General features: G+C 37.4%; 1 protein-coding gene and 1 long non-coding RNA gene across 3 annotated transcripts; both read right to left on the reverse strand.

Annotated features, from left to right (window-relative positions):
• Positions 1-15,105: 15,105 nt before the first annotated feature.
• SLC25A12 (solute carrier family 25 member 12) lies at positions 15,106-111,499 on the reverse strand. 2 transcript variants are annotated; one of them, XM_045779859.2, is made up of 18 exons: positions 111,349-111,499; positions 110,340-110,393; positions 92,574-92,716; positions 82,482-82,597; positions 74,315-74,454; positions 60,734-60,880; positions 58,443-58,581; positions 57,701-57,794; positions 56,016-56,100; positions 48,941-49,022; positions 47,521-47,679; positions 44,127-44,179; positions 43,798-43,878; positions 27,279-27,419; positions 25,315-25,453; positions 22,607-22,765; positions 22,401-22,491; positions 15,106-21,100 (listed from the first exon to the last, which is right to left on the reverse strand). In XM_045779859.2, exons 1-18 carry the CDS (start codon positions 111,358-111,360, stop codon positions 20,899-20,901), a joined length of 2,037 nt encoding a protein of 678 aa, XP_045635815.1. In that variant the 5' UTR covers positions 111,361-111,499; the 3' UTR covers positions 15,106-20,898. The 2 variants fall into 2 exon arrangements, with proteins under 2 accessions (XP_045635815.1, XP_045635834.1); XM_045779878.2 differs by lacking the exons at positions 92,574-92,716; positions 110,340-110,393; positions 111,349-111,499 and adding an exon at positions 77,814-77,917.
• On the reverse strand, positions 92,729-110,333 carry LOC148110754 (uncharacterized). Its single transcript, XR_015724129.1, has 3 exons — positions 105,162-110,333; positions 102,105-102,235; positions 92,729-101,716 (listed from the first exon to the last, which is right to left on the reverse strand). It is a non-coding gene; the product is annotated as an uncharacterized LOC148110754 (long non-coding RNA).
• Positions 111,500-131,587: the final 20,088 nt, after the last annotated feature.

The raw sequence follows: 131,587 nt of genomic DNA on the forward strand, positions 1-131,587 counted from the left end.
ACATGGTGGTTCTGAGATTTGTATTTCTAGTAGAGATAGAGTCTTGGACTTAGAGTCAGCTTGTGTTGAAACTCAGCTAACCATAACTTTGAGCAAATGGTTTCACCTCTCTAAGTTTATTTCCTCATCTACTGCTTCACAGGGCTGTTACGGAATTAAACCAGAATCTGTGTGAAAACAAAGAATTAGACAAATTATGAGGCATTGCTATTATGGGAGGTGATAAGTAATAACTCTTAACAGGTTCAATAACTGCTCTTCAGTAGCTCTTACAAGTTTATGGGCTTTATCTCTTGGCTGTTAGAGGCTAAAAACAAGCACTTACAAATTCCGAGATCTCTGCTTTACCACACATGGCTTTCTGGCTTGACCAGTTAGCATTCCCTTCTTTCTTTCCCCTCCTGCTTCCTCTTGTGAGAGAGAGCACAAAACCAGTAGGAAGTAAATTTCAAAGAAATGGAATTGGGAAGGTGACTTTCAAAGATCTGTCGTCAGCACTTATCCTTAATGGAAATATGTATCTCTTGTTTCCAAAGTTTCCTCTGCCTTATAAAGAACTAGCCTTTGTACATTCTGACCATGTAGTATTAATAACTGGTAGCACTTATTGAGTACTTGCTAAATGACTATATATGACACACACATTTTTATTTATCTTAGCTTCCCTATAATGTGGGAACTGTTATAAAGGATTACTAACTACAACTATTATAAAGGATTATTAATTTACAAAAGCACAATCTAATTTGATCCAATTTCTGTGGGCCTAATTTGTAGCCAGTTTCCATGGTATAAATGCTCCCACCAGGGCCAATAGCAAACTACCAACATAATGTCACTGAACATGGAATTGGGAAGATACACATATAATGGGCTTTCATTCAGTTGGTGCAAGCTGGGTCCAGCATATCACTGGGCCCCAGGCCATTAAGTGACTCACAATCTACGAACTAAAACAACGCAGTCTGATTTTAGAGCTGTGTTCTTAACCACTATACTACGCTGCCTTTATGATCTTAGCCAATCAACAAGTCAGTTTTTTATTCAGCTAAGCCTACGGTGCTCCGTGCTTAAAAGACCATAAAAGAACTCTGTAAGAGCTTCTGGCACCTACACAGTAAGTTCCCACTGGCTGAAGACGATGGCAATAGCTGTGCCTTAACTACAACTGAGCAGGCTCCCTTGTGGCATCTCTGTCAGCAAGGGCTGTACCTGAAACCCGTTTAGCAATCATTACTTTTCTCCTTCCTAGGCCCTCCCCTAACATTTGCAGGCCCTGAAGCAGTAGGTCAAAAGATTTCACTGTTAAAAAACAAGCTATTAAATTATTTTCATAGCATGCACATATAGCTTGGATTTGAGAATTTTCAGGATTCCATGTCAAAATGTAGCAGCCAGAGGAGAACCACCCCACAGCCCATTCCTCTCCTCCTTTTCCACCTATTCTGTGAATGACAGGCCTCAAAGGAAATTTTGTGGATTCTTCAGCCTACACGCCTAAATTTCGAACCACTGGAAAATAGCCATCTCTTGGCCACCCTTTAGATTTAGGGGTGCATTTTAGGGAAGATGGACCTGGGTGAAGAGGCTCATGCAGGCCCTGGAAGCAGAGCTGTTCAGGTAGGATATTTGTCTCAGGTACCTTGAACATGGTCTTTAAAGGAATGAGATGGGCTCCAGGTGGGGATATCCTGTTGGCCCTGTAGTCTGTGCCCCTTGGGGGTTACAGGAGGGCCTAGGCATAGATTTTTTTTTAAGAGGCCACTAAGGGCAGCTAACGGCAGTGCTTGGCCTTTTCTCCTAAAGTCCACTGAGTAGTTTGTTGGGGTTTTTTAAAGACATAATTAAAATATAAGGTTGTGTAAGTTTAAGGTGTCCAAGGTGTTTGAAATACTTATATATTACAATATATAAACAGGTATAGCGTGTGTGTGTGTGTGTGTGTGTGTATGTGTATAAATACTTAGCTAATACCTCTATCAGTTACATAATTATAATTATTTGTGGTGGGAACCATTAAGATCTAACCTCTTAGCAACTTTGAAACTTATAATATGATATTGTCTGTAATCACTGTGTTGTGCATTAGATCTCCAAGTCTGTGTCCTTAAGTAATATGTCCCCAATTACCCCACCCCCCAGCCTCTGATAACCACCAATCTATTCTCTGCCTTGTTTGTTTGTTTTTAAGATTTATTTCTTTTAAAGGGCAAGCACGGGGTAGGGGGAGAGGGAGAGAGAGTCCCAGCTGAATCCGTGCTAAGCATGGAGCCCCACACAGGGCTTGATCTCACAAACCTGAGATCCTGAGATCATGACCTGAGCCGAAACCAAGAGTCAGTTGCTTAACTGACTGAGCCACCCAGGCGACCCTCTGCTTTTATGAATTTGCCTTTTTAGATTTGACATATAAGTAATATACAGTATTTGTGTCTGACTTATCTCACTTAGTATTAATGCCTTCAAGTGTCCATCCATGTTGTCACAAATGGCAGGATTTCCTTCTTATGGCTGAATAATACTGCTGTGTGTGTGTCCCATAATTTCTGTATCCATTCATCTGTTTAGATGGACACTTAGGTTGTTTCCATATCTTGGCTATTGTGAACAATGCTGTGGTAAACATAGAAGTGGAATATCTCTTTGAAATCCTTTGTTCATTTCCTTTGGATATATATCCAGAAGAGGAATTGTTGGATCATATGGTAGTTCTATTTTTAATTTTTTGAGGAACCTCCATAATTTTTTTCTGTAGTGGCTGCACCCATTTACATTCCTACCAACAGTGTACAAGGGTTTCTTAATCCTCACATCCTCACCAACATTTGTTATCTTTATCTCTTGTCTTCTTGGTGATAGCCATTCTGATAGGTATGAAGTGGTATCACGTGGTTTTGATTTGTATTTCTCCAGTGATTAGTGATGTTGAGCACCTTTTTATGTACCTGTTGGTCATTTATATGTCTTTGGAAAAACATTTAGTTCCTATGCCCATTTTTAATTGGATTTTTTGGGGGGTTTGTTATTGATTTGTTATTGTATGAGTTCTTTATATATATTTTGAATATTAACCTCTTACTGAATAAATGATTTGCAGATATCTCCCATTCCATAGGTTGCCTTTTCATTTTTTTAAATTATTGTTTGTTTGCTGTACAGAAGCTTTTTAGTTTGATGTAGTCCTACTTGTTGCCTCTGTTGCCTGTCCTTTTGGGGTCATATCCAAAATATCATTGCACAGACCAATTGAAAGAGCTTCTTCCCTATGTTTTCTTCTATGAGTTTTACAGTATCAGATCTTCTGTTTAAGACTAATCCATTTTGAGTTAATTTTTGTGAGTGGTGTAAGATAAGGGGTCCGATTTCATTATTCTTCATGTGGTTAACCAGTTTTCCCAATGCTATTTGTTGAACTTCTTTTCCCACTGAGTGTTCTTGGCTCCCTTGTCAAATACTAGTTGACTGTGTATGCAAGGGTTTATGCCTGGGCTCTCTGTTCTTGCACTGGTTTATGTGTCTGTTTTTATGTCAGTACAATACTATTTTAACTATAGCTTTGTACTATAGTTTGAAATCAGGAAGTGAGATGCCTCTGGTTTCTTTCTTTTTTTGGATTGCTTTGGCTAGTGTGGTCTTGAATTTTAGGATTATTCTATTTCTTGAAAAATGTCATTGGAATTTTGATAGGGTTTGTATCCAATTCTGTAGATGGCTTTGGGTAGTATGGACATTTTAACTATTAATTCTTCTGATCCATGAGCATAGGATATCTCTCCATTTGTTTGTGACTTCAGTGTCTTTCATCAAAATCTTGTAGTTTTCATGGTACAGATCTTTCATGTCCTTGGTTAAATGTATTCCTAACTATTTTATTGTACATTGGGATAGCTTTATTTTTTTAGATGTTTCAGTATTAGTGTATAGACATGCAAACTGATTCTGTATGCTAATTTTTATCCTGTAACTTTGAGCTTTTTTGTCCTTCAGCTGAAGTGAGTCTCTAGTAGGCAGCATATAGTTGGGTTTTTTTTAATCCGTCCAACTACTCTGCCTGCTTAGTGAATTCAACCCATTTATATTTAGAACTATTGGTAGGTAAGGACTTACTAATGCTATCTTATTAATTGGTTTTCAGTTGTTTCGTATTTGTTTTTTCTTCTTTTTCCGTTTCTGTGTACCTTTGTAAATTGGTGATCTTTCTGGATCTTTTGTGAATCTATTCTAGGTTTTTGCTTTGTAGTTACCATGAGGCTTACATAAAATGTCTCATAGGTAAAAGAGTCCATTTTAAGCCAATAGCAACTGAACTTGAATTGCCTAAAAAGCTTCATCCTTTTGCTTTTGCTTTTTATATTTTGAAGTAGTCACTTCCTCTTTATATTGTTTATTCATTAACAAATTATAGTAGCTGTCATTTTTTTTTAAGATTTTGTTTATTTATTTGACAGAGAGAGAGACAGCCAGCGAGAGAGGGAACACAAGCAGGGGGAGTGGGAGAGGAAGAAGCAGGCTCCCAGCGGAGGAGCCCGATGTGGGGCTCGATCCCAGAGCCCCGGGATCACGCCCTGAGCCGAAGGCAGACATATAACGACTGAGCCACCCAGGCGCCCCAGTAGCTGTCATTTTTAATACTCTTCCCCTTTAAGCTTTATGCCATAGTTAAGTGTTTAACAAACATTCTGTTACAGAATTAGAGTTTTCGGATTGTATATACATATACTGCATGTACAACACCTGTACCAGTGTTTTTTCCTGTCTTCATGTGCTGATTAGTGTCTTTTCAGCTTGAAGAACTTTCAGCATTTACTGCAAGACTGGACTAGTGGTGAGGAACTGCCTCAGTTTGTGTGTGAAAATATTTCTCCTTCATATCTGAGATATAACTTTGCCAGATAGAGTATTCTTGGTCGGCAATTTTTTTTCTTTCAACACTTTGATTCCATTCTCTCCTGACGTATAGTTCTGCTGAGAAATCTGCTCATAGCCTAACAGGAGTTTCTCTGTAGGTTACAGGTTTTTTCCCCTGGCTGCTTTTAAGATTCTCTTTGATTTTTAACAGTTTTATTATAATGTGTCTTAGAGAAGGTTTTTTTGCTTTGAGATCCTCGGGTGACCTGTTAGCTTCATGAACTTGGATGTCCAAATCTCTCCTCAGGTTTGGGAAGTTCTTGACCATTATTTAATTTTCTGCCCCCTTCTTCCTCTCTTCTCCTTCTGGAACCCCAGTTATTCTAATTTTTTTTCTTTTGATGGAATCCTATTGATCACACAGGCTTTCTTCATTCTCTTTTATTCATTTTTCTTTTGTCTACTCTGTGTTATTTCAAAATTCCTGTCCTCTAAATCACTTATTCTGTCTTCTGTTTGCTTTTATTCTGCTGCAGATGCTCTCTGTTGCATTTTTTTTTTCATTTCATTCATGGAATTTTCAGCTTCAGAATTTCTTTTAGGTTCTTTATGATTTCTGTCCCTTGGGTAAATAACTCATTTTGCTCGTGTATTTTTTTCCCCTGATTACATTGAATTGTCTGAGTTTTCTTGTAATTCATTGTGTTTGTTCAAAACAGCTATTTTGAATTATCAGATCACAAAATTCCATACTTTTGAGAGCATGGTTATTGGAAAATTATTTTCTTTTGGTGATGATGTGTTTCCTTGATTTTTCATGTTTCTGTAGTTGGGCTTGCTCCTTTCACATTCGAAGTAGCTGACATCTTAAATCTTTACCAGTTGCTTTCGGATGGGGTATACTATTCATTGGTATGGTTATATTTGGGGTTTTCTCTGCTTTTGTATAGATATACCTGGCTACACTCTTCTTGTCCCTTTTATGGCAGAATTCTTAAGGTTTTGTGGTTTTCTTGGTTCTTATCACTTACCAGGGCCCACTGGAATCCTCTCATTTTCCAGAAGGTGGTGCTATAGCTCAAGTTTGTGGTTTCTCCCTAGCCCACCTCTCCTGGTCTTTCTGATGGGTGTTTACTCAACTTACTGTTGCATTTGCGCTCCAGGATGCATAAGGAGCTGGCTGCAGGTTCGGTGGAGGTGTTGGTTTAGCCCTTGGGGTATTGGGGTTGCCTGTGGACCTGACCCTGTGGGATGAAATTTGGGTGAATCACTCCCAGAGGCTTGTGGACAGACTTCCTGAGCACTGTCAGCAGGAACTACATTCCTTTAATGCCCTTTGATATTCTTATCTGGCTCTTTCCCAGACCACCCGTAAAGGTCCCTCACCACTGGGGTAGCCAGGCACTTACTGCTTTCCTTTCCCCCGTGGGAGGAGTTCCCATTGCTGGATAGTTCAGCCCTGTGCAGCGCTGCTTTGCGAAAGTTCCTCTTATAGTCCGTACTGAACCAAACTTGTGTTTTTTGCCTCCATGGTGTGCTGGAATCTCCTCTTGGGAAGTCTGGATTTTTGTGAATTCTTTGTCATCCATGCATATCCACCTAGGACGGCACTCCCCAGGTTTGTCCCTTATTGCAGCAAGACAGTTTGAGGCAGTGTTGCTGGTTCTGTAGCCTGTAACAAGGTCTGTCTGCCTATTGCTGGATGCGCAGGTAGGCAAGACCTCTCAGGTCCCTTGGCAGATGGTGCTCATTCCCACAACTCCCACAACACTGCTTGTGTTTGTCGTTGGATGTCTAACTCATTGTCTTAAAAGGACGACAAAAAGAACATTTTACACCACTATGATTCTGACCGAGTAGTTTTTAAGATAGTTCTATTATCCCTAATCTTTCAATGCAAATAAAATGAGTTCACTAAAACTATTTCATGATCCCTAAGAGTATTCACTGCTAGGAACTGCTTTTTAGTATTGATAGATGCATCACAAAATTGTGCATGTTAGAAAGCAAAGAGCTGATATTTCAGTAGTTCCTTATAAACAATACTTTCTGTGAATGATAATAGTACAAAGTATTTTATAACTAGAGGACCATCCCAGAAGCCACTGTAACACTAGTTCCTTTCAAGGAAATTAACTGTAATAAAAGAAAGGCTACAAAAGAGTTTTTGTTTTCTTAAAGTGGTAGTAAGACTGGATCAAGATGGCAGACAGGACAGAACCAACCACCTATAAGCCCTCTCAATGCTAAATCGTATATAAAGTGCTAAAGTAGAAGAAAAATAAGAAAATCTGCTACAGCACTGAAAAATAGGTGCTAGCAAAAGAGTAGAAATTTTGGAAAATGCCAGAAACATCAAAAGCAGATGGAATCAAAGCTACAGGCAAATAAAGCGAAGCTACAACACAAAACCAATAAAGACAACTACAAACAGAGGAATGGGTTAGAACCTAGAATCAACAGATGCATAGAGCAGGAGGGTACTAATGGGTGCTGGGCAGGGTGATTCATTAGGGAGTTGATGCAGAATAGCAAAGTAAGCCCCATTCCCCAACAATGGGCCAAGTGGTAGGCGGAAGGGATGTCTATACCCAGCCTATAACATGACAGTAAGTGAAGCCATTGGAACTGGAGAAGCAGGGCAGTGCCCCCCAGGTACTTGCTCACCCTCAAGAGCAGAAGAGCACCCTATACCCAGAATCATAATACTGGTGTATATTCACCTGGCAGCACAGCCCACCACGCCCATCATGGGCTCTGATAACATCCACAGGTGGGTGGCTTAGTCAGTTAAACATCCGACTCTTGGTTCTGGCTCAGGTCATGATCTCAGGGTCCTCATATCAAGCCCTGCGTTGGGCTGCACGCTCAGTGTGGAGTCTGTTGGCCCTTTCTCTCCGCTCCTCGCCCCCCCCCCACCATGCACTCTCTCTCTTCAATAAATAAAATCTTAGAAAAGAACACACCCACAAAAAGAAACTCTTCCAACACAAAAATGAGCAACTAAATAAATTGCAACCATGAATCACTGAAATATTTCAAGAAAGCCAATAATATGAAAGGCCCAAACAACAAAATTTTTTTGAAAGTCCACAGACTAAAGAACTCTATTTAATATCCCAAAGGCATAGAAGAGGATATCAGAGCCATCAAATTTAAAAAACAATAACAAAAACCAGGCCAAATAGTCGAGGGATACAGCTGAAAAGCAAAGCTGTCAGCAGGATGATCACAAGGTGTCTCCCATTACTCAACCTAGAAGTATCATTGGAGAAAGTATGAAGGAAGGCTAAAAGATACAGGTCCAAAAATTACATCTACCTAAACAGAAAGGAGATAAATGAGAAAATGTAGAGAGACAAATCGAGTGGCAGAGATTCCTTTGGTCTAAAAAGTCTTAGGATTAAAAGGGTTCATCTCCAGTCACTATAGAACCAGATGAAGTTTTAAAAGGAAAATTTCAAAATACCAACTACAGAACAAATCCTAAAAGCTGCCGGAGGCTAAAGAAAACAAGTTTTATACAAGTTAACACTACTGGCATCAGGCCTCTCTTTGACAAGAATGTATGAAGACAAAAAAAAATTACTTTGAACTAAGAATTTTAGACTTCCAGTTTCCAGTCCTGCATGTAAGAAATTTAGAAGTTGCTACTCTGTCGTAATAGCAAGTAAAAAGCTGAACAGCTATTCCTAGATCCATAAGGGAAGTAAGGTCAAAGTGCAAGCCACTGTCCCCCAAATTGGAGAAACAGGCAAATACAGAAAACCATAATATACTGGAGCAGTTATCTCCATGGGAACCAGTGCCAGGGTAGGAAAACCTGAACAGCAGTTGACAAATTGCTACCTACTTTATAGGCGAAAAATGATTTAAGAATAACATCCAACTTCTCAGAAACCACAAAAGGAAGGAGAGAGAGGAGTAAAATAGTATTGAGAGGGGGAAAACCACCAACCTAGAATTCTGTAGCATAGCTAAGTAAGCAGAAATGGTATGATTTCTATTCTTTAAAAATTTTAAGGGTGTTTTAGGACCCAGAATGTGGTCTTCAAAAGTGAAGACAAAGATTTTCTCAAAACAACAACAAAAAATGAAAAAAAAATTACTCAAAACAAAAATTGAAGGAATTTTTTGCCAGGAGGGCTGTCTTGCAAAAAATACTTGAAGTTCTTTAGAGAGAAAAAAATTAATAAAGGTTTGAAACACTCTGATCCAGAGAGAAAGGAACAGCATCAGAGAGGGAATAGTGAAGGTAAAATTAAAAACTTAAATTTTCTTATTCTGATCTAACATAATTTTGTTCAAAAATAGTAGCAACACTCTATTCAACTATGTAATAGTTTGTGTGTGTATGCTTATGTACAAGTGAAATGAATGACAGCAATGAAGGGACAAGAGAGGAATTAGGATTACTTTATTATAAAGTATTCTCACTACCCATAAAGTGGCATAATATTACTTGAAAGTGAACTTGGATTAGTTGTAAGTTTATATTGAAAACTAGGGGAGGGCACCTGGGTGGCTCAGTCGTCTGAGCCTATGCCTTCGGCTCAGGTCATGATCCCAGGGTCCTGGGATAGTCCTGTGTCAGGCTCCCTGCTCAGCAGGGAGTCTGCTTCTCCCTCTGTCCTTCCCCCCTGCTCGTGATCTCTTTCTCTCTCAAATAAATAAAATCTTAAAAAAAAAAAAGAAAGAAAGAAAGAAAGAAAAGAAAACTCTAGGGGAACCACTAAAAAAGGTAAAAAAAAAAAATAGGACTGATATAAAAAGGAGAAAAGGCAATCATATGGGGCGCCTGGGTGGCTCAGTCATTAGGCATCTGCCTTCAGCTCAGGGCATGATCCTGGCGTTATGGGATCGATCCCTGCATCAGGCTCCTCCACTGGGAGCCTGCTTCTTCCTCTCCCACTCCCCCTGCTTGTGTTCCCTCTCTCACTGGCTGTCTGTCAAATAAATAAATAAAATCTTTAAAAAAAAAAAAAGGCAATCATAAAATGCCCAATTAAAGCCAAAAAAGGCAGAAAAATGAAAGGTAAAAATAAGAAAAAGGGCAAAGAATTGAAAATAGTAACAAATATGGTAGCTATTAATGTATCAATAATCACTTTGAGCATCAGTGTCCAAATGCACCAATTAAGACAGATTGTGGGGCGCCTGGGTGATTTAGTCAGTTGAGCATCTGACTCTTGATTTTGGCTCAGGTCATGATCTCATGGGTCATGGGATCGAGCTTCACAGCGGGTACCGCGCTCAGCAGGAAGTCTGGTTGAGACCCCTCCCCCAACTCACACTCTCTTTCTCTCAAATTTTTTTAAAAATAAAAAAGATTGTCACAGCTAATCAAAAAAGAAGACCCAAATATGTGTTGTCTACAGTAAACACACTTTAAATATAAAGACACATATAAATTAAAATTAAATGGGTAGAGAAAAAAATACCATGCCAACACTAGTGAAAAGAAAGTGGGAGTAGCTATATTAATATCAGACGGAGCAGACTTCAAAGCAAGACAAGTTACTGGGGATTAAAAAGGGTTTTGTATAATGATAAAAGGGTCAATTCTCCAAAAAAGAAATAATAATCCTTGATGTGTATGCACTTAACACAGCATCAAACTACTTGAGGTAGAGACTAATAAAACTGCAAAGAGAAATACATAAAACCACTATCATAGTTGGAGACTTCAACATCCCTTTCTCAGAAAGGGACAGATCCAGCAGGACAAAAAAATCAGTAAAGACGTTGAATTCAAAGCACCATCAATGAACTGAACATAATCAATAATCTGTAGACTACTTTATCCAGAAACAACAGAATACACATTCTTCTCAAGCTCATAAGGAACATTCACCAAGATAGACCACATTCTGGGTCCTAAAACACACTGAAAATTTTTAAAGAACAGAAATCATATATCTACCCTCAGACCGCAATGTAATTAAATTAGAAATCGATAAGATAAAGACAACTGGAAATCCCCAAATACGTGGAGATTAAACAACATACTTCAAATAATACGTGGGTCCAAAAAAAAATCTCAAAAGAAATTTTAAAATATTCTGAATTAAATGAAAACATCAAATTCACAGGACGTAACAAAAGCAATGCTTAGAAGGAAATTTAGCATTGAGAATATATTAGAAAAGAAGAAAGATCTAAAATTTGTCATCTAAGTTTCCACCTTAGGAAACTAGAAAATGAACAAATTAAATCCAAAGTAAGCATTAGAAAAGAAATAAAAATTAAAGCAGAAATCAATGAATTGAAAACAGGTAATCAATAGAGAAAAATCAATGAAACCAAAAAGCTGGTTCTTTAAAAAGATCAATAATATTGATAAACCTCTAGCCAGGCTAAAAAAAGAATTATTACTAATAACAAATGAAAGTGGGAACATCACTTCAAATCCCAAGGGCATTAAAAGGATAATAAAGGAATACCATGAACAACTTTATGCCCACATATTTGATAACCCAGATGAAATGGACTAATTCCTTGAAAGACACAATTTGCTAAAACTCACAAAAGAAATAATCTGAATAGGTTCATATCACAGAAATTGAATCAATAATTAATAACTGTCTGAAACAGAAGAACCAGACCCAGAAGGGTTCACTGATGAATCCTACCAAACATGTAAGGAAGAAATTCTACTAGTTTTCTACAATCTCAGAAGACAGTAGAAGAAGGAGTATTTCCCTCCTCATATATAAGGCAGCATTACCCTAAAACCAAAGCCAAAGACATTACAAGAAAACAGAAGTATAGACTACCATCTCTTATAAATATATATGCAAAATCCTCAATAAAATATTAGGAAATTGAATCCAACAATGTATAAAAAGAATTACATACCACAACCAATTCGGATTTTTTCCCAGGCATGCAAGACTGGTCAACATTTGAAAATCGTTGTAATCCATCAAAACAGGCTAAAGAAAAATCACATGATCATATCAACAGAGGCAGAAAAAGTATTTAAAATCCTGAACACACATTCTTGATTTTCAAAAAACTTTGTAAACTGGGAAGAGAAAAGAAATTCCTCAACCTGATTAAAAAAAAAAAAAAAAAGATCCACAAAAAACCTACAGCTAACGTTATACCTAATGGTGAGAAACACAAAGCTTTCCCACTAAGATGGAAGAGGAAGAGCTTTCCCATTAAGAGAAAGATGGCAAAGATGCCCCCTCTCACTACTCCTTTTCAACACTGTACTGGAAGTACCAGCTAATGCACTACAGACAAGGAAAGGAAATAAAAGATATACAAATTGGGAAGGAAGGAATAAAACTGTTGGTTTGAAAATGAACATGATTGCTTATATAATCTGAAGGAAGTGACAAAAAAATAACCTCCCCGGACCTAATAAGTGAATATAGCAAAGTTAAAGGATATAGGGTTAATGTACGAAAGTCAATTTGAAGTTAAAAATACAATACCATTATCATTAGCACCCCTAAAATCAAATATTTATATATAACAAAATATGTAAAAAGATCTACTTGAGGAAAACTATAAAACTGATGAGCAAAATGAAAGAACGAAATAAAAAGATATTCCATGTTCATGGATGGGAAGACTCAACATTGTCAAAATGTCGGTTTTCCCACCTTGACTAATTCAATGAAATCCCAACTGAAATCCCAGTAAGTTATTTTGTAGATAACATCAAATGGATCTGAAGTTTATATGGAGAGGCAAAAGACAAATAGCCAACACAATATTAAAGAACAAAGAAGACTGACACCACCCTACTTCAAGACTTAGTATATAGCCACAGGAGTCAAGATAGTAGTACTGTTAAACAAAAACAAAAAAACCAGATTAATGGAACAGGATAGAGAAGTCAGAATGGTCTAAATACATAAATACAGTCAACCAATCTTTGACAAAGGAGGAAAGGCAATACAATGGAGCAAAGACACAGACCTTCCATCCTTCACAAAATTTAACTCAAAATAGATCAGAGAACTAAATGTAAAACATGCAACTATAAAACTCCTAGAAAGTAACACAGGAGAAAACCTAAGTGACCTTGAACATGGTGGTGACCTTTTAGATACAACACCAAAGGCACAATCCATGAAAAAAATAATTGATAAGCTGGAGTTCATTAAAATTAAATACTTCTGCTCTGTGAAAGACAATGTCAAGAGAATGAGAAGACAAGCCACAGACTGGAAAAAAAATATTTGCAAAAGCCACATCTGACAAAGGGCTGTTATCCAAAATATACAAAGAACTCTTAAAAATAGGTGAACAATCCAATTAAAAAGTGGGCCAAAGACCTTAACACCTTACCAAAGAAAATATACAGATGGCAAATAAACTTATGAAAAGATGTTCCACATCATATATCATCAGGGAAATGCAAATTAAAACAAAAATGAGATACCACTACTATTAGAATTACCAAATCTGGAACACTAACATCAGATGAGGTGTTGAGGAGGATGTGGGGCAATAAGAACTCTCATTCAATTGCTGGTGGGAATGCAAAATGGTACAGTCACTTGGGAAGGTAGTTTAGTGGTTTCCTACACAATTAAACAACTCTCACCATATGATCCAGCAGTCATGCTCCCTGGTATTTACTCAAAGGAGCTGAAAACTTATGTCCTGCACCTGGATGTTTATAGTGGCAGCTTTATTATAATTGCCAAGACTGGAAGCAACCAAGATATCCTTCAGTAGGCAAATGGATAAACCCCTGGTATATCCAGACAATGAAATAAAAGAAATGAGTACTCAAGACATGAAAAGACAAAAGTATTTTTTAAAAATAGTTAAAACAAAGGAATTAAAATAGTACACTACAGCTATAAATTTAAATATCTAGTAGATCTAGTAAATGTATCTATTCTACACATGAAAGCAGTAAAGGAGGAAGATAGGAACAAAAAGAAAGATATGAGACACAGAAGACAGAACCCAATTATCAAAACTAATAAGCGAATTCAGCAAGGTCACAGGATACAAGATCAATATAGAAAAATCAGTTGTATTTCTATATAGTAATAGTGAGCAATCTGAAAATATAATTAAGAAAACAATTCCATTCATAAAAATATCATAGGGGCGCCTGAGTGGCTCAGTCATTAAGCGTCTGCCTTCGGCTCAGGGCGTGATCCCGGAGTTCTGGGATCGAGTCCCACGTCGGGCTCTTCTGCTGGCAGCCTGCTTCTTCCTCTCCCACTCCCCCTGCTCGTGTTCCCTCTCTCGCTGTCTCTCACTGTCAAATAAATAAACAAAATCTTAAAAAAAAAAACTTTCTTTAAAAAAAATAAAATTAAAAAATATATATCATAAACAATAAAATACTTAAGAATAAATTAAAAGAAGCACCAGACTTGTGCATTGAAAACAAAACAACATAGCTGAAAATTTTAAATATTTAAATAAGTAGAGAGAGATTCCAACTTCATGGATTGGAAGAGTAAAGATTTAAGATGGCAATTCACCCCAAATTGATTTACAGATCCAACAAAATCTTTATCAAAATACCAACTGACTTTTTTGAAGAAATTCTCAAGCTAACCTAAAATTTATATGGAAGTGCAAAAGATCCAGCCAAAACAATTTTGAAAAAGAACAGAGCTGGAGAAGTTATACTTTCCTATTTCAAAACTTAATATGAAGCTTTAGCAATCAAGAAAATATGGTACTGGTGCAAGTACAGTGATACAGATGAATGTAACAGAATGAAGAGTCCTCAAATAAACATGTAAGGGCAATTCATTTGTGATGGAAGTACCAGAACAATTCATTAGGGAAAAGATATGAGACAATTGGATAGCTGCATGCACAGAGATGAATATAGACCCTTCATACTGTACACAAAAATTAACTCCAAATAGTTCACAGATCTAAATATAAGAGCCAAAATAGAAAATTTATCAAAGAAAACACAGTAGAAAATCTTGGTTTAGGCAGAGGTCTAAGATGACACCGAAGCATGATCCATAGAATTCAAAAACTGATAAACTGGACTTTAAAACTCTTGCATTTGGGGGCACCTGCCTGGCTCAGTTGGTTAAGCATCCAACTCTTGATTTCAGCTCAGGTCATGATCTCAGGGCTGTGAGAATGAGCCCCATGTCTGGCTCATGTGCTGGGCATGGAGCCTGCTTGAGATTCTCTCTCTCCCTCTCCCTCTGCCCCCACCCAAACAAAAACAAACAAAAAATACCCTCTTGTATTTCAAAGACATGATTAAGAAAATAAACTGGGAGAAAATAATTGCAAATCTGATATAGGACTCATTTCCAGAATGTATTAAGAACTCTTACAACTCAATAATAAAAGGACAAACCCCCCAATTTAAAAATACGTAAAAGGGCTTAAACACAAATATCTATCAGCACATGAAAAGATGCCCAACATCATTAGTCAATGTAGAAATGGATGTTAAAATCACAATGTGTATCACTTCATACCCACTGAGTAACTATAATAAAAGACAAGGTGTTGGTGAGAATATGGAAAAACTGTATTCATATATTACTGGTGGGAATATAAAATGATATATTTTACATTTGGGGAGATGAAGGAAATGTACTAAAATTGGATCATGGTGATGGTTGCATAGCTCTATAAAGCATACCTCAGCAGTAAAGCTGTTAAAAAGAAAAATTAGCCACCATACCGCTAGACTTCCAGTTTATAGTTTTGGGACAAGTTAGACAATACCACAAGGAAACAATCAGATAAAAAAATGCAAGATACTCTATAAGACAAATGACTTAAAATGCTAAGGACCGACAAACAAATGAAAGAGCACGGGACTATTCCAGAATTAAGAACTAAAGATGCATAACCAAGCATAATGCATCAATACTGATTGATCAATACAACAGAAAACAGACATTTCTGGAGTAGTTGGGAAGGTTTGAATTTAAACAATATCAGATAATATGAAGTTATTGTGGATTTTTTTTTGAATGTGTGATAATAGTGTTTGGTTGCAGAATGTCCTCATTGTTAGATGTTTGCTAAAATATTTAGGAATGAAGTACCATGTTGCCTGCAACATACTTTCAAATGGTTCAGCAAAAATAACTATTTGCAAAGATAAGCAAGCATGGAAAAATGTAGATAAGTGAATCTAGTTGAAACATATTCAAAGAGTTTCATATTACCTCTTCAAATTTTTCAGGTTTGTGATTTTTGAAAATAAAAAGTGGGGAGGAAACTCAATTATATTCCTTTGTACCAGGAATGACTTTTTTTTTTTTAAGATTTTATTTATTTATTTGACAGAGATAGAGACAGCCAGCGACAGAGGGAACACAAGCAGGGGGAGTGGGAGAGGAAGAAGCAGGCTCACAGCAGAGGAGCCTGATGTGGGGCTCGATCCCAGAACGCTGGGATCACGCCCTGAGCCGAAGGCAGACGTTTAACCGCTGTGCCACCCAGGCGCCCCAGGAATGACTTTTTAAAAAAGATATAGTATCTAAATATATGACATACCCTAGAAATGAATATATATACACACGATGTACAAGACCTCTTTGATAATAAAATTTTATTAAGACATTAAAAAGACTTAAATAAGAGATTATATCATGTTCGTGGATTAGAAGTTTCAATATAGTGATGTAAATTCTCCCAATATGGCCTGTAGAGTCTTTGCAACTCCAATTAAAATCTCAGTGTGTTTGGTTTGCTTAGTCTTTGGGAGGAAATTCACAAGTTATTTCTAAAATGGATATGAAAGAGCAAAGAACCAAGAAAAGCCACAAGCTCTTGAAGAATAACAAGGTGAAAAGACTTGCAGTACTATATATCAAAACTTTTTTCAAGATAGAGTAATGAAGAGAGTGTATATTGGCATAAGGAAAGACCAATAAAACTAAATAGTCTAGAAAGAGATGTCTGCACGTATCAACGTTCAATATATAACAGAGAAGGCATTTCAAAGCAGTAGGGAAAGGAAAGTCTTTTCAATAAACAGTGCTGGAACAACAGACTAACCATAAAAAGACGCCAAAAAAAAAAATTACTTCATACCACATGCAGAAGACATTTCCAAGTAGGATGAAACCTCAATGTGAGACGCCAAACTATAAAGCATTTATGAAGAAAATATCAACCGTATTCATGACCTAGAGCGAGAATAATTTTTAAGTGAAATCTAAAACATGCTGACCATAAGGTAAAAATATATGTGAACATATTAAAATGTTAATACATCAAAAACACTGTGAAAAGACAAGCCACAAATTGGGGAAAGATTTTTGCAAACAACTCATAAAGGAGTAGTATCCAGGATATATATCAGAATCCCCTGCAAATTACTGGGGGGAAAAATGGACACCAAACTTCAACATGTACTGCACTCACCAAAGATGAAATCTCAATATCCAGTAAGCATGTTGGCATTCTCATATGCTCTCAGCAGGAAAGTAAATAAGTCTTTCTGAAGAACAGTGTGGCAATATACATGAACATATGAAAGGCGTTCAGCCTCATTTGACGTAAGGAAAATGCTAAGTAAAACCACAATGAGATAACATTATACACCCGACAGATCGGCAAAAATTAAGAAGCCAATATACCCTTGGAGGAATGTAAATCAGTACAAGAATCTCGGGGTAAACAGTGTGGCACGACCTGGCAAGAATCTTGGGGCGCCTGGGTGGCACAGCGGTTAAGCGTCTGCCTTCGGCTCAGGGCGTGATCCCGGCATTATGGGATCGAGCCCCACATCAGGCTCCTCTGCTGGGAGCCTGCCTTGTTCCTCTCCCACTCCCCCTGCTTGTGTTCCCTCTCTCGCTGGCTGTCTCTATCTCTGTCGAATAAATAAATAAAATCTTTAAAAAAAAAAAAAAGAATCTAACAAACCTGTGCCTCTGTGTTCTACTCTTAGGTATACGTCCTTTTAAAAGTGCATACTCTAGCGGTGCCTGGGGGGAGCATACGACTCGATCTCGGGGTCATGAGTTCGAGCCCCATGCTGGGTGTAGAGATTAAATAAATAAACTTAAAAAAAAATGCATACTCTAGAATACACATACAAAATATCCAGAGGAGCACTGTCTGTAATATCTTCAAATTAGAAAACACTCAGATGTCCAGAGTAAAATGGAAAAATTATAATATAGTCATATAATGGAATAAGTAAAGTATATATAATACATGATTATATGGATGAATCTTATAAACATGTTTAGCAAAAGAAACAAGTCTCAAAAGTCTACAATATAATTTGATTCATAAAAATTTCAAAAATAGGAACTAAATATTGTATTTAGGGATATATATGGATATAAAACTATAAAGAAATGAAGAGTAGGGATGGTGTTAAAGAGGAGAGAAGGAGTTGATGGGGAGGATATGTGGGAATTTCTGAGGTGTCAGAACTATTCTGTATTTTGGCATGGGTAGTTACATGGGTGTTCACTTTATGACTTTAAAATATGTGTGTATATACATACATACATACATGTACATCTCATGTACTTTCTGTATATTCCACAATAAGAAAACATACAAATGGTCTGTAAATATAAAAAGACATTCAACCTTATAAGTAATTAGGAAAATGAAAATTAAAACAACAGTGATCACTTCATGATTTACCTAAAATGTCAGATTGATAATACCCATTTTTGCCGAGGTTACAAAGAAACCAGGCATTCTCATATGCTGTCAGTAGGAAAGTAAATTAGTAAAGCCTTTTTGAGGAACAATGTGGCAATATATACAAAAATGTAAAACCCATATATCTTGTGAATCATCAGTTCCAATTTTAAATATCCTAATGAAAGACTAGCGCACATACTCAAAATAAATGTACAAAAAGATGTATACCATTCACTACAGCAGTGCTTGCAATAGTGAAAAAAATGAACATCAGTAAGGGAGTATTTATGAAAAGTGTCATAACTCATACAATGAAATCCTATGTGGCTATTGAAAATTAAGATAAATCCTTATGAATGTGCATGGAAAGGTCTCAAAGATATTAAGTGAACAAAAGTCACAGAACAATATATACATAGCATAACCCTGTTTTAAAAATATAAATATATACATATATTTTTATATATAGATGCATGAAAAACAGACTACAAATTTAGACTTTAACCTGTTAGTGATTATCTCTCAGGCAGGGAGTGGTGAAGGGAGAAGCAGGGTAAAGAGGGCACTTTCACATCTTACTCTATACAGTTGACCCTCGAACAACTTGGGTTCAAATCCACTTATATGCGGATTTTTTTTTTAATGCAGTACTGTAAATGTATTTTCCTTACAGATTTTCTAAACGCTTACTTTATTATTAGAATACAATATATAATACGTATAACATACAAAATACATGTTAAGTGACTGGTTATGTTATTGGTAAGGATTCTGGTCAATAGTAGGCTATTAGTAGTTAAGTTTTCGGGGAGTCAATATATGCCAGTTTTCCACTGGCACTGGGGGTTGGTGCCCCTGCCCCCAAGTTGTTCAAAGGTCAATGATATACACAGATATTCTACGAATCTTTTGTAAGAACATATCTATGGACTACGTGCATATTTTTAACAGGTGGTAATAGTGAAACAACTGTATTGCTATTTATTCCATTCCAATGAGAACTGAATACATTTGGAAATAACTTGCTCTCAAAGCTAAGTCTTTTGTTCCTTGAGGGCCTGAGAGCCTATGGCTGTGTTACAGGGCTGTCAGCCATCAAGTGATAAGTGCCGTGTAGGATTCTAAATGACTGGGTCTATCTCCAAGTTTGCCCCTTGAAAATATTTGCATACATTCTCATATCCTGGCTCATTGGCAATTGCAATAATGTTTTCCCAAAGCACTTTGCTAAAGTAAATTCTGAAGTACAATAGCAAAGTGTAGATGTGGCTGTCAAGATGCATGTTTACATCTAAATTAGTAATCACACCCTTGGTGAGTGACTTTTGGAATAAGTAGTTTGGATTTGGATTCATGAGGAAGAACCTAGACCCCACTAAAGATCACAAGGTACACCTTCTCTTTTTCTTCTTCCCTCCCCTCACTCCCATAGCCCTTTCCAAATCAAATAATTTCCTATGGAAGTGGGAGAGAGGGAGACCTGATCATGAGTTATCTGGAACTGGTAGTGAATCAAAATAAAAAGCACTATCAGTGTATTTATGAAGGAAAATCCAACTACATGTATACATTTTGGTGTGCATTTTATTTTTTTTTGGAATCATATTCATATGAAGAAAAACTGTCAAAGTATCCTTTAATCTTGAAAGCTAGGCCCTTGCCTTGTGTCAGAGAAAAGCAAAACTAAGTCAGTAATGCTGGAGACATGCTTGTTTCCATATGCACACTGACAGGAGAGGAGCTATCGAGGAAATGCCTTTCGACTGATGAACAGAGGAGAATCTACACACATGTTAAATACAAATGGAGACACAACAGCACACACAAGTCATTAGCTGGTCCTCTGGCATCCACTAGCATGCATCTTTTCCAAGGGTCTCTTACTCAGTGGTGTAAGCGCTTGGTCTCATTATGCCTCCTATCAGCAAATACCTTTTTATTCCAGAATGGAAAACGAGCTGGGAATTAAATACATCCAATATTGATGCTTTATTTCCATAAGTCACCAATAAGAGAATGAATTTAATTTTAATACATTTATTTTTGTGTGACTCTTAATAAAACACTTTCAAAACATTCTGTACATTTCAAGCCACTTAGAACTGCATTACATTCTATAAACGTGATTTGTTGGGATGAGGTGCCAAGATGTCTCTGTACAAAGATGTACAATATGTACAGTCACTATAAGTGCAAGCTGTGCAAAGCAGTCTAGAACACTAATTCATGCCAAGGCTTAGAAAACATTTTAACACTTAACACTAAAGCTCGAAACTGCATTGTTGCTTTTTCCTGGGCAAATGATTACTTTATAAACAAATATATGTATATGTCATATAGAAAGAATAGTTTGACTCCTCAGCCCAGTCAGCACCATGCAGCTGACTGGGTACATTACAGGGCTGCTCTTCTAGGCTTCTCTCTCCAGGCGCCATTTTGCCACACTCAACGGTTGTCTCATCACTGAGCTGCCGCCGCTACTGCCTTTGACTGAACTACAGCAACACTAGGAGATTTAAATTTGGGGAGATAAAGGCCAAACTTGTTTTCAATGCCAGCGAAAGTGGCTGTGGCAAGTCTGTATCCACCGATGTGATCGGGATTGGCAGGAGGAAGGTCTGAGATGCGTGACTTAGGTGTTGGTTCTGAGCCAGAGGGTTTGCTGTTGACAGGAAAAAGCCAATGGTTAGAGTGCTCGAGACTGATGCGGGTGGCACATGGCGACAGCAGAACATTTCAGTCTCACCCATGTGCCACAAAGAGGAGTGTTTGTCCAGCTACTTCCTTGTTATCTATGTTAATTTCTCATGATTTTTGGCTGCTTTGAAAGCAACACATTCACATTTTTTATTTGGAAGAGGAATGGCCTCAATTTATAAATAGATCCGCAGAAAAAAGATCGGAAGAAAATGTACTTAAATATTAACACTCTCTGGGAAGTAGGATTGTAAGTGATTTTCTCTTTTATACTTTTACGTTTTCCAAATTTTCTGCACTAAGCATAAATCAGTCATAAAAACTTTACACTTTTCTTTTATTTTGACATTGTTAAAAAGCTAACTTTTTAAGTGGTAGACTCATGAAGGTTATTACTAAATTTAAAGAGACATAGGTATTATTCTTACTTTTACAGAATGTGAAAGCACAGAAAAGCCTGACATTGTAAGATTGCTATTCTTATGTCCTACTTTGCAGAAGTCCCTCTACTCCTTGGTTCAACAGCTAATTCCCTATTTGACCTCTGAGCAAGGAAGAGGGTCAAAGGTTTATGAGCTGAAGACCCAGATGTGGGATTTGATCATCTGCTGAAAAGCTGATAATTGCTTGTGGTAGGTACAGCCTTGCGCACCCAGCCGATTCAACAAGTATTTCTTTTCTTCCCAGCACAGGCTTCAAGTGGCCCAATTTCTGACCTCGATCTCACCAGTAATTATGTCCATAGGTATAACCTCTCTCTGAATGTTTTTTTCTGTTTGTTAGCTCTAAGAACATCTACACCTATCTAATAATAAATAAAAATAAATAATGAAGTCTCGGAAGTGTGAAAAGGCTTGACTGAGTCTTGGAAAGAAAGTTCATAAAAGTGTTACTAATATAACTTTACATTATATCTGGTGGAAAGGCCATATAATAAAATTCAAATAATAAGGACCTAAATTCATGAAGCTCTGTATTTGCTTACACTAAAAAAGACAAATTATTCACATAACATTTTAATTTGCTGCTTGCCTTCACTTTCCCCAAGTCGCTGCTTAACACTGTGTATGATGTCCCCCTACCAAGGTCTTACTCCCCTAATACTGAAGCTTCTCAAGCCCACTGTTTGTTTTAAATGCATTGGTCCTGTAGGATTCTCTGTCCTACCCAGTTCTAAGAGTTCCAAAAATGCCTCCATAGGCCGAACAAAGACCTATTTTCATTTTGGTGCTTTCTTTTACAAGGAACTGAACAGCTGCACTTACAGGCCTCCAAAATCAATGTAAAACCACCGCTGGAGAAGTTCATAGGTGACCAAGGTAACACCAAACTGGGGAGAAGATCGAAACACTCGAGCTGAAAAAGAGATGGGAATGGGGATACTGAACATGACTCTGGCAAAGCCAATGGGTGAGTAATGGCAGCAGGTCCCTAACACCAGCCAGCCATTCTGTATGGCCGTAGCCCCTACCTGCTGTCCCCTTCCAAAATGCTGAGGGCCCCTCTTCCCGGAGTATCTTCCTGAAACAGTCAATGACACCACTGTATGTTGTCTGGCCCGCGCGGGCAGCCACTTGCAGTCTTGTCTTGATGACATCAGCGGGGGTCACAAGAGAAGCAGCAGGCACACCTTTCAGGAGAAAGGCACATTTAAGTCATCTGAAATACCTTATAAAGAACACAAATACTGCTAACATCTAACAATACAATTAGCAACTTTAACTGCTCTAACTCAAAGTTTCTTAAATAGATGCCTGGGCACTCATGGAAAAAAGGATACATAAGCCTATTAGCTGCGTCAGTGTGGAACAAAATTCTTTTTTCTTTCTGAATTAGGAAAATCACTCTACATTGCGTGATCCCAAAGAACTATGAGAGGAAAAAACGCAGCAATATTACCAGGACAGTTCCCAAGTATTCCCTCTTAGGTTTCGATTATTTTACCACCTTTTTTTTTTGCTACAAGTGTTTTTGTACATAATAAGAAATGAAGACACTGCCCGTTTAAGGGATGCTAAATGTAGTGGTTTTTTGCTGATTTCTGTCACCTTACTGTGCAAGGTGAATGTCAATATTCATATCCACTCACCTGTTTGAGGGGCTAACTCGAGAGTTGACTGGGGCTCTTTTCAGGCTTACACGACAGAAGTCATTACAACGAGAGCTGAGGAGGCCAGGCAAGCAGTTAAGGGACAATAGGGGAACTGATCATCAAAAGGCCTTATCGTCTCTCGCCTGTGCCTGAGCTCCCCGGGGTCATGCTGAGATTGATCAGCAGTGGGACACCCAAGAGAGATTTCACAACCACATCTTTCACTTAGAAAACAAAGCTGGGAACAAAGGAGCAAGATAACCCTCCTCAGAGGGACGATATGCAATTTGGCCTGAGTATCACCGAATCATCACTGGGCAGATGGCGCTGGTGACTTGTGGGAGCCGCTCTTACAGGATGAAGCAAATACCTCCCCTCCACGCGGCCCTGCACCATATTCAGAGGAAACTAGGTAAATTGCCTGTCTTCGGAATGTTCTGAATTCTAAATGTTCTTAGGGCCTGCCAGCAAGGCTTTACTGGTAGAAATTAGAAAAAATCATCTCTTATTCCGAAAACTGACATCAAATATCTGTGGGCAAGAAGTTGGTGCTGACAGTTCATGGAATGTTTACTTGGTTCCATCAACCACTGGCAAAATGCCTGTCCACGACTAGACTGTTCTTTGGCTGCTGTTTTTTGGTGTTTTGTTTTTGGTTTTGGGTTTTTTTTTGCTGCTGACTGGAAAACAGGGGCAAAAGCTTAGAGCGAAAATCTGCTGGCCCCATTTAAAAATGGGAGACTTTGGTGAGTACCAAAAAGGGGCTGGATGAGCACTCCTTGCCAACATGGAGCAGTAGCTTTTCCGGCTTTCAGTTGACTGAAGTAACAAATGCCAGAGAACATGGGATTTGCTGGACCCCAAACAAGGGCTCGGAGCTCCCTGGGAGAGTTTCTTAACCATCACAAATCATTCCCTGTAATCATGGGTGAGAACAAGAACATGGTCCATCTCAACATGCTCAGAACCCCACCATACACACTACGCTCAGGCTGTCCGGCTGTCTAGCCAGGGCACCAGGGGAGAACGAACCCAGTGAGAGCTACATGGTACCGTGAGCCCAGGTAGTCAGACCTACACCAAGCACATGGACACTACGTGTGAGTCTGTGTTCACCCTTCACGTTTCTATCCTAGACCAGCAGTAATGGGGAGCAAACATGCGCCCTTTCCTTTCTCTGTCATTTCTGAGAGCTGGTGCAGCCAAGGACACCTGGTCCTCCCCTTCTATCCCAAGTTTCAAGAGGAAGACTAGACCTATAAGATCAGAAGGAAACATCTTAGTACCTTCCTGCATTCGTTAGGCTTCTCTTTCAGATGGAATCTCTTTTGTGTCTAATATGGGAACTCAGACCAAATGAAGATTTTCATTTGTTCCACTGACATTTGAGCTCCTATTATTACTATGCTGGCCACGAAGGGAAAGCAAAAATGAAGAAAATGAAACTCTTGCCCTCAAAAAGCTCCCAGCCTAGTACAGAAAATAAAACTTATGCAAACAACTATTACTAAAGAAAGTGTTAAGGGACAGAGAAGAGATGCCAGTTGAGTATAGGGTAGTTTGCCGGGGAAGTTTGCTTACTTGTGTGTAATGAGAACGATGGTAGAAGGAACATCAACAGTATCATGAAGAAAGCTCAATTTTGAGCCAATCATGTAGACTCCATCATGCAGAAAGAGCAAGTGAGGCCTGCTAGACCTGGGCATCACATGAGGTACAATGAAGCAACTGATTTGACGAAAAACTCTTCCACCTTAATGCTTAGCTTGGCTGTACCCAAGGTTTCAGGGGCACAGGAGACTAAGAAGCATGGTAATGATGAAAGCCCAATTTAGATAGGCAGATCTAATTTGGCTCTGAGTTGCTAAGCTGCATTACGCTGTTTATCCACATTATGCAAATGTAATTAACTCTCATCAGAATTACAGCACATCCCACAAAGGAGAAAAAGCGATCATGTTTAAACTAAGTCAGATACAAACAATAACCCTTCCAGAAATAAAGGCAGACAGTGCACTGAGATTCTGTACTTCTTAAAGAGAATGGGGGAGGGTTCGTTGGTTTAAAAAAAAAAAAATTGTAGTTACCTGCCATGGCTCCAGCTGCAAGGAGATTTATACCTCCCACGTGTCCATTTTCATCAGCCAGAAGTAGTTTGCAATGAGCATAAACAGGAAAATAGATTGCAGAGAAGGGAATGTCTCGGAGGAAACACGCTTTGGCACCCTGTCACAAGTGAGGAAATAGCGCAAAACAGTTGTGTAAACAGGGCCGTGAATGCCCACAAGGGATCCAGGGTGACAAGTCTTAGGTGTTCCCTCAAACAGCCTGGGGACTGAGTGGAATGGAAATGGGGGTGGCAATGAGAGGGACATAGAAATATACCCGGCTCAAAGTCTGAGAAAGGCTGGAGGACCCTGGAGATGTAGAGTTAGTTAACTGAGTAATGATGTTATCCTGACAACTAAGAATTTTCTGGAATTTCCGATATAGATTCAGATTTTAAGGTTAATAAAAATTCAGTTCTCAAACCTCCAGGTTGTTTGTTCTGTGTGGCTTTGGTGGTTGTGAGGGAGAGGGGCATGAGTGGGAACAGCCTTGGAAACCTAATGTTAATAGCTTGATTCCAAAGCAACCAGCAAAGGCAGCCCACAAAACTAACAATTCGTCCATTCAATCTACACAGTATAGAGCCCATGAAGTACCAGTTAAGCTACAGGCAGTGACACTAGAAAAGAAAGGTGACTATTCTAGGGAACGGGAAAAAGAAACCACCAATCTCCCCTCCTCAGTCCCCACGTCCTAGATAGAGGATTGGGGGGAAATGGGACAAATTATTTAGCAGAAGTTTCCACAGGAATAGAAAGCTACCCAGGGATAGCTTGTCTCAGGGACTGAGGAACAATGAACACCTTCCTCAACTTGGTCAGCAGCCCAGGCTATTCTGCCCAGGGCTTGAGCTAGCTAGCCGAATACTCCATCTTCGGCCCTTGTTTCCCTAATGGTTCTGTTTTCAAAAGACAAAGTCAAACATTAAAAAAAAAATTCCAAGGACTCTCTGAAGGGTGAAATAGGCAGAAGCAGTATTAATAAATTTAGCTCTCAAAGGGAATTCTAAAAAGGATGGAAACTGGGGGTGCAGGGGAGGAAATGTGTACAGTAAACCAAGATAGGAATCATTGGTTTACTGGTCTCCTAAGAGCTCTGTACCTGTGTGATTCTAATCTAGAGAATTTCTAATTTCCAATTTGTAGCTACAGAAGCCAATTTACACATTTCTACAGTGATAGATCTATAAATAAATCAGATGCTGTAGAAACGCTGTTGTCTAATAGCAGCCGAATTTACGCATTCCCCCCTTATAACAGGCAAAAGAATGGAAAGAAATACTCTTCCTTGTTTAAGAAAAATAATAGCTTCTGCTCCATTACATCTGATCTGTAATGATGGGAGTAAGTATACCTGCAGGGAAGGAATCTGTTGACTGGCATTTTGCTAAAGTACAGTACACTCTCTGTTGTTGTGTTTTTTTTTAATGGAATTCATTATTGACAAATCCCACCACTTAACTTCTTAAAGACCTGAATTCTCTCAAACTCTACTACTGTTTCACTGTGGTCAAATTATTAAGACAAACAGAAGCTCCTACTGGGAAGATAACAATAGAGATAACTCAGACTCAAAATAAACACAGGACTATTCTGAAGTCCTAAAACAGACCAAAGAGAACACCAAAGAAACTTTTCCCAAACCTGCCATCAAATCAAAGGCTGTGAGGCTAAAGCCAGCAGGTCTGCAGTGCTGGCCTCCCTGCCAGCAGCTTCATAAAAGCTGAAGGCGACAACAGGAGAGTGTGTTTGTATACCCCACTGCCTCTAATAAAAGTGTCCTGATTTTTCCTTTTTGTCTGATTTTGTACTCGAGGGACTACCCTGCTGGACAAAATTGCTTTTCCACTTTGGGGGGAGAAACCTGGTTTCCACATTCTTTCACGGTTCTATTGAGTACATGACAAGCTCTCTGCTGAGATAACCCAAGGGAGTCTACCCACCTTATACAGACCAAAAAGTCCCAGGTCCCGGAGTACGTTCAGGGCACTGACCCTGGGTCCTGTGGTGATCTCTCCAGCTACCTGCAGGCGAATCTTTACTATCTCCAGTGGATTAGTAAAGATGACTTGAGAGCCGCCAGCCTGCAGGCAAGGGAGGAGAGACAGAAGCAGATTTCTAAATCAGAGACCAACTGGAGCGTTACCAAGAAAAATCCAGGAAAGCCTCTCTACAGCACCACTTTACTCCTCCCTCTTCATAGGGGAATGAGAGGCCCGCGCTTTGGCTGATGCTAGAGGGGATCACAGGGATGGGCCCAAACCCAGTTTCAAGCCAATCTATGTCTGGGTTTGTTTTGATTTGAAATGTCAAGAGTATTTCTCAAACCAGTCTTTCCAGGGTCAACCCAGCCATATCCAAAATGGCAAAACTAATAAACGTATTTGGAAAACAAAAGTGAAGCCAGATGAGGCAACGGGGAGCTCCCCAACGAAAGGGAAAGAGATGGTAGAAGACTGGTTGGTATCTTCTGGAAGCTGGAGGTAAAATCTGGATCTACGAGGGTCCCTTTCCCTCTCTAAGCGAGCATTCGGGTTAGCTCAGCCACCTGCTTCCCCTTCCTCGAATGGTAGAGCGATTAACACATCTTTGCCCCACAGAAGTGCCTCAAGTCAGAGAGGAAGAGTCTCCCCCAGTTCAAATGCTAAAATGTATTATCCTGAGCAAAACTCTTGAGACAGATACATAGCTAAAAGGAGAGAATTTAGAAAGACACTTTCGGCATCAAGACAAAACCAGAAAAACTCTGCTGGGAAATGGACCGTCTAGTTACCATGAGTACAAAACTGGCAAATCAAAGCTACACCCGACAATGGTGCTGAGTGACGGGATTTGAATTTGGATAATGAGGGTGTATTTGCATCTGAAATCTGTTAACTAGTAGAGGTGGAAAAAAAAAAAAGAATGTTTAACAAAACTGCTACCAATTCTTTTTCTTTTTGTAAGGAAAAAAATGTGTTTGTATGGGTATGTGCATATATGATATATAAAAATAAGTTTTTAAAGCAAAAATATAGGGGCAGCTGGATGGCTCAGTCAGTTAAGCATCTGCCTTCAGCTCAGGTCATGATCTCAGGGTCCTGGGATCCAGCCCTCCACCGACCCCCCCCCCCAAGCCAGGCTCCCTGTTCAGCGGGGAGTCTGCTTCTCCCTCTCCCTCTGCTTCCTCCCCCCTGCTCCTGGCTCTGTCTCTCTCTCTTAAATAAATAAATAAATTTCATTTGCACATCTTCATCTGAACTGCAGCTGTTTATATTACACAATCATAACCATATATCATGGTTATATAATATAATCATAACTTCACTGTGATAGCATGTCACCTGTGAAACAGGAACTAGGAAAGGCCTCGCTGGGGCACTATAATTCCACAGGTATAGAAATACTACAAACAATACCCTTCAAACTCATGTGTAGCATTCAATGACACTTCAACACTCTACCTTCATCCACATTCCTGTTCATGTTTCTAAAACCCACAGTCCTTCCAGTCCTACTTCCAAGGAGTAGCAAGTCTCAGTCCATTCTCCTAACTGGCTGGGCGTTACAAGCCCTCAACTACGCCTGCTCCAATCCTGACCCCTTACTCCTATGGACCACACGTCCGCAGGTGCCAACACTGACACAAGATTCCTTTCTGCATTGTGGGAAGCTTACTGTCCTCCATTCCCCAGGGCTCTGATCCCCTTTTTGTCCACCAAGCATGGGGGTGCAGCAATTTGCTGTCTCTCTCCGGGTTTCCTGCGACTCCCAACTCCATAATCCATACCACTGGCACACAAGCCCCTGAATGACAACTGACCCGATTTTACATGTTGATTTGCCTGTGTTTCCCTCTCTTAATCTGCGCTGCAGGGAGAAGGAAGCATTTCAATGTTTCAATCTAAGCAAACAATACTTTCAAAAGGATTGCTGGGTGAAAAATTATGTTAAAATGATAATCCAAGTAAGTGCTCCCATAGCTAGTATTAAAGACCAAACCAATTGAAAAAGTTTACTACTTCCCTGAAATCCCTTGTTTAAATAATGGTTGCAAAGACTATCTTTGGGAAAATGCATCTTATGTTCTAAACTAAAGCGTATTTAAAAAAACAGGATAGAAACACAAATTTTGATTATAATCCCCAAACTTTGCCACAGCCAGATGATGTCAAATCTTGGATGCCATTCATTAATTATGGACATCATGTTTAAACAAATACAAAGTTCTTCCATGTTTCTAATCATTAGTAAAGTATAACATCCCACAGAGCAAGAGTACTCTAGCCAGCAGTCCCCCACCCCACAACTCCTCCTCCCCTCCTCGCCAGGCCCATTGGGAAATAATTGCCAGTTGACTGAGAATTGTACTCCTTCAACAGCTCTTCACATTTCTTTCTCAGTGTACATGTAACATCTAACACATTAACAGCTGTATGCTTTGAAGATCTGTTACCCAGAATGCATCCTAAGTCCTGAGAATGCAATGGACATAAGGACAAAACTAAACTGATTTGCATTTATATATACATCTGACAAGTAAGCATGTAAACAAGGAGGCAATGACACCATAGCAAGGCACACATCTATGAGTGTGTTTCACACTCATGTACTCTACTGTATTTGAAGGAAGAAAACGTCTAGCAATTGCATAGTCTATATATGCCTTAAAAATTTATATTTTTAAAAATCTTTACGATAGGCCTAGGAATATGTAGGCCAATACTATCCAGAAACATTGAATAATTTTAGAAAAAATAAGATTGTTATTTAAATTGTCTACAACTTTGGATATTTCCTAACACTTAAAGGGAAATTTCCATGGCAAATATGTGCTGTCCTTTTCTAAACGCTGAGATTGACCACTATCTCACACATGTTAAACTGGGAACAGTGGGATGGGGGAAGAAAATCTGCAATTAATTCAATCGCTCTAGTAAGAATTCTAATGACATGGATTACATTTTATCACATTCTTAACTGCTTCCTCTCCGAAAAACAAATACAGGAAAATTGCATTTCTCTTCTATCTTAAGGCTCTACTAATTATAAGTGATATTACATTAAAAACAGCTTTTCACAGGGAAAAAAAAACACAGTAAACATAATCAATGAATATAATGAATTTCAGAAGTATTGAATTGTGAAATAAAAATATGGTAACTTTTCAATGGAAAAAAAGTACCTGTATTTTTACAAATATGCTAATATGTTTGCTGTTCTACAAATATGCAAATGTTTACTACTTTAAAAAGCAACAAAATTAAACCAAAAAATGTAAATGCCCAGTAAGGAAATAGTTAAGTAAAAACAATTATAAGCTCTTAAGCAATAAGATCTGGTAATAAAATTACGCCAGGTAACATAAACCAAACATAAAATATAGGTATGCAATGATCAAAATTAGTTTATCAAAATTAGAATGGCTTAGACATGAAAATATTAATTACCTTCTGGAAAGAGAAATGAGTACCTGAAAGAATTTTTAAAGCATATCCTATTGTTCCTTTTAAATTCTGAATCATGAACGGTTAACTACTCAAAAACAAAAAACCAACAAAAAACCAACCATAACCAACCAAAAAACAAGAAACAGAGCTGGTCTTAGAAACAATGGCTTCCTTTACAGACTAGGTCCTCTCTCACGTTCTTCCCCATGATAAATTTGCTAATTTATATACACTAAATGCATTTTAAAAACTAATTAGCGCTAGATCCAAAACTTTAAACAGTCTTATCCATCTATGTAGACAAAACATAAAAAAAAAATCTAAGCAAATACAGCTAGTTATCTGAAATAATGAAGGTATATAAAATTTCAAATTAAATCATGATGATATACAGTTCTGTACTCTTAAATGGACTTGGTCTAATTTGACATCCTGATGCTTACATTAGGTAACACCATTCCATACAACATGTTGGTGAATTTTTTCACTGACCAAATCATCAAAATTAGCTTCTAAACTTCTAATGGTGAAATTTCCCTCTTCAAATGTGCTGCTTATTCTTATAAACAGAGACAAGCATTAATATTAAAACTTTTAGAGGCTTTCAGTTTTCATTACTAAATTGTTTCTTTGTTCTAGAAATGAATTACAAATGACACAACAAAAGAGAACACATCTCATTTTGAATGGTTATCTATATATAACAGAAATGGAAAGAATGTAAACACTTCCATTTAATCTTGTGTCACATAATTATTTTTTTAATGAGAAAAGAAACCAACTAAAGTAGACAATAAAAATTAGGAGAAAAAGGATGTAATACTGAGATGTCACCAGGCCTCTGATATGCCTGAGGCCAAGGGGTTGCACACAGGATTAGGCCTGTTCAACCTCCTGCCCTCAAAATCCTACCCCAGGGGCAGAGTCCACAAAGAGGCAGGGGACCTGGCCCTGCTTGTGCCCAGTCTCCTGTTTACTTTCTTCTTTGATCTGTTTTCTCCTGTAGTTTGGAATTATTTCCCTCCAACCACAATCTGAACAATTCATTATAAAGTCTTCCCTTACAGAGATTGATGAAAATCTAACGTTAATTTAAGGCCACACTAGGAATTTGAACAGATGTACAAAACATGTGCATTTAAAATAACCAAGCTAATAAAAGTCACAGAATTAGCTGTCACCAGGACTGACTCAAGAAGAATAGGAACAGTGACTCTGTCTCACACGCCATCAACCAAACACTCTTAGATATTTTATAAAGCAATGGGAAATGCTATCGTTCTTTCTAAAATAGCCTAGGACCATGATAACCTAAAAGGAAAAAATTGCAATTTGCTTACTGCTGAGTCACTGACATATGCCAGGGTGTTAGGATATGAATAGACAAAACTACACATACCCCTAACTAGGGTAAAGGAAGAGTCAAATCCTCTGTGTACCTATCATGAGCCACTCCAACATAAATATACATGGACTCTGAATTTGTTCACATACGTACGTGTGTTCACATAAGTATGCAAGCATCAAGCTGGGAGCACACTGATTCCTGGGATGGCAGTTGGAGGTACTATTTCCAACAACTCTTCAGAGATATGCAAACTCAGTTTGCTGAGGAAGACACAGCATAAGGGCTGGTCAGCTACAAATCTTGGCCCCAGGGTTAGTAAATGCTCCAACTAACAAGTGGACCTCTTGCTGCACCTATGGGTGTGGACACCCATAGGCTGAAGGGAGGAAGCATGGAAGAGTACAAAGATTCTAGGTTTGTTGACCTATACTGTCATTAACTTTGTAACCTTGGACGGGTCATAACCTTCCCAGTCCTTGGTTTCCTGATATGACAATAGGGATCCCAATGGATGTCCCTATATACCTCACAGAGCTCTTGTGCACTGATGTGAGAGCACCGTGCAGACTGAACGCAAGATATCAAGGGAAGGGATGTGCTCTTCAGGAGCTATGTTCACACAGGGCTAAGAACGTCTGCAACATGATAAGATTACACTAGCTTTTTGCTGAGCTATAAAGATGTTCTGATTAAGACTTCTACCCATTCAGAAGTATACACTCTCTGAAAGAGGTAATGGGATCAGGCATGTATGTGCTCTGGCTAGAGTTTAAACATAAAAATAGGTATTTACCAATGGGACGTTTTAAAAATACATATAGATCAGTCTATTTAGACTAATAAACTTTCTACTTTTGTGACTTGGAAAGACATTAAATTTTTTTCCCATTTAAGTTTATAGATATGTCTACAAAACTTTACATAATCTCTTGTTTGAAAAAAAACCACCACAGAGGGGGCAGGTCAACATGATGGTATAGGAAAACCCAGAACACAGCAAATCTACAGCTACATACAGAACAATTCTCTCCGAAAAAGACGTGAAAACCAGCTCAACAGCTTCTCCACAACAATGGATAAAAAGACCACACTGAGACAGGATAAACAGGCAGAAATGCAGTATGGCCAAAAACCCCACCCGTGCTGGGATGACCCACAGCAAGAGCGGTCTCACAAATACAGAGAATATCCTTGAGGAGCAACAGGTTTGAGCTCCACATCAGGCACTCCAACTCTTGGGACCTGTACCAGATAAACAAGTCCCCAAAATGTCTGCCTTTAAAAACCAAGAGATCCAAAGGGGTAAAGGAAACAAAGACTCCCCTTTCGAAGGGTTCATGTCACACTCACTCACCCGATGACCCAGCACAAAAGCAGCAGGTTAAAGGGCACCTAGACCACATGTGATAGAGATTCATTGGCTAGGCATAAGGCATCTGCTGGAAGAAGAGGGGTCTGTTGGAACCCTCTCTGAGGATGAGGGTGCTGAGAGGTGCAACCACGTATAAAGCTAATGTGAAGGTTAAAAAATAAAAGCAGTAAAAATAACTATAACTATGAAAGGAGTTCAAGATGGTGGAGGAGTAGGAGAACTTTTGGTCCCAGGAATTCAGCTAGATGGCTATCAAATCATTCTGAACACCTGTGAACTCAACCGGAGACCTAAGAAAAGAATTGCTGCAGCTCTACAAATAGAAAAGCAACCACATTCTGCAAGAATGACAAGATGGAAAAACTTCCCTCAAAAAAGAGAACAAGAGGCAGTACTGACTGCCAGGGACCTAATCAGTATGGATATAAGATGTTGGAACTAGAGTTTAGAATAACAATTATAAAGATACTAGCTGGGCTTGAAAAAATCATAGAAGACACTAGAGAATCCCTTTCTGGAGAAATAAAAGAATTAAAACCGAATCAAATCAAAAGAAAAAAGGCTATCAATGAGATGCAATAAAAAATGGAGGCTCTAACTGCTAGGATAAATGAGGCAGAAGAGAAAATTAGTGGTATAGAAGACCAAATGATGGGGGGCACCTGGGTAGCACAGCGGTTGGGCGTCTGCCTTCGGCTCAGGGCGTGATCCCGGCGTTATGGGATCGAGCCCCACATCAGGCTCCTCTGCTATGAGCCTGCTTCTTCCTCTCCCACTCCCCCTGCTTGTGTTCCCTCTCTCGCTGGCTGTCTCTATCTCTGTCGAATAAATCAATAAAAAAAAAAAAATCTTTAAAAAAAAAAAAAAAAAAAAAGAAGACCAAATGACGGAGAATAAAGAAGCTGAGAAAAGAGAGATAAACGACTACCGGCAAGACTGTCATTCAAAATAGAAGGAGAGATAAAAAGCTTCCAGGACAAAAAAAAAAAACTAAAAGAATTTGTGATCACTAAACCAGCCCTGCAAGAAATAATAAAGGGGAGCCTGTAAGCAAAGACAGAGCCCAAAAGTAATATAGACCAGAAAGAAGAGAGACAATATTCAGAAACAGGGACTTTACAAGTAATACAATGGCATTAAATTCCTCTTTCAATAGTTACTCTGAATGTAAATGGGCTAAATGCCTCAATCAAAAGACACACAGTACCAGATTGGATAAAAAAGCAAAACCCATTGATATGCTGTTTGCAAGAGACTCATTTTATTTTTTTAAAAGATATTATTTATTTATTTATTTATTTATCAGAGAGAGAGAGAGAGAGAGCGCGCACAAGTGGGGGAGTAGCAGGCAGAGGCAGAAGCAGGCTCCCTGCTAAGCAAGGAGCCCAATGTGGGACTTGATCCCAGGGAGCCGAAGGCAGACACTTAACCAACTGAGCCACCAAGGCATCGCAGCAAGAGACACATTTTAGACCCAAAGACACCACCAAATTGAAAATGAGGGGGTGGAAAACTATTTATCATGATAATGGACATCAAAAGAAAGCTGGGGTGGCAATCCTTGTATTAGACAAATTAGATTTTAAACCAAACACTGTAATTAGAGATGAGGAAGGACATTATATCATAATAAAGGGTCTATCCAACATGAAGATCTAACAACTGTAAATATTTATGCCCCTAACATGGGAGCAGCCAATTATATAAACCAATTAATAACAAAATTAAAGAAACACATTGATGATAATATAATAACAGTAGGGGACTTTAACACCCCTCTCACTGCAATGGACAGATCACCTAAGCAGAAGATCAACAAGGAAACAAGGGCTTTGAATGACACACTGGACCAGATGGTCTTCACAGATATATTCATAATATTCCACCCTAAAGCAACAGAATACACATTCTTCTTGAGTGCACATGGAAGGGGACTAGATCACATCCTGGGTCACAAATCAGATCTAAACCAGTACCAAAAGATTGGGATCACTCTCTGCATATTTTCAGACCACAATGCTTTGAAACTGGAACTTAATGACAAGAGGAAATTTGGAAAGAACTGAAATACATGGAGGCTAAAGAGCATCCTACTAAAGAATGAATGGGTCAACCAGGAAATTAAAGAAGAATTTTAAAAATTCATGGAAACAAGTGAGAATGAAAACACAGCTGTTCAAAATCTTTGGCGGTCCTAGGAGGGAAGTATATAGCAATACAAGCCTTTCTCAGGAAACAAGAAAGGTCTCAAATACACAAACTAACCCTACACCTAAAGGAGCTGGAGAAAGAAGAGCAGATAAAGCCTAAACCCAGCAAGAGAAGAGAAGTGATAAAGATTAGAACAGAAATCAAGGAAATAGAAACCAAAAGAACAGAACAGATCAACGTAATTAGGAGCTGGTTCTTTGAAAGAATTAATAAGGTTGATAAACCTCTGGCCAGACTTATCAAAAAGAAAACAAAAACGACCCAAATAAAATCATGAATGAAAGAGGAGATCACAACCAACACTGAAGAAATACAATTGTAAGAACATGTATGAGCAACTATATGACAACAAATTAGGCAATCTAGAAGAAATGGATGCAGTCCTAGAGACTATAAACTACCAAAACTGAAACAGGAAGAAATAGAAAACCTGAACAGACCCATAACCAGCAAGGAAATTGAAGCAGTAATCAAAAATCTCCCAATAAAACAAGAGCCCAGGGCCGATGGCTTCCCAGGGGAATTCTACCAAACATTTAGGGCAGAATTAATACCTATACTCCTGAAACTGCTTCAAAAAAATAGAAATGGGAAGAAAACTTCCAAGCTCCTTCTATGAGGCCAGCATTACCTTTATCCCAAAACAAGACAGAGACCCTACCAAAAAGGAGATTTATACACAAGTATCCCTGATGAACATGAATGCAAAAATTCCCACCAAGATACTAACCAATAGGATCCAACAGTACATTAAAAGGATTATTCACCACGACCAAGTAGGATTTATTCCTGGGCTGCAAGGGTAGTTCAACATCTGCAAATCAATCAATGTGATACACTACAGTAATAAAAGAAAGGACAAGAACCATATGATCCTCTCAATAGATGCAGAAAAAGCATTTGACAAAGTACAGCACTCTTTCTTGATTAAAACGCTTCACAGTGTAGGGATAGAGCGAACATACCTCAATATCATAAAGCCATCTATGAAAAGCCCACAGCAAATATCATTCTCAATGGGAAAAAATGAGAGTTTTTCTGCTAAGGTAAGAAATACAGCAGGGATGTCCACTATCACCACTGCTGTTCAACATAGTAGTAGAAGTCCTAGCCTCAGCAATCAGACAACAAAAAGAAATAAAAAGCATCTGAATTGGCAAAGAAGTAGTCAAACTCACTCTTTGCAGAGGACATGATACTCTATGTGGAAAACCCAAAAGACTCAACCCCAAAATTACTAGAACTCATACAGCAATCAGCAAAGTGGCAGGACATAAAATCAATGTACAGAAATCATTTGCATTTCTATACACTAACAATGAGACAGAAGAAAGAGAAATTAAGGAGTCAATCCCATTTACAATTGCATCGAAAACCCTAAGACACCTAGGAATAAACCTAGCCAAAGAGGCAAAGGATCTGTACTCAGAAAACTAGAGAACACTCATGAAAGAAACTGAGGACAAAGAAATGGAAAAACATTCCATGCTCATAGATTGGAAGAACAAATATTGTTAAAATGTCTGTGTGTAGAATGTGTAGAGCAATCTACACATTCACTGCAATCCCTATCAAAATACCATCAACTTTTTTCACAGAGGGGGAACAAATAATCCTAAAATTTGTATGGAACCAGAAAAGACCCTGAATAGCCAAAGGAATGTTGAAAAAGAATACCAAAACTGGTGGCATCACAATTCTGTACTTCAAGCTCTATTACAAAGCTGTAATCATCAAGACAGTATGGTACTGGCACAAAAACAGACACATCGATCAATGGATCAGAATAGAGAACCCAGAAATGGACCCTCAACTCTATGGTCAACTAATCTTCGACAAAGCAGGAAAGAATATCCAATGGAAAAAAGACAGTCTCTTCAACAAATGGTGTTGGGAAAATTGGACACCACACACAGAAGAATGAAAATAGACCATTTCCTAACACCATAACACAAAAATAGACGCAAAATGGATGAAAGACCTAAATGTGAGAGAAGAATCCATCAAAATCCTTGAGGAGAACACAGGCAGCAATCTCTTTGACTTGGCCACAGCAACTTCTTGCTAGACATGTCTCCAAAGGCAAGGAAAACAAAGGCAAAAATGAACTATTGGGACTTCAGCAAGATAAAAAGCTTCTGCACAGCAAAGGAAACAGTTGACAAAAACCAAAAGACAGCCAACAGAATGGGAGAAGATACTTGGAAATGACATATCAGATAAAGGGCTAGTATGCAAAATCTACAAAGAACATATCAAACTCAACAACCAAAGAACAACCCAACCAAGAAATGGGCAGAAGACATGAACAGACATTTCTGCAAAGAAGACATGCAAATGTCCAACAGACACAAGAAAAATTGCTCAATACAAATCAACACCACAATGAGATACCACCTCACACCGGTCAGAATGAATAAAATTAACAAATCAGGAAATGAAAGATGTTGGCGAGGATGCAGAGAAAGGAGAACCCTCTTACACTGTTGGTGAGAATACAAGCTGGTACAGCCACTGTGGAAAACAGTATGGAGGTTCCTCAAAAAGTTGAAAATAGAGCTACCCTATGGTCCAGCAATTGCACTACTGGGTATCTACCCCAAAGATACAAATGTAGTGATCTGAAGGGACACCTGCACCCCAACATTTATAGCAGCAATGTCCACAATAGCTAAACTATGGGAAGAGCCCAGATGTCCATCGACAGATGAATGGATAAAGAAGATGTGGTATATATATACAATGGAATATTACTCAACCATCAAAAAAATAAAATCTTGCCATTTGCAGAGATGTGGATAGAACTAGAGGGTATTATCCTAAGCAAAATAAATCAATCAAAGAAAAACAATTATCATATGATCTTACTGATATGTGGAATTTAAGAGACAAAACAGAGGACTTTAGGGGAAGAGAGGAAAAAATAAAACAAGATGTAACCTGAGAGGGAGACAAACCATAAAAGACTCTTAATCATAGGAAACAAACTGAGGGTTGCTGGAGGGGGAGGGGGAGGGCTGGGCTAACTGGGTGATGGACATTGAGGAGGGCAAGTGATATAATGGTCACTGAGTATTATATAAGACTAATGAATCAAAGACCTGTAACTCTGAAACCATAATACATTATATGTTAATTAATTGAATTTACATTTAAAAAAATAATAAATAAAAATTGCTTTACCTGTTTTAAAAAAAAATAGGCATTACATAATAATGAAAGAGTCATTCTAGCAAGATCATATAACATTGTAAATACTTATGCACTCAACATAGGAGCACCTAAACATATAAAGGAAATCTTACAGACCTACAGGGAAAAATTGACAGTGATACAGTAATAGTAGGGGACTTTAATACCCCACTTACATCAATGGATAGATCATCTAGATAGAAAATCAATATGGAAAAATCAGCCTTAAAAGATACATTAGACCAGGGGCGCCTGGATGGCACAGCGGTTAAGCGTCTGCCTTCGGCTCTGGGCGTGATCCTGGCGTTATGGGATCGAGCCCCACATCAGGCTCCTCTGCTATGAGCCTGCTTCTTCCTCTCCCACTCCCCCTGCTTGTGTTCCCTTTCTCGCTGGCTGTCTCTATCTCTGTCAAATAAATAAATAAAATCTTAAAAAAAAAAAAAAGATACATTAGACCAGATGGACTTAATAAACACATACAGAACATTCCACCAAAAAGCACCAGGATAGACCACGTTAGGCCACAAAACAAGTCTCAATAAACTTAAGACTGAAATCTTAGGGAGAGGGAGAGAAAATTCTTCAAAGGACACAAAGTGAAAAATACTGGAAATCGCATGTCTGATAAAGGACTCTAAATATATAGAACTCTTATACTTGATAATAAAAGACAACCCAACTTAAAAACAGGCAAAAATTCTGAATAGACATTTCTCCAAAGGAGATATACAAATGCCAATACATTCTTGAAAAGATGCTCAACATGTCAGTTATTAGATTACAACAAGATAACACTTCATATCCACTAGGATAGCTATAATCAATAACAAGAATGTGGAGAAATCTGAACCCTTATACACTGCTGGTAGGAATGTAAAATGGTGTAGCCACTCTGGAAAACAACCTGGCAGTTCCTCAAAATACAAATTAGAGTTACTCTATGACCCACCAATTCCACTCCTAGGTATACACCCAAGAGAAGTGAAAACATATGTCCACACAAAACTTTTAACATTAATGTTCACAGCAGCACTATTCATAATAGCCAAAAAGTGGAAACAACCCAAAGTTCAACAACTAATGCATAAACCAAATGTGATACATCTAGATGATGGAATATTATGCACCAATGAAAAGGCATGAAGTACTGATACATAGTGCAACATGGATAAACCCTGAAAACATAATGCTGAGTGAAAAGGGCCAGACAGAAAAGGCCACACATTTTTTATTCCATTTATGTGGAATGTCCAGAATTGGTGAATCTATAGAGATGGAAAGTTTATTAGTGGGTGCCTAAGGCTTGGTAGGGGGAGAGAGGAAAGACTGATGGGCAACAGCTGAAGGGTACCAGGTTTCTTTTTCAGGTGATAACTATGCTCTAAAATTGACTGTGGTGACAGCTGCACAACTCCGTGGATACACCAAAAACTGCTGAGCTGCGCACTTTAAATGCGAGAACTGTAGCGTATGTGAATTATAGCTCAGTAACGCTGCTGTTTTTTAAAATATTCCTGAAACATAGCAGGCATTCAATGAGTGAGAGAATAAATAAATGAGAGAATAAATGAATAGAAACATATACCAAATATTGAAGAATATGGAGACAGAAGTGGCTTGAATCTCAATTTTTCCATTTACTAAGTGCTGGATTTCATTGAGCTTTTAATTTCTTCAACTCTGGCTGGGAATAACGAGATGATGCCTGTCCAGTGCAGTCCAGGGCAGGACGCTCAAGAACGGTAGCTATCACGATGACTTCTAATCAGAAGCATGTATTTTCTTTGGTGATATGGAGAAATGCAGCAAATCACAATACGGAATTCTGCTTTGAAATTACCACAGTAGAATATGATTAGACTTAAGATTAAGTTTTATCTGGTGAGAATGATCAGGAACTACCCTTTTTCTATGAGATGTAAACATAACCTAAGTCTGGTTCCCTTCACAGGAATAAAGAGAATAAATCCTTCCCAGCCTTGACAGCTTGTTGAATGAGAATTAATAAATGGAAGAATGAATGAATGGAAATATACCAAATATGAATAAATATGGATTTAAAACAAAAGTAGTTTAAATCTTAACTTTACCACCTACTAAGTCTGGATCTCATTTAGATTTATTTTCTTCAACTCTAGTTGGGAATAATAATGAGATAGATAATGCCTATAAAACGTTGGGGGGGAGGTTGCCTGCGTGGTGTAGTTAGTTGGGTATCTGACTCTTAGTTTTGGCTCAGGTTATGATCTCATGGTCGTGGGATCAAGTCCCGAACTGGGCTCCGTGCACAGTGCAGAGTCTGCTTGGGATTCTCTCTCCCTCTGCCCCTCCCACTCGTGCTCTCTCTCTTCCTCTCTCTCTCTCTAAAATGAATAAGAAAATAAAATGTTTGGCTAGGCAAAGTCCCTACTGCTCATTAACAATCTTAGCAGATTAGAGCTACATTAGAAGCAAAAACCAGTGTCAATGACAGTAACGTTTTAATTGAGTGATAAGTTTACAGATGCTCATTATAGTGTGTACTAGATTTATAGTGTGTACTTTTCTGCATGTATCAAATATCACATACTCTTAAAAATACATCGTAAAACAAAACAACCAAAAAAAATAAGGTCTGAGGACTGGATATTTTTATTTCTTGGTCAATTCATTATCTAGATCAATGAACACCATTTTTCCTACAGGACAGCAGTCAATTTTATAGCAGAATTTCTCTCCCATATATAGGGAACTCAGAGCCCGGGTCTTAGATGATCCCTCTGCTGGGGAAAAACCTATAAAGCCAATACTGTCTATTCAGTTTGAACCATTTCTCTTGAATTAATCTGCATTAGGTTAACACATTTTGCAACAGGTTAACACAAGGTACATCTTTAAAACTGAGTGATTTTTGAGAAAACAGCAGCACTGTTCTCAGCTGGTGATACAGACAGCACTTAGTCAAACACCCACAGGGACGCTGCACATCATATCACCACCACTATCCAGGATGGTGGGGGCTTTCATGATCAGGCTCACAGGCAGCCACTCTTCCCTGTGTCTATCTGGTGGCTGCTTACCAGGTTTCATTCAGTAAAGAGAGCATCCTATATTCCGCAATGCCTAATATTCTTTAAACAAGAGACTCACTCATTTTAAGGCTTTATTCTCTGCTGAAATACACAGACATGGGGAGAAGTGGCAGATTATGCTTTAACAATCATTTACTCTGTAGTGTGATTGAATTCATCAGTACAAACTCAATAATTACACATTTTCTTTCCTCCCTGAATGAAGAGATTTAGAAAAAAAGAGGGAAGCAGAAAATGTTTGAGGTGAAGAACTGCAGACAACCTCATCATTCTGCCTAGAGCCTAACCTGTCTATTTTTCATGCTGTCAATTTCCAACTAGACAATCCATCAAAGTTCTCAGAAATGATTCATGATTAAAGAAGAGATTTAGAGTGTCAGCACAACCCTCAAGGCACCCTAGACTTCAACAGAAATTCCCAAAGTTCAAACCTAGAAACAGGGTCCACAGTAGGAAAAACAAAGGAACCAAAGATCTGATTACAGTTTAACCACTTAGGTCACATGTTAGACATGGGAACAGGTCAGTTTCATGGGCAAAAACCTCTGGGTATTACAAAGGGAAACAGAAATAATTAGCTACACGGAACAGAAAGAGCATGACTTAGGAGATTTCTGGTAAATATATGCCTGAGCAGTGGGAAAACTGAGTCCGGAAACTTCTTAACCAAACTAAACCTAAAACCATTGAGAAAAAGAATATTTACAATTTGCAAACATTCTCTCATTTGAAGAGAAATAATTACAGCATCTAATTGGGGTAAAGAAAAGAGAAACTACTTTTTTTGTGATTTGCTTAAACAAAGGTCTTATTCTATATTCATTATTTGTCCTTCATGAAAAAAGAAAGTCAGTGAAAGAGGTGAGTTTGCTTCCTAAGATTGCACTTAGATGGGCATGTGTGTAAGCATACACACAAATGCACACACACACACACACACACAGCCCCAAACACCTTTTCAATAGGAACTTTGGTTACACAAAGGTGAGGAACCAGGTACGTACCAGGCTGACAAATCTCATCAAAAAGAATCCAGAGCAGCCGCTCTCTCTGACCCTTGGGGCATCTTCACAGAATTAAAAGCTGCAAAGGTCATTGACCTCATCACCTCAAGTTCCACAAGCAACTGAGGAGGGTTTAGCCAAGACTGTCAGCCAATTCAACTGGAAGTTATTAAGGGTTTCAGGGACAAAATAGACTAAATAAGCTTTAAACAAATCGTGTATTAACAAATTTGAAATGAACAGCACAAATAAAATTAGTTGAGCTACAAACTTAAATTTGAGAATTGGTCTAAATCCAATGTCATGCTCACACTTTAAAGACAGAAACCTTTGTGCTGTAAGTGAATATAACCTGAATCTCTGCATTCAGAATTGTAATAGCTTTAACATAATTATGGTTGTTTGCTATAACCTCTGTTCCCTAAGAAGGAAAATTATAATTATTCCACAATGGTTTACTCAGTCCTACACCTAAAATATAAGAGCCCAATTAATCAGTCATCTCACTTATTTTAAAGTTCCAGGCAATATAAATGTATGGGAACTCCACCCACTACTCTATTTTCTGTGATATTTAAGAATCTGGATCAGAACTTTAAAAAGTGTGGAAGGTAATGTCAGGAGCTTTTAAGAGTCAGAGCTGATAAAAATACTAACTCTTTTTTTCACTCAAAAACAGATCATGCAATGAAATTAGAAAGCATTCCTTATGATCACTGAGAAAATCTTAGAATCCCTTGAGTTCAGAAGGAATGTCACTCAGATATATCTAATGTGCAAAAAGGTTAAAGGAACACACTTGCCATGAGAAATGCCCAGTATTAATACTTACACAACCTCCAGCAAGGATTTCTGCTAAAAGTGGAATGGAGCCATCTCTTCTGGTAAATTTGTCCCGGACAAAGTCATTAACCTAATCAGAAAGACGACATCAGTTAACCGGAATTCTTAACCGTTTCCTTTACTGGTATGTTACTGGTTTTCCAAGTCATCAAAATACCTGTCTCATGATAAAATTAAGAATTATCAAATGTCTACAAATAAGCTGAAAGTTTTACAAATGTCTTGATAGTGTGCCAGTCTCAGCAGCATCAGCATTAATTTTTAGCTTAATGATAATCTAAACAAATGACATATAAATTCAATGAGAAAGAAACTTACAGTCAGTTTAATGGCCTTTTCTGGAGCAACCCCTATGAGTTGTGGTATCAGACCTAGGTAAACAGAGAGAAGCATTAGCAATATGAATGTACTAGACATGAATATACAAACCCAACAAGTAGTGGTTTCTCCCATATTATTTACTTATCAAACATTTAAGGGTTTTCACTAAAATATGGAAAAATGAATTATCCTAAAAACTCTGTACATGTATGTGATAATTATTGATGTCAAATATAATGCTATGCTTTCTTGAGGCTATAGACCCTTTTCTTAAGCATGCTTCCTTTAAAGCCTAGTTATCTAACATCTCCCAAAAAAAGTACCTGAGGAAGGAATGGAGCCCATGATCTCTACTCCCGAACACTGCCAATAAAAATGTAACCAAATCCCCACCCTTTACAACCAACAACATATAAACATACACAAACACTTTAGAGAAGCCAATGTTGTGTGTTCGGAAAACCTCTGCAAAGCATGTTATTGAGTGGACCCAGATTTTGCCACAAATGATGCTATTACCTATGTAATAGCATACGGTGGTTTGGTTATTACAGAACACCAACTCCCATAATTTTCTCTTCAGAGAAAACCAGAATTCAGTACTCATTTAAAGGAAGCCAAAACTGCAAAGAAAAATGCAGTTTTAAGTATCATTTAATGGGTGTCTTCTACAAGCAAAAACATATGCCTCCTGCATTCTTATTTACTAATATATGTCAAACTTAAGATATTTCAAAAGACCCTTCTTAAAACAAAGGAAATCATTATTCTTAGAAAGTTAAATTTCCCAGGCTGGCTGCAAACTGGAAAAGAAAAAATATATAAACAATTCAACATCTGTAGATATTCATAAGGCTCAGCTTCCTAAAGCACACAGATTATCCAAATTGCTGGCGTACATTTTTTGCATACATTTTTTAAAGATGCTAACAATAAACATTCTATACCCTTTAAATCACCCAGCCATGGGGGAGTTATGTATGTGTTTGCACACTCACTGCTGATCTTAAGCCTACTTTGAGGATACTGCTGAGTGATTTTCTATGAATTGAGAGCCAGCAAGTAATCATACATACAGGCTACTGTCAGTCAAACTGAATTATCAATGACAAACACAAATCTGCACACACCTTTAATGGGTAGCAGACTGATTTAAAAGAATAAATCAGCAGATGGCAGTCTTAACTTTCTAACCTTCATGATTATGAGGTCCTATTACTTTTAATCTAACTTCCATACAACCATGTCAGCGTGTGTATTTGTTTTACAACTTGCCTCAATAAGGCTCATGGAATTTTAATAAAGTACTGATTTATGTCATTTTATCACTATTGCCTGCAAAGAAATTTAAGCTAATCTGTCAACAATTTTGTCAATCACCTGACAGAATAATGGACCAGTTCTAAGCAATATATGACAATCTCAATAATCATAGTGTTCACATACAGGACTCCTACAATCTTCTCCCTAATACAAGAGTCTTTCATTTAAAGAACTGATTTTATCAGCTCACATCCTGAATAAAGCTAACAATCCCTCCACCTCTCCCCACCCCCAGACTTGCCATATTGGACCCATTTAATTAACATGCCATCTCTCGGAAATGAAACTTTCTGTAAGCATCCATCCACTGAGACGGCTAAACTGTGCAGTATATATCCAGGTTACTTCTAATAGGAACATTCTCTTTAAAAGTATACCAAGGAGGAAGAAAGGTTATTATTCAACAAAGAAAGACTGGAGATGACAAAGGAAAAAAAAATAAAAACCTTACCACCACTCAACCCTTCTTAAATTCCTCGTTAAATCTAGATATGCAGGGTTTAATACAGCTTAAAATAAGCATTCCCATGCACAGATCTGTATTCTGGACAATACACACCTTTTCCCATGGAGTAAGTACATGTTATACAGCTAGAATTTAGAGAGGCTAGAGCTCTGAATATTTGAGTAAAATTAACAACATGCGTTCTTAGGAGCAGGGTATTTGAGCCTAGTTTGATTTGACCACTCTCTTTTCTTTTCTTTTTTTTTTTTTTTAAGATTTTATTTATTTATTTGACAGAGATAGAGCCAGCCAGCGAGAGAGGGAACACAAGCAGGGGGAGTGGGAGAGGAAGAAGCAGGCTCATAGCGGAGGAGCCTGATGTGGGGCTCGATCCCATAACGCCGGGATCATGCCCTGAGCCGAAGGCAGACGCTTAACCGTTGTGTCACCCAGGCGCCCCCAAGACCACTCTCTTTTCTTATTCTATATATAATGCCAAAAATGAACATCCTAATGACCCTCTCCTTTAAATGTAAATGTATCAGAGATACATTTTTCACTCGAATATCTGCAAATAATGCTAATCAGAGGTGTTTTTTCCTGTCCGTGAGCAGAAGCTTTGTGCTGGTCCAATCTTTCTTTCCAAGGAAGAGGTTCTAAGCCAAACAGTTCAACAGAGCTCAGAGTGAGCTAGGGATTAATGAGACCGTGTGTGCAAGCAAATAAGTACAGTAAATTACATCAACACTCTGGACTTGAGCATGTAGAGAATATTTTCAAAGAATTCCAAGTGGCGCCCAAAGGGATTAAAAAATTGATCTCCCTCCCAAAGGAAACCCTAAATTCTTCTGTGAAAACATGCACATGAAAGTCATTCCCTCTCCAAAGAGAACAAGTTCCTACAAAGCCCACGGGGGTGGGAAGAATCCTACAGGGGGTTGTTGCCTCGATGCTGACAGCACTGTGCTCAGCCTTGACTTGGTGGTAACATTCCCTGCAAAAGAAAATCTCTCTGCTTTTACTCAGTGCCTCTGAGCTAAGGGGAGGAAAGGACAGAGAATGAGACCTGGAGCCAAAGGTTTTCTTTGACTCATTTTTTTTAAACTTCAGATGACTCACTGGAAAAAAACACTTATGAATGGTCTCCTCGGAAGAGACAAACACATCTGGTATCTCTTTCAATGTAAACAAGGGCACAGGGGGTAAACTCACCTTCAGGTAACAGCCTGGCTTCAATTTCAGAAAAAAGAGGCATCTCTCTCCTCTCTTTGAGAAAAGCAGCTCTCTACTTCTTAGCTGTCATCCTTTATTCAACCTGCAGACATGTGCCTGAGTTTCTAAGAGCACAGTGACCACAGACCCACGTCGGGACAAAATGCAGGATTTGGATTCCATGAAACATAAATAGCAGGAAGAAGAAAGGAAGGCCTTGTCTGCAGACTAATAATGCTAGTTACCGGGAAGAGTGTAAAAAGGGAAACAAGCAACAAGAAAATAAAGAGAGAGAAACAGCTCTAGTCTGACTGGACAGGCTACACACTGATTTTCATAATGACTGAGCTAAAAATCTGCTGCTGGGGAGATCAAGTCACTAACTTCAGCAGCTGAGATAGGCTTACTCACCCCGGTAGAGTCCAAAGAAGCCCTCATAACGCAAGACTTTCTTAAAACAGTCAAAGCTGTTTTTGTACATGAGCTCGCCCACCACAGAGCCAGTGCCACGTTGGTTTTGCATGCGGGTCTTCACCAGATCTATAGGGTACACTGCGGTGGCTCCCACGGCTGCAAATAAAACCGTTTTTAGGCTTAGAAGAGAGCACAATTAAATGGAGGATCTTTAACGACAACAAATCTCATCTCAAAGGACTAGAAAACAAAACGCAGTCTCTACTCTCACAAAAAGAGACTGTGTGTTTTTTCCTTCTCCCATACACTGCACGCCGCTGAAGGATGGCAGGCTAGCAGTTGGGGTCCATAAATACATCTGCTTCCGAGAACAAATGCAGTGGATTTTCAAGTCATCACCAACATTAAATCATCAAGGCTTGATTTTTTGTAACAACATGAAACTATTATATATAACATATTTCTTTATACTTTCCATTCAGTGCCTAAATATAATACCACTTACCCCTAAATAACCATGTATGTTCACACAGGTATCTGTAATTTTAAAACCTGGTTTACTAAAGCATTTTGGTAAATTAATCTTAGTTACGAGCATAATATCAGAACCAATCTCACAACATGACCTTATCCCTTTGTACAGAATTTGGCCTTTAAAAAAAAAAAAAATGCCAGGCTTTAGAATTTTTCAGAGATTGAAAAATGTATAAAATGAATTAGAGTGCTATATCTTTCAACTGTTGAAAACCAAAACATGTTCTGCAACTTCTAAAACTGAAACGAAAAAAATAATAATAGTTTCATCAGTTCAGGCTTGTTAGGAAAAATCATAAACATTTTAATCACACCTCCGAGGTTCTTCACAAAGCAACTTCAGATTCCTACACATTTTCTGTAGAGAGATTCAAGCCAAAAAAGTCTCTCAAATTTTGCCCAGGAGCCAGGACGGGAGGTTCCTTTTAGCAAATAGTAACTACAAGTCCAGGTATTCTTCAAGCAGTAAAAAGGGAGAGGAAAAAAATACAAGTAGAAAAGCCAAAGTAAATCACTTTAGGAGGTTGTTTTATTTCATAAGGTCCTGGGATTTCGACCCCAAATCTTGATTTCCTGCCTGCCTGCATCCCCAACACCATTAACACAGTATCATTTCCATTTCTTCATCCTGGTTCTCCGCAGGATAATTAAGCTGAGTGCAGCACACGTCCAGACTTTCACTTTTTTACAGAGCTTTTGTCCCGAAGACCAGCTATGCTGCAGCAAGTCCTCTGATCGCAGGTGGAAATCAGGAATACTTCAGAAAGCCCTGCCGTCATGTCCCACAGGAACAACAAACTGCACCTCTGCTGATCTGTCTCGGTCTAGGGAGATAATATTGCAGGCACACAAGCTGGGAACAGTACATAGCCATGTCACTCACCTCCAGCAACTGAGCCCAGAGTGAATCTATAAGCAGACTCAGCAATCTGGAGCCAGACAGGCCTGCCCAAACCGTGAGATTGCTGTGGGGAGGAAAACATGTAAAAAAAATTTTGGAAAAGTATAAGGCAAATTAAAAAAAAAAAAGCTACAATTCAGCTATTTTAAGATTTTAAAATGGATACCTCAATTAGCATTTATAAATAACATCCAGCCAAAGAGACACTGTTGTTTTTTTCCTCCCCCATTTTTTTTTTTACAAGCCTATTAATACCTGATTTGTCTGCTACTATTGGGGAATACACTATCATTCCAGAGAAGTGACTCTTTCAGGTAAATAAACATTTCCGGTATAAAATCCCCTCCCCCTTCTTTACTTTAACCAACCTAAAATTTTAATATATTTCCTTTTTTTTTTTTTTAAGATTTTATTTATTTATTTGACAGAGCGAGAGAAGGAACACAAGCAGGGGGAGTGTGACAGGGAGAAGCAGGCTTCCCGCCGAGCAGAGAGACTGATGCGGGACTCAATCCCAGGACCCTGGGATCATGACCTGAGCCGAAGGCAGACGCTTAACGGCTGAGCCACCCAGGCGCCCCTAAAATGTTAATATATTTCTGAAATGTACAAGAACTACCTTGAGGGACGCAGGGGTGGCTCAGTCAGTTAAGCATCGCAGTCTTAATTTCAGCCCAGGTCATGATCTCAGGGTCATAAGATCGAGCCCCCTGTAGGGCTCCACACTCAGCCGGGAGTCTGCTTAAGATTCTCTCTCTTCCTGTACCTCTGGCCCTCCCCACCTTGCTTGCTCACACGCACTCTCTCTCTCTAAAATAAATAAATTCTTTTTAAAAAAAACCCAACGCTACCTTGATTCCTAAATCAGAGAATATTGATTATCTACCTTCTCTAATGACTGAAAGTCGTCGTATTCCTAGTCCATCAGTTACTGCATCAAGATCTAAGGTAGCTGATTGTTCTATCTTCCAATGCCTCCCACACATTACTTCTTTTACCAACAGCCTTCTAGTTCGGTTTTGCCGCCTCTCATTTATTAGGGCTGGAGAAACCACATAACTAGGATTGTTGGAATTATATTTGTAAAGCAAAGTCAAGTGCTTCTCTTTGGGGCTAAAGTGAAAATCTTTAATAACTACTATTTCAAGTATTCAGAGCCTTGGCCCCTTATTTTTGGCTTTGCAGCTCACCACTGAGGTTATCACTACTTAACTACAATATTTCCGACCTATGTTACTGAGGATTTCTTCTCCTACACCTATGTATTCTCCAGCTATACCTATGCAAAGAAAACAGCTGGGGGTCTTTAAAAAAATAAATTCCTGAGGCCTGGAGCAAATCTATTTTTTAAAGGCTTCAAATCATTCTGCTATGCAGTTAGGTTGAAAACCACTATCCTAGCCACATTTATAGTTCCACCGTAGAATCTATGATGATCCTATTGTGACTCGGAATGTTACTTCATAGGTATCCCACAGCATAAAGGATCTAAAATAACTGGTCTATACTTGTCTGCCAGTCTTGTTATTTAATATTTTCTTCATGAAGACAGCAGTTATGCTCTATAAACAGTTTGAGATGAAAGAATAAAATATTTGGTTTATCATAAAGGAAATTTGAAACATATTAACCTGGAATAAGCTTTTCAAAACCAGCATAATAAAAAGCTTAGATACACTCATTAGAATAATTTAATGGAGAGGGAATCCACGCCTAAAATCTAAAAGAAAGAAAAAAAGCTCGTCTACTCTGACTTGCTTTCATCTGTACAATCTCTTCAAAGCTCAATTAGCCAAGCTAAATATGGCAAACCCAGATATTTACAAATAATTTGAGAAGCGGCCTATAAAAAGGTTTTATCTGCTTCTTGTTTTGTAAATTCTGTACCACAATAAGTGTGTTTTCAGTTTTTAACCAAAGCATCTGATACCTAAATATTTAATGTCTGATTGTGATCTCCGTTGGCAGAGATCTTTTAAAAGCTCATTATGCTTCCCAGTACTGTAGTTCAATAAATTCTATAATAAAAAGGAAAATAAATTAATAATGGTTGATGAAAAGTCAAAATGAGACCCTTGGAAAACACTTGGCAAAAAAAAAAAATTGGCACACCAATATTTCAAATAATATCAGTACATATTTTATAAATCTCAACTATCACAATATGCTAAATTTATTATAATCCAATTAGGTGCATCTATTACGTACAAAACTGAATTTAGTATGTGCAAGAAACCATCATTAAAAAGGTGGAAAACTACAGAGTAGTTATCATGATCTTATAGGAAATACATTTTTTTCTATCAAGTTAGCTCAAGTAACTACACAGCCATCCATTATGTTTCATTTACACCTTGTAAAAAAAAGTGAGCAATTAATAATTGGAAACTGATATTTTTATTTGAAATCTAACAAGGGAAAGAGTAGGATATTTTAACAAAACCTTGAGTATAAGCCTAATTTTGATTCATTCATAGAATAGCAAAAAACGGCCCACCCAAAAAGATATTACTTTTTGTTCTTTTTATCACTATAATAACAACACTAATTTTAGACTGTAGAGATTTACTATCTCCCAAAGGGTGAAAGTACTTTACCAAGTACTCAAGACCTGTGCCCTAATGCAGCCCTTGGACGCCCAGTGTTTTTCAATCCTCTGTAAATAAACACCCTGGTGAGACCATCAGGAGGATGCTTTCAACAATTCCTATCCACAGTGAGACCACACTGCACTAATTTGTCAGTCAATCCCCTGTGCATACAAAGGTAAGATGGCCATACTATGGACAAGACAGAAGACTTGCTACAGGTCTCATCGTGAGATGGGCAATAAGCAGAGTAATGGCCCAGCTTCCTGCCCACCCAAGAATATGACTCTCCATCATTCTTTAAGTCAACAGCTCCAACAACTCTTTGGGATTGAACACTCCTGCCAGGAAGATTTTAAGCATCTAACCCCAATATATGATTTCATTTATAAATCATATACATAGCTCCATTGTACTAATAATATCTATATAAATCTAAGTAATATGCTTTATTAAATTACATATAGTATGCAATTTAAACGTAGACAAAAGTAGAAATTATTAAAGAATGAGATGGAATAAAATGGTTCTTTAAAATTTTTGTTTTCATTTATTAATCCAAAAATCTTTTTGGTACCACTTCAATGTATTATATTGACTACATATATGCTTCAGTTTGTTTTTTAAACATTGATTGAATAAAGTGAAGCTAACCAGTTAATTCTGATAATCTGTTTCAAAGGTAACATAGTTGAAAACACAATGGATATCTTCTCGGCAAAGATGACGTTTTTGTTTTTGTTTTGTTTTAAAGATTTTATTTATTTATTTGACAGAGAGAGAGACAGCCAGCGAGAGAGGGAACACAAGCAGGGGGAGTGGAAGAGGAAGAAGCAGGCTCCCAGCAGAGGAGCCTGATGTGGGGCTCGATCCCAGAACGCTGGGATCACGCCCTGAGCCAAAGGCAGACGTTTAACGACTGAGCCACCCAGGCGCCCCGGCAAAGATGATGTTTTTAACATCACATATTTTGAAGAAATTCAAGTAATGGCATTTTAGCTTAGATTTAAAAATCTTTTAAAATCAATGTGGCTATTATGCTACCTTTTGAACACACAGCAAATATGGGTTGTTGTTTTTTTTGTTTTTATTTAAATTCCAGTTAGTGAACATACAGTGTAATATTAGTTTCAGGTGTACAATATAGTGATTCAACACTTCCATTCAACACCCAGCGCTCATCACAAGTGCACTTCCCTTAATCCCTGTCACCTATTTCACCCATCCCCCCACTCACCTCCTCTCTGGTAACCATCAGTGTGTTCCCTACAGTTCAGAGTCTGTTTCTTGGATAGCAAATATATTTTTAACTTTTAAAAACATGCACATAAAGCTTTTTTCCAAAATGGAGTTTCTCAATCACAAAACTGAGTGAAAATAAGCCTCACTCTCATAGATTATTATTTCTAACCATGTCTCCTTTCAAAAGAATATGTTGAACTAAAACTCATAGACTAAAAGGGCTGTGATCCCAAATAATAATCAAGTAACCACTAATTCTTATTCATATGAAAAGTCTCTCCTGTGTTCAACCACATATATTTTCTTTACCCTCTCTTCCTTTAAAAATGTTTATAAGCCCTACAAAAGCCTATGAAAACTGAAGGATTATAGTGTGCTTTAATTCTTAGCTAAAAACATCTCTATAAATACCCAAATGCCTAAATGCCTTTTAGCCTCCGCCCTTATTAAATAGCACTTTTTTTTAAGTACAATATATGGTCAGTAAGAAGGTTTTTTTAAGCTTAACTAGCACTGTAACTTATGGTTCACTTGTATTCAGGTATGTAAATTAATTTAATTAATGCTATGGATTTCACTTCATGAATATTCATAAGTAGAAATGCTACTGTAGCTGTCATTCCTGTTAATGACTGTGTACTGAATTTTTAGCATTTAGGCTAAAAGAAAATACTCAGCACTAAGAAGATCGCCTACCGTGAGCAAATGGACCAAAGGAAAAGGCACTCTTCCTCTTAAGGTTATGATTATGATCATGAAGGTGATATTTAACAAGATTAATTAAGTGTTTTTCAAAGCAAAATAAGAGTTGAGAATCTTAACTGATTTTTAACCTGCTCCCTGAGCATATGTGTATGATAAGAAAAGACTTGAGACCTCATTTGATAGTAGAAAGTTCTTATGGTCTTTTTGTTGAACATGTCTCGTTCTACAAATGAGCATTAGGTAGGGCAAGATTGTGCCAGTGAGCAAGTCAGACTAGCTGCCCAACACACGCTGCTTCAGGCTGTGTGCCGACCCAGTGAAAAGAGCTGCCCCTTCAAAATAGCACACTATTCGTGGAGAGAAGAAAAGGAAGGAAAAGCTGAAGATTTTTATACTAAGCATACAAGGGGGGAAGAAAAAGCCTAGATTTTAATACCTACTGAAATGTATGATTGGAATGGCAAGTCTAGGGAAGATAAAACAAAATTCTTTGCCTATAAATCACAACTGGATTTGAATTCAATATTCTTGGCCTTATAAAACAAGATCTAAGTGTCTGTGTGGTTTTTTTTGTTCTGTTTTTTAGATACCACATGTAAGTGAAATGAAACGCTATTTGTCTTTCTCTGAATTAGTTCATTTAGCATAAAAGAACTCTAGGTCCATCCATGGTGTCACAAATGGCAAAGTCTCATTCTTTTTTATGGCTGAATTACATTCCTCTGTGTGTGGGTGTGTGAGTGCGTGTGTGTGTACGTGCGCACGTAAACACACGCGCACAGGTGTGTATAAGTACCACATCTTTCTTATCCATTCATCTACTGATGGACACTTGGGTTACTTCCATATCTTGGCTATTGTAAATAATGGTTGCCAGAGGGAAGGCGGGTGGGGAATAGGCAAAATAGATAAAGGGGATTAAGAGGTACAAACTTCTGGTTATAAAATAAACATGTCACAGATTAAAAGTACGGCACAGGAAATATTATGAATAATATTGTAAGCTGTATTAATAGACATATTAACACTGAAAAATAACTCCTTTTGAAATGCAATTTTTATGCTTCAAGAGCAAATTTTTATAAATGTACAAAATGCAAAATTAAATTCACTAATCTCTTCAAATATTTCAATGTCTCAATTATTTAATAAATTTATTAAATTTTATAAATCAATGAACTGGAATAAATCCACCTATTTTTTAAAGGAACTGAGAACATTCAGTGGAAATAAACTTTGATGGCAGCAGATAAGAATTTTTTGCTATTAAAGAAGCTGAACTGTTATGCGTTACAGGTATATTTTAATCTGCAGTAAGCTTTATTCCATTCCAAGCAAAGAAAGTATTAACATCAAATGTAGATATAAAAGCAATATTTTCCACTTTCAATCTACTTCTCTAACTAAAAAGTTCTTGTTTATTATGTAAAGTAGAACTAGAAATTCTAACTAACTTCAGAGGCAGAATCATCATTCCATGGAGCTCAAGTAGAAGAAAAATTTCCTACCAAAATTTCCCACTTACATGCCTATCTTTCACTAGCACATAATGGCTCTACACCCATGTGGCAGCAATGAAGAAAAAGCAAACTTGGGCTCTTTCTATGGCGTGCCCATTTAGTTTTTTTCTCTCTCTCCTTGGTTCTGGTCTTCTTCCCCGTCTTCCCACACCCTTTCAATGACTCCTAGGGCACCACAGTCTCCTAAGTAATCATGTGGGACACCGGCCTCATCTATTAGAGCAGGGAAATAGCAGGAGGACAGGGAGTAGCCCTCCTAACCCTCACCCCACACACAGAGCCATGTGACCATCACTACAACTGAGGCTGCCTCTAAGTACTACAGAAGATAAGGGTTTCAATTTAAAACAAGACCTAAAAAAAAAAAATACTGTTCCATTCTACTCTTCCATGTAGTATCACGGGGTTTATTTTCCCACTAAGATAGTATTTTTGAAATCAGAAATGGGACTGTATTAACTTTATGGGACTCAGAGCTATTGTTTAAATCATCCTTCAAGAAAAAAATGCTAATATTTTATCAAAAATGTAATAATAGTTAAGGTTTTCTTTCTGTTTCATTCATTACATAGTTTTCTTGTGTTATTATTGTAATCTATAAAGCACAATCTCATGAAAGATTTACTTCATTAGAAGAGCGTTTTGTATTTTAAAAGCCCAATGATTCAAAGTGAACTTAATACTAATATCTAAATGTCACTATACAAATGAAAGGAAAAGACTGCTTGTTTTAGGGAGAAGGAAGTCAAGCCCATGTATGTTTGCACTCTTATCTTCCTTATCTTAATAGCTAAAAGAAAAAAAACCCATAAATTTTGTTCCCCATAAAAATACTCCACGAGGGTGGGGGGTAACAATTCTATAAAGGTAATCTTTGAGCTAAGTAGAGTCTTTTCCTGGAAAGTAGTTTTTCATTTTCATAGCGTTCACAGGCTCTAGGCTGTTGTGTACCTATGATTTTAGCATTTTTGAAGGTGATTCTATCTGTGAGACTCCTCCTACCTGTCTCTGAAGTTCTGCCAGGTTGTAAGGTAAGGCCCCCTCGGCCAACGGGGCTATTCTCTCAATATCTGCCAAAGTCAAGCGCCTTCAGGCAAAAACATGGGAAAGGAAAATTGTTAGACACCAACAAACTCCTCATACCAAGATCATATTTCTTCAGAAAAAAAGGAGCAGAGAAAAGAGCTATGCTTTAAAAGTAGTATTTCTCTATTTACCCATATCATTTTTTAGTGGGAAAAAAAATCTCCAGGCCCAGGTTCCCACCACAAAAAGCAAAAGTCCCCAGAAAAATAATGTGGAGTACACGATTTAATAAGACTCCAACGATAGATAATAAAAGAGCTAATATTACCAGAAGCGAAGTATAGACATTGACAGTTCATACAAACTAAACGTATTCCTTTAGCGTACATATTTAATGCATAGGTACAAAGTACCTTGAGAAGGATAAACACAAAACTGATAAATATTAGTGGCCTTTAGTGAAAGGCACAAGTAGAAGAGAGACTTTTTACGCACAAAGGTAGAAGAGAGACTTTTTACGCTTTTACTCTTTTAAGCTCCAAGTTTAGAACCATGCACTACTGTTTTCAAAAAATTTACTTAAAAATAAGTATGTTCCATGAACGAGGTAGGTCACTTCAGATCCAGTTTTGAAAAGCACTTTTTTGAAATCGTTTATTATCATGAAGGACGCTCAGAACCTTTGCTAAAAATGTGAATTCTAGATGGATGAGACATGGACTGATAGTTCATGTCAATCACCAAAGATGGGCTGGGATGTTTATTATCATCTCCAGCCCAACAATTCATTATGTAGCGTGAAGGCAATAAATCACCCAGGTATACTCAGCTTCTATTAGTCCTCAGCTCCAGGGTTAAAACCCATTTTTCAGATATTCCTACACTTAAATAACTACTAAAAGCATCTAAAAAGACCTTATTACTTAATAGAGCATAAGTCCCCTATCCCACAAATCCTGCCAGAGATGAAGGTTTTTCTTTGGGGATTTGCAAAAGAACTTTGCAAATTAAAAACTCACAATGTGCTTTGGTTTTTTTAGTCTGTAAAATGGAGGCATAAAACATGTGAGCTTGTCCGTGATGGTAACTATGATGATAATGTCACAGACATACTTCACAAAAATGATACCCTCTAACACAAAATGATATATACTATTCAGTAAAATGACCATTTACAATGAACCAAAAAGATGATAAGACTCCTGAACATGTCCTTCAGTTTATTTGATAAACTTAGCCAAATTTTCACAAGTCTCTTACATTTAATCGAGTCCAGATGAAATCAATTTTTCCCATCCCTCTCTTACCTCTCACTTCCTCCCACTCTCATTTTTCTTCCTTGCCCAATTTCCCTCTCTCAGGCCCCTTAAGCTAACCTTGCTCTTTTCTTTTATCTCCCTCTCTCCATCTCTTCCCTCCCTTCCCCCCACCCTTCCTTTTCACTTTCCTCTCGTCCTTTCTCTCCAGCCATCTTCCTGACCTAAAGGCTTGTCTTCCTCTGTCTCTCCCTCCTCCCCTGTTTCTCATATTGCCTATCTCTCTTCTTGGAATTTGTAGACTGAATAGACTACTGTTAAAATGAACTGAAAGCATACCTCTGCTTTACATGTTAAAGGAACCATCCTATAATAAGTATCACAAAGAAGTATTTGAATAGTTACCCTGTAGCATTATATAAGTCTGCAAGTTGGTAGAGGATATCAATTTCTAGTGGAGTGACCTGTCCATAGCGTATGGCACTCTGGGCAAATTCCTCTAGAAGAAAAAGAAGGTATTTTAAAATCTTAAAAGATTCTTAATATGCTTCTACTCTAACCAACCATAATCTGAAAGCTAAAGGCATCTTAGCATTATTTTAAAAATCTAAAACTGAATTTAAATACCTAAGTTCAACTATGAAATTCTGAAAGCTGGCAAAAGATAAAATGTTAACATCATGAACAGCAAAAACAGATCAATTAATTTCAAAGATAAAGCAATCTCTTTAGAATCCTCTCTCTTGTATTTGCTTTGGTATCCAGGGTTACAAGATAAAAGAATTGGCTCTTCTCCAATCACCTAAAACACCCTACTACAATGTAGCAAAAAGAATGGGCTTGCCCATCTTCCTGTGGCAACTCTTTCCTAGAACAAACAAGCTGCCGCTACACTGCCCCTGACCAGTTTGACAGCCTGCACCAAGGTTCTTTTCAGAACTGTCAAAGCCACTTTTCCATTCTGACCCCAGCAGCCCATTAATTCCACCTGGATTTTTGGAGACCACTAGGGCCCAAATAAAGCATATACACATAGCAACATACTTTCTAGATCTGGCTTCAGAGTGGTAAACAGATCAACCTCATGCCCTAGATAAAGAAAAGCAAAAATGCAGATTCAAATCAATGCATATTTTTAAAATCTTACCCTTTGTGACTTCAACATCCTTCCTTGTGCCGGCTAGGGTGCTATATATCTTACGAACAAGCTCCATGTTATTCAGTAAGGAGTTAAATGCATTGAAGTACGAGAAGCTAACCTGATGTGAGATACTTCCTCCAGCGGCCTAGGAAATGACAATACAAGAAGTTTGAAAAACAAATGAAAACAAAAAAACGTATAAGGACGCTACACTTTTCCCAAAGAAGATCCAAAGGAGTCCTCATTATTAAAGTGATTAACAACCAGTCCATAAGTACAGAGTATCCTACTGAAACAGTGCATTTCACGCCCTCAGGGAGGTCTATGTAATTTAGGTTTTAAGGAAGAAAGCAACATCTGGAAGTTGGACTTCACAGTTCATCTACCTATAAGGTCAGAAACAACAAACACAATTACCACAGATCAAAAACAATGGTTTATTTAAACAGGATTTTCAAGATCCTCAACTATGGAACTCTTGCTAGTCCGGCGTAATTCAAACACAATGTACAACATAAGGAATATTTTTTAAACTTGCTTTTATTCCTATACACATACACAAAACCCGGTGCTAACTTTACATTTTAAGACTATTTCACTATATCAACTCTCCTAACCTTTTTTTTTTTTTAAAGGCCACTGTTATAATTAAGATATTTAACAGTCTGTGCTGGGCTCTGAATCTACATCATGAAAGGTACAACCACCAAAAACTCCAAAATATGTAGGGACAATCTAGGGAGGATTAATTCACCAGAAATTACATCTTTGGTGGAACGGTGCAGAAGAGACTCGTGCCTGTGGAGCAACGGGGGGCAATGTGGCCTTCATTACTTCTGCAGGGTGAGGAGCTAAGTTCTCCCTCTGCCCACCAGTTGGACATAAACTCAAAAGACAATACTTTTCATAGTTTGTAAAAGCCTAATTTCTAAGCCAGGAGTCAGAGGAACCCATATGATTAAAAACATTCTCTATTAAAAATTCAAGGAAATACTTATGGAAATACCAGCATGACCTTAATCATAAAGGTCTACTAAGAACAGTGTAGGTAATGATGGGCAAATGCATCCACCCCTCACACACATACCTTAACCCAAATATAGATGATATGTGTATTAGACTGAATTTGGATGCCAGTGACCCAAAAGCAGAACTCAAATTATTTAATACATTCCTTCAGGAATTGAAATGCCATTTGGTAAGTTGAAGCTATAATAGGTCTATGTAACCCAATTGGAAAAGATTAAATGGGTCCCTTTACTCCAAGGCACTGAGCGAGTCCTTCCCTCAGGATATCTCCCCCTCCTCCCCACAACTTTCCTCCCTCTCTCCCTTTCTTTCCTTCCTTCTCTCATATTTTGGCTGGGGTATGAGGTAAGGGTTCAGGGAGTGCGAGATGGGTGTCAAGGAGGTGAAATGTGTAGGACAAGGTGACATGCTCCATGTTCAAATTCACTGAAGAAAAAGAACAGAAGTTGATCTTTCTACCCTGGTCTAAATCAGGGATAATGATCTTCAGCTGAAACAACAAAAGCACTCATTGGCTTCCCTCCATTTAAAACAAGCAGCAATCAAAAACTTATACATAAGTACAATGCATAACAAGAAAACTGGTAAGTGAGGAAAGTTTCACCACTCTTTGTGAGGAAGTGAATGACATCAGTTTGCTATTGGTCCAGATGATTACTTTGTAGAGATTAGCAGTTTGACAGAACAAAAAAAGAAAAAAACAAAAACCGTCTGGTCCATGCAGACTGAATGCACAGGTGAAGGGGCAGAGAGAGGAGGGAGCCACAGAGGCTGATGCCCACATATTTCCTCCATACCTTCTGCCACGGCCATGGTTATTAAAACAGTGTAGAGGCCAGTGATGATTCCTCTAGCAAACAGCACCCTGCAGGCAACAAAGGAAGGAGCCATCTTTATAGCAAGGCTTTGGGAGCCTGGTGGGATGGAAAGAGCCAACGTGATAGCAGTAGTGTCTGAGAGAGGTACTGCCACTGGAAAAAGTAATTACACACTCTTGTCTACAGAGTGTTTTCTTTAGCTGGACTCTATAAATGGAAATACACAATTTGGAAATATATGAGAGCAAGATGGTGGCTCTGAAAAAGCTATGATCCGGAGAAAGACTGTTCACCATCACACCCACCTCCCTTACACATACCTGTTTACCTTCTACGACCAAACAAAAAGTTAGAATAGTTAAGAGTCCAGTGGGTCCAAGGAAGCAAGCCAGGACCCAGTGGTTCAAATTTTTAAGGAAATAGAAAATGAAGTACTTGCTTTCTACTTACTGAAACTAAATTCTCCTCCACAAAGGGAGTAAGCATGTGAGACCGAATGGTAACCATGATGTCACTGAAATCCAGACCAGAAATCATGCCACTTTTGCTTTTGTCTTTGAGCGCAAAGGCTTGTCTTGCATGTTCCAATTGTAGCTCCTAGAGAGAAAAGTTAGAAATAGGACATTAGATTGGTCAAAGCACATCCAAATTGCATGTTTTGAAAAAGGACATTCTTCCCCTACGTGCACTTATACAGAAATCAACACTGTACAGCTCTGAATTTACAATAAAACTTTTGATTTCTTTTAAAAGGAACACGTTTTCCTGAAAACGTACTACACACTATTCCTCAGAAGAACAAAGCACAGCATGGCAATAAAGAAAAGGGAGGAGGAAAAGACCCTTCATTTACCTGAAAAGTTTCCAGCACTGAAAACTGTTCTGTGCTTTACTTCGACTTTTAAAATGTATTCTGTCCTACTTGAAGGCATTCTTATCCAAGGGTAATTTCTGAATTAAAAATTTAGATTCATTTTCAGTATTTCAATTTAAATACTGCAATCGTAATGTCTCTTTGTCCCTCTCAATGAATTAGAGACTATTTTTCAAACAATTTTTAAAAAATGAACTTCGTGAGAAACTCTACTGACTGGTAAGGGCAGTACTTAGTAATTCTAACATGAAAGTTAGGAAGAACAAACCGATAACTAGTGTTCAGCTATCACTCTGTCTTTGGGCGGCAGTTACTCATAAACTGTAAAATAATCCAGAAGTTTGCTGAACTTTCGAACTAGTGGGCAGCCGATTTTTGTCATAAATGATATCAACAAGAACAATAAAATGTGCCAGTAATACTCGAAACACTATACAAAAGTCAAAACTGGAGCATTTCTGCCCTGAGGACCCATAACATAATCCAAGTAAATCTGTTATCACAACATAATGTGCTATGGATGCCATTTTCACCCTATTTGCAACTCTAGAAATAAAATTCATATCTAAATACCTAAATATTATTCACAGATACTGCAATTTTCATTACCATTTATTTATGCAAGCCTACACATCAATGTTGCTTTTTTTGACATTTAAAATAATTTTGGGGGGCGCCCAGGGGTACATTTGGTTGAGCGTCCAACTCTTGGTTGGTCATGATCTCAGGGTCGGACTCCCTGCTCAGTGCAGAGTCCGCTTGGGATTCTCTCTCTCACTTTGTCTCTGCCCCTCCCCACTGAGCGCACATGTCTGTGTGTGTGTACTCTCTCTCTAATAAATGATCTTTTTAAAAAACTAAAATAGTTTTTGGCAGAAGTCTCACCATTTTACTAATTTATTTTCCTATGGGTCTGTGATAGCTCAGTAGTAATTCAAAGACATTTAAATTACCTTAGGTGTTTGTCTCATAACTCAGCAAACTATGTATTTGTTTTATGTGGCTTTCTCTCTTTGCATGATATTTAACAATTTTTTCACAATATGATTTTATTAATAAATAGTATGAATGCATCAGTGATAACTGTGAACATTAAATTCTTTTAAACATCCATGTCTTGGCTTTAATATTGTAACATCGGACTCTATAGCACTATAACTAAACATGAAAATAGTTCCCATTTCCATACACAGGTGTTAAGCTATAATACCATTTACATATTATTATGGACAAGGTTACCTTTGGAATAATATTCATTTGGACAACCACAATTCAATGAATATTAAACCAAGCAAGAAGTGGGCTATGTTCAATATGCTCTAGATTTCAGGTTGTAATATTTAATGTCATTTAAAACTTAATTTTCTTTTTTTTTTTTTTTTTTAGGATTTTATTTATTTATGTGACAGAGAGACAGCCAGCGAGAGAGGGAACACAAGCAGGGGGAGTGGGAGAGGAAGAAGCAGGCTCCCAGCGGAGGAGCCTGATGTGGGTGGGACTCGATCCCGGAACGCCAGGATCACACCCTGAGCCAAAGGCAGACGCTTAGCGACTGAGGCACGCAGGCGCCCCAATTTTCTTATTTTCTTTAAAGGGACATATTTTTTTTTAAGATTTTATTTATTTGAGAGAAAGCGTGTACACAGCGTGCACAGAAGGAGAGTGAGCAGAGAGCCCGATGTGGGGCTTGATCCCAGGACTCTGAGATCATGACCTGAGCCGAAGGCAGACATTTACTGACTGAGCCACCCAGGCATCCCAGCAACAGAACAGTTTTTTTTTGTTGTTTGTTTTTAAGATTTTATTTATTTATTTGACAGAGAGGCAGCGAGAGAGGGAACACAAGCAGGGGGAGTGGGAGAGGGAGAAGCAGGCTTCCTGTCGAGCAGGGAGCCCGATGCGGGGCTCGATCCCAGAACCCTGGGATCATGACCTGAGCCGAAGGCAGACGCTTAAGGACTGAGCCACCCAGGCGCCCCAACAAAACAGTTTTTAAAATATTTTTTCTTAGCAGTTTGGCAGGCTAGAGACAAGTATATCAAAACTACTAAATCTTTCAATAGTCATAACTTAAAAAAATTAAATGATAACATTGAGGAAAACATGTAAACATGTAACATCTATCATCAAACATCTAAATGTTTGGATTTTCTTGAAAAGAGCAACAGGAGTGGAGAAACTAAAACTTAACTGGTAAGTACAAAATAAACAACCAGCATGATTTGACAGTTTTCTTCCCCCCACTTTTTTTAAATTTCAACTCTGAGAGAAAATTGACAAAATCATAATATATTTAAAGTGTGAAACATGATTTGATATATGCACACACTGTGAAAGGAGCCCCACCAAGTTGAATAACACACCCAACACCTCACACAGTTATCCTTTTTTATGAGAACACTCAAGTTCTACTCTCTCAGCAAATTTCAATTACACAGGGGCGCCTGGTTGGTGTAGTCGGTTAAGCGTCCAACTCTTGATTTCAGTGTAGGTGGTAATCCCAGGGTCCTGAGATCGAGCCCAGCGTCAGGCTCCGCTCTCAGTTTGTAGTGTGTTCAAGATTCTCTTCTCCCTCTGCCTCTCCCCACCCACACTCTCTCTAAAATAAAATCTTTTTTAAAAATTTCAATTATACAATAAAGTATTATTCATAGTCACCATGATACACGGTACATCCTCAGACCTTACTCATGTTATAATTGAAAGTTTGTACCCTTTTCCCAGCTTCTCCTGCTTTCTCTCACCACACCCTCCCCAACCCAGCCCCTGGAAACCACTATTCTACTTTGTTTCTAGGTGTTCAACTTTTTTTTAAGATTCTACATAGAAGTGATACCTTGTAATATGGCTTTCTTGTCTGGCTTATTTCAGTCAATATAATGCCCTCCCAAGTTCATCTGAGTTACTGCAAATGACAGGACTTCCTTATTTTTTAGAGCGAATAATATTCTAGTGTGTGTGTCTCTGTGTGCGCATACAGACACACACACACACACACACACACACACACACACACACACACACATTTTCTTTATCCATTCATCCGCCAGTGGACACTTAGGTTGTTTCCATACCTTGGCTATTATGAAAATGCTACAATAAACATGTGAATACAACTATCTCTTTGAAATAGTGAGTTTTTGTTTCCTTTGGATACATACCCAGAAGTGGGATTGCTGGATCATAAGGTGGTTCTATTTTTAATTTCCTGATGAATATTCATACTGTTTTCCATAGTGGCTATCCCAGTTTACACTGCCACCAACAATGTACAAGGGTTCCCTTTTCTCCACATCCTTGCTGGCATTTGTCATCTCTGGTCTTTTTGATAATAGACATCCTAACAAATATGAAGTAACAGCTCATTGTGGTTTTAATTTGCATATCCCTGATGATTAGTGAGGTTGAGCAGCTTCTCATATACCTCTTGGCCATTTGTAGGTCTTCTTTGGGAAAATGACTTCAGGTCCCCTGCCCATTTTTATTTTTATGTATGTATGTATGATATTGAGTTGTATAAGTTCCTTGTATATTTTGGATATTAATCCCTTATTAGATATGTGGTTTGCAAATATTTTTTCCCATTCCAATGGCTGCCTTTTCATTTTGTTGATGGATTTCTTTACTATGCAGCTTTTTATGTTGATGTAGTCCTACTTGTTTATTTTCACTTCTGCTGCCTTTGCTTTCAGTGTCAAATTGAAAAAAAAAAAAAAATCATTGCCAAGGCTGAAGTCGAGGAGATAACCTACTATGGTCTCTTCTAGGAGTTTAAAGTTCCAGGTCTTATGCTCAAGTTTTTAATCCATTTTGAGTTGCTTTTTGTGTATGGTATAAGATAGGAGTTCAGTTTCATTCTTTTGCATGTGGATATCCAGTTTTCCCAACACTTTATTAAAAACACTACCCTTCCTCCTCTGTATATTCTTTTTTGTCAGAAATTAATTGACCATATATGCATGGGTTTATTTCTGGGCTATTTTGTTCCATTGATCTATGTGTTTGTTTTTGAAAATACCATACTGCTTTGAGTACAATAGTTTCATAATATAGTTTGAATTCAGAAAGTATGATGTCTCCAGCTTTGTTCTTCTCAAAATTGCTTTGGCTATTTGGGATCTTTTGTGGTTCCATACAAATTTTAGCACTGTTTTTCTATTTCTGTAAATAGTGTCATTGGAATTTTGATAGTGACTGTGTGGAATCCATAGATCACTTTGGGTAGTATGGACGTTTTAAAAATATTAATTCTTCGAATAAATGAACACAATTATTTTTCCATTTATTTGTGTCTTCTTCAACTTCTTTCATCAATGTCTTACAGTTTTCAGTGACCAGATTTTTCAGTTTCTTGGTTAAATTTATTCCGAGTATTTGATTCTTTTTGATGTTCTACAAATGGGATTGTTTCTTAATTTCTCTAATAGTTTGTTGTCAATGTATAGAAATGCAGCTGTTTTGTATATTATTTTGTACCCTGAAACTTCCCTGAAGTCATTTATTAGTGTTAACAGTTTTTGGGATATGTGTGGGTTTTTAGGGTTTTCGATATATAATAGCATGTCATCTGCAAAAAGGGACAATTTTATTCCTTCCCTCCTAATTTGGATGCCTTTTATTTCTTGTTCTTGACTAATTGCTCTGGCTAAAACTTCCACTACTTTTTAAAAAAATAAAAGTGGTAAGAGTGGGCATCCTTGTCGTGTTCCTGATCTTAGTTAGAGTTAAAACTTTTAGCCTTTCACTATTGAGCAAGATGTGAGCTATGGGCTTGTCATACATGCACTTTATTATGCTGAGGTATGTTCCATCTATACCTAATTTGCGAAGCATTTTTATCATGAAAGGATACTGAATTTTGTCAAATGTTTTTTTCTGTATCTGTATCTATTGAGATGATATGATTTTGATTCTTCTTTTTGTTAATGTGGTATACCACATTTAATGATTTGCATATGATGAATCCTCTTAGCATTCCAGCGATAAATCCCACTTGATCATGGTGTATGCTCCTTTTAATGTATTATTAAATTCAGTTTACTAATATTTTGTTGAGGCTATCTGCATCTATCTTCATCAGGAATACTGACCTGTAATTTTCCTCTCTTGCAGAGTCCTCGTCTGGTTTTGGCATCAGGGTTAACACTGGTCTTGTAAAGTAAATTTGGAAGAAGTGTACCCTCCTCTTCTACTTTTTGGAAGAGTTTGAGAAAGACTGGCATTAACTCTTCTTTCAATGTTTGGTAGTATTCACCAGGGAAGCCATATTTTTCTTTGTTGGGAGGTTTTTAATTACTGATTCAATCTCCTTACTGGTAATTGGTCTATTTAGATTTTTACTTCTTCATGATTCAGAATTGGTAGGGTATATGTTTTTAGGAATTTATCCATTTCTTCTAGGTCATCTCATTTGTTGGCACATAAATGTTCACAGTAGTTTCTTATGATCCCTATTTCTCTTATCAATTGTAATGTCTCTAATATCTAAGTTGTTTTCCCCTCAGTCTAGCTAAACATCTGTCAATTTTGTTTATCTTAAAAAAAAATACAGCTCTTAGCTTCATTGATCTTTTCTATTGTCTCCCTAGTCATTATATTTCATTTCTTTCTGCTTTGACTTTTGTTATTTTCTTCCTTCTGCTGAGTTTGGCGTTAGTTTATTTTTCTAGTTCCTTGAGATGTAAAGGTAGGTTCCTTATTTTTCCTTAATGTAGGTGTTTATTACTATAAACTTCCCTCTTAGAATTGCTTTTGCTGTATCCCATACATTTTGGTATGTTGTATTTTAATTTTCATTTGTCTCACGATATTTTTTTCTTTTCCTTTTGATTTATTCTATGATTCATTAATTATTCAGGAATGTATTGTATAATTTCCACATATTTGTGATTCTGTCCTCTTATACTTTCTTCTTTCTCTCTACTCACTCCATCCTTCCTATCACCTCCAACCATATCACCCTTCAAATGAAGCAGGAATTTTAGGTATTTATTTCAACCTTAAAATATCGTTGAAAGTAATCCCCACAGAAAGGATATTCCTAAGCAGCATCAGAAAGAGACACGGGTCCACTCTCTGTCTTACATATGTTTTCCCTTACTCACTCCTCTTTTTTCCCTCTTTTGTTTTTTTAAAGATTTTTCATTTATTTGCCAGAAAGAGAGAGACAGCAAGAGAGGGAACACAAGGGGAGTGGGAGAGGGAGAAACAGGCTTCCCGCTGAGCAGGGAGCCCAATGTGGGGCTCGATCCCAGGACTCTGGGATCATGACCTGAGCCAAAGACAGACGCTTAACAACTGAGCCACCCAGGTGCCCCTTTTCCCTCCTTCTTTATGTTTTTGTCATGTCTTTATCTTCTCCACGTATATGTCTCAGTCTCTCAGAAATATCCAGTAGAAACCATGGACGTTATGAAGCCTTATTAATGACACTCAGTATTGAAGAAAATGTGGACCTTTATATGAAAGACAAAGCAGAATCCTCATTGCAAGAGTAATGCTGGAAGAATAGATGTTCTATTTTCTATTAGGTTAACAATTGGAGAACTCCTATGTATCTTTTAAAGATACACAGTAAAAGTATCACAGATGAAACCGTAGAGAGTATGGGATTGGCTTCCGAATGATCCAGGAGGGAGCACAGTGGAGACTATACAAAATAAGAGTGGCCAACAGTTGGGGCGCCTGGGTGGCACAGCGGTTAGGCGTCTGCCTTCGGCTCAGGGCGTGATCCCGGCGATCTGGGATCGAGCCCCACATCAGGCTCTTCTGCTGTGAGCCTGCTTCTTCCTCTCCCACTCCCCCTGCTTGTGTTCCCTCTCTCGCTGGCTGTCTCTATCTCTGTCAAATAAATAAAATCTTAAAAAAAAAAAAAAAAAAGAGTGGCCAACAGTTAACAACTGCTAAAGCTAGTTGATGAGTGCATGGAAGTTCATTACACTATTCTATTTTTAAATATACTTGAAGTTTTTCAAAATAAAAAGTTTAAAAAATTAACATTAAGGACTTCAACGGAGAAGCAAAACAAAGGGGAAAAAAAAGCTTCCTATCTAAAGCTCTCCAGTTTATGTAGTATAATTAACATATCAGGGTAGAATCAGATCTTGTAAAATATATTCAGTAAGTGCAAGGGAACCAATGACAAGAACAAACCATCTTTAGAAAAATCTTAAAAAACACTAGTTGGAAGAACATTTCCTTTTTTCATTTTTTTTTTCAAGATTTATTTAAATTCAAATTCGTATAGTGTAGTATTAGTTTCGGGGGTCATTTCCTTTCTTAAATAATCATGTTTCAAATAAATAATATTTTCAACTTTTCCAGTTTGAGCACTTTACAACGTCAGTCAGGTAGGCACTAACCGTGCAAGTGTTAGAACAAGCACTGGGTTCTACAACCAACCACACCTAAAGGATATAGTTTTCCAACTGTGATCACACTCGCAAAGAAAAACAATACCCTAGGCTTATAAAAGATGAAATACACAAAGATACTCTAAAAAGATACTTTATCTAAAAAGATAAAGACACTCTAATAAATAAAAGATAAAATAAGTCTGCTTTCAGGTTTCAAGTGTGGATAGGGGAACTGAAGGAAAGGGTAAAAAAAAAAAAGGAAGCTATGCTCAAGTTAAAATGCATTTCTAACTATGAGATGAAAACAGCTGAGCTTCAGAAACTGTGGCACTGAATGAGAATGACCTAGTACATGTAACTCTGCTGTCTTCTAAAACTCCACTCTTCACGAAAATCACAGTAAAGGAACTACAAGCAGACACTGAAGGACAAAGAGAACAGAAAAGAAGATAGCAACTACATTTTTAAGATTAGAGAGCAGAAAGGCAAGTGACAACTGACTTAGCAGATTCAAGAAAACTGTACACGGAAAAAGCCAAAAAGCAATCCAATGTATATGACAGAACCCCCCAAAACACTCAGGAATGGCTACACTAGTACCCCTGGAAGTGACAGTGAAGGTGGAACTACAAGTAGGAAACTTAGATGGAAGTCTGTTTAAAATGCAGTTAGTCACCTGCATTGCTTCACCGTAGCCAGGATTCTGCCCTTTCCCAAGCCTGGCAGAAGACTAGAGGTTCACTGCCTAGAGAAGGTAACAGAGGGTCTCTGGACTAGGGGAGACAAGGCACAGCTGAAAGGAGGTAAGTCAATGAAACTCCATCTCCATACTGAATGTTGAGACCTCCAACCCTCTTGTCTTATTCAGGACCAGAATGTCAAAAGCCAGATGGAATATTCCAGGTGGGATGCAAAAAGAAAAGACCTGAACATACAGACATTAGAGGGTCCCCAATATAACAACCCAGCCAGCGAACTTTACAATAAGGTCTAGAGTTAATAAGTAGTACCGTGAACTCAAAGCTCCCAATAAACCTCACTCTTAAATATGAGCAGAGGACGAATGGCGAGCAGACATGAGTAAAGCCAAAGAAACCCAAACAAAGAAAAAGAAAGAAACTTGAAGAAAACAGACACTTTGCAGGGGGGAAAAAACAAACAGCTGCCTTCAATATCTTTGGAGAAGGGAGAAAAATAGCACATCCATGAAAAAAGAATATGTTCTTTTTAAAAAAGGAATATTCAGAAAGGAATATTCAGTTTTTAACTGAAAATCTGAAATGTAACAAAATTAAAAACTTAATAAAAGGTTCAACAGTAGAAGAGATGAAAAAAATAAATCATACATTTAATAGCTTTACCAGTCCTAGAAAGAAAGAAAAGTAATAAGAATATTTTCAAGAAAAAAAAAAAGAATATTTTTAAGAATTGAGGGACCAAAGTTTTCAAATTCAAAGAGCCCACTGAATGCCCTGCACCAAGAAATATCATCATGAAATTTCATTCTTTTTTTTTTTAAAGATTTTATTTATTTATTTGACAGAAACAGCCAAAGAGAGAGGGAACACAAGCAGGGGGAGTGGGAGAGGAAGAAGCAGGCTCCCAGCAGAGGAGCCCGATGTGGGGCTCGATCCCAGAACGCTGGGATCATGCCCCGAGCCGAAGGCAGACACTTAACGACTGCGCCACCCAGGCGCCCCCATCATGAAATTTCAAAATACCAAAGAAAAGAAAAGAAATAAAACCTGAAAACCCTCCAGAGTGAAAAAATGTTTCAGAACAGAATCAAGAATGAGAATGGCACTGGATTTTTCAGTGGCAAAATAGGAACCAAGAAAACAAAAGAGAAATGTTTTCAAAATTAGGAGGAAAATAAATCCTACTACAATTCTATACCCAGTAGGGCGGGTATACTCTATACCCACCCTGGGTGGCTCAGTCGGTTAAGCACCTGCCTTTGGCTCAGGTCATGATCCCAGGGTCCTGGGATTGAGCCCCATGTTGGGCTCCCTGCTCCACAAGTAGTCTGCTTCTCCCTCTGCCCCTCCTCCCACCTGTTCTCTCAATCCTTCTCTCTCTCTTTCAAATAAATAAATAAAATCTTAAAAAAAAGAATTCTATATCCAGTCATACTAAGTGTAAACACAGCAGAGGTTTACAGATATGAAAAGTCTCACAAAAAATTATTTTGCTTTCCTCAAGGAGCCCCTGCAGGAAGCATTCCACCAAAAAGAGGAAGTAAACCATAATAAAGGAAGAGATGGAATCCAGAAAAAAGGAGATTCAACATAAAAGAAAGACAAATGGATTCCCCACAATGAAGGCGAAGGGAGATGAAAGACTGACAGACTGACAGCTATGCAAAAAGTACAAAGTCCAGCCTCCAACCATGAAGCAGGTCAGAAAACTCCAAGAAAATGGTGCAGAAAAAAAAAGGAGAAGAAAACGGTACAGGGGCTATGGAAAACACTCCAGCAATTCCTCAAAAAGTTAAACATAAAATTACCGTATTATATAGCAATTTCACATCTGGGGATATACTCAAAAGATCTGGAAACAGGTATTCAAACAAATACATGTACTCCAATGTTCACAAGTGCTAAAAGGTGAGGTAAGAACAACCCAAGTGTCCATCGACTAATGAATGGACAGACAAAATACTGTATATCCATACAATGGAATATTATTTAGCCATAAAAAGGAATAAGGTAGTTATACATGCTACAACATGGATAATCCTTGAAAACATTATGCTAAGGGAAAAAAGGCCAGACACAAAAAGTCATATTGTATAATACCACCAAGAGTAGTCCTCCCTTATCCATGGGGGATATGTTCCAAGACCCTTACATGGATGCCTGACACCGCACACAGAACCAAACCCTATATATATTGTTTTTTCTCATACATACATACTTATGATAAAGTTTAATTCCTAAATTGGACACTGTAAGAGATTAACAGTAATCACTAAAATAATAAAATAGAACAATTATAACAATACATTGCAATAAAAGTTATGTGAATGTGGTCTCTTTCTCTCTTGCCCTCTCCAAATATCTTAATTTACTGTACTCACCCTTCTTCTTGTGATAATATGAGATGATAAAATGCCTAAGTGATAAGATGAAGTTAGGTGAATGATGTGAGCATTGTGACATAGCATTAGGCTACTATTGACCTCCTGATGATACATCAGAAGGAGGATTATCTGCTTCTGGACCGCGGTTGACCACAGGTACACTGAAACTGCAAAAAGCAAAACTGTAAATAATGGGGGGGGGGGTTACTTTATGCAGTAACTAACTATGCAGAATAGGTAAATCCACAGAGGCAAAAGGAGTTTGGTGGCTGCCAGGAGCTGAGGAGGAACAGGAATGGGGAGTGACTGCTTAATGAGTACAGAGGGGATTTTTTTGGTAATGAAAAGGTTTTGGAATAAGACAAAGCTGATAGTTGCACAACACTGTGAATTGTACTAAATGCCACTAAATTATGCAATTTTTACATGGTTAATTTTATGTTAAGTGAATTTTACCTTGATTTTTTTTAAAAAAAGAAAAAGCTCCTAGAGAGCTCCAAGAAGATGAAATTGATAGAATACCTAATATGTTGTAAACATATTAAAATGAGATGTTAATAACTGAGGCAAAATTTAAGAATGAATCAGCATTAATACATAGAAAACTAAACAAATAAGAAAAACTAGAAACCCTAAGAAAAGTAATTGTTTTAGTCATGCATAGTATTTATAAAATTATAGTAATTAAAATATGATTATTGATCTAAGCAGAATCATAACATAATTATATGGGTGATGGAGACAGAAAATATTCAAGTCTGTAGGAGACAGAGAGGGGTGAAAGAACCAGCTCCTAATCTTCCACAGTTCAAATTAAATGAAAAATATCTAAAAGTGAAAATTTTTAGAGTACAAGACCACAGAAGGCCTCATATAGCCAACACAATCTTGAGAAAGAAGAATAAAGCTGGAGATACCACAATCCCAGATTTCAAAGATATACTACAAAGCTGTTGTAATCAAAACAGTATGGTACCAGCACAAATATACACATAGATCAGTGGAACAGAATAGACAGTGCAGAAATAAACCCACAATTATACGGTCAATTAATCTACAACAAAACAGTAAAGAATATATAATGAGGAAAAGACAATCTCTTCTATAAATGGTGTTAGGAAAACTAAACAAAACTATGCAAAAGAATGACACTGGACCACTTCCTTACACCACACACAAAAATAAACTCAAAATGGATTAAAGACCTAAATTAACACCTGAAACCATGAAACTCGTAGAAGAAAACACAGGCAGTAATCTCACTGACACTGGCCTTAGCAACATTTTTCTAAATACGTCTCCTGAGGCAGGGAAACAAAAACAGAAGTAAACTATTGGGACTACACCAAAATAAAAAGCTTTTGCACAGCAAAGGAAACCATCAACAAAAGAAAAAGACAATGTACTTCAAGGGAGAAAATATTTGCAGAAAAACAGGCAGAGATGAATAGACTTTTTTCCAAAAAAGACATCCAGATGGCCAACACAGTCCGTCAAGCAACCAACTCTTGGTTTCAGTTCAGGTTGTGATCTCAGGGTCATAGGATTAAGCCCTGTGTTGGGCTCTGCTCAGCTCGGAGTCTGCTTAAGACTCTCTCACCTTCTCCCTCGGCCCCTCTACCCCCCACACTTTCTCTATAAAATAAATAATAAATCTTTTTTTAAAAAACACACCATGAGATATCATCTCACATCTGTTAGAATGGCTAGTATTAGAAACACAAGAAATCATAAGTATTGTTGAGGATGTGGAGAAAAGGCAAGCCTCATGCACTGTTGGTGGGAATGTAAATTGGTACAGCCACTGTAGAAAACAATATGGAGGTTCCTTGAGATAATTAAAGACAGAAACACCATACAATCTGGTAATTCCACTACTGGGTATTTACCCAAAGAAAATGAAAACACTAATTTGAAAAGACATGTGAACCCCTATGTTTATTGCAACATTATTTACAATAGCCAAGATACCTGGAAGCAACCCAAGTACCCCTCTATAAATGAATAAAGAAGATGTGATATATATGTACAATGGAATATTATTCGGCCATAAAAAAGAATGAGATCCTGCCATTTACAGCAGTAGTGACAGACCTAGAGGGTATCATACTAAATGAAATAAGACAGACAAAAACAAATCCCTTACGACTTTACTTATATGTGGAATCCAAAAAATAAAACAAATGAACAAACAAAGCAGAAACAGACCCATAAATACAGAGAACTAGTGGTTGCTAGAGAGGAAGTGTGTAGGGGGTTGGGCAAAGTGGGTGAAGAAGAGTGGGGTGTATAGGCTCCCCATTATGCCATGAATAAGTCAGAGATGAAAGGCACAGCATAGGGAATATAATGAATGGTACTATATAGTAACATTGTATGGTGACAGACGGTAGCTACACTTGTGGTGAGTATAGTATAGGCAATCACTACGTTGTTCACCTGAAACTAATTTAACATTGTGTGTCAACTATATTTCAATTAAAAAAATAGATTAAAAAAAAGAAGTGCCAACACAAGTTTATTATTTAAAGCTATAGAAGTAATCACTGAAAGAAACAATTACAAGAGTTTTAAAAAATTGCCTCTGGGAGTAGGAAATGAAAAATGGGGGTGTAATGCCACAAGGAATTGCTATTTTTGGTAATAAACTTAAAACTAAAAAGGAAGGAAGTGGAGGAGAAATGGTATGTATTGACAGCAGTTATGAAAACTAAGCTCACCTGGAGAAACTGTGTGAATTCTGTGTAGTTAAGATGCTTCTTCCGATTATGCCCAAAATGCAGTCGGATAAATTCACAGTCCCAGTTAAAAGGGATATGATGATGAATAATAGTCTGTCCAAAAATTTCTTTGACATTTTCTTAAAAGGGAAAACAAAAATAAATAAATTATATCTGGAATAAGTAGTTTAGTCCACTGCAATGTTCCTACAGAAAGAAATTAAGAGAAATTTCAAGTCAATATTATCTGCTTCTATTAAGATTAGCTGCAAAATTTTTTGTGCCCAGAAACCCATGCACAGGAACACAATTGATACAAAATATAATTTTACACTTAAGATTGTGTACCATTACATATAAGGCCATGAGATTCTTAATTTCTCTTGATTTAATTTTAATTAGGAAGTGATTTATATCTTGCACTATAAATGGCTGCTACTTTGCATTCCAGTATAAAATCAATAGTGTTTTCCCGATTCCTCAAGGAGTCGAATTAAGCCCTTTATCAGAAGCATGAATACCTAAATTACAGTATAATGCAATATTTGTCATACTAAGTATGGTTTGATTGAGGCTTGATTATTACATTCACACTAGCCTGAATGTCTATTGAAGATAGGTATAAGAAATACTACCAAAAGCATATCATTAGCTCAGCAGCAAGCACCTTATTAAAAGCTTCTGATATTGTCAAAAATATGGTCTTGACACAAGCTTCAAAATCCCCATAAAAAGCATGATTATTAGTCTCAACTATTAAAAATATTTTAAGATAAGTGAAATTAGTGATTCACTTTTAAATAAAGGACTAAACACAGTACACTAACTTTTAGATAGGAATCAGTCAGGCTATGTAATATACAACCAAAACCCTCTGACAGCTTGTCTTCATGCACTAACAACGTCAGTCAATTTCTTACACAGTTCTACACTTACTATAAAAGTCAATTCACAAATGACTGGTTACTTTAACAAGCATAGACTGGATAGCCTAATTTAGAAGCTCATGCCAAAAAAAAAAAAAAAAGAATCATTAGCAAAGTTAAGAAAGCAGGAAGCCTGTTTTACTGCTGTCTTAAGAACAAAATTATTTTCAAGTTTACGCCAATTATATTAGTGGAAGTGTTTTACCACCCATAACTATCAATTTTACTAATTAGTAAAAGTTTAATGTTTTATAATCTCCAACTATGTTCTTTTCTCTAATTTCTGTAAATTCTTTGAATAAGATACCAATCTCACATTGTAAATGGTTTAATGGATTCCCTTTAGTTTTATATACCTTTTTTTCTTGGTAAAAGCACTGCTATTGAGAGAAGGTGGAAGAAGGTGGAAGAATTCTGAACTGGAAATCCTACCAGTCTGGACTCAATATAACAGCTCCGAATAGGTCACAGCTATCAGTAAGTTGGAAGAAGGCATTGGATGTCACTGGGGAGATGGGATTCTCATCTTTCCTTTGAGATGGAATGTAGCATTTATTTCTTGCCTAATTAGCAACACTATATCAGAGTTTTCAAACCATGTAAAATTATTTTCACCTTCCAGTAGGAATTCATGGGATCCTGGCTTTTAACTAATGCAAAAGTTTACCCTTAAATCTACATGGAATTTCAACAGTTGTAAAATATATTAAAGTTTACAAGATAGTTAAAATAATAAGGGTTACAAAAAAATATTTAGAGCTACATATGAGAGATCAGCAAAAATTTTTTACTATCTCCTTTAACTAATTAGCTGTTCTATTCCCAAATTAATTACCTTGATTTCTTATTTTTAAGGTCTAACAGAGTGTTAAACTAAGGAAACATGAAGAAATTAATGGAAAGCAGAATAGAATAACTTGGAGTAACTTGTTACTATATACATTTAAATATTTAGAGTATGAAAGGGAATAAGTTATTTTATGATAACCTTTATTTTAGAGGTCACAAGTCCTAAAACTCAACATTTTGATAATAAATGTACATACCACTGCCTAGAGAAGTTTTATATAATGGTGGAATAAAACTGAATTTCCTTTACATGATCAGAAAATATTAGAATATTAGTGTGAAACTAATCAAATACAACCAAAGATTCAAAAGCTCTATGAAAATTTACTTAATTATGAAAACTTGTTTTCTACTATCACAAAATGGATACTTACGAACCAAAATTACAATGTCTGATTTATATTCAAAAAAAGTTCCATAATAAAAACTTTAACTAAAATCCTATTTTGTAAACTTCTTAACAACCTCTAAATGAGATCTTGGAATATCTTTGAAACAATTAAAATGATAGCTTAAATTACTCATAGTAATCTCCCCAAATATTGAAGTGTCCTTTTCCATGAGTATTTGTTTCAACATTTCCTACTTCTTGCAAAGCGGTCATCGACAGCTTTATATATGGTTTATTATGACCATTAATATGTGCGGTGTTTTATTAACCAGCCCCCAGACACTTCTAATTATTTTAACTATGTCACAGGCTACAACTCTAGTTACTAGGAATAACAAAATTTCAAACCTACTTTGGCACCTCTTGATGTGTCCCACTACCCTTCTGTTATTATTTTCACTACCAACTGCCTAAAGCTAATTCAGGAAGCTTACAAAAATAATCAGTACAACTATTGTTTTAAAGTCCAATTCATAATTACCACTTTACCAGGATGTGCTTAACCAAAAAAAAAAAAAAAAAAAAAAGTTATATGAAAGCTCCAGAACTGGAGAGCTTCTAACTTGTGTGAGGAAATAGCTCAAAGAGATGATGTTCTAATCTTACCCAGTTTTATCAAGTTCTCCATGACATGAAAGGGAACTCCAATAATCTCAAATATTCCCAGGACATCTAACTGAAACTGCGTAACAAGTTTACCCCCCAGAGAGAATCCCGTCTTTCCAGTGGCAAACAAGGGTCTTTGGCTCTCAGCAGCACTCCTTGGAGTGCTATCTCACTGGCCATAGTTCTGGCCTGGATGAAAGAGCTATGATGGTCATATCTTACTGGCAGCAAGATCATGATCTAGCGTTTTATACTAGGCTGGTATTGCTATGGGATATAGGAATCCATTCGTTTTCTGACATATAGAAAACAATAGACCACTTTTTCACTTCCTGCAGAGCATGGGCTTATGAAAGAGGTGGTTTATAATTCTTCTGAAAAGGGAATTGGGGCCAGATACAAAAGTAGCCTGTCATCATGTTCTCTTTGCTCAAAGTAAAGGAGCACGATTTGTCAGGAGGGCAGGTAATGGTGACAACTGTGATTAAGTAAAAATGTTCACAGACATATAACATTAGTCAGTTTAGCTGTATCAGTCACTTATGATGATAGGAGTAGATGAAATACACATTGAAGCATATATATTATGTAAATATGTCTTAATAGAGGTTTTAATTTCCCCAACAGCCCACACTGTGTCTCCCCATCTCATCCACCCTCATCCCTCCCCTGGTCCTTATGGGAGCTTCCTACTGGTCTTGTTCACCTTTCTGCAGTACAAAATTACCTCTGACCGGGGCTGGCACTCTTCTCCAAGACTGCCACCATGCCTGTTCCATGAATGAGCCTGGAAGGAGCTGCTGTACCAACGGTGTGGCCAGAGAACTCCTCCTGTAGGTATACAAGCCATCAGCCCTGTGACACAGCCCACCTACCATCAGCCCAACGACATCCTGATTCCAAGGATTCCAGCCCAGCAGGAGCCACTGCTTCCAGCTTAATAGGCTTGAGACCAAACATTTTTATTGTCAGGGGAAAAAAGAGTCCTCAATAGCTTGAGTTTCACCTGCACAGTTCTTTAAGTGAAGTCAGAGAGGCTTTTAGAAGTACTCCCACCAAAACAATGAATTCCTTGGGTATAACTGAACAAAAACAATGGCGAGACTTGTGGAAGTAAAGAGTTTTTCAGTGAAGGAAAACTTGGGGAGAAAGAAGAGGAACAACTAAGAGACCAAAAAAGAAAACAAAGGAAAACAAACAACAACAACAAAAAGTTCAACAACAGGAACTTAGCAGAGGAAGTCCCAACCAACATAGCATGTAGACTCAGTCCCAGACTGCTAGGTTCTACTTCCAGGTAGAGCAATAGTTTCCTAGGTGACGTCCTCTGTTTTTCCAAGCAAGAAAGTATTTCTATTAACCCTTTACCTACCTCCAGAAGGGACTACCATACAATCAGTCAATAGAGTAGTCCTGCTGCCAAACACATGCGAAGGTCCATTTCTCAGGAAAGGTAAGTTTACATTTAAAGAGCATCTATTACTATAGAAACTAGATGCTTCAAGAGTCTATCACCAAATAGCATAAAAACTAATAATACCATATCGTTGTTGTTGTTTTTTTACCTCAAACTCTAAGCTTCTCTAGTAGCCTTCAGTATTAATATGACCTTCTCTGCAGTATCAAGGAATCTCAAGATTCTTCCTGATTTAATTTGAACACCCAAGTGAAGCTCTAATTCTTACCAGATTAAATGAGGTATTTGTTACGAGATTTTCATATTACTCCACGTCTATAGCTTTGTTTCCACTGAGAGAGGGTACATTTTTCATATCTAGACTTCCATCTTCTGAACCTTTTAGTAACAGCCATGGTTATGCCTAAACCAAACCCAATCTATTCTTCCCTTCATGGAAAAAGAGTCTATTTCAGAGGCACAAATGGAACACGTATTTATTTGATGTATCTAATGACGACCAAACACAGTATAAAATCAAAAGGAATCCCTGCTTTTTGAGGGTTTTGCAGTGAGGAGATGAAGATAGGCCCTCGAAAAAAATTCACTTTGGAGAGTTCCCATTCCTAGGCAAGCAGTTTGGAACACAATGTTGATGAGATTTTAATAGAAAACTTAGACTGTATAACGTATCTTATATTCATTTATTAGTTAATAGGCAGGAGTTTGGGTTTCATTTTTTTAGAAGGATTACATCTTTGTTAAAGCAATAGGCTCTGATTTTTTTAAATGTGGGACAAATGCATGGCAGCTACTGACAACACAATGTAGTATACTGGTTATCTAGGTTACCTCAACCTAATTCTATCGAGCAGAATATCCAGTACACTAGTGGCTAGCAGGGAGACCAAGGCAAGTTTATAATGTATCTAGCAAACACCAGTCATGCAGCGGCCTCTACAAGGCTCATGCCACCAGGCAGTAACAGGTACACAGGCCAATAAGTAATTATCCACAAGCATGCATTAGAAGTTTTATTAAAAGAACATCAAAGAGGAAACAACTAATGGTTTTATTCACTCTTTTAAAAACCCCAGAACCCTCCTCTCCTGAGCTTGCATGTTCTGAAATGGATTACCGATGTCTCAATGTAAGTCCTCTCCCCCAAAGCAGAGGCATCTCTAACAATTAAAAAAAAACAAAACAAAACTTTTCCAGCACTCAAGTAAAAGTTGTTCAATATTACTGTTTATACAAATACTTGCAAAAATGTACACAGTTTAAGTATCTAATCTGATGTGTATTAAAAAGCATATCTAAAAAAACAAAAGCATAGATGAGAACAATATATACAAATACACAGATAACATCATCATCATCATCATAGTCCACGAGATATCAATGGCATAACAGTTTTCCCCACTCCATTAGACCTGGCATCCAATATTTTCTCCCACCTTTCTCTCCCGACGTGCTCAAGAGAAAACTATAAACAAGTTTCAAACTAGAAAACATAAGGCCATTTAGTGAAAAGGATTTAGTTATTATGGATCTAAAATTTCCTTTTACCTAAGCATTAATCTATAAATACATAAGCATAGTTCATTTTATTAAGTGGATACAAACATGAAAACTGACCTTTATCACAGATCCAAAATCCTATAAAAATAAACTCCAAGTTAATTATTTCCTTATGCTGAAATTCTGTCTTCTTGAAAACAGCCTGTAATGAGTAGGCCTTAGAAATTTTGTTAAATGGCATTTGTAACAGATTCAATGCTTTTTCTTGTAAGAATATAAAGTTAAACTTTCTCTCCTTCATTCTGATTTTTATTTAAGAAAATTTGTCCAAATGGATCCTCAAAACTAGGGAGGCAAGGCAGGAAGGGAAAATGGTCAAGGTCCCCAGGAAATACGGGAGCATCATCAAGACAACCATCCGGCTGGCCAGGGACTCCAAGAGCAATGTTGAAAGGGCGTTCAGATTTATATTACTCCATAAGACTCCTCCTATCTCTAGATTGTGAAGCAGAAGAATGAAAGCAGAATTTTGGAGGGTTTATATGTTCTTCAGTTCATATCAGGTGCTACAACAACAGAAACTGGTGTGTTTGGCTTTTAATCTTGATTATATTTTCTTAAAATTCTAACTCTTCTATCATAGTCTGGGAGAAAAACAAAAGATCTTTAAAATGCTAAAGTTGGGATCTAATAACTATAAGCTTTCATTTGCATGAAATAAATGTGTTTATAAACCACTCAGCTACTTTCTATACTCATTTTAGTCTACTAATCAACACTGGCATGAGTCTCTACTGTTATGCTATTGGATGAACTGACTTGAGCGACTTGTTTTTTAAGATAAAATTGGGAAAAGCAATCAAATGGAGGAGACATAAAGAACCAAGATACCAAGGTAGGAGGGACAAAAGAAACCACAATTTGGTTTTGGGAAATCTAATTCTTAAACAATGGACACAGGATAGAAACACAGGTATGCTGTCACTAATGCAGAGACTCGTATCAAGGTATTTACCAAGCACTTGCTGCACAACATTTGGAAGTGAGACATGTGAGAATGTGTGATACCTACTGAAAATAGAAAATGCAGCATTATTAGTGGTCCAGGGTTAATGCTGAATGATGAGATGACAAAGGCTTCATACTTTAAACTACAGAATCTAGGTGCTTCTGGGGAAAGTTGACCTTCTTTAGGAGGCATAATGGCCAGAGCTTGCACCAAAGCAGGAAGCGTGCCAAGACAGAACCTAAGGAGTTCTGCCTGCACTGGTATTTATTTGGGAAAATCTTCTTATATAGAAAATAACTGGGTCAATGGGCAAAAGGAAACAGTCAATGCCCACCCAGAAAACGTGCCCACTAAAATCAAAGTAAAGGAACCACGGGTCCTTCTGAATACCTATACTTTCTCATCATTCTTTCCATGGTAGTGATACTTCTTCCTTTGAGTTTAACTGAAGGATGTTTTTTATATAACAAATACTGCAGCAAATAAATATGTAGCACTAGAGTCAGGGAAAGCCTGATTTTCAAGAGGCTTTCCACCACATACTGATGCCAATTCACACCATAAAAGGGCTCAAGTTCAGCTTCCCAAGGTGAAAAAGTTCTAGAAATCTGTTTCACAACAATGTGAATAGACTCAACACTATGGAACTGTACACTGAATAAAGATTTTATGTGTTTACTACAATAAAAAATGCAAATGTAAAAAAAAGGGAAGAGTGTTCAAGGTCCTTGAAAAGACTGCATGGTTTTTATTGAAAAACTTGTCAGAAAAATTAGCAGAAACTTTAAACACAAACTAATTTCCACAAATAAGCATCTTTAAAACTAACACATGGCTACAAATAGAAATTCTAGTTTATATGCCTGCCAAACAATGACACTGTGCTAAATTATATGCCTACCAAAGGATTTATATCAATTTTTACATTTAACACAGATATCAATTTCAATGTTCTAGGCTTTTTTCCTAAAATCAAAAATCTATAATGGGGGTTTAGAGAATGCTAACTATTCTTAACTCTCTCCTTCAGTTCCATTCTTGGTGTTACAATGACATAGCAGCAATTTTCCAAACTGCTACTGAGAAGCTCTGCATTCTCTACCCAAAAATTCCTTCAAGAATGACATGATTATTCCATGTAGTTCATGGTCTGTTTCATTAAGAATTTTGCCCAGGCTAGCCCAGAACAAGAAAATTTTACACCACCTATTTTAGGAATGTAAAAGTGTCAGTGACTCAATGAGCAATGGCATTCCTAGATTCCCTACTTTTTTGCAATAGTCTAATGCTTTGAAGAAAATACACCATTTTAATTTTATCTGTGTAAACTCTTTCAGGAAATTAATACTTCACTTATTGACTGCTCCTAAATAAGCAGCAATCTATATGCAGTTACTAGATTTAGCATTTAAAGACTGGACCAGCCTTACTGACTTCACTTATCCCTTATAATCTTTTTTTTTCCTTACCAAATGTCACCTCTCCATTTCCACTCTTGTCAAACAACTGGAAAGCCACTATGAACATAGAATCTGGAGCACATAAAACAGATTCAAATGCCAAGAACTCTTGATAGGAGATCAATCTGGAATAAAATATACAATGTTATTGGCTGGTAAAGAAAAGGAAAATATCAGGCATTTAACTTGTAACCAAATAATTGAAAAAGGGAAGTTTCTCTTTATAGAGGTATTCCAGATAATAAAGAAAGAAGGAAGGAATGATAGAATTAGAATACTACCCTTTTGTGAGTCCCTAATAAATTAATGGACCTGGGCAATAATCAATCACTCCTAAAGTCACAAAAAGAGAAAGAACTAGACCAAAAATAATGAAACTTGAAGCTAACAAAGTCTCTAGATGATAGTTTCTCGACCACGGCGCTCAACAGTACCATTTTAAGCTGGATAATTTTTTGTGGTGGGGGCCTCCTGGGCAATGTATCATGTTTAGCGGCATCCCTGGCCTCTACCCACCAAACTGCAAATTGCCAACACGCCATGTTGAGACCCACTGCTTTCCATGTAATCAACTTACAGAAAATACAAAGGACAAAGAAACATGTTAAGCATCACCACAGAAACACAATCAGCATAAATGCAGACTGTAAGAAACTGCAGGACAAACATTCTGTACTTGCAAAAAAACAAAAAACAAAAACAACGATTTTAAAAAAACTTTGAAAAAAGATATGAAGGAGAACCTCATTAAAGACCTAAAAGATATAGTAATTAATTATAAGATACATATCTTATTTGGATTCTGATTTAAGCAAAGAAAAATATTTTTTAATTTATGAGAAAATTAGTAAATGGTAATAATAATATAACACAAATACTTGATATTAAGAAATTGATGTTAATGTTTCTGAGGAGGTTTGTTTAGTTTTGGTAATTTTTCTTATCTTTTTGAGATACACACAGATATTTACAAACAAAATATGCCATCTGGAATTTACTTCAAAATAATCCAGGGGATGAAAGAATGGGAAAAGATATAAATAAACAAATTTAATAATTATTTTAATAATTACTAAAACTTGGTGATGAGGATATTGAATTAACTACACTAGTCTGTTTTATATGTTTGAAATGTCAATACTACATTTTTTAGGGGCGCCTGGGTGGCTCAGTTAAGCGTCCGACTCTTGACCTCAGCTCACAGGTCCTGACCTCAAGGTCATGAGTTCAAGCCCCGTGTTGGGCTCCACACTGAGCACGGAGCCTACTTTAAAAAAAATATATAAAAGAAAATACATTTTTTGAAGGAAAATTCAAAACAAAAGGGGGGAAAACTAAAACATATTCAGTCCTAGAATACTCAGGTTTATGAAATTAGCCAGTGGCCAAAATTACACTAAAATTGTCTTTGATGATTTTGGGGTGGGGGGGTTGAACAGGGGTGGGGGGAGCACAAAGAGAGAATCTCAAGCAGGCTCCACACCCAGCACAGAGCCCAACTTGGGGCTCGATCTCACAAACCTGAGCTCATGACCTGAGCCAAAATCAGGAGCCAGACATTAAACCAACTAAACTACCCAGGCACTCCAACTTCAATGATCTTATAGAGCCAGCATATGCTAGTTTAGAGTCATCTTCCATAGCAAGTTGCTGCAAAGATCCCACACCCTGTTGCTGCTATTGGTAAGTGACTAGTATCCAAGTAACAGCATTATAAAAATCTGTTTTTATAAATATATGAATACATATACCAATTTATTTATTTATTTACTGATTTATATTAGTAATGGTGCTGCCTTTTATTCTCAAATGGCCTGGTTTGGGCAACACATTTACAGTCACCCTATAGAAAGGAACAGACCTAATATTCAATGTGGCTCCTAGTCCCTCAGGATCTGATCTCTGTACCCCTCTCCCTTGCTCTCTGCACTCCAACCCATTCATTCTTAATCCATGCTCCTTCCACTCAGGACCATCACTCAGCATTTCATTCTCCTCGGAATCATCCAACCATCTCCAAACTTTTGCCCATTTAATTTGTACCCATCTTTACATAGCTCAGCTCAATTATCATTTCCTCAAGAGAACCATCTGAGAGTCCCCAGATGACTTTACATACCCTTCACAGCCCTACAGCAGCGTACTGAACATTTTTAGTGCCCCTTACAAAATCTTTATTAAAGTAATTATGTAATTCACTATTTAAAGTCTAATGCCCAAGGGGTGCCTGGGTGGCTCAGATGGTTAAGCATCTGCCTTTGGCTCAGGTCATGATCTCCAGGTCCTGGGACCAAGCCCCACACTGGGTTCCCAGCTCAGTGGGGAGTCTGCTTCTCCCTCTCCCTCTGCCTCTCCTCCTGCTTGTGCTTTTTCTCTCTCAAATGAAAAAATAAAATCTTAAAGTAAAAATAAAATACCCGGGACACCTGAGTGGCTCAGCTGGTTAAGCGTCTGCCTTCAGCTCAGGTCATGATCCCAGAGTCCTGGGCTCGCACCCTGCATAGGGACTCCTTACTCAGCGGGGAGCCTGCTTTTCCCTCTGCCTGCTCTGCTGGCTGCTCGCCCTGCTTGTGCTCTCTCTCTCTCTGACAAATAAATAAATAAAATCTTTTAAAAAAATAAAATAAAATAAAAAATAAAGTCTAATTCCCTGCAAGAAGGTAGCTTGTCACAGAGCACAGGTTTGATTCAGAGTAGGAAATTGTAAATATTCTTGAATAAACTCAATTTAGAATACAAGGCTTTTTAGAGAGCCATATTTCTCAACACAGTATTAGGAATGACTACATTTTACATTTCATTTTATGCCCCCATTCATCAAAGACATATTTTAGATTCAAAGTTTCATTTTCTATTAAATAAATAACTTTGAAATATGTTTAAGTTACACAAGTTACATCATATCCAAAGCAATGATGTGTTCTATGCCTTTTTCCTTCATTGAGGAAAAGGCCTTGCAGTGGTATTATTCAGGACACTAAAGACTATGCCTTCACTGTGCCCCTGCTGAAGAATCTTTGGTGAAATTAGGAATTTGATGCCTAATGGAATCCTAGGAAGAAGAATAATCAAACTGTTTATCAGGTCACATGTCATAATACACTTTATACATCTGTGTACGACTAAAAACTATAATAAAACACAAGAGTGTGGCTATCATTACACAAATTCTAGAGTAGTAAAAACAAATGAAGTTATAGCATATCAGGTATGATCATCCACACACCCCAAAAAAGCAATGAGTCGTTTTAATAAGAATATATAACACAAAATAATGATATAGGGGAGGACTTAGAGAAGGCCTTCATTTTCTACAGTATGTATCTCTGAAATGTTTGAAATTTTTATCATTATTTAGCATTATTTCTTTTGATTATAAGAGTAATTTAAAAAATAAAAAGTAACTAGGCTGATGATGGATTAAAAAACAAAATCCATAACATCTTGGCTTTTCCAAAACAGCCTCAGGAACCTAACATCAAAAATACAATCACCCTGAAATACAGCAGACATAGCTTTCAAACACATTTCATACTCAGTAGCAAAACTTTTCTTTTTTTTTTTAAGATTTTATTTATTTCTTCAACAGAGAGAGAGACAGCCAGCGAGAGAGGGAACACAAGCAGGGGAAGTGGAAGATGAAGAAGCAGGCTCATAGCGGAGGAGCCTGATGTGGGGCTCGATTCCATAACGCCGGTATCACGCCCTGAGCCGAAGGCAGACGCCTAACCGCTGTGCCACCCAGGCGCCCCAGTAGCAAAACTTTCTGTATTTATAAGAAGAGGTAAAAGACTTTTTCCTTAACTAGCAAAGGTTATAAACAGTTGGCTGGCAGACGGAATTTGGCCCACACATGTTTTCTTTGGCAGCAAAGTATAATTTTTTTAGTTACATTAGTTGCCAACATTAGGAAATCACAAGTACTTCACACAAATACCCAGTTTTCTGGTTTCTCTTGTTAAACTGCCAACAGGTTTCTCATCCCAAATAGCACCAGGCCCCTGGAGCCAAAGCAGAAGCTGCCTCTTCACAGAGACCAGGGCCCATCAGTTATCTACACCCACCCCTGTGGACCCTCATGTCCGTTTCCAACTAAGACCTTTGTCTAAAATATAAAGTCTGTGGACTTTAAATACCTACATTTCTTGGGGCGCCTGGGTGGCACAGTCGGTTAAGCCTCTGACTCAGGTCCTGACCTCGGCTCAGGTCCTGACTCAGGCTGGTGAGATCCAGCCACCACCACCAACCGCCCAACCACCCTCTGCACAGAGTCTGCTCGAGACTCTCTTCCCTTTGCCTCTACCCTTCCCCACCACGCTTGCATGTTCTCTCTCTCAAATAAACAAATCTTAAAAAAAAAAAAAAAACACAAAAGCATCAGCGACTTAATATTATTCAGCCTTAAAAAGGAATGTAATTCTGATATATGCTGTAACATGGATGAATCTTATAAACAACAGACTAAGCACAATAAACCAAACAGAAAAGGACAAATATTACATTATTCAATGTATAGAAGTACTTAGCAGAGTCAAACTCATTAGAAACAGAAAGTAGAATAGAGGTTATTAGTGGCTGGGTACTGGGGCAAAACAGGCACTGTTTAATGGGTACAGTTTCAGTATGAGAAGATGAAAAAAATGGTGATGGATGGTGATGATGGTACTACAACAATATGAATGTACTTAATGCCACTGAACTGTACACTTAAAAAAAATGGTAAATGTTATTATATATATTTTATTACAATAAAAAAGTCACCTGAAATTACCTAGGTATATGCATTTATCAAAATTCTGCAAATGTACCTTTAAGTTTTATATGTTACTGTGTGTAAATTTTACATCTAAAGAAAACACTCAAAATAAATACTGAAATCCAGTTAATAATATCCATGCTGAAATATTTAAGGAGTATCAATGCTTGCAATTTACTTTGAAATGTGTGAAAAAAATTAGATGGATGGACAGAAAAATAGAGGGATAGATATTTGAAAAAGGAAGCATAGAAAAATGTTAATGGTAGAATATAGTGGTTATATAAGTGTACATTGTAAAATTCTTTCAACTTGCCTGAATGTTTGAATTTTCATTAGAAAATACCGGGAAGAAGTAGGGGGTGGGGGGCATGGACCCCTTTGTCTCTCTGATATACCCCTTATCTATTTTTAGCCCATGGGCATTTTACACCACATAATAATGTAACAATACTTTTCATAAAGCAAGAAATAGCCCGTTTATCTGTGAACATAAAGCAAACATGTTCCAGAATAATTTTTAAGGCTCTTTTCACCATACCCTGCAATGAATTCCCTGTTGTTAGAAGGTCCTGACCAAGACATAAGCAGAACAAATGCAAACCACAAGCCACTAACTGGAGTGAAGAAACCATTGCTTAGTTCATACTTTAATAAATGGTTTGTCTTCTTTTAATGAGGATGAGGTGGCACCTTCAGTTTTTATCATACCTGCTGCTTCACTTTTTACAAAGAACATACATTCATCTTATAACTTTGAAATACTGTATTTTATGAATTGGATGCTTTAAAATTTTTCTACAAAGTTCCTTTTAAGTTTACCAAATGGAAACTAATAAAAATTTCAGAATATTAATATGTTAATTTTGCAATTTTTAGAACAACCAAGATTTCTGCATAAAAGGTTTTTCTACGTGCATGAAGAATACTTTACTTTTGAGGCACCAGGTGGTACAGTTAAGCGTCTGACTCTTCGTTTCAGCTTAGGTCATGATCTCAGGAGGTGATATGGAGCCCTGCATCTGGCTCCACACTCAGTGGGCAATCTGCTTGGGTTTCCCTCTCCCTCTCCCTCTGCTCCCACTGCCCCGCCCTCCCCACCGCCTGGTGCTCTCTCCCTCTCTAAGATCAATCTTTTAAAAAAATAGATTTTTAAATGTATGTAGAACATTCAAGGAAAACAGTTGTGAAAAACTAAAAGAGGGACAATAATACTTTTACACAATATAGGAGAATAGAGCCTCCAGATGAAATTCTGACTTGAGCTAAATATAGAAACTACAATTCTAGGAGTTACAGTTTCAAACAAGCAACTGTCTAAACATTTAAGATTAGTTCACACAATAATAGTTCCCAAAATCTGCATTTAATGCATAAATCATTTTGGTTTTCATTATATAACCATATCTTCAAAGTTTAAGCCATAATCTCACAAATACTTGGCTAATGGTCTTTACTTTTAGACAACCCATCATGCTATTTATACCACACAATGTTGCTTCTACATGGCTTTGCACAGCAAACACCTATATCAAAAAACACTCCTGCTTATTTTACTATCTATTAGAGGAAAGGGAATGAAGAAGAGAAAGGGCAATTTACATGCTAAGAAAACATGGGAGCAGGCACCGGTAGAGTCCGGAGCACAAAAAGGTATGGTATTCACAACTCCTAAACCTGCTTTTCCCACACACTTGTTAACTAAATCACTTAGACCTGCCTGTACCTAGTTCTATTGAGACCGGGTCTTGGTAATTATAAACAATATTATGTGGGGCGCCTGGGTGGCACAGCGGTTAAGCGTCTGCCTTCGGCTCAGGGTGTGATCCCGGCGTGATGGGATCGAGCCCCACATCAGGCTCTTCTGCTATGGCTCGAGCCTGCTTCTTCCTCTCCCACTCCCCCTGCTTGTGTTCCCTCTCTCGCTGGCTGTCTCTATCTCTGTTGAATAAATAAATAAAATCTTTAAAAAAATAAAAAAAATAAAAAAAAATAAACAATATTATGTGATGCTATTTCAAATCATCTGTACCTAGAAGACGCTCATCAAAAAACTACAATAGAGGGGCGCCTGCGTGGCTCAGTCAGTAAGTGTCTACCTTTGGCTCAGGTCCTGATCCCTGAGTCCCAGGATGGAGCCCTGCATTGGGTTCCTTGCTCAGCGGGCAATTTTCTTCTCCTTTTGCCCCTCATCCCGCTCATGCTCTCTCACTCTCTTGCTCTCTCTCAAATAAATAAAATCTTAAAAACAGCAACGACAACAACAAAAAAACCCACAACTACAATAAAACCAAAAATACCTCTCGGCGCTATAAAAAAATGTACCAACTGCACTCACTATTCTTTCATCACTGTTCTGGGTAAAAAAGTGGAAAACAGAAAGAGGGGGGTGAGGTGCAGCGGAAAGAACTTTTTTTTTTTAATGATTATAAGAAGGAAAATTGACTAAAAATTAAGAGAATTCTGTGTCATTGGGCAAATCAATCAACCTCTCCAGGTCTCATTTCCCTTAAATGTTAAAGATTAAGGGTTGACTACTCGGAATAAATTAAAGAATATCAAAGCTTTTGATTCTCTTGAATTACAAGTATTAAAGAAACGTTAACAAGGATACTTAACCTTTTTTGAATTCATAGACCCCCCCCCTCCTGAAAACCTGGGATATCTCTCCAGAAAAATGCAGATACAAATTCACTCTTTTTGCATAGTATTTCAGCAAGTTCAGGAACCCCTGAAGACAAGCTATGAATAGAAGGTTACCTTCTATACCAGGGCACCTGGGTGGCTCAGCTGGTTAAGTGTCCAACTCTGGATTTCGGCTCAGGTCATGATCTTAGGGTTGTGAGATCAAGCCCCACATTAAGATTCTCTTCCTCCCTCTCCCTCTGCCCCATCCCCCCCTTAAAAAAAAAAAAGAAAGAAAAGAATTGCTGTGCTTCTAGAAAATTCCACCTTTCTCTGCTTTTAGAAATAACCTATATGTTTCATAAACTCATTTAATTTTTATGATCTAACTCTTTGAATCAGATTTCCTATCCAATCCCAATCTGACTCATTCCAAAGAGAGGAAAAAAGGAAGTTTAAAAAGTTTTTAAAATCTGAAATAGAAAAGATTTACCTTTGAGCGGGAAGGGGGGGGGAAGATTTACCTTTTACAAAGAGAAACGGGTTTGTTTTTAAGTGAACATTCACCATTATTAGATACTTCACTAGCCAAAACCCATCTTTGATCTACTCTGGCAACTTAAACTCTTGATTCCACTCAACCACATTAACAATGCAACTGAGTCTGGGAGAACCAGACTTCAAAGCTTCAAAAAAACACTTACTGAGATGGACCAGAGCAGATGGTCACAAAAGAAGCATCTGAAAAGATATGAGTACTCTGAAAGCGGGTCTCAGGCCAAATTAATGACAATAAATACTCTCATAGTTCCTAAAAGATCTAAATATATATGTTACCTTTAAAATTTTTGAAGAATGAATTCTGATTAAAAATAATTAATTTTCAAATGTATTACTGCCTAATCACTATTGAGAAATCCAATGACTGAATAATCCATAGTAACTTATCAGCTGATTTGACTAGGTTTTTTTTTTATTTTTTTAAGTTTATTTATTTAAGTAATCTCTACACTCAATGTGGAGCTAGAACTCACAACCCCAAAATCAAGAGTCTCATGCTCTATCGACTGAGTCAGCCAGGAGCCCCTGATTTGACTGTTTTAGAGACCAGTCACAAAATGTATACAAGTTCCCCAATATCTACTATTGATAAGTTATATAAAATCTTTATCTAAGATATAAAATACTCATAGTAGATTCCATGCACTGTACTAGATTCTGTGGGAAAATACAAATGAATACAATACTAACGCTGGACACAAAGAACTTAGATACCAACATTTCTAGTTTAACTACTACAGTAGTTTCCTAAATGGATTTCACTGCGTGCATGTCTTGCCCTACTCCAACTACCATTTTTCTAAAATCTAATCATATCTGTGGTAATAGAAATAACTTTTAACAACTCCTCATTGCCTAGTTTTTCACACAACTACCTCTACAAGTAGGAGAGAGAACCTGGGCCTCTGAAGGCCTGTGGATATAGCTTGGAACTCACAAAGCACGACAAAATTCTCTTTATAATTCATAAAAATAATCCACTTGCTCTACAATACAATCATATCTGACTTTAAAATAAAAATGGTGTGCTTTTCCCCCGAGTAAACGGACACTCTAGTTAAGACGCACCTTGCTATTTCTGTGACTGCACACACCCATATGCTGCCAGGCTAAAAATACTTCCAAGACTGAGTCACGAGCCTTCAGGATACAGTCCAATCTTAGCACACAAGGTCCCCAGCTCCACTTCAACCACAGCTCCAACAGCAACAAAGCAACACCACAGCCACACCAAGGTACATGTAACACAACTTCCCCAGTGTCACTCCCCAAAACACACACACACAGGCACACACATGCACACTCTCCTTGATGTTTCATACCAGTGTTGTTCCCTTTCCTAGAATCCTCCTCCCTACTTATCCAACCACCAGCAACCTCCTGTTCATCTTGTCAGATTTCACTCAAGGATCACCTCTTCTATAATGCTGTCCTGATCACCCCAGAGTTAACCATGCTTTCCTGGGTGTCCTTTGTATCTTTCTTATACTTCTATTATAGCACCTTATTCCCAAAGCTTTATTTTTTTTGTTTACCCATCCTCTTTCTCACTAGGTCATGAGTTTCTTCTTAAGGCCGAGAACCCCATTTTATTCACGCTTGTATTACTAAGGTCCAACAGTGCCTGGCTAATGGTGGTTGTTCAATAAATGTTTGTCAAATAAATGAGTAGACAGATAAATGAATAAATACCACTCTCTAAATTCTTCCCTGATTTATTCTTCTTCGTAGCACTTACAACATAACATGCTATAGTTTACTTTTAAATTTGTGGATTGCTTTTGCATTTATCAGTTTATTCACTGGTGTAATTTTGGGCCTTAGAACATTGCCTAAAACATAGTAGGTATTCAATATTTGTTGTATGCGTGAAAGAAATACACTTAGTTTTCTGAAAAACATTCTGTTCAGATTATTCAATATAAAATATGGTTTTTTACATGTAGTTTTCTTTCCCAAAAAAAAAAGCAAGAAAGAAATGCTAGTTATGCTAAATCCTTGATAATGGCAGCAAATAACATTTTTTATAAACTTCTAAGAAAAAAATATGGTTTATTAATATTAAAATTCCAGATGGTGATAGGTAAACTTAAGGTTTACTATTTTTTAGTAAGATATTGCAGAACATTCATTTCCAAACAATGTATAACGGTTCTTACCCATCCTTGGTTTGATCAGCTACTCCTGCCAAGAGCTGCACAATCTTCGGATTGCTATTCGGATCATTATACAGTCCAAGATAGCGCTGGACAAAGTCTTCTGGGGTCATGTAATGTTCTCCATCAACCTCAGTACTGGCATACTAAAAAATAAATAATGTATACTTAAAAATTAAAATTATCCAACATCATCTTGTAGCCAAAAAATATTTTGTGAAAGGGTAAATTAAAGGCCAGAATCAAAATCATAATAAAGATAATAAATGCAGGACTTTTCTCTGGATAGTGAAAAATACTCAGAGCCTGATTTAAGAACATTGGCAAAGTACTGATATATGCTACAACATGGACAAACCTTGAAAACATTTTAAGTTTTTAGAAGCCAAACACAAAAGGCCATAGACTGCATGACCCCTTCTACACGAAATGTCCATAATAGGCAAATTCACAGTGACAGAAAGCAGAGGCATAGTAGCCAGGAACTGGAAGAAGGGGGAAATGAGAGTAACTGCTTAAACATACATGGGGTTTCTTTTGGGGGGCAATGAAAATGGCTTGGAATGAGATGGTGGCAATGGCCAAACAACATTGTAAATATACTAAACAACACTGTACTATAAACTTTAAAATGGTTAAAATGGTGAATTTTGTTATGTGACTTTTATCTCAACAAAACATATAATACTTAAGAGAAGAAATACGAGAAAGATGAAGAAAAGTTAAAGGACAGCCGAGGTGACCAAGACCTGAGAGTGAGAAGATGACCCCTGTAGACTCTTTGAGGCTTTTTTAAAAAAATAATATTTTTTATTATATTGTTAGTCACCATACAGTACAGTGGGGGGACATGTAGAGGGGTACAGGGCAGACTACTAAACCTTAGAAAGTGAAATGAATGAGAAAAGCATGACAAAGAAGACCTTCCACCAAAGGTATTTGTTCTATGTTCCAGTAGCTGGAAAAAAGAAACAAAAATATTCTGCTTTTATGTCATTAATTTTTACAAAGAAAATACCTGCCTATCAAATAAATGCATCATTATTTTAAGGGTTTTATATACTATGGCATAATCAAACATGAACAACCAAAGGTCTCTTCTTTGGATTGCAGCTGATCAATTAAGCTACTTCAGTCAACTGTCAAACTAGTAACATCAGAAGATTTCCCAGAATTGAAGAATACAAGAGCTCACTAAGTGCCAAGCACAATATATTAACAAACAAACAAAAAATCCACACCAGGCTCCGGCCCAGCATCATAAAATTAGAGAACATCAAAATAAAGAGAAAACCCTAAAAGTTTTCAGAGAGAAAAGAAAGTCACTTATTAAGAATTATGAATCACAAGCATCAATGCTTCCTCAACAGAAACACTGAAAGCTTGAAGACAAGGCAGTAAGACCTTGAAAATTCTAAGATAAATGAGTTCCAGCCTAGATTTCTAAACTGAGCCAAACTTTCAATCAATTGTAAGGGTAGGTTAAAAGTACTTTGAGAGGTGCCTGATTGGCTTACTCAATTGGGCGTCTGACTTTTGGTTTCAGCTCAGGTCATGGTCTCAGGGTCATGGGATCGAGTCCTGAGGCCAGCTCGGTGCTCAGCAGGGAGGCCTCTTCTCTCCCTCTCCTCTGCTCATGCATACTCTCTCTCTCCCTCTCTAAAATGGATAAATCTTTTAAAAAATAAAATAAAAATAAAAGTACTTTCAGATATCCATGTTCTCAATACTTTTTTCTCCCATCATGTACCCTCTCAGGAAGCTATAGGAGAATTTACTCCATCAAAAAGAGGGCATGAACCGAGTCAGAGGAAGATGTGGAATCCAGGAATCAGATGATCCAACCCAGGAAAGTGGCCAAGAGAAATCCCAGGACAAAAACTGTGCTGCAGGCCTCTAGAGTACACAGTCCTGGCAGGGAGCAGACGAAGGGCTCCAAGAAGGAAAGCCACTGGGAAAAATGGAATGTTAAATTATCCAAGGCATTTGGCTATGTGAAAAATAACACTGTGAGGAGTATGAATCTTTGTTCAAATGTCACCTTCTCAATGAGATCTACTCTTATCACCCTTTTTAGTATTACAACACATGCTTGCACCTATATTCCCATTCCCCCTTACGTTGCTCTTTTTCCCCCCTTGGCATGTATCACTTTCTAACACACTGTGTATTTTACTTCTTTATTATGTTTATTGTCTATCTCCCAAAAAAGGAAGGAATCTTTGTCTAGTTTGTTCACTGTTGTATCCCAAGCACCAAGAATAATGGCACACAGTAGGCATTCAGTAAATATTGTTAAATTAATTGGTATTAGATACACAAATTGCTAAGTAAATGAAAAATTGGGTAATTTTTAACTCTATGAGAAAGTAAATTATGAATATGTATTTTTGTTGTAAACAGGAAATATAATACATGACTTGGCTCAAAATTAACAGTATTTATAGTCATAATAATATACATACAAATATTAATTTAATAACAATAATATATTGAGAGGAATGGAGGGAGAAGGAAGGAGGAAGCAGTATAAGGAATTCCTCAACTACCATCATAGGAAGTCAATAATGTCTAGAAATAGCAGTATAGAAATATGAAGGGAAATACCAAAGTAAAGAGCTAAGAGTTAGAAGTGGTTGCTTCTGGGAAACAAGACAGGGATGGGAAGGATCAAAGCAAAAGACTATTGGTTTGCTTTTTGTTAAGCATTTCAAATATTCTCATTTGTGAATCTGACTAAACCACGCTACCAGCTCTTTCAACAAGAATTAAATAAAAAATGTTTCTTTTGTCATATTCTAAAACACACCACAGAGGCTATCATAGCCAATGCTTTATTAGCCTGCACAAGAAGTAGCCCAAGATAGACATGTTTTTACTAGCTTGTACTACCAAAAACACCTAACAAATATCACCTCAAAATAAAGTTTATAGCATGTTTTCTCTACATGCTATAAACATCATTCCCGAAACGGTCCTAAGTTTAAGTCCTGGCTCTACCACTAACTCACTGAGTCCTTCAACAACTCCATTCTCCTCCCAGGCTTCTAGATATATGACACATCTATAAAATGAAGACCAAATAATCTTTGACATTTCAAAACAACAGGTGTGCGAATATACGACAAAGAAAAAATAAACTGTATGGTATTAGTAATAATAGTGAGTAGATTCTACCAATTCCTGTCAACTACTCCTTTTGCTCTTTGTTCTCCAATGTTCTTCAAAATCTGACATGTTTTAACAAAATCAGAAAACCACAGAGTTAAGAATAGGCAGGAGTGGGGAAAGGCACAATGTCAGGAAGACTACTGCAGTTGAAAAGAGGAATCAACACAAGGAAGTCTAAAAATAGAATTTAAAGACACTGACAAGTCAACAACTCACTAGAATATGAGTGCCAAACAATGGTATGGGAAATGTACTATGGGATTCAAAAAGGAATGGTTCATTCTAAGAACAGGTGTAATGGGGCTGCAGCAGGAAGGAGAAAGTAATGTTCAGAATAGGCTTTAAAAATAAAATTCGATTTTAACTGCAAACAGACAGAAAGGGTCTTTCAGGCTAAAAAAAAAAGAAAGAAAGAAAGAAAAAGAAGAAGAAAAACAATATGAACAAATATAGAAATTTTTTAATATTTTTTTTTCCTTTTTTGGGGGGAGAGAGTTAGTTGAAAAGGAAATGGCAATGAAGAGAAGATATACAAAGATAGCATGCAGAAGGTGAGACCAAAAAGGCAGATGATGGAAGACTCTGAATGCTAAACTGAACAGTCTTAACTCCATTCTGTGGGCCATGTGATGCACTAAAAATTTTAGAGGAGGACAGAGATGTGATTCAACCTGTGCTCTCTCTCGTGGCAATGGAAAAGATGGTTTGGAGAGGACAGAAACTGACTGGGGGCAGGGAGACCTAGTGTCCGCTACTGAAGATCCAGGTGAAAGAGGATGAGGCCTGAACCAAGGGGGTGGGAGTGCAAATAAGAAAACAATGGGTACTTTCACCCCTTGCTAATGTTTTTTTTTTAAATGATTTTCATAATGTTACAGTCACACCATTCAAAATTCAAAAGGCACAAAAGGGTATACAGTGAAAAATTTTCCTGACACCTCTGTCCCCAGTCACTCAATACCCCACTCCAGAGGCAATTTCTTATATATCCTTCCAGATGTTTTAAGCATAAATGATTATATATGAGATATAGGCATATACATGCCAATGTATATACCTGCAAATATGCATGAATATTCTTACCCATTTATTTTTACACAAATGATAGCATAACTATTTATATTATTCTGTACGTGTTGTTTTTTTTCCAATTCAGTAATTTTGAAAAGCGATTCAGCAATATACATATACATATCATATATAAAGAACTATACGAATGCTCACGACCTTTAACAAGGAATCCTGGGTGTGACTCCTATGAAAAATTTAAAAGAAGGAAGAACTAAACACAAGATGCAAAATTAAAAAAACAAAACACAACACTAGAGATGGGTGATGGAGATCTTTGTTCTCTCTACAACTGTTTGAGAGCTACTTGCTTTCCACAATCAGATGTCAGTTTTCAAAAAAGAGAATATGAAAACATTTCAGAGTTAGTATTAGCAAAATGTGGCAACTAATCCTCCCTTTCTTTTTTGCCACATACATGTCTAACATCTAACACTAATACCTGAATTTGACTGCCAGGATTACCACCACTACACACAGAACACACACGCACACACAGAAATTATACTGTACTTACAGAATCACCAGGATTTCACAACATTCTTGACTTTATCAGGAAATAGAGCAGCCTTAGCACAAACCAAGAACACAGCAGCCAACAAGGAAAACAAATGCTTTTGTTGACAAGTACTGGAACAGGCTTTGCCAGTATCTGGGGTTATAAATGATGCCAGAGAATCACTTACCCTGAGGTATTTTGCTAGTGTTTTCCCCAACTCTCCTAGTCTATTTTAACTTGATTTGAACTGAAAGATAAAGTGTATCGCTCAGAGGGAAAAAAAAACAAGTCTTCTCATCCATAAGGAGTCAGTACTTGACTTTTGCAGGAGACCGTTAACTAATTAACTCATTAAATTAGAGACAATTACTTGGCAATGTCAGTGAGTCTGTTTGCCTGAACAGACAGAACAGAAGAGGGAGTATAGAACTGAAACTAGAATCTACCCACAGTCAGTCAAGATGCTAAAACATTTTAGGTATTATGTTAACAAAGAAAACAGGTGATATGTTTACACCAAAAGTATATTTTAAAATACTTTTATTTATTTTTTTTAAGATTTTATTTATTTATTCGACAGAGATAGAGACAGCCAGCGAGAGAGGGAACACAAGCAGGGGGAGTGGGAGAGGAAGAAGCAGGCTCATAGCAGAGGAGCCTGATGTGGGGCTCGATCCCATAACGCCGGGATCACGCCCTGAGCCAAAGGCAGACGCCTAACCGCTGTGCCACCCAGGCGCCCCTAAAATACTTTTAAAATAAGAATGACCTGTTTATTTTAAACAACTTCATTACTTTCGATGTTAATTTTAATTGACTGGATAATGATGTTTTAAACAAAGTAAATGTGGCCTTGAGTAACACAAAAGGCTGGAAATCAGAAAAGGTTAAGGGGCCATATGGAGACCTCCTTCTGCTAACCAAAATGAGTTGCATATTTATACTAAAAACAATAAAAGCAATGTAAAACAAAGTTTTGGGTCTCCCATGCTAACAGTTATGTTAAAAATTTAATATATCAACTAACTTACTAGTTTCATAATAACATCTCCATTTTGTTCCTGTCATTTCAAAGAGTGAACCAAAATTACTTTAAATGAAATTGACCAAATATTATATCCATACTCCAAATAACTTTAGAGTTAATCATTTGCCATTTCAAAGATGTCTCTTAAGCAGTTGTAAATCCGTCTTGGGAAGCAAGTCAAGGACACATGAAAGACATTGACAAGAAGTAGCTGACAGTATTCAAACAAAAATAGGTGACTTATTTTCTTGATTAAACTTTTTCCAAATCCAACTCAAGTATTTAAATGTAAAAGTGCACATAGCTTTGACATTTCCAGAAATATTTAAATTTACATTGAGTATAGTTCACATGTGCTTAAAAAAGTCTTGACATTCTGATGATTGAGAAATAAAATGCATCTTAATGAAAGATCAGAATCGTTATTGCCAATAAAAGATGGTAGGGTTTCACATACAGATATATGCACTTACATTATTGTACTTACACTGAACTACCTCTAGCTCCAAATGAGATCCTGTTATCTAGAAATGTTTTGCCTACCAAGCCAACAGATCAACATATCAAGGTCTCACTTGACTGAATTAAGTTAGACAGTAGTAAATCCTTTAACAATTTACCAAATTTTAACCTATATCACAGGTTACTATAAAGCAGACTTTACTAAGAGTTTTCACACAATCCTAAATTTCTATTAAGGAGGAAAAGAAAGTTAACTTAAAATTCAATGACACAAATGAGTAAAAAACCCAAATAATCTAAATGATACAAATTACCTGTTTAAATGGTTTAAGTTCAAAGACAAATAGATCCTTTGATATTTTATATGTCTAAAAGATTTCCCAGAGATTACAAAGAAAAATTCTGATCTGCTGTGTCCATTAAGCTGGTTACTTTTTTAAAAGTATACAGTGTAGGGGCGCCTGAGTAGCGCAGTTGTTAAGCGTCTGCCTTCGGCTCATGGTGTGATCCCAGCATTCCGGGATCGAGTCCCACATCTGGCTCCTGCGCTGGGAGCCTGCTTCTTCCTCTCCCACTCCCCTGCTCCGTTCCCTCTCTCGCTGGCTATCTCTCTGTCAAATAAATAAATAAAATCTTTAAAAAAAAAAAAAGTATACAGTGTATCAAGGCTTTTCTTTTCAAGTATGCACGCCAAAACCAAGGTAATATATTCAGAAGTGCTGCTTTTTAAACCAAAAACCTGCTAATATCAAATCTTCCAGGTCATTCTGCATTCACTTAAAAAACATTAAGTACCAATTGTGGGCTGGACACTATGCCTGGTACTAGGGATGCAAAAATCACAAAAACACAGTTCCTACCCTCACATAGCTCAGAGATGGTGGCATGATGGACACCGAAACCAGGGTCATAAAACGAGTTCTAATCCCCTGTGCAATTTTGAGTGAAACACAGCTTCCCTGAGCCTCTTTTCTAATAAAACAGTACAGAAAGATAGCGGTCTTGATATAAGGGGGAAAATGAGATCTTGAACACCAAAGTACTTGGAAATTGTAAAACTAATGCATATTGAAATACTGAAGTTCTTCTAAAATGCTTAGAAACACAGAAAAGCATAGGGTCTCAATTTCCCTCCTTGCTTATTTAATTATTCTGCTTTTGCCCAAGCATGAAGGAGTTATTGTTCTAACTCTTCATCCTTCCTCCAAACCAAGGTCTCCTTGGGATTGGCTCCCACTATTCTTGGGTTTACCACATCGGTCCTAACTGGTCTAGCCAGCTTCATCTCTGCTTATCCAACACGTGGCTGTAATATGAGTCAAAACACACTGTTGCTCCATGACTTTGTTCCAACTGAGATGAACCAACATTTTCAGATCTCAATATCCTTTTAATTTCAGTAACTCTCAAATGACAATGTCGCAAAGTTTGGTGATTACAGATATCAGATAACGCATTTCCCATACAGAAAAATGAATACGTGAACAATGGAAGAGTTGAGCATACAAAACTAATTCTCTTGCTGTCATTTTTACTGCTCTTACTCCTAACAGAAGCCAAATTTAGTCCGGAATGTATGCCCTTTAACTACACGAGCATTCTGCATGAGGAGCAGACTGCAACAGGTCTGACACACAAACACTGTTTAACACTGTCATAACAGTCAATGTGGAATTCATCTATCATAATATTTTTGAAAAATAATTTTAACACATATGGCCACTTTTTAAAAGATTTTAATTAGTGATACAAGAATTTTTTGATAGTTACTAAAATCAACTACACATGCATTAGGAAAAGACAATTTTATCCATCTTATTTTATTTTTTTATTTTTTTTTAAAGATTTTATTTATTTATCTGTCAGAGAGAGAGAAAGAACAAGCAGGGGGAGTGGCACACAGAGGGAGAAGCAGGTTCCCCGCTGAGCTAAGAGCCCTATGCTGAACTCAATCCCAGGACTCCGGGATCATGACCCCAGCGAAAGGCAGACACTTAACTGACTGAGCCACCCAGGCGCCCCATCCATCTAATTTTAACTAGCACTTTCTGGTGGATATTTCACATACACTAGAAACAAACCTTCTATTTGATTTTGCAAAAAAAGTTCTCCAAAAGTCTGCTTTCTAACTCAGCTTGTTTCCATGAACTATTATGTGCTTATTTTTCTTTTTGCTTCAGTATATGTATTTTTACTGTCCATTATATCAAGTCCTACTGTCGGCTACTAAACAATGCAATTCCTAACAGAGCATGGAGGTACAAGACCCTTGTTAATCACTGAAATCAACTGAAGCTACCGTAATAAACTAGGTCTACCAAAACAATTTTCCCCTCAAAATGGCCAAAAACCTTGGAAATAAAATAATGACCCCAGAGAACTCAATAACTCAAACTAGAATGCTTCTCAGGGCAGATTAAGTTGCATAATTAATTTGCATTGTTCTTAACATAATACTTCAATCTCTTGGTCTAAGTAACCATGGGAACATACAAGGAGCATATATATTTGTAAGCCTGGGCAAATCATGTCTTTGATAATCAAGGTGCAGCTCCTAGGGAGACAGAATGCTTTAATGTTGGTAAGCCTTGATTAAATACCAAGATTTTTGCCACAGAGAAAAAAGGACCTTTATCTTGGTAGGGAGTGGAAAATATTAAAAGATTTAAGAGACAGATCAACCAAATGTAATGTATGAACATGGCTTGGATCCTGATTTTAATAAAGCAACTTTAAAAAAAATGAAACAATCAGGGAAATTTCAACACTGAATGGAAATCCACATTATTAAGGAATATTTTTACCTGTAATAATTGAATTATGGTTTGATGGTTTTCAGAGTCATCACCTTTAGAGATACTAAAGTATTTGTGTATGCAGTGATATAATGTCTGGGAAATGCTTCAAAATCCAATGCAGCTGCAATACAGATGAAGCAAGATTAGCCACAACAGTTGGTGAAGCTGAGTGATGGATATATGGTAATGCATTATACTATTTTCTCTAACCTTATATAGGTTTAAAATTTTCCATAATTAAAAAAGCCTTTTTAAAAGACAACAGAAAAAGAATAAGATGATTCCATATGTACTAACATACCCATATCTCCAAACAATATTAACTAAAAAAGTCAAGTTGTTTTGAAATACATAAAGCAAGTCTCTTCCATTTACTGTATAGCCTTGAGCAAGTTACTTAACCCTTCTAGGGCTCAGTTTCCTCATCTATGAAAATGGGAATAATAATGGTTCCTACCTTATAGAGTTGTTTTGAGGATTAACCATAAAGATTTGTATAAAATACTTACAATAGTGCCTGAGATGTAATTGTGATTCAGTAAGTAAGCATTTGCACAGTTCTAGAAGCCCAATAGTGGCCATGGCACTGGTTTCGGTGAATGATGCTTCAGAAACTTCAGTAATATTAAGTAAAAGAGAGCTGGACAGAACAGGGAAATGATTTTTAAGTTACACACACAAAGAATGAATTACAAGTCTCTTTTAGGTCTGTGTCTTGGTATTTCCAAGTTTACTTGGACTATTATTCCTTCTCTCTTCCAGACTGAGCAGCTGAAGTTTCCAAAAAAAACCTCTACACATATCTTCCATAGTCTCTCAATCTTAGACCATGGCTATAACACTTCTTGGAACCTACAAACTTGAGAGAAGTCACCTCTTATGGTGGTATTTCTGAATGTGGGGATTTGTAAAGATCTTCAGGTGTATGTCTCAAATATGTGAGTAATTAGCTGATTACATGTACATAATCATAAATACATATTAACATCTTAGTCACTTTATAGGTCCAGCACAGTTATCTGGGAAAGACAAGGGACTCAGATCTTATTCAGGAAAGAAAAATCTTCATCTCAGAAGAAAAGGAAGGGAAAAAGGAACTAAGCCCCATGTGTCAGGCATCATTTACCAATTACCTCGGTTAATCTTTATAACACCCCTATGTGCTAGGTGTAGTTATCCCTCCTCAGACAGATGAGGAAACAGACTCCAAAGCTAATGTAAATACCTACAGTCATACAGCAAAAAGAGATCAAATAAGGACTCAAATCTAGGTCAGACTACAAAGCCCTTGTAGGCTCCAGCTACTGGTCTCCCGGATGAAAAGGAGTCAGTGAGGCCTCACTCAAGATATTCTAAGAACTCCACGGACCGGAGGAAATTAAATTGGAAGAATCACAGTCTACACAAAGCAGTCATCCACAAGAAAGCACAGATATGTACAAGAAAGTTTACATTTCAATATGATCTATTCAAAATGTAAATTGAATTTTTCCACTTCCAAGGTGAAAGACCTTCAGTAGTTTCAACAACGCTCTTAAAAAAAAATCCATTTTCCGTGGCTTACAAGCAAGGCCGTGCCTGATGTCGCTCTCCTTCAGCCTCATCTCTTGCAGGCCATTCACTCCCTCACTGACACTTCAGGCACACTGGCCTCCTTTCTGTTTGCCCAAAATAAGAAACCCGTATCCACATCTAGGCCTTTAGACATGTGAGCCCTCTGTTCAGAATTCTCTCTACCCACCTTTTAGTCTCATCTCTAATATCACCTCCTCAGGGGTCTTTACTGACCACCCTCTTGAAAAATGATGGCCTTTTCCATCATTCTATTTTCTTATTGGACTTGTCACCTTCTGCAGCTACCTTTTGTTTTTTTTCCAAGTCTGTGGGCTTTGCTATTGACTGTCTCACCGCTACCTAGAATATGAGGTTTTACCTTTACTGAAATCCTCTATCTAAAATCTATAAAGGTAGGGGCACCTGGGTGGCTCAGTTGGTTAAGTGTCTGCCTTTGGCTCAGGTCATAATCAGGGGTTCCTAGATCGAGCCCCATGGGGGGCTCCCTGCTCAGTGGGGAGTCTGCTTCTCCCTTTCGCCATGCCTCTCCCCCTGGCTTGTGCACGATTTCTCCCTCTCTCTCTCTCTCAAATAAGTAAATTTTTTAAAAAAATCTTTCAAATCTATAAAGGCAAAACCTAGCACAATGCCTAGCCTGGCACATGGTAGACAATTAAAAATATATTGATGGGTAGTAGAACACAACATGGCATTTAATAACAGTAATCTTCTCATCTTTTCAATTATTTTTTAATCTTTCAGTTGACTCAAGGATAAAGTCTATGGTGTGAGTATGCCCTTAATGCATAACCCTTTTTTTTAATGAAAACTCTATATAGTTTATGGCAAATACTAATATACTAAAGATAAAGGCTATCATCTTCAATGCCTATATTCTAAAGAACTGGTGAAAACCCTTAATCAGTATGACTAAGAAAACTATAGATCCCCTTCTGTGTGTCTCATACTGGGTTTATTCAACCCAATTTAGTCTTGGAAGTCCTCGTTTAACTTCAGGTTCTGAACTGCTAAATTCTTACTTTTTAAATTATTCACTTGATCAAAATCTAATACGTATACATCAAGGCTTTGTTTTTTATTTTCCCCTAATTCTTCTATAAGCATATATATGTGTGTAAATATACATACAACATATATGAAATGTCTTTTAGAAAACTATAATCATGCTATATACACTTATTTACATCTTTCTTATCTCACTTAATAGTACATTAGAAATCTCTCTAAATCAGCTATAATAGGCCTAACTCATTCTTTTTAGTTCTGCGTAATTTTCCGCGGGATTGTTATTTCATAATTTTTCTACCACTCCCCTTCGATTACATTTCTCTTGTTTCCCACTTTTTTTCCCCTCAAGGAACAACTGAGTGTCGCAACTAACAACCTTGTACATATATATTCTTTTTTTAAGATTTTATTTATTTGAGAGAGAGAGAGAGAGTGCGCACAAGCAGGGGGGAGGGGCAGAGGGAGAGGGACAAGCAGACTCCTTGCTGAGCAGGGAGCCTGATTCAGGACTAGATCCCAGGACCCTGGGATCATGACATGAGCTGAAGGCAACCACTTAACCGACTGAGCCACCCAGGCGCCCCTTGTACATATATATTCTTATGAGTATTTTTATTTCTCTGGGGTAAATATCCCAAAGGTAGGATTGTTTGTTTCAAATGGTATCTTCTTTCTATTTTAAACTATTGCCAGATTGCTTTCCAAAGAGTCTTTGTTTCCACAAATACCCTATGAGAGCACCTTTTTCCTCCACATTGGGCCTCAGATGTTATCATTTGTAGAACACATTTCATGTTTTTGAAAACATAGCCCTAATGCCTATTCCAACAAAGTGGAAGTATCTTCTGCTAAAAGCCCTGCTTAATTCCCTTCTCAGCCCCAGGTTATTGCCAAAAATAAATATATATGTAGTACATAAGCAAATATTTATTGAATAAAAGGATATTTCTTTCAATTAAAAATTAATACGCTATCATAAAAACCTTAAGGAAGAATCACTCTTCGTTTTACATTAGCAGCATCTTCTTCCACTTCTTCTCTAAAATAACACAGAAGAAAATGAATTTTCATAGTTTTTATGTGGGATAGGATCTTGTTACATTGGTGACAGTGAGAAAAAGAACAGGATGGGGCGCCTGGGTGGCTCAGTCGTTAAGCGTCTAACTTCAGCTCAGGTCATGCTCTCAGGGTCCTGGGCCCAAAACCCATGTCAGGCTCCAAGCTCAGCAGGAAATCTGTTTCTCTCCCTCTCCCTCCACTCCTCCCCCTGCTTGTGCTCTCTCTCGAATAAATAAATAAAATCTTCAAAAAAAAAAAAAAAACGGAAAAAAACAGGATCAAAATATTTGAAGTTCTATACTGCAGCATGTTTATAATCTAACATATAATGATACAGTCTGTGTTGCTTTTACCGTACACTACATTGATAAATAAACAACAAAAAGTCAACTGAAAAAAAAAGACCTTAACAAACAATTCACTTAAAACAGTTTTTGATAAACCTACTTTGCCACAAAGCATAGACTAGATTAACTCCTCATTTTGAAGTTTGTCAGGTTTATAACAAACAGCCTGTGACATTCCTGTTATCCTCACCTTACCTCCCTCTTCATTGCTTCTATTGTCTCCTTTGCGCTACTGTATATTTCTGATGTAGCAAAATTGGGTCAATGATAGTGTGTGGGTGAGAGAGGTAAAAGAAGAGATAAATCAAGAAATGACAGCTGTAAGGGTAGTAATAGTAAGATCTTAGCTTGACAACTGGTTGTAAAATTATATCACAATCTAACACATATGAATTCATTTGTTGTGCTCCAATTTAATGAATTTGTAGGGGACAGGAAAAAGCAGGATCCTAGTGAATATTATTGTTCTTTATTTTTAACTAGAAAATATAACTCATCAAAATTTGAGAAACAATGAACACAGAAAAAATAAACCTATTTCCCTATATTCCAAATAATAATGTTTCATTTTTATAAAGTCCTTCTCACAAACTTGCACACATAATTCCATGAAATATAGAGAGACCAGCACTTTCAAAGAGGAATATTTTGCTGTTGACAAAAACAAATGAGTATTTGTGAATTAGAGAGTTAATCTAAATTTTACAAAAAACAGCTTTCAATTAGGGACCCCTGGGTGGCTCAGATAGTTAAGCATCTGCCTTCGGCTCAGGTCACAATCTTCGGGTCCTAGGATCCTGGGATGGAGCGCCACATCAGGCTCCCCGCTCAGCTGGGAGTCTGCTTCTCCCTCTCCCCTCTGCCCCACCCCCCACTCGTGCACACGCACTCTCTCTCTCTCTCTCACAAATGAATAAAATCTTTAAAAAAAAAAAAGCTTTCAATTGTATTCCAAAATTCAAAATTAAATCTTCTTTGTAGTCTTTAAACAGCTCAAATGATCCTGAACTCAAGTGGCCCCCAGATCCTACCAAAACCAAATACACTAATAACAATAATCTATATTTAAATCTTTGACTATATAATATCCTTTTTTTGGAACTACTTTAAACTCCCATGGGATGATTCTCCCTTGTTCTCCTCCTCCTCCTTCCCACTTCAATTGTGGATACCACTTATTAATCAGTCCTTTATTCCTGGTCTTATTTCTTTTATATTTAATCCCCTCACCACAAGGATTTATCTACCACCTATACAAATCTGACTCTCTCCAAACCTGACAGATTTAACATATTGGGACATATTTATTTAACATCCCAACTTAAACGGCCCTCCCCTCCAAAAAAATTCCCAAATGGATGCCTTATCAATTAACATCTATCCAGATTCACTACTTCTTCCTTTACTTTTATACTGAATATCAAATTCAATGGATCCATCCCTTACAAAGTCCCTGGTATTGTCCTTCCTTTCCATTTCCCCAGCCATCAGCCACTCCAGGTCATTATCTCCCACATGTATTATTTCAATAGCCTCTTAGCTGATCTCCCTACCTACTTCCAACCTCTCCACACTTTATCCAACATACACAAAGAGCTGTCAGAATTCACCACTTCAATTTGCCCACTCAGAAACCCATAGTGCCTCCCTACTGTTTCAAATCCAAACTCACTGGCCAAATGTTCTGGGTAGTTGCAGTGTAAAGGCACTTTTTTTTTCCAGCACCTAAGTAACCAGGTTTTTTTCCTTTAACTTAACAAACACAGCTACCATTAGCCCCTTATATACCTCTAGCTTTCAAAATATTAACTGCCCCCCATTTTGAGACCTCACAAGTGATCAGGTGTAAGGGTTAAGAGTACAGGTTCTGCAGTTTGATTGCAATCTAGCCTCCACCACTTAAGGACTAAATGACATTAACCAAGTCATTTAACTTCATCTATTTAACAGGGACTCTAACCCTACCTCCTAGGGTTGTTATGAAAATTAATGTAATACCCTTAATGCATTAGGCCATTGCCCAGCACAGCGCAGAATGATCAATAAAAGTTAGCCATTGTCATTATTATTATAGCCACTTTGATCCAGGCAAGATTTGATTGCTCTACCAGAGGCTATGCATTTGACTTCATTATTCTTGACTCCCTCAACCACAACCTGTTAGAGATTGAATGCGTCTGAGAGAGGAGCTAGTCACATGTCCATTACCATTCACATCTTGGCTCAATCTTCTTTGATTATTCAACTGGTGTCTACTGCTAAACTAAATACAACTGCACACACAGCAAACAGTCCTTAGTAAATATTTTTTGGGTAAATATATTAAATGCTAAGAAATATATAGGGGCGCCTGGGTGGCTCAGTCGTTAAGCGTCTGCCTTTGGCTCAGGTCATGATCCCAGGGTTCTGGGATCGAGCCCTGCATCGGGCTCTCTGCTCAGCGGGAAGCCTGCTTCTCCCTCTCCCATTCCCCTTCTTGTGTTCCCTCTCTCGCTGTGTCTATCAAATAAATAAAATCTTTTAAAAAAATTAAAAAATTAATGCTTAAGAAATATGTAGTTAGTATGTATTTTCGCCTATTACCTCTAAAATATTAATGAACCACATGCTTCTTATATAAAACTGTTTCTAAACAATGTCCTATAGCTTCAAGTAACTATAGTTGGAAGTACTCAAGACAGGAATAAAAAAATCTGCCATCTTACTTGGTAACTGTCCTCAAATTGATTCAACTAACTATATTATATCTCTCCAGCAGCTGAAGGTAAATATATATGATCTCCTATCTATCAATAATTCTTGGGTCAATGCTTTATAACTAGTGCTAAATGCACTGTTATAAATTCCACAACTTTTCAGTATAAAATAAGGTCATCATCCAAAATAATGTGTAAGAAGATAATGATAAGGGGATGCCTGGCTGGCCCAGTGAGTAGAGCATGCGATTCCTGATCTCAAGGTTGTAAGTTCGAGGCCTACATTGAGTGTAGATATTAGTTAAAAATTAAAATCCTACCAAAAAAAAGATAATAAGATTTAAAAGTTGTCAAAAAGCTAGGCATAGTCCCAGCTCTCTCCTTATATTTCTATCCTCCCTCCCCCCAAAAAAGAAATCCGTGCAGAATGATGGATTTCTTTTTTAAGATTTATTTATTTATTTTAGAGAAAGAGAGAGCAGAGGGTAGGGCAAGAGGAACAGGGTAAGAAACTCAAGCAGACTCTCCGCAGAAAGCAGAGCCTGACATTGGGCTCAATCTCATGATGCTGAGATCATACGTGAGCCAAAACCAAGAGTCTGCTGCTTAACTGACTGTGCTACCCAGGCACCCCCCCACACAGGATTTTTAAAGCTGGAAGGACCTCAATTTCGATTTCCCAATGTCCCATTGAGTCCCATGCAAGAAGGTGAAGCCCAGAAAGGCCAGACAGGTAGCTTACAGGTACAACGATCAGAGGCAGGACTGGGAACTGAACCTAGTGTTTCTGACACCTTCACTACATCATGCATCATTTCAACTGATTTCTTCCATGCCTACTTAATCTGCAGTTAATCTAAAAAAAATTAACTATATCACACGAACATTTCACAAAACAACTAAGTATAATCATACAGTGCGGTTAATACTGACATATTTTCCCACTATTTCCAAGAATACTGGTGAGGAATAAAGGTCTCAAGCCATAAACAGATCACTTCCATTACAATTACTTACGTTCTGGATATGATGCTTCCCTTTATCAGATTTTATAAAATCTAAGATTTCAATTTTTGCTAATTCTTTTTCATGAACTACACATATGTATGGTCATCTATGCAGCCTCCTCCCCAACAATAGCTTAAGCAATCCATGCCTCAGATAAAAATGTCATCTATTCCAGGCTGATCAGCATATGTTAGAATCTGTTCCTAATATAGAATCATAGACGTTTGGAGTTGGAAGGAACCTTGGAGATCACCTCTCATTTTACAGAGGAAACAAATACCGAGCAGGGACCTGCCCAAGGTCAAAGTTTCTATATAAGAACCCAGGTCCAGAATAGAAAGTTTTCAAAAGAATATTTCAGAGAAAAACAGCAATTTGGTGGAACACCTTAGCTTGTCTCCCTTTTCATCTATTTCTTAAGTACAACTTCCTGCCTAAGAAACTTCTGAAATTTAAGAAAAGAAAGCAAAACAAAAAACTAAGCCAACTTTTTAAGTCTACAGCCAACTTGCTGATCTTAAAAACTTAGCAGTAGGTGGGTCCTTGCAAGAATTGCAGACAGTAACATTTTGTAACAAAACTGATGAATATAAATAAGCAGAGGGAGAAAAGACACACACAAATTAACAATAACTATAATATTCTTATCTCTGTAACAAATTACATAAAAAATGCTTATAAGGAGGAAAACCATAAACTTGCAACTTTTGAGAAATTTAATCAACATACCTAGCAATTACACAACAGCGTCAATATATTTTAAAATATAATGTTGATCATAGTGCTTAGGGGAAGCCAGAAATTCTTTTTAGTGTCCTTCTTTACATACTTTAAGTCATGTTAAAAAAACAATAATTTGAGGAAAATGTTTTATCAAACCTTAATAAAAAAGAAAATATTCAAACCTTAAAATAATTTTAAGCTATATTTCTCAATCCATGTTTTTAAAAATAAATGAAAATAGAACAATCCTGAAAGTTAAGGCCTGAAAAGCATTAAATTTACATATTTCTTTTGCCCCAATAAGAGCATGCTACATAAGCCAATTTACCTGTAGGAATATGTTTCTTAACTCATGCGGATCACCTCGCTTAGTTGTTTGCACCTGTAGGGGGGAAAAAAAGCCAGTTAATGCTTTACTAGAGACCACATAATCTGTTCAGATTAGAGTTCGCAGACGCTAACAATCAATTGTCTTATCTTTTATAAGGGCATTTAGTTTAAAACAAACCAAAAGTACTAATATTGATAACACCTGTCAAATTGTAGATCTGTCCTACGGGGCGGGGTGGGGGGGGTAAATACAGGCGTGAAGAGCTTAATATACAGCAAATCTCCCAGATTTCCTCTGGACTGGAAAGGGAGGGCAGTGAGGATTAATCTCTTACTTTACTCCACATCCACTAGCAACACAATAGCAACCACCCCCCTCCAAATCAAGAAGTCAGCAAGAACAGAGCAACAAAAAAGTTGAAACACCCAAATTAATCGCCTGGCCTAGCAGCCTTTCTTCCCCATGAAAAGCAATCCAGAAAATAACCTCCTCTCTTTCTCCACCCAACCCAAAATATGAAAGCTGCGACAACGTTTCCAGATACTTTCGACATCCTGCCACCTGCAGCACAAATGCCAACCACTGCCCCCAGCCCCACTGAAGCTCCAAATTACTCAATTACTCACCCCCTCCCCCACCGCAATACACAGATGCCTTAGGTATCCCCGGCTTTACATGCCACTTCCTCCTACTCCCTTTCTGACGCCCTCCAAGTCCGGGCTCACAATCCCATGCATCTAGAGCAGGACACGACTCTTCCTTCACTGACCTGCGGTCCTCAGAAGCCCCTCCAACTCATAATCCCTCCTACTTCCCCTCCCCCAGCCGGGCATCCTCTCCCTCCGGTCCAAGCCCCACACAGCTCTCCCACCCGCAAGCTGGAGCCCCAGGATACGCTATCTAAGAACCAGGCAAAGAAGGAAATGGTAAGAGGTGAGGGGCTGGAAGAAAGGTCCCCCGAATGTCTCTTATGCAATAAAGGCAGCAGCAGAGAGTTGAGAGTCACCTTGACCGCCATGCTGTGCTCAGAAGCCGGGGACGAGCGAGTGAGCGAGCAGGGCCGAGCTGTCAGGGCGCGCGCGCGCGCCGCCTCCCCGGCCGCGCCCGCCCTCCCGCTCGCCGGCGCCGCGCGCGTCCCTATGCAAATGAGCCCTGGGCGGGGCGGGAAGGGGGCCCCCGAATCCCCTCCAGAAAGGGAGCTGGACCCGGGGCGGACGGCCTGCCTCGCTGGGGAGGAGGACGCGCCTCCCACGGGGAAGACTGGAGTGCCAGCCCTGGGATTCCGACGCGCCGGGTGGTTGCTTACAGCTGAGTCGCCGCCAGGAAAGCCCCAGGTTTCTTAAGGCCTCTTACTGGGTGTGGCTTTGGGCACCGACTTCAGCCAAAGTCGTTTTCTCCTGAGATTTAAAGGAACGCTTGGGATCCAGATTAAGCAAGATTTCGACGGATCGAATGACATGCCCCATTGATGATGATAATAATAATAATTGCATTAATCACAACAAATGGCTAATCTTGACAATAAAAAACATGGGGGACCACGCACTCCGGGGAAAACCTAAGGAAACATAACGATAAATACGTCCTTAAGTTGGGATGAGATGAATATGCTTAATACATTTGTAATTCTTGTCCTATTATAAAGCTTTATTAGTAGGCTCACTCCACACTCCTAATCACCCAAATCCTTTGTGCAATGAGGTGGGGCACAAATGCATATGGAAAATAATCCATTTGTCTTCGACAGGACTAGTATTGAATCCTGGCCCGACTTGCCCATACATAACCATTGCCAGCCCTGCCTAAGTAGTAGCTCTAACGTAAACCAAAATAATGTCTCTAAAACCGAATTTTGCCATTATGACTATATTGAACCACAGCCTGATTCACTCAACAGACATTTACTGGGCATCTATTATATGCCAGACATAGTCCTGCTTGTAAAAAACACAAAAATAACATATAGTCCCTAACCTCTAGTATCTTACAGATGGTCAATGCTTCCCCAAACCCCAACCTTAAGTATATTTTCTTTGTTTGTGACTACAGGCATACTTCCTGTTTAAAGAAGAAGAAGAAGAAGAAGAAGAAGAAGAAGAAGAAGAAGAAGAAGAAGAAGAAGAAGAAGAAGAAGAAAAGGCTAACAACATAAGATTTATCTTAATCTCACTTAGTTCTGTAATCCCTCTCCACCCTCTTCCAAGTTTCCAATGGTGGATCTAACAGGAGGCCTTCCTTTTCTCCACTCTCACTAATCATAACATTTATCCAAGTTAATAGAAATGAGGAAAGAGGAGCAGCAAATGGAAATTGTTGATAAGGAATGCTACATTGCTAGTACTATAATGAGCTTTCGTACTGCAGTTGATTTAACTATTACATCTATTTATTCAGTTTGTTCGAAGTTCTTTTAACAATGTTATTGGACATAAGGATTTACAAATTCATATTTCGTTCTTCTAGCACCTAATGTCCCTGATACTTTGCTCTCTTTTATTTCCTGAAGTTTCTCTAAGTAGGAATCTCAAAATGTTTATTTTACATTACTTTACAAGAGAAGAATGTCTGTTTAGTAGGCCAAAGTTCCTCAGTTTGAATAAAAGCACTTAAGGGAAGGAAGGCATTTATTTAAAATGGAAGAATTATTTCCTATTGGAACACGTTGTTGACCAAATCTATACTGCTAGAGTGAAAATTTAGGGTCAGACTGGCCACTCCTACAGAGGAAGACATCACATTTAACACAGCCCATCATAATAATTCCTAGGTATAAGCACCAAGCCACAATGAAAATTTTCTTGAATTAAAAAAATAGCTGAGGGGCATCTGGGTGGCCCAGACGGTTAAGCTTCTGACTCTTGGTTTCAGCTCAGATCTGATCTCAGGATCATGAAATCAAACCCCGCCAAGTTGGCTTGAGATCCTCTCTCTCTCCCTCTGCCTCTCCCATTCGTGTGCGCTCTCTCTCTCTCTCTCTCTCAAATAAATGTCTTTTTTAAAAAAATAGGCTATCTTTGAAAAAAATTATATATGTATGTATATATTTTATATACCTTTAAAAAAATGGCTGATCTTTGAGCAAGTCCAAGAGCTTCACTAGTGCCAATCTAGTTGCAATGGAGATGATGTAATAATTTAAAACTAAATAAGGCTGATATACAGAAAAAATAGAAAAGCTCAGATACCCTAAATAAAGGTGGTTTTTGCTAGATTTTTTATCTATCCAAATATAACAATAAAATGGATAAAGGTATTAAAATTATAAACTATACAGAAATAAACTAAGTATTTAAAGGAATATGAAAGTCTATGAGTTAGAGCTCCTCTGAAAAGCTTTGTGATTTATCCTTCTTTTATAATGATTGACGAACAGTATTATCAAAAGTTAAAACAAATTAAAACTTAACTTTGCCTCAATTGCAGATGATCAGGGTTGAAGGAAAACTTATTAGAAAATGGGATATCAAAAAACAAACCTGTGAAATAATATTCACAATATATTTGGGAAAAGGTGGTAGAAATAATTCAAAACTTTTCACAGTTTTTTAAAATTACTTGCCAATAAAGTAATTTATAACTCTTTACTTAAATTCCAAATGATGCTTGTAAACAAGAAATAATTTTAAAACTGTGGAACAACTATAATTTGAAAACTTTATAATTAAAACAGTCTATACAGAATGACATTTCAGAAAGCAAAATTGGAAGTTAAAGGCTAAACACTAGTTGCAAACATATTGCCATTAATAGTCACTTTTTAGAATTGATTTAATAAAAGATTCAATATGTAGCTTGACTGAGCTGGGAATTTAAATATGTTTGTGAAGTTGTTGTCCATGAAAATAATATACTACCCCAAATGCAAAACCAAAACATGGGTTTACTAGACAAACCCGCAGAAACATGTTTCTAACTCTAGAGCAGCTTACATATATTAATTTGAAACCAGCCAGTCACTTTGTGGGTGAAAGTCAGAATTATACTAATGCCTAGTGTCTTAATAAACTAAAATATAATAATTAAAACAAGAGACAATTTCCAATGAGCCTGTCCTGCCACAACTCCTGGCCTTCCTTCCATCTTTAAAAACATACCATTTCTGTTTATTTTCTAGCCTCCTCCAATTATTTTACTGACACGAATACATTTTTGTTCTTGTTTCCATATCCCACACAGCTACTGTGGATGTCATCTTGCAAGGAGTAAATCCAGGTGGTGTATTAAACACTTAGAAGAGCATTAGGATATCACTGACTGACTAAACCAGGAGGGAAGCTCTTCCTACGTTAAAAGTACATATACAATCATTATGACGAAGAATAAGCTGCATTTTTATGCTTCCCATCAAGATGAAGCTCACTTAAAATATTTGAAATAAATAGCATGATCAGACTTTGGCACACACACACACAAAGGATATTTGAACATCTGGAACTTTTAAGTATATATTGGTCTTGACCTAATAGAATTTTAAAATGGTTCTTTTTACCTTACTGAAATACCACAAAACTTAAATTTTATAAAATGTGTTTTAACTCCTTCCTTGCTAAGAATCTATATGGGGAAATGGCAAGGGGTAGGCTAGGGAGAAATACGAAGCGTTAGGTGTCCAAGTTTGACCAAATTATGTTCTACTTCATAGGCTGACCTCAAAATCAATCAATCAGAAATTATTATTTCAACCAAAACCACTTATTGATACTAATTTATCTATCAGATATTTTAGGACTTCTCTATACTGTACAAGTATTATACTCTCTCTATAAACATTTGGTCTTATTGAAATAAATTATGTTTTTGATGGAGAGGAAAGAGTAGGGTATCAAAAATCAGATGAAATAGTTGGACTTTTGCAGTTACATCTTCCTGAACTGCTCTGCCTCACAGTCTGACTCTGAGTCCTATAAATTATGCGACAGGGATGACAGTGATCTTATTTTTGGACCACAGTCTTCTTTATTCCCTTGTGGAGGTAATAACAGTTTTCTTTTTAATGGATTTGGGAAGGAATTCATGGAATGAGCTGCTCTAGATGTTTAAGTCTGCAAGGGCTTTATCACTATACTAGTCATGTGTAAGCTGATATTTAGTGGAAAACATTATGATCAGATGGAGGATTGAACTAGATGAACTTTAACGCTTTTAATACTCTAATGTCGTGATTAAGAGTGAGCTAAATTTTAGCTAATAAAAATTTTTTTTAAAGATTTTATTTATTTGACAGAGATAGAGACAGCCAGCGAGAGAGGGAACACAAGCAGGGGGAGTGAGAGAGGAAGAAGCAGGCTCATAGCGGAGGAGCCTGATGTGGGGCTCGATCCCAGAACGCTGGGATCACGCCCTGAGCCGAAGGCAGATGCTTAACCGCTGTGCCACCCAGGCGCCCCTAGCTAATAAAAATTTATTGACTCATGTTTGCACTAAACTCATTGTTGCAACTATAGGAAATGTAAGAAAAATAATAGCATGATTCCCAAAGCATGGAGAATATTTGACTGTGGCAACTGCTATTTTGATTTTTTTTAAATGAATACAGCTGAATGATACCAAAACCTTCTGCATGTGCCAAAGGCCAAGGCAGCTTTAGGTAATAATGGGGTAAAAAGTCTGTGGTTTGCACATATTCCCGTTCCAATCAAAAGAATATAACTGGGACAATAAATATCTGCTCAATCCCAGAGCTGCCCACCTCTACCAATCCCTGGGGATTTACTTGGATCTGGTTTTTGCCTCAGTTTTACTTGTCTACAGGTAGACAAGGAAGGATGCTTGGGATCTGGTCCAAAGTAAAGAAAACATTTTCACTTTAAAAATTGTGCCAGGAGAAAAGCAAAGTCCTCAGCATATCCAAAGCAAACTTGAAAAATAACAAAGTTAGGGGATTTACAGTACCTGACTTCAAGATTTATTATAAAGCTAAAAAAATCAGTACAGTGTGGTACTGGCTGGTATAAGGATTGATAAACAGATCAATGGAAGAGATTAGAGAGACCAGAAATAGATACAAAATTATAAAGTCATTTGATTTCTAGCAAAGGTACTAAAACAATTCAATGGGGCAAGGAGTCTTTTCAACAAATGACTCCAGAATAACCAGAAATTCACATGGGGAAATAAATAAACTTCAACCTCTACCTCAAAACATACACTAAGATTGAGTTCAAATGAATCATAGACCTAAATGCAAAAGCTAAAATCATAACGCTTTTAGCAGAAAACATAAAATAGTATATTAGTGACTCAAAGGAAGGTAAAGGATTTTTAGTGAGCACATTAAAAGCAATAACAAATTAAGAAATTGATAAATTAGATTGCACTAAAATTAAAATTTATACTCATCAAACAACAGCATTAAGAAAATGAATAGGCAAGCCACAGTCTCTGGGAGAAAAATTAGCAGAACATATGTACAACAGGGTGCTTGGGTGGTTCAGTCAGTTAAGCGTCTGGCTCAGGTCGTAGGGTTCCCTGCTCAGCGGAGAGTCCGCTTCTTCCTCTCCCTATGCCTCTCCCTTCCCCCCCTTCTCATGCTCTCTCTCCAATAAATAAATAAAATCCTAAGAAGTATATATATACAACAAAAGACTGATATTCCAGTATTTAAGGAACTCCTAAAACTCAATGATAAATAAGCAACCTAGTTTAAAAAGTTTTGAACAAATACTTCACAAAAGAAGATGTACAAATGGCCAATAAGCACATGAAAAACTGCACAACATGATTAGCCATCAGGGAAATGCAAATTAAATCACAGTAAAAAGATAGCACTACACACCCACTAGAATGGCTAAAATTAAAAAGACTGAAAACAGATGCTGGCAAGGATGTGGAGCAACGAGAGCTCTCATGCACTTGTAGTGGGAGTTTAAAATGGTATAATCACTTTGGAAAAAGATCTAGCAGGTTCTTATAAAACTAAACATACACCCACACTATGACCTAGCAATTCTACCTTTTGATATTTACCCAAGAGAAATGAAAATACATGTGGGTAAAAAGACTTGTACAAGAATGTTCATGGCCACTTTATTCATAGAAGCCAAAAACTGGAAATAGCTTATGTGTCTATCAATAGGAGAATGGATAAACTATGGTATATTTACAGAATGTAATGCTAAGTGAAAGAAGCCTTACATAGAATTACATAGTGCAAAAGGGCATACACGGTATGATTATATTTATGTAAAGTTCCAGAACAAACAAAACTAATCTAAGGTAGAAAAAAAAACATGTTTTCTGGAAGATAGGAATTGAGGGAACTATCTGGAGTGATGGTAATAGTCTATGTCTTGCTAGGGGTTCAGATTAGAGGTGTATGTATTTTCCAAAACTTAGGGAATGTACACTTAAGGTTTATATATTTTATCATGTGTAAATTTTTCCTCAAAAGAAAAAAAATCATGCATATTGAATTCTATCTAATGAAGTATTTAGGCGGGAAAAAACTAGTATCATAAATTTACTTCGAAATCCGTAAAAGAAATAAAATTGATGAATGCACAGAGAGATGGATGGATGGATGGATGGATGGATGGATGGATGGATGAATGGGGACGGGGTAGATAGGTAATACCTAACTGAGGGATATATGGGAATTCATTGTAAAAATTCATCTTTTCCATATGTTTGACATTTTTCTTTATTTTAAAGATTTTTATTATTATTTATTTATTTGACAGAGAGAGAGACAGGCAGCGAGAGAGGGAACACAAGCAGGGGAAGCAGGAGAGGAAGAAGCAGGCTCCCAGTGGAGGAGCCTGATGTGGGGCTGATTCCAGAATGCCGGGATCACGCCCTGAGCCAAAGGCAGACGCCCAACGACTGAGCCACCCAGGCGCCCCTTGACATTTTTCATAATAAAATATTGCAGAAAACTGTGCTGGATCTTTGCATTACTCAAGGTGACTATTCAGGTACATAATTCTGTTGTTTGGCTAGAAATTGTAATGGGACTTGTTTTTTATTAAAAAAAAAAAAGGCCTTGTATGAGAGTAGGGAAAGGAAACTGAAACTGTTTGACAAATAATGTATCTCTATTATAGGCAGGGGAATCTCTGAAAACTACATTGAACTGAGGGAAAAAATGTCCTCCTTAACATGGATCCAGACAGTAATCATATGTCCTTGGGAGCTGTGTTTGTGTGTTTATGCTTCTTTGGTCTAATAGTTACCCATAGGAAAACTCCGAAGAAATGCAAGTTGGTTTTTGTTTGTTTTTTAGAGGGAGAGATAGAGAGTGCCAGAGCTGGAGCTGGGGGAAGGGCAGACGGACAGAAAGAGAATCTCAAGCAGGATCCATGCCCAGAACAGAGCCTCATCTCAGGATCCCAAGATCATGACCTGAGCCAAAATCAAGAGTTGGATGCTTAACCAATTGAGCCACCCAGGAACCCCATGTGGATGTTTATCTGTATAACATACTGACAGAAATCTTAGAAGGTACCAGACTTTGAATCTAAAGCCTACCCTGGAACTCTTCTGCTTAAGTACACCAGGGTGTAAATCTGGACTGAGAAACTCAAGACTTTGGTGGGAAATACCCTGCAAAGGATCATTGTGTCATTGGTTGCCCTATTGGGAGAAGTAGAACTGATACAAGGATGAAATCAACCATTGAGTAGAAAGTTTCCAAAAAGGCGAGGGCATATTTGTAATGGGAGACCTAAAGAAAGGACTCATTGAGGAAGAGAGGGCCACAACCCTCAAGACAAGAAAGCTAGGAACTGGGGTTTGCATAGGAATAAATTTCTGAAGAATTACTATGAAGAAATAGTGTAATATTGACCAGTATTGAATAGTACTGATCAGACTAATAAGCAGGAAGTTTAATTTAGAAAGTTCTGAAGAAACAGTATGAAACAGGTAGATTTTGGAGAGTTACACCTTCTGGAAGGAGACAGATCAAAGAGGAAAACTGGGCAGAAATGTGGAATGATCGCATTTCAAACAGAAGAAGACGAAGCTGAGAACACAGAAGGAAACCTGACAGAGAACTGTTAAAGTTCTCAAAGTTGTCCTCTGCGTATTCCATTCCCAGTAGCCCTGACAACAGAATACCACCTTAAGGTAATGACAATATAATAAGGAAAAACTAAAAGAAAATGAAATAAACAGGAATTAAGAGTTAAGTCATAGAGGACAATGACATAATGTCTCTGTCCTGCAAAAGATGCCAGAAAAGACAAGAATAAACCTACATATAAAAACAGTTAACTATAGCTTGCACTTTGGAGGAAGTTTCTGGGTAACACAGATCGGCTGCTTCTTCCCTGACTCTGGTAAGTAAGCATTGGAAAAAATCATGGAGTAACACATCTACATGGTCTTTCCTGTATTATCCCTCACTATCAGTACCTGGAAAGAAACCCCAGGAACAGTCACTATTTGCTCATCCTGTTCTTCTATCATCCTGGATGGGCAGGCTTACCTGGATGGTTCACAGGATAGGGATGGGGAATAAAATAGGGAGTCAGCAATTATACTTCATTTAATCATTCCCAACCCTTCAATAAAGAATTATATATAAAGAAGTTTTGTATTGATGGTGTGGAAGAAAATCAAAGCACAGTAATGGGAAATGTTCCTTCCTCATACCACCCCCTCACTAATATCCATGTGGCAGAAGAAACTATCATTTCATCAAACATAGTAGGCTCAGAGTTCTAGATGGGGAACAGAAGCTAAGTGAGTATGGGTGCCTGGGTGTTGGTTAAGTGTCTGCCTTTGGCTCAGGTCATGATCCCAGTGGCCTGGCATCAAGCCCTGCATCCGGCTCCCTCCTCAGTGGGGAGTCTACTTCTCCATCTGCCTCTTTCCCTGCTTGTGTTCTATCTCTCTGTCAAATAAATAAATAAATAAAATCTTAAAAAAAAAAAAAGAAGTTAAATGAGTATAACCCACAACATGATGAGTGGTAATGAGGGGCATGAATCACAGAAAGCAAATGCTCAATAGCATATGGACAAATCTCACTCTCCTTAAACATACTAAAGAACTTTGAAGGGGTGGTAGGGCATTGCATCAGACAGAATTCTATATGGCTATGAAGTTCTAATCCATCTCTTAGATGTGGTATGTCCTTTATTATTGATACCCGTAATAGGAAATATAAAGGGAACATAATTAACCCTCTCTATAAAGATCTTACAATGTATTGGGAAAACAAAAGTAAAATCACTAATTTACAATGCGTATGCTTAACCGTGTAGTAAATTTTGCCACACAGGTTTAGAAAATGAAAAAATTGGTTCAAGCTGGATAATGTACAGAAGGTTTCATGAAAACCGTAATTCACCACTTGCTCTTGAATTTACCATTTCTCTGTGCTCCTTGCAGAGTATGTCTTATTTCCCTATCCTTTCTCCTTCACCCACACCCTCAGTCCTAACACTTATCTCAATGCCTGACATTAGCTATATAGGTACTAATTTAATATTTATTGATTATTCCTATCTGATCACTCTAGCACTAGCCATTAGTACTTTTATATTTCCTGAGCGAAGACCATTACCATTACCTTAGTTACTTAAGCCAGAAAGCTGGGTATCAGACTCTTCCTTACCCCTCACATTTGAATAGGTCCCCAGTCCTTTGTTTTCTACCCCTTCAGTGGTTTTTAAATTGCTTCTCCTCACTATAATAGCCTTCATTAGGCCTCCTAATTGTTCTGCAAGCCTCCAGTTCTCTACCTTCTGCCTCTTGTCACTCTTCTCAAATCCATTCTCCACAGTGCTGTCAAATGTTCAACCTAAAACAGAAATTAAATTTTGTCACTTCAATATAAAATCCAAACTCCTCAGTTTGGTGAAAAGTGGAACTAAACTGTTCCCTTTTCTTACTTAAATCTTCTGCCTTACTGCTACTATACTTGTTCCTTTAGTCACAAGGATTTTTGTGCTATATCCTATGTGCTAATCCTTTGAGAGTATTTTACTCCACGTTTATTCCAGTTTGCCTATCCTTTAAGATACAGCGCGAGAATCTTCTCCAGAAAACACTCTTCCCCCTACTTTCCCTGACTGGAATAGGCCCCACTCTGGGTATAATATTTATCACTGTGTTATAATCACTTCTTTGTTTATTGTCTTTTCCATTGGTGGCTTTCCAACTTTATTGACACAGACCTATATAGTATGAAATACATATTTTCAATCACAACCCCACCCCAGTACACACTGAAATAAAAATTTCATGAAGCAATATCAAACTTTACTACATGCAACATACTCTTGTATTTATTATTCTGTATTATTCTCCTTTTTTTCTAACTCTGGTTTTAACATACTGAATTGATTTCATGGCCCAGTTTAAAAATACTACAACAGACTGTGAACTTACATAGATTCTTAATCATGATAGATGCTCACTATAAGTAATTGAGAAAAAGATAAAACAAAATCTCTATCTCTAGCAATTAGCACAAGGTTAGGCATATAGTAGTCAATAAAAATGTTTGATAAAAAAATAAATACACACCTCTGGGGAAGACCATCTTCATAAATATCTTTTGCCCCCTATCACTCTCCTTTTTTAAGAACCTTAAACTCTTAGCAAGAGTTTCTTCTAAGACATTAAGATGAAAACGTAGACATGTAAGAACAGATACAGAGACAGGCAATACTGGAGAAGGGACTTTAAAAATTGTTGAGTTTGAAGGGCATAATGAGATAGAGAGGCATGATTGCTGAAGGCCAACTATTAAGTCTTTCAAAAACGGCCTAATATGGTGAAGTCACTGAAGTCTGGGATATCTGGTCATCGGTTCCAGAGGTCAGAAATCATCTTGTAAATGACCCAAAGATCACTTAAGCTAACCAAATTCACAAGATACTGATGCATAGCTCATAGTAACTAATATTTACTATTGAATACTTACTGTGTATCAGACAATATCTGATATGATATGAATATGAATCTATGATATGATATAAATATGAAACATTAATATGAATCTATTCTCAAAACAACCATGTGAAGTAGGGCTATTTCATGTTATTATTTCTGTTTCAAAGGAATGCCTGGGTGGCTCAGTTCGTTAAGCATCCGACTCTTGATTTTGGCTCAGGTCATGATCTCAGGGTCTTGAGATCCAGCCCTGTGTTGCCCTCCGTGCTGAGCATGGAGCCTGCTTAGGATTTTCTCTCTTTTCCTCTCTCTCTCTGCCCCTCCCCCTGCTTGTGCTCCCAACCTCAAATAAATAAATAGATAAATAAACTAATAAATAAATAAAATCTTTAAAAAAATAAATAAAGAGCATTGTCATTGGCTAACATTTTAAATCTCATTATCCTGTGATGATAGGATGGCTGATGAGTCTATGTGCGCCCATTGTTTTGGGGACATTGATTGTCACACAACAGATGATACACAAATTTCTTACAGGTCAAATGACACCAGGAAGATATTGGGACTTGAACTGCTTTTTCAGTGTTCCATCCTAAAGGGAGGCCTACTAACAAAGGAGACAAAGCAGTGAAGAACTAGAGTTTTCTTTTCAGGGAATTGGTACAAAATGGATGTCCCTTTCAACTCACTGAATAAATTAAGAATGAATGCCATGTGAGAGATATAAGGTCATTGGTAGCAGCCAATGTCAACTGGAGAAACAGAGATCACCAAAACATAGAGTAGTTAGGAGCAAGATTCATCTCTCCTCTATTCCTACTTCTAGCCCCCAATACCAGAAGAGTTTGCCTTGAGAAGGAAAGGAAAAATAACCTAGAACCAAACATTCCCCAACCCAATCTTTAGGGGTTTGGAGAAGGAGAAGGAGTGAAAAATTGACTATACTCCCTTCTTCATTTCAAGTCCCTGTGGCTATGAGGCTACACAACAATGGAGGAGGTTTTAAAACACGGGAAGTTTTAACTAGAATAGGCTAGACTTTGAATAACTTAAAAGACCACAAAAGTATGGAATCCACCCTGAGGGAACATAGTATAGTGGAGCAATGAGTAGAGAAAAAGAAAGCATTTTAGTTTGTACCCCAACCAAGTTCAGATTCCTTAGTAACCTGGTCACATAAAAGAAATAGTAGTATGCAGTTTATGATATAATGTTAAGTGAATGAATCAGAACTTGAAATTGTATGTATGAAGCAAGTACAAATGTATGAGTAATCTGAATATATTAAACAACACCTGGAGCAGATAATTGAATTTTCTCTAACCCACAATTTTGCATAAGGTCAGCAATGATTGTATATATAACCAAACCTACTATTACACTTCTTTTTTTTCTTTTGCCATTTATTTGTTTTAAGAAGTAAAATAAGTTTATTTAGCAAGATTACTTTTCATAAATCCAGGTCAGATAATAGATACATGGCCACCCTCTGTGGACTCATAGATTAGGGTGGTTTGGGGTTTTTAAAAAAAATTTTTTTTTTTTTTTGGTTGTTACTGTTTTCCAAAGATTAACACCATAGTACTTCAAAGAAGAAGACTAAACAGAGTATGATCTCTCAGTTCCTCCCTTTTCCATTAAAATTTGAGTATTATGCTTGACTTTTTTCATTATCTGCAATCATTCTAGTTTGCAGGGAGTCCATACATATAATTGTTACTAGAGGAGATATTTTAGAGAATGTGTTTTTGAGCCCTCCAGTGAGGATTCCTCTAGGCCCACCTGATGTGAAATCATCTACCCTAACCTATTCTATCTCTCACTCCAATTTCTATAGCATCATTGTTAATATTTGTATGAGGACTTTAATTTATGAAGTCTTCCTCTCACATTGGAATATTTTAGGACACAGGCGCAGGGTAAGAATCTCCTGGAATTGTTTACAACATATTGATCTGGTCGTAGGCATGCCCTAACTCTTTCTTAACCCAAGCCTGGTAAGAGATAAAAAGTTTATGGCTATCTTTTAAAAATCTCAACCCCAGGGGCGCCTGGGTGTCTCAGTCTTTAAGCATCTGCCTTTGGCTTAGGGTGCGACCCTGGTGTTCTGAGATCGAGCCCCATGTCAGGTTCTTCCCCTGGGAGCCTGCTTCTTTCTCTCCCACTCCCCCCACTTGTGTTCCCTCTCTTGCTGGCTGTCTCTCTCTGTCGAATGAATACATAAAATCTCTAAAAAAAAAATCTCAACCCCATATGACCCCATGGAAAATATATATGAGTTAGAAAGCACAAAAATAAAGTAAGGCTCACTAAAGAATGACCTTTTAAATTACAGCTTATTATTCTTATCTGTCACAATTATGATTTAGGTAAGTACTTATCTTCCTTCAATAAATGGATAAGGTGTTGTGATGTACTAAATACATAACTATGCAATTTTCATTTGTGCTTAGATATAGACTCATACACAATTAAATCTCCTAATAGTAAATAAAATTGTCATTTGGCATTTGAACACATCATCTAATTTATTTTTTTAATGCAAAGCAAAACTAAGATAATTAAATCATATTGATACTATTTGAAAGAATTGGACATTTGTCATCTCCCCGCTACAGTTCTTCTGTGCATTTTGCTCAAAGAATAATGTGAAGTTCAAAATCTGAGAATCAAAGAATTTGAAAGTCCACTTGAAAAGGAAAAAGTAGCAAAAATCATTACTAAATGAAAGAAACATACAATTTAGCTCAGCAGGGCTTCTATACACCCAAGGACAATGTAGATGTGCAGTCACAATTTTTTGAAAAGAAAATTTCTTCCTTGTCTTCCTTGTGATTCTGGCATAACAAAACTTACATAAAACAAAATGTTATAAATATTTGTTAATGTTTTAAAATATTTTAGGAACCCCTTGCAATTGTTCTTACAATATTTTTTAAATAGAAGTTTTCATTTCTCCAAGTATTTGTTCTTAAATGGGAATATTATATTATATATTTTTTAAAGTCAACATTCAGACTTTTTAGATAAGAATACAACCCAGTATTGCAGTAAATACATAATTCCATTTATATAGGAATTGTCCTTAAGGGCCAGGCAGAGAGGGGAGGAAGATAAACAAACCTGAGAGTGGGCCTAAGAAGAGAGGATATGAGCAAGCTTAATATTAATGTATTCAATATAATACTTCATCTGAATAAAAATCTTTCATAAATGGTAAAAGAATTTGTTCTCACTTCAAGTAAGAACTCAGAGATGAAGATAACATAGTTCCAACCCTGGAGGAGTTATCAATAAGAGGTAAATAAGCTTAAGAGTGGAGAAGGTGATGATTCATAATTATCCCCTAGGAGGACAGATCAGAAAGTGAGGCAATCTTTCTGTGATAAGTAGGCCTACCTTGGTGAGTGAGCACAGCAGGCCCCAGATACAGCAGGCCTCAATGAAGCCAACTGGAGAGAAGTGAGAGGAGAGTATAAAAGCCTCCCTTGGGGTGAAATGTGGGGCTGCAGCAGGGAACAGCGTGGGTTCACTCCTGTTTGTTGTGGGAAACCCAGGGAGAAAAGGAGGCAGGATGTTATATCCACTGTACCACTTACTAAATACCTCTCCTTCGACTCAGTAAGTATATTTCTGATAGGACCTGGTTTTGGGGAGATGGCAGCCTACATCTAGTGACTGAATGTTTGGGTGCTTAACTGACTGAAGGGTAGAGATGGAAGTATAAAAGAGCAGGGTAAGCTGTTGATGAGGAATAGCTAGGCTGTCTTAGAACTCTGTGAGAAAGCTAGAATCTGGGTTAAAATTTTCTGGGGAAAACAAGGGCTACTGATTTGGGCTCATCTACAAGAATACCTGTGTCATGGAGAGTCTTGTCTTTGGAGCCACTGTACCAGGGATAAATGTACTCTGGCAAAAGATCACCTCCTGGGAATTGTGTTGATTACCCACCTTAGGCCAGAGCTACTTCCTAGTGACATCCAAAGAGCAATTTAATAAGAAGGAAAGGCCTGTACTATACACATGTTGGTAGGATGGGTTGAACATGAATAAGGTAATTTTTAGTCTTAGATTCTAATCACATTCTGAAGGTTGTTTTAAAGTAAAGAAACTTAGCAGTTTCCTTTTTTATTCTTTAGAGATTCTATTTATTTGTCAGAGAGAGAGAGAGCATAAGCAGACAGAGCATCAGGCAGAGGGAGAAGCAGGCTCCCTGCTGAGCAAGGAGCCAGATGTGGGACTTAATCCCAGGACCCTGGGATCATGCCTGAGCCAAAGGCAGACGCCTAACCAACTGAGCCACCCTGGTGCCCCGACACTTAGCAGTTTCCAATCCCAAGAACCATGAAGTGTTGGAACAAAAGTGGAAGTTTAGTTGTTCTGGGAAGAACTTGTGTTTTTGATGGTATTACTACAAAATCATTCAACAAACATTTAATAGATGTCAATCATGTGCCAGACACAATGACTTTCTTTCCAAAGCAAAGTATTTCATGAAGGAAATTAACCCTTTTGATAGCAAGAATAGGAAGAAAAAAGTAGAAAAACAAAGGACCAAACAGAGGTACCAGCAGTATCACCTGTATCAGTAACTTGCTGAGAAGCCTTCAACAGGAATGTGGGATGAAGTCAGGGATTTTCAGGAGTGCACAGGTGATTTACTTGGATGGAATATATTAAAAATTAGTATTCATATTCCTTTTTGTCTAGAAAACAAAAGGTCAACAATAGTAATATTTAATATAGGAATGAAGATTAATAAAAATATATTAGAAATATATTTATATGGAGATAGGAACAAAAGTTTTTATGCATTTGTTACCAAATAAAAAAGATGGCAGTGGCTAGATTACCTAATTTCTAAAATCACTATGCTCTAAAGTTCTGATTCTATATTATTCAAAGTACTTTAGTTTCTCTTAAACTATGTTTAAAAATCATACCATATCTGGGGCGCCTGGGTGGCTCAGTTGTTAAGCGTCTGCTTTCGGCTCAGGGCGTGATCCCGGCTTTCTGGGATCGAGCCCCGCATCAGGCTCCTCTGCTGGGAGCCTGCATCTTCCTCTTCTACTCCCCCTGCTTGTGTTCCCTCTCTCGCTGCCTGTCTCTCTCTCTGTCAAATAAAATCTTCAAAAAAAAAAGACTATTAAAAAAATCATACCATATCTATAATAACATAAACTTCCTCATATACAACAAAACTTAATTTTACAAAGATATGAAAAAGTAAAATTTTCATTATTTAAATGCATCCTAACCCACTGACACCACCCTTCTTACCTGCTAAAGCAGGTTCTCTCTGTATTATATGATGCCAGTTGGCATGACCCTTTCTTCCTCTTAGCTTATTCAAGAGACTGGCAAAAGGATTCTCTGAGAGCCCTGTGTTGATGAGATTAACAACAAACTTAAAGTCTGGATTCCCTCTAGCAAAATTTTCAGAATTCTTTAAATTTTACTAATTTGTGCAGCGACTTGTTGGTTTAGTTTGCTGATAACCATATATTTTTCCCCCTCGAAATTCTGATTTATAAAAAATGTTTAGAAGAAACACTATCATAAAGCTAAACTATTTTATTTTACAATTCTTTTAAGGGATGGGTTTATGAACTAAACATTTAACTAATAGTATTATATAGCTGGTATAAAAGCTACTCACTTTTTGTGTCTAGATGATAGAAGTTAAGAGTCTTGCTGGGAATCATAATATGAGTAAATAGATCACAAAGAAGTTGGCTGAAAACCAGTCCATTAAAATGACAGCTTCCGCAGAAATGCAAATATACTTAACACTACTAAACTGTGTTTTTAAAAATGATTAAGATGATTGGGGCACCTGGGTGGCTCAGTCTGTTAAGTATCTGCGTTTGGCTCAGGTCATGATCCCAGGGTCCTGGGATGGAGCCCAAATCGGGCTCCCTGCTCAGTGGGGAACCTGCTCCTCCCTCTCCCGCTGCCCCTCCCCCTGCTCGCGCTCTCTCAAATAAATAAATAAATAAATAAATAATTAAGATGGTCAATTATATGTGTTTTATACCGGTCAAAAAAAGAAGACATTGACTGAAATAATATATCAGTTTAAAATGAATATTTCTAGTCATAATTTTCACCACTTTTCAGTCTTATTTCTTTAATATCTAAGTATCTTTGATAAAGTTTTCTTCACCCTCCCTCTACCCTGAAGCTTTCCATATTAAGAAAAAACATACAAAACAGCAAAAAAATTCAAGACAGAAGAGTAATGGTCAATTTTTTTGTTGGCTTACATTGAAAAAAATATTTGAAACAGCATTTTCACTATGGAATGTGAAATATCTTAGGCATTATTGTATTACCTTAGATAGACGCACATAATTAACGCCATTCTTACAAATTATAGTTTCAAAAAGTGAAGCATGGATAGTCATTTGTAAGCAAGTATAAGCAATTATAGTGCTCTTCCCTCATTTTGACCAATCTTTGCTTGTAAATAACAACATAACGAAGGAGAAATATTTTCAACTGCTCCTTGTTTCAATTTAGCTGTTTCTCTTTGATTCGTAGACTGTAAAAAAGAGGGTAAGAAGTTAGCAAATATGTCCAAAAACCTCCAAAAAAGATGCTACGTTTCTAATTATGAAAGAAAACAACATAGTCTCATTAAAAGAAGCAAACTATTTTTTTTATCCCTCATTAATTCTCTTCTCCAAACTCCCCCTTCTTTTTTTTTTCTTTCAAACTCCCCCTTCTAGAGGCTGTTACTGTTAAACTTGTTAGTATGCTTCTAGATGTATTCTATGTTTATATCAAAACACACTTCTGTATATGAATAACGTAACATTATAATGTTGTAAAATTTATTTTTTAACCTATTATACAGTAGATAGTCTCCTAAGTCAGTACATATTAACCAACCCCTTTTGATGAATGTTTAGGCCATTTCCAATTTCCCAGAAAAATTAATGCTGCATTGAACGTCTTTGTTCATATATCCTTGCATTCTTATGCAAATAGTTTTATAGGACAAAAGCTTGTAAGTGGAACTGCTACCTCAAAAGATATATAAATTAAAAAAATATACAAATTAATAAATGTGTTCAATTTGTTAAAATTGCTGAATTACTTCTCAAAAAGTACTGGTTTGTATTCCTATGGGTAATGTATGAGAGTTACAAAATGGAGTGTGCAAATTGTTGGTAATGTGTGTCTTTAAGTTATTCTTCTTAGAGTTTTTGATATGAACTGACCTATTTCTGTTTTAACTTTTAAGAAAATCAAGTAGGTGGTTAGGGCATTCTGGATAATTGGTCTGGGAATTGAAACTCATTGCCTCCCTCTCCTCCCAAGTAGTGCTATGAACTAAACAAATGAGTTAACTAGCTATTGTTATTTACCTGTAGAGAGGTATATATTTTGAAATAAAGATACATTAAGTAACTGCATTTTTCTTTTAGATCTCAGATTTCCTATATGCACTGTCTGATGTCCATCTCTTTAATACCGTGTTTTTTAAAAAAAATCTCTTCTGGAGGTTTCAAGACAGGATGCCAAAATTTACTAGTCCGTATGCATTCGAACCTATATCAAATATGTGGTTGCTAGTTCATTCCTAATAGTGCAATATGGCTTTTTCCTTGGAGAAAAATGCCTTTTCCAAAACTCCTATTCTAGAATAAATATTTTCATACTACTGTTGCCTCATATCAACCTATAATTTTAGAGTTTACAAACCTCTTTCATAAATATTGTTCCATTTGATTTTCACAACCCAAGTGTGGTGATTGGAAGGAGAGTATTATCACCACTTAATAGATGAAACAAGGTTACAGGATCATGTAGTAGTAGAACTGAGACTAGCAGGGCATTGAACTTTCCACAGTCCTCTACTGCTTGTTCCATATGTATAAGGACAGCATATTCCTTTTGCAGAAATCTTATTCCATGGTGGTTAACATTCACCTCCTAAGTCCCCTTTAGAACAAGGTAAAATAAAATTTATAAAGGGGGGGGAGACCCTGAAAAAAAAAGAAAATACCTTTTTCCTTTTTGGTAATTTTACTACTACCTTTCTTTAAAGAAGTCATTCTTTCAGGGGCACCTGGGTGGCTCAGTCGTTAAGCGTCTGCCTTTGGCTCAGGGCGTGATCCCAGAGTCCCGGGATAGAGCCCCGCATCAGGCTCCTCCACTGGAAGCCTGCTTCTTCCTCTTCCATTCCCCCTGCTTGTGTTCCCTCTCTCACTGGCTGTCTCTCTCTCTGTCAAATAAATAAATAAAATCTTAAAAAAAAAAAAAGTCATTCTTTCAGAATGACTGTACCTAAACACATATTCTGTGGCATTGTAAAAAATATATGTGAACATTTCTAAGACAAGGACAATATAAAACTATAACCTCAGGGTGCCTGGGTGGCTGTCAGTTAAGCAATCAGCTTTCGATTTTGGCTCAGGTCATGATCTCAGGGTCATGAGTTCAGGCCCCCCGATCAGGCTCCATGCTTAGCATAGAGGCTGCTTGTCCCTCTCCCTCTGCTCCTCCCCCTGCTTGCATTCTCTCTAAATAAATAAATAAATAAATAAATAAAATCTAAAAAAAAACCCCTATAACCTTAATTCTGAAAGCAGATCATGCTAAATGCTAGTCACACAATATATGTTTAAGTGTACTTCTTATTCATATTCATCTTATTTATTTATATTTATCATATTTAGGTTTCATTACGTTTCTTCCCTACAACCAACCATAAAGTCACAGGACTAATCTATGTCAGACTTGCTTACTTTCTTATTGTAAGGCTAATTGCTGGTTAGCTATTGGACAACCTGTAAGTAAGATGGTTTTGTAAAGAAACCAGTCTTGTCATTTTGAACAAATGATTAAAAAAAAAGATCGTTTTCCTTTTTTGATACAAGATGTCATTAATAGCAGATTTCAGTTTTCTTCTTAGCATTGGGATGGTAATTTCTTGTGTTTCATTAAGGTGTAAAGAAAGATCTGAAACTTCTCGGTACATTTTCTCATTTTTATCTTCAAGAGGGCCATCTCCATGCGGTTGAACAAATACTGGGCTGAGTATCTGGAGAATTGAACTCTTACATAGGCTGCATACTGAGTGTGAACTTGGGCAATTTCTCTTTTCTGGGCTTTAATGTCCTTATTTCTAAAATGATGGGATGTGTTAATTCTACACTATTATCCCAAGGGTCCATTTTAGCTCTAGCAATAGCACTGTAAAGCCTATTAACCAACATTTGTCGAGACAGGCATTTTAGGGTCTAGACAACATTGTGGGAATATTTATGGATACCTAAATAATGTCTTATCTTCTGGGACAAAAAAGTTTCAACAGTTATGAAGTACTAACAAGCTCTGAGGCCCAAATCAGGAAGCATCCTGTGATGCGGTTCAGGCCACCGAGCTTGAGA

The sequence above is a fragment of the Ursus americanus genome, chromosome 1 (assembly GCF_024610735.1).
Source record: "Ursus americanus isolate L20-20 chromosome 1, mUrsAme1.1.p, whole genome shotgun sequence".
Lineage (NCBI taxonomy): Eukaryota > Metazoa > Chordata > Mammalia > Carnivora > Ursidae > Ursus > Ursus americanus.

Bases quoted from the DNA above. Each gene is read 5' to 3' on its own strand.
- SLC25A12 (XM_045779859.2), bottom strand. The intron at 56,101-57,700 runs GTAACTATTCAA...TTTTGCCTGAAG, and splicing joins GACTTATATAATGCTACAGG to GCGCTTGACTTTGGCAGATA. The intron at 22,492-22,606 runs GTAGGGGCTACG...TCTCTTTTTCAG, and splicing joins ATTTTGGAAGGGGACAGCAG to CTCGAGTGTTTCGATCTTCT.